At 42.1% G+C, this 118,269-nt stretch overlaps 5 protein-coding genes across 6 annotated transcripts; 2 read left to right on the top strand and 3 right to left on the bottom strand.

Annotated features, from left to right (window-relative positions):
* The first annotated feature begins 7,332 nt into the window (after positions 1-7,332).
* hipk1b (homeodomain interacting protein kinase 1b) lies at positions 7,333-22,201 on the top strand. The gene is made up of 18 exons (XM_080494859.1): positions 7,333-7,651; positions 8,848-9,578; positions 12,290-12,481; positions 12,578-12,759; positions 12,902-13,025; positions 13,257-13,376; positions 13,697-13,783; positions 13,872-14,056; positions 14,137-14,287; positions 14,376-14,562; positions 14,772-14,890; positions 16,254-16,388; positions 17,486-17,646; positions 17,996-18,067; positions 18,313-18,474; positions 18,614-18,816; positions 18,902-19,014; positions 20,251-22,201. The coding sequence occupies exons 2-18, from the start codon at positions 8,850-8,852 to the stop codon at positions 20,716-20,718; spliced, it is 3,390 nt and encodes a 1,129-aa protein (XP_080350985.1). The 5' UTR covers positions 7,333-7,651; positions 8,848-8,849; the 3' UTR covers positions 20,719-22,201.
* A 4,974-nt stretch (positions 22,202-27,175) lies between these two features.
* Positions 27,176-35,452, bottom strand: ube2j2 (ubiquitin-conjugating enzyme E2, J2). The gene is made up of 7 exons (XM_080495632.1): positions 35,331-35,452; positions 31,622-31,752; positions 30,038-30,078; positions 29,832-29,934; positions 29,594-29,732; positions 29,424-29,504; positions 27,176-29,249 (listed from the first exon to the last, which is right to left on the bottom strand). Exons 2-7 carry the CDS (start codon positions 31,750-31,752, stop codon positions 28,959-28,961), a joined length of 786 nt encoding a protein of 261 aa, XP_080351758.1. The 5' UTR covers positions 35,331-35,452; the 3' UTR covers positions 27,176-28,958.
* Positions 35,453-36,220: 768 nt separating this feature from the next.
* LOC308129060 (arf-GAP with coiled-coil, ANK repeat and PH domain-containing protein 3-like) lies at positions 36,221-90,419 on the bottom strand. Its single transcript, XM_080494820.1, has 26 exons — positions 90,193-90,419; positions 65,731-65,788; positions 61,273-61,392; positions 60,712-60,765; positions 56,282-56,340; positions 55,341-55,524; positions 54,755-54,799; positions 54,529-54,624; positions 54,296-54,370; positions 53,013-53,024; positions 47,643-47,755; positions 47,308-47,359; positions 46,947-47,047; positions 46,647-46,758; positions 46,307-46,539; positions 45,792-45,861; positions 45,576-45,670; positions 45,132-45,352; positions 44,926-45,018; positions 44,636-44,731; positions 44,242-44,465; positions 43,841-43,950; positions 42,643-42,753; positions 41,041-41,102; positions 37,699-37,748; positions 36,221-36,602 (listed from the first exon to the last, which is right to left on the bottom strand). Exons 1-26 carry the CDS (start codon positions 90,237-90,239, stop codon positions 36,534-36,536), a joined length of 2,562 nt encoding a protein of 853 aa, XP_080350946.1. The 5' UTR covers positions 90,240-90,419; the 3' UTR covers positions 36,221-36,533.
* A 1,028-nt stretch (positions 90,420-91,447) lies between these two features.
* Positions 91,448-108,499, top strand: pusl1 (pseudouridine synthase like 1). 2 transcript variants are annotated; one of them, XR_013936614.1, is made up of 10 exons: positions 91,448-91,755; positions 91,831-91,894; positions 92,613-92,800; positions 97,028-97,177; positions 99,977-100,147; positions 104,231-104,285; positions 104,511-104,673; positions 105,314-105,409; positions 107,668-107,810; positions 108,408-108,499. XR_013936614.1 is itself a non-coding variant. In XM_080495899.1 (8 exons), the coding sequence occupies exons 1-8, from the start codon at positions 91,700-91,702 to the stop codon at positions 105,373-105,375; spliced, it is 909 nt and encodes a 302-aa protein (XP_080352025.1). In that variant the 5' UTR covers positions 91,448-91,699; the 3' UTR covers positions 105,376-105,431. The 2 variants fall into 2 exon arrangements, 1 of the variants encoding a protein (XP_080352025.1); XM_080495899.1 differs by lacking the exons at positions 107,668-107,810; positions 108,408-108,499 and having other exon boundaries at positions 105,314-105,431.
* On the bottom strand, positions 107,312-115,231 carry LOC308129807 (ATP-dependent RNA helicase DDX19B). Its single transcript, XM_080495898.1, has 12 exons — positions 115,059-115,231; positions 114,632-114,671; positions 114,459-114,548; positions 114,024-114,159; positions 112,833-112,925; positions 112,255-112,357; positions 111,757-111,871; positions 111,470-111,647; positions 108,706-108,943; positions 108,355-108,517; positions 107,702-107,893; positions 107,312-107,614 (listed from the first exon to the last, which is right to left on the bottom strand). Exons 1-12 carry the CDS (start codon positions 115,113-115,115, stop codon positions 107,553-107,555), a joined length of 1,467 nt encoding a protein of 488 aa, XP_080352024.1. The 5' UTR covers positions 115,116-115,231; the 3' UTR covers positions 107,312-107,552.
* Positions 115,232-118,269: the final 3,038 nt, after the last annotated feature.

Raw genomic sequence — 118,269 nt, 5'->3', positions numbered from 1 at the left:
GCTACTTTGACACGCTGAAAATACACAAAGCCAGTTGTGTTTTGTCTCCAAACAGAGATCCATGAAAGAATAAGAAAACATAAACCAAAAAACTCACTTCTATGTTGCATTTGCATGCAAGATTTTTTCGCTTATTCCTCCTCTCCATATTCCCGAATAGCTACAGTGGCAAATCATTCTGCTGACTCAGTATACCACAATATCACCAACCACTCTGACTCACAGGCTTACAAACCTAATAATCAGTCACCCAATCAAAAGGGGAGGAACTGCACTTGAATGTAAGAGGGGCATTGTTAGATAAAGGGATGGGGTCTGAATTACGATGTCTTAATTTGTTACATGGACTTTGTATGGAGTCGTTCTCAGAGGCAGCACTTTGCTCGCCTGACGTGGTGTGTCCGTGTTTGTTCAATTCAATGCATGTGTTTGAGCTACGAGCTCCTGCATGCTTGCCAAACTGCTTTAGTGTTGTTTCTTTTTGTATTTCTATGTGTAATTGTGTCTCACTTACGTCCTCATCAACTTATCCTTGCCCTGTGTAATGTGAACTGTGTAAGGACAAATGACTTATTTTGGGTGCTTTTTTTAACTTTATTTATTTAAGGGTCTGATTATTTATTTGATTGGTTCAAGAGTGGTTTAACTTGAGACTGGTTTTCTCCCCCCGTGTGATAAAATATGACATGTTCCAATGGTTAAATGTCTCTGTTAGTTTGTTCTTTGCGTGAACCTCTAAATCCTAACTGTGGTTTTGAGGAGAGAGTCACATACCATTGCCTTGACTTCTTCTTGACTCTGAGAGGTCTCTATGCTTGCTCTGTACAGGACATGGGTCCTATACCTGCCCCTATACAGGGCATTGGTCCCCATATTAGCCCATACGGGCAATCAAATCCATATTTTGGACTATTGCATATTCCTGTATATAAACTGACGAGGTAAGGGGATACGAGGACCCTGAAACTTTTTCATAAGAGGACTGTATTTAAGATTATAAATTATTTTACTCCCATAATGAGAACTTAAGACAGAGACCTGGGTACACAGGATGGCTGTAATGCTTGTAAATAATGTAGATATTACAAACGGAGTAATGTGCATGAGATTTAAGACAAAGACACAGCAAAAAGAACATGTTAGTGGCTATGGACTGTGAGAGGATTTTAACTGCTTCACTTTAAGAGTATCCAGTATAAGTGTTACTGAAAAGAACATTTTGTTAAAGCATGCAACTGAAAAAACCTAATGTTAGAATTATAAGTGGGAAAACAAAGTTAGCTGAAACAATGATCTTTCAGACAAAACATTTACACTTTGTGCTTTTGTTTCTTGGCTAGCAAAAATTAAACCCTTTTTGCCAGTAGTGCCAATTATTATGAATGCTATTTTGCCTACCAATATGTTACGTTGGGGAAACCAACACCCAAAAGATATCAGCAAGATCCACAGAGGCAACACATATACACACACATATACACACACACACACACACACACACACACACACACACACACACACACACACACACACACACACACACACACACACACACACACACACACACACACACACACACACAGACAGTAAACAGTAGAAGAGTTGTAGTGCCAGCTCAGTCGTAGACCTACACGTTCTGAAGTTTGTCAGAGGCAGACTTACATATCGAAGGTGATGGTGATGATGCAAGTATGAACATGACTAATGGTGAGAAATGATGATGATGATCGTTTATATGTGAATGCAATGACTGATGACCCAAAAAAAAAAATGGGGGAGGGGGGGGGGGGGGTCCGGGGGGCTACATTCTTTACAATGTGGTTGTGCTTCAGCAACATACTAGCTTTTATTAAGACCATTGATCACACCTGCAGCTGATCCAGCCTGGCCTCCAGTCAAAGCTCTCCATCTTCAAACAGAATGTCTCCTCCCCACTTTTTTAACATATCATTTGATTACTTTGTTTCTCTTCTTTTCTTTTTTTTTTTCTCATCGTCACTGCCATAATTATATACCATGTACTTAAGACTTCTGGAAAGCTCTGTTTAGAAAGTGCCTGCTCAATAACAGAAAAGTGCAAACTACTATCAGGAAATATCTATTGTATGTCCTCCAAAAGATTTCCAGTTATCTGTTTATTTTCCTAAATTGTGTGTTTAAAAGGAATTAACTTGACAGTGTTAAACTTGATCTGAGTCTAAGTTAGAAACTCTGATTTGTCAGTGGTATGAATGAATGCTCATGGCCTGATTGATGCTCTGTGTTGCTTTATGAGACAAACAAATTACAGTATCACTGTATGCCCTACTTACGTGTGCATTTTGCAGTATTAGAGAAAAAAGCCACCGTCATGAGTTTATTCACAGTTGCACTGTGGCTCTTGGAAGTAAGATGTGTTTTCTTTCCTGGGCTCTCCTTGTCTGTCTTTCTCAAGATAGTGTATACAAAAAAAAAAAAGAAATCACAGCATTTAAATCTAAAGTGTAACTGGGCAGTTTTTCAGAGGACCAAAAAAAAAAGGTTCATGCACACTTAATTTCTTTCTCTGTCACTCAATGTCCACAAACACATGCACACACAAAGGGTTAATACATACACATGATCACAAATATACACACACACACACACAAAAAAAAAACAGAAAAACGGCCACACTCTTTCTCTCTGCGCTTATGTCTTTGGGAACAATGAAATCTCTCCCTTAGATTTTACTCAGGGTTGAAGAACAGGGAGATGGCATGTGGAGTGTAACGACTGCTGGCACAAACGTGTACCACTAATGGTGACTGTGTATATTTGTGTACATCTGTGTGTGTGCTCCCATTTATGTTTGTTAGGGATACACCACTTTGTTCATTCACTAATTGGTAACCACAAACGTCAAACTCCTCCTGATTGACACAACCTTTCTTATCCAGTAGCAGCTAACATAAACCCATTTGTTTCCACCTAGCGAGCCACATTGACATCAGTTTCTCAACATGTATTTATATCGTTCCATTTCAAAGTGACTTCAACATACAGCAAGTAAAACATGATGAAAAAAGTCGTTGGTAAATTTCCTTTTAAATGATAAAAAGAATGTGAAGTTCAATAATTGCCCTATATCTGATAAAAAAGAAAATGATGTGGTTTAAAATTGGAGGATAGTCACTGTGTCTTCACCATGTTTTCCAATCATACTGAGAGACAGCCATGGTCGAGACAGAGCTGTCAGGAGCATTCATGCCACAGTATTACTTCAACCTAACCTCGTCTTAAATCCCACCACCCTCTCTCACATCTGCACAACTTAAAAAAAAAAAATCCCCAAAAAACATTATATATATATAAAACACAGATACATTCATACATACAACATACAAAAAAAAGCAACATCCAAATGCTTTTGCTTATCAATGTCGCAAACACACAAACACACACACACACACACACACACACACACACGGATTGTGGAAAATTCATCCATACGTTCATGTTTCGGAGAGGATGGTGACTGTAAAAAGAATTTAAACAAAGAGTACGTAGCGTAGAAAAAGTTTTGGAAAAAAAAAAACAGAAGACGTACAAGAAAATAATAAAGAAATGTTGCCATAGTAGACAGCTGGTAGACATGCACAAAGATGGCCTCTGTTCTCATAAGTCCACCTAGAAATGATTGGTATACCCCTTCAGGCCTTGTTTTGAGAGGACGTGGCCGAACACCACATTGCATGCTAGAATGGTAGACCCTTATAGATAATCTATGGCTAGACCTCTCCTTGCCTTCCTCTTCCTTCACCCTCTCTCTCTCTCTCTCTCTCTCTCTCTCTCTCTCTCTCTCTCTCTCTCTCGCTCTCTCACATCTCCTGCTGTATCCCCACCTTGCCTGCTGTTGTGTTCTCCATGCCTATCTCAGTCTTTCATCCCTTTTTTTTGTAGCCTAGTTTTTACTTCCTTTGTTTTACAAACATGCATGCACAAGCATCACTAAATTGTTGATGTTTTCAAAAGAATATTTTGTTGCTGAGGCCATGCAAAGTGTTTTGAATATTGCCCTTATATGTGGAAAATGTCTTCTGAATGCTTTACATAATTTCTGCTGTAAAATGAAATCAGAATAAAAAGAAAATTTGCACTTTACCCTGTTTTCTACTGGATCATGATTCTTTCTTTTGTACTATACCTGCTTGACTTCAACAACTATAGCCATGGGCTATAGTTTTCTGGGAGAAACCACAGCTGTATTGTTTCCTTCAAAAAATATTGTATCAAGTCTTGCGAGTGCTATATAAAGAGAATAGTACCATTACTGGGAATAGATTGGAACTGCACCTTCAGTCTCGTGTCAGAGGTGAGGATTTTTATAGTTGTACCTCGACCACAGGAGCTTTGCCCCGATACAAGGGACCTCATAGGAACTTTTATTGCTTCCCCAGTAAATGAAAAAAAATACTTTACAACTTTCAGAAATGTTGGGAGTGTGCAAACTGTCTTTTATGATATTAATTTTGTTTTTACTCAAAGGGAGAGAGTCAAACAAAGCACAGAGCAGCACACGAGAAAATCCTTCTGAGGTTGAACAGAGCAAGAATATTCAAATATAGAGGATGTAAAGATGGCTTGTGTTCGCAGATAAAAGCCCCTGGAAAAAAAGGCAAAAATAAACAACATAAATCAGCCACTGTTAATAAGAGATACAAGAGGTATGACACCCTCAGAATACAAAGGAATATACTGTATTTGAAGAGGCAGACACTAACTTTCACCCTACACATGATCCACCGCCTGGAGACAAATCGATGAAGTTTTTAAAGTTTAAGGAGACTGTCGTTTGAGAATCTGGTTGGTTCAGATTGTATTCACTCCGGCATTTATTGACTTATGCATGTTTTCACAATTAAGCATTGTGAATATTAATAAATGAAGAAGGCATATAGAGTGCTGCATAGCGGGGCCATGCTTAGCGCTGTCACCTCTTGGTGTGATTGTCTCTGCTTCAAACTTGCATGTTCTCTCTATATAGATTTCTTTTTAACCCAGCGACTCCAGTTTTCTCCCCACAGTCTCAAAACACGCATTTGAAGCTCACTGGTGAATATGTGGGTGTCTGTGTGTGTTTGTGTGGTCTGTGCTTAGCGTGTTTTGTGACCTGCCCAGGGTGTATCCTGTTTTGCTCAGAGTCAGCTGGAATTGGACTGAAATTGAAAAAAAGCTGCATACAAAATGAATAGTAAGTGGAAAGAGGCCGACCGACAAATTTAAGAAAACAATTATTACCCGGAACATCTTTCTTACTTGGGATAAAAAAAATGTCCCTCCAAATTGCCCCTGCAAGACAGCTGTGGCAGAAAAAGAGCAGGGGAGAAAATTTCAAGTAAAATCTCGAGATCCTTTATTATCAGGATGCAGCAAGAAACAGAGATACGGTGGGGAGGAGGAGGAGAAGAGGAGGAGGAGGTGAGGAGGAGGAAGAGGAGGAGGAGGGGGGAGGACTCTGACAAAAAACACTGAATCTTACAACCAAGAAGAGACATATGGTAACATTTCAGCAAGAGCCAGAGCGTTGCTGTCCTCAGAGCAGACAAGGTGCACGGCAGTCCTCAACAGCACCGTCTGTCACCCTGAAACAGGCGCTGGTGTCAGTGACTGCAGCTCCCTCGAGACGCAGAGATCCTCCATGCAGTAAGAACAAGGAGGTCACAGACCGCAGAGACTTAAAGGACATGCTGCTCAGAATACTGCCGGCCTTACAAGCAGCACTATCCGTGTGACCTTCAACGCTGCAAAGCACTCTGAATGGACAACGCTCATCTTCATCACGGACAACATTACTGAATGGATAGTGTGAGACGTGAGCAAAATCAAAATCCCTTCAGCAAGATAAGAATACAAGTTATAAGGTACTATATACATACCAGCTTGTACTACCTACTCACTGATTTTTTTCTTCTGAACATTTTTTGTCAATTTCCTTCCTTTTTAATAGCTATCTACAATCATTATAGATTAGGATTGTGATAGTTTCTCATTTTCCTTGTCTTTACAGATCTTTCACATCTTTTTATGGTGATATCTTAACACTCTTGCATCAGTATCCCGGTCTTGATTCCAAACGTTGGGGTCTTGAAGTTTGCTTAGTCTGTGCCTGACTACATTTTCTCTTTCCACATTACAGATTGAATAGTGTCTCTAATTTGGTTGTAGGTGTGATAGGGAGTGATAATCCGTGTTAGACAGACAACCTGTCCAGGGTGTATCCTGTGTTTTGTATATGAACTGCTTTATGAAATTCAGGGTCACAGGGTTCTGGAGCTGGTCTCACCTGACTGTGTGTGAAGGTCATGTGACAGATGATCAACAGTCTATCACAATACAAATACAGAGGGATAGACAACCACATGCTCACATTGCTAAAAGAAACAAGTGATAAGAAGTAAATGTGTGTGCGCGTGTGTGTGTGTGTGTGTGCGTGCGTGTGTGTGTGTGTGTGTGTGTGTGTGTGTGTGTGTGTGTGTGTGTGTGTGTGTGTGTGTGTGTGTGTGTGTGTGTGTGTGTGTGTGTGTGTGTGTGTGTGTGAGAGTGTGTTTTCTCCCTCGTGTGCAATGTGCAGTATACTCATCGGAATACACGTGAAATAATTCATGTGATTATTTCTAAAGAAACAAACCAGAACAACCAAATAGACTAAATGCAGTATCATCTGCTATTGTCAAAGTTTTTCTATAACTGCTTGTTAAATGATTCGTCAACACAATAATAAGAATCTTAATAATAATCATGGCTATTTTTGGGGCCACAATAAGGAGTAACTACCAACCAAACTGTATACATATATACAGTATTTATAACAATCACGTTATTTAACCGTATTAAAATCCTTCTACGTTTAAAAATAAAGTTAAGTTTAAAAAAAAACCACAAACAATATTATGATATTAGTAAGTATAGATTTCTGCAGTATACAAGATTCAACAATTCTCTCTCTCTCTCTCTCTCATTCACACACACACACACACGCACACACACACACACACAGTGTCTACCGGAAAATTACTGGTATCTTCCCCTTACGTCACTCTCGCCGCTCTTTACCGTAAAATCATTGTTCAAGTTCATTGGTGTTTCAGCTCCTCAAACTCTCATTTTTAATCTCATCTCTTGGCAGCAAGGCCACACCTTAGAGGTCGGTTGCAGTTTTTAACTTTCATTTGGGTCGATCTTCTTCACATTAGCGTGTGTCTCCGGGTACTGGACAGACGGAACTCGCGGGATTTACGGTAATGATGGGAAGTGACGTCGAGATGGCGTCACGGGGGCAGCTGATATAAGGACGTGGTTTGTTCCGGCGAAAAGTGGATTTAGCTGCCCGAGGACGGTTACCTTTGGATACGGTTTTTTATCATGTTTTAATTGAAAACATGAACACATGCGGGGCTTGGACGGTTCGGCGCGACAGTACGATGTAACCTCCGTGTTCCTCCTGGGGGATCTCGGCGCCGCGACGCTTCCTGCTGCTGTTCGCCTGCCGTCGACCGAGGAAACAATGCAGGCCTAAAAGCATCGGTTGCTAGCTGGCTGAAGCTAATCCGATAACGCTGCTCCAGCAGACTGCGAGTGGGATTTAATCCCGGGACCACACCGCTACGACGCCGTAATAACGCCAACCCCAGTGAGTCGAGGCCGTTTCTGTATCCAGTCTGGGGTTTTCTGCACCGTGGTGCGACCAGAGCTGTGGAGTATTTGACGTCGTATTTTCAGAAAGTTGTTGTGTTAGCATGTTAGCTTCAGCGAGTTGGATAATGCTGTTGATCCGAGGGGCGTAAACAACCACGAACAAACATGTAATTACTATCCTTTATTTTGTGTGTGTGGCTGGAATGTGTAAATATTTTATTCACAGTGTTAGTCAGCGTTGTAACTCAACAGTATCCAGATCGAGGCCTTTTTTCAGCGACTGTTTCCGTGTCGAAACTTTCCTTGTGGAAATGGAAACTGGAGCTCCAGAGTTTTTCAGAAAATACAGAGTGTACATTAGACTCTTTTACTAAAAAGACTTACTACCCGAACATCCTGAGCGATGGATTTCTTTAGCCGTTGGGATTTATTCCCCCTGTACCAAATCGGTGCCCATCGAAATTTTAGACGGACACATTTCGTTTCCCTGGGAAATGTTTCCATCTTATTGAGGAAATAACGTGAAGCATTTTATTACCTCGCACTGTGAACTCGGCCCTTTACCTTAGGTGTTATCCAGTTATACGTGCTTTATTCTCTGGGTGCAGCCCTTTTGTATGCTTATACATAATTCTGTAGAAGAGCAACACCCAAGCTGAGCATGACCAGTTCATCGCCGACCACCAAATATATATATATATATATATATATATATATATATATATATATATATATATATATATATATATATATATATATATATATATATATATATATATATATATATATATATATATATTATATATATTGCCGTATATATATTTTTTAATGATGAGTTTAGACTTTGCAGGAGTTTGAACCCACTGATATTGATGTTGGAGTGTTTGACAATATTTACTCACATAGTGTTAGTGTATGTGCTTGCGCTGTCTGACCATTTTTACAGTTGAGAACGAAACCTTGCTAATCCCCTTGGGTGGAACGGTTTGAGCTAACCTGTCAGCAGTGGGATTTGAAATTGCAAACATTTGAGGGATTCCAAAATTGGGGCAAAATGATCATATCTGTCAATTAATCAAACCACATTTTCATTTGTAACCCTGCTGAAGTCTGACTTTTTATTGTGAAGTGTGCATTAAGATCTACGCTTTGGCTGGTCCATCTGTCTAATCCTCCCCAATTTCTTTCCAGCGATGAGTTCTCAGCTGCAGGTCTTCTCTCCGCCTTCCATCTCCTCCAGTGCCTTTTGCCGAGTTAAGAAGCTCAAGGTGGAGAGCAATGTCTGGGACGTGTCCACCACCGAGGCTTACAGCTCCATAGCGGGTCAGCCTGCATACACTTTCACCCCGGCCATGGCTGTGCCGCCCTTTGCACCGTCCCTCGTCTTTCCCCCGACGGCACCCGTCTCCAGGGGGCAGGTGGTGGTGCGGGCAGCCGACAGCACCGGCAGTCTTCCCCGTGGGTCCAGTCGACGCGTCTCCGAGCAGGCGACGTCCTCGTCTTACGCTCACGAGACCATCTCAGAAACCAGGGGGCATCGGCACGGCCAGAAGAGAAAGGTGGAGGAGGCCAGCGAGGGCAGCGGGAGCGGATGTGGCAGCGTCCAGATCCTGGAAGAGCTCTCGGCTCCCGCCGCAACTTACTCTACCCGGACAGGTGGCGGTGGGGGAGGGGGCACCGGCCAGTCCATACCTCACTCGGCTCCCACCACCAAGAGCAGCAGCTCCAACGGAGAGGGGGATTATCAGCTCGTGCAACACGAGATCCTCTGCTCCGTGTCCTGCAGCTATGAAGTGCTGGAGTTCCTTGGAAGAGGCACGTTTGGACAAGTGGCCAAGTGCTGGAAGAGGGGCACCAATGAGATTGTAGCAATCAAGATTCTGAAGAACCATCCTTCCTATGCTCGTCAGGGCCAGATTGAGGTAAAAAGGCATTCTTTCTGTATGTTCGGTCCATGTTTTACCTGAGGCGTTGGCTTTCCAGTCGGGTGATGTCAATGTAATAGAGATGTAATAAATTGTCCACCAGCTAAATCACATAAAACTTACACTACATATCACTGATTCTTGGCATTGAATTGGCGCCCAACAACTTTCAGATCAACATAAATACACGTAGAACACAATAGTGGAGAGTACTTTACAGAACCTGGTTACAAAGGTCGCTCAGATGTGTGATAACCTGAGTGAAGCATTTCACTAAGTTGAGTTGATGAAGATTGATTTCTCCAGTCAGTTGTGATGTAATCTTGCTGCGTGTTATTTTGTCTTTTCAGGAAGTTTAGTTGAAGCGATCACTTGCTTTGATAGCAACCATTACAAAGGTAGCTATACATTTATGGTTAATGGTGCTCAGTGTTGGTGTCAAAATATGCTGCGGAAAAAAAGCTGAAATATTGAATGTTTTTCTTCGAACTGAAAAATCGGTTTTATTACCACATGTTTTGAATGCCTGGTCATGATATTATTTAAACCCATTTCATTTTGTTTGATTGGAACAAAGAAAAATGACACTTGGCCGCTGCTTTGTTAAAGCTGAGCCAGTCTGATCTAATTTCCTGGTTATGACTAAGTATTACGCTTACGTACATTAAGTACCAAAAGCTTTATACTTTCAAGCAAGGACTGGGATTTTATGACCAAATTTACACGTACAAGTAAATACACTAAAGTGGCTGAAAAGAATGTTTCAAGTGTTCTGATGTAGTCAAGACTAGGTAAACACTGAGTTGATGGATTATCACTTCATGGTATCTGATGAATGCAGTGTTGTTCTGTCTAAAGGTGACCAAACACTGCGATTTTAGCCTTGGAGGACAAAAGATGGACAATCGCGACATTGTCTTTGTTGGTGGTTTGAAATCTGTGGGGCAGATCCAGATGACTGATGTTCCAGTCATGCAGCCACAGGCTGCCTGAGATTGTTTACACTTTTAGAAATGACAGGAGTCTCACTAAAACACACACTGACTGACTGCATCTGGGAGTTAATAACTGACAATTAATGCAATGCAGCAGTAAATAACATGACAATAACATTGACACCAGAGATGCCTACAGATTACCATCGAGGTAACATTCTCAACGTTCTCCATCTTATTTTATATTAAGTATTTCCCCCGTTTGTAGTTGCTCCCTGAACAAAGGCTTCATTCTCTGTGGGCGTCATTTATACACTTCCTGAATTCCCTCAGTCGTGTGCGTAGATCGTACAATTCAACAGAGCCCAACGTCACACAGTGTAGCAAGTTTACAACCTATAAGACTGCTATGCCTATAAAAATGCAAGTATAGTGGATATATGACTAAATAACAGGCCAAACCCCCCCCCCCCCCCCCCCCCCCCCACAGAGCAGTTTGGAAACATTTTTCTATTTATCTGAATATTAACTTCCATATTATCTCTGTTATTTTTGAGCTGAGACAGTAACACTGTTTTTAAAGCTCAAGGAATCAATGGAAGTTCTCTGAATATTACAGGATTTATTGTACAATGACCTGATCTGTTTCAATTAATGCATTCTCCCATGGCCTTTAAGACGAGTGAGAGTGAAGATGGTAAAATAACTTCATTTCCCAACACCAGTCTCGTTGCCGCTTCTAAGTACGATGTTGCAGAAGCAAAAGTTGTCACGTTTTATATGGCAGCCGCATCTTGGATGGTACCTGAATCGCAAATTACTCACCAACTTCTAAACCGGTCAATGTACAGTAAAAAAAAAAACATACAGCCAAACTCCAGTGAGCTGCAAAGTCCTCATACACATCTTGTAGCTTTATTTAACGTCCAACTGCTTTTTGTGGCGTGAACTAATCCTGTGATGTTGTGTTGGGAAATTGTGGAGCCGCAAGAGTCTGAGTCTGTGGGTGTAACTGTATCAGAGCAGTTTGGTGTTTTGGTTGAGTTTTTTTCTGACTTTTGTTCATTTGGAAGGACCATAGACGTTGTGGTTCTTCTGAAACAACTCAATTGAATTGAAAACTGTGATTATAAGTGCCAATGTTGGTTTTCAAGACGGTACATTAACAACAAACAAATTTGAATCAAGGACTCTTTTTTTTGTTGTATATTGTTATTCGGCTACATGGCAATTCAAAGGTTCATCAAATCATCAAGAATCAAAATGACAATAGAGGAACGTTTGAGTTTCAGATTGCTCAAAAGCAAGGTAATTTCAGAGAAAAATACAGAATTTGTGTGGAAGTTTATTAGCTGAATTCACCTAGATGGATCACACACACACAAAACCCCTGATTGGATGATATTCTTGCTTCATCATTTATAAAGTCAAGGTACCAGCCAATGCGATCCAAGAGGAAACGTTTGTGTCCCTGAAAGCTCTCTGTGTTGTTTTTGTGGATAACAAATTGCCGATTTTTCCTCTCCCTTTTGTGTATAACAATTAGAAAGCTGGTTTTCCCAGTAATGTCTCAGAAGTCAAATGTTATTGTGGGGTTTGAGAACTTGAAATCAAATTCATCTCACTTTTTGTTTTTTCCTTCATCCCTAAAAGTAAAATGATTACCCGTTGTATTTTGGAACAACAATCCTATTTGTACAATATGAAACGGTAGTGGATCTGCCTTTATTGACACACTAACGTGGCGCCATCATCTCTTTTTTTTTTTAATAGGTGGGCATCCTGAACAGACTGAGCGCTGAGAACGCAGACGAGTACAATTTCGTGCGGTCGTACGAATGCTTCCAACACAAGGGTCACACCTGCCTGGTGTTTGAGATGCTGGAGCAGAATCTGTACGACTTCCTCAAACACAGCAAGTTCAGCCCGCTCCCTTTACGACATATCAGGCCCATCTTGCAGCAGGTATGTCGATCAGGAAGTCCACAGGGAAGAACCACATGGCGGTTTTCATTCTGCGTCCTTGAGCCAGCCTGATGTTTGTGTGTTGCTTCGTATCAGGTCGCTACGGCGCTGATGAAACTGAAGAGCCTGGGCTTGATCCACGCGGACCTGAAACCTGAAAACATCATGCTGGTCGACCCCCTCAGGCAGCCCTACAGGGTGAAGGTCATCGACTTTGGTTCAGCAAGCCATGTGTCCAAAGCAGTGTGCTCAACCTACTTACAGTCTCGCTACTACAGGTAGGCTGCAAGAAAAAGCCGTTTTCTACAGATACATGTGTTGTATTCCTCAGAGTGAGTGGAAACAAACTTCTTGTTGTGACGCTGGGCTTACAGCTTGGTTGTTTTTCCCTCGTTACTCATCTTTGTGTTTTCCTTCCAGGGCTCCAGAAATCATTTTGGGCCTGCCGTTCTGTGAGGCCATCGACATGTGGTCTCTGGGCTGTGTGATTGCTGAGCTGTTTCTTGGTTGGCCTCTCTACCCTGGAGCTTCGGAGTATGACCAGGTCAGTAGGAACAATACAAACAGTGATGTCTCCGGCCTCCTACCTGCCAATCGAGTCTGGCTGCAGCTGATCAATGAGTTGGAACAAAGGGACTGTGCTCTCAGCCAAGAGATTCTGCAGGGCTGAAAGAAAACAACTATATTTGTCAAGAGTAAACTGATTTTTTTGGGGGTGTGTGTTTATTTCTTGTACTCATTGAATTTGTGCACTTTCTTTTTTTTGTGTGTCCAGATCCGCTACATCTCTCAGACTCAAGGCCTGCCAGCTGAGTACCTCCTGAGCGCCGGCACCAAAACCAGCCGCTTCTTCAATCGGGGCCCCGACTCCAGCTACCCGCTCTGGAGACTTAAGGTTAGTGTATACTCTTACAAGCTCTGCTGAGCTTCAGCTCATAAGGCTGTAGAGCAGTTGACTCAAAAGTGTGGTGCGGGCCTCCTCTTGGGGGCGATGGAGAGCTCAATCTGCAGTAAAATCAAGAGCGGGGGCTTTTCTGAAGTCTTTTTTTCCACAATATAAAAACTGTTGTTGTTGTTGGGCGATTTTTCATTAAAATTGTTCAATTATGAAGTGACAAGGGCCTTTTAACGTTTGGCCCTTTAAGAATTGGATTACCATATTTGATGTGTAGGAAAACCTCTTTTCCTGAAAAAGTGAATGTTGTGTCTTATCAGACCCCATCAGAGCATGAAATGGAAATGGGCATCAAATCTAAGGAGGCCAGGAAGTACATCTTCAACTGTCTGGATGACATGATGCAGGTACGTGGCCACACTTGAAACGAGGATTCCCGTGATCACTGTGATCTGTACCTTGTGTTGTTGTTGAGCGTTGTGTTGTGTACTCCAGGTGAACCTGTCCTCTCACTTGGAGGGAACAGACATGCTTGCTGAGAAAGCTGATCGGCGGGAGTTCATCGACCTTCTGAAGCGGATGCTCCGGCTGGACGCTGACAAAAGGATCACGCCCACGAAGACTCTGGGTCACCCCTTTGTCACAATGAGTCACCTCATGGATTATCCCCACAGCTCCCAGTAAGCGTGTGAAAAGAGATCCCCGTGGCCGTCGATTTGAAATAGAATTGTCGAAAATTGTCATCCGTGATCTTCCTCAGCGTCAAGTCGTGCTTCCAGAACATGGAGATCTGCAAGCGCAGGAGTTCCTATGACAGCGGGAAATCCTTGTACTCCGCCAGCGCCGTGCCCAGCGCCGCGGCGGGAAACCTCACTGTCACCTTCAGTAGCCAACTCAACCAGCATAATCAGGTGCCACCCATCAGTCATCCACGTCAAAACCCCTCGCGGTGTCTTGACCTTGCTGTTGGCGTTATTCACCTGCGGTGTAATCTTGCAGGTGCCTTCTGCGGGGGGTGCAGTGCCTTTGCTGAACTACCAGCCAGCTCTGTACCAGCAGGCGACCATTAACATTCCCGGACTGGCTCAGCAGAGTGTCCCGATTCCAACCCGTCCCGCTGGGCTGTGTAGCCAGACGGAACCCTTCCAGCAGACCCTCATCGTCTGTCCTCCCTCCACTATACAAGGTAAACAACGCCAGTGTTTCACCTTCATCATCTTCTTTACTTGTTCCTATTAGATCTTTGATACTATAAGCAAATGTGTCTGTTTGGCGCTTAGTAAATTGTGGAGAACCGGTTAAGATCCTTAATGACCGTCTGTGATCACTGATTTCAAACCTCTCTGAGGTCATTTCATTAGTGTTTTAAGCTTTTGTCGTGGGTTTGTTTTCCAGGGCTTCAGTCATCCAGTAAGAGTTCCAGTTTCCCAGTGAGGGTGGAGAACTCTGTACCGATAGTACCTCAAAACCAGTCTGCACAGTCACTGCAGATCCAGCCAAGTATGCTCACACAGGTAAGCCTCAATAAGCCTCACCACATCCAAGACAAGTGTTAATTAATCTGAAATACTTTCATATCATGATTTCATGATGTAAAGAGAACAGACGCAACGTTTTTCTATTGTTGTTCTCTTTCCATCTTTCATGTTGGTCGACCTTGTCTCTGGCGTCACGGTGGACATTTGTTGACCTTGACCAACGTGATGCATCAAATGTTTGACCGTTTGAACCCTTTTCAGGCTTTACCTGCTAATCTTGCTGCTTTTATGTTGGCAGTAGCTGTAGTTTAAGCCTTATGTGTGCTCACTTGTGAAAATGGTAGCAGTTCCCATTTGAACAAACAAAAAGTGCAATTAATCCTTTCATATAATTGAGTCCTTTCCGTGTTCTTTTTGACCTGGTTGTGGCTTATGGGGCTACTAGTGACATCCATTTGAAATGTACATAACACGTATTGATATATATATGTATATGTGTGAGACGCGAGTGTGAAACAAGATAAATATGGAGTTTTGTTTTGAACCGTTTTATGGCAAGCCTCTTCACTGGAGGAGCTTTTTGAACTTCTGTAAGAGAAGTAAAAATGTTCTTCTTTGTGTGGACCTGATATATCAGCAATGGCTACAGAGTATGTTTTCTGTGTTCTCCTGCGAAAAGGCTTTCGTCATTGTAAATACATATGACCTGTACAGATTTCTGGATCCAGTGCACATGAGCAATTTATTTGAAGTATCTCCTATCATTGAGTCACCTAAACGCAAGTTTCCTGAAAAATATGGCCCCATTACTGATCGTTACCACCAAGATGAGAGCAGCGATGCCCTCTATTGCTCATTTATGATACTGAGAGCCTTCAGCACTCTCCCTTCATGCCCCTCTTGTCTCGTTGCCAACAGAGCAGCTCATGTTTGACAGGGGAGAAAGGAAAATTGTCAAAGTTAAGCTTTCATATTTTGTGACGGCGTAGATTATTTAAATGCACAATTAAATATCGGGGGTGGAAAAGATAAAATAGCTGAAGGCTTGGTGTACCACGCCCTCCGTTCCCGATGGTTGTATGTCGCCTTCAATTCACTTTCAGAAATGGATTCAGAATTCGTCTCCAGTGTGGGACGGCTGCCAGATGTTTAGTGAGGGAGGCTCATCTGCCTCAAAAAGCTAGTTAATTGCCGTTTGTGAAAATGTGGAATAATTGCTGCGCACTGCGGAGGTCCGTGGGTCCAGCTGGACGCCGGCGTGGATCACTTCTGCAGCTGCCGGCGCTCTGCTCTCGTCCTCGGTCTGCATCGCCCCCCCCGAGGCCATTTACTCTTCATCGTGACCTAACGTTGCCCTTCGCTATCCTCCCTCCCTCCCTCCCTCCCTCCCTCCCTCCAGGGTTCCTGCACACCCCTGATGGTGGCCACCCTGCACCCACCCCCAGCAGGCATAGCCTCGCAATATTCCCTGCCCCTCGGGCTGGGCGCCGGGGTGGGTCGGCCCACCCTCCTGGAGCACACAGCCACTGTGCTGGTAAAGCAACCACCACATCCCGGAAGAAAAACATGCACCCGCATTTTCCCCTCTACCACTAACATTACCATCTTCCTCCTGGTTTCTTTTGTCTTTTTTTTTTTTTTTTTTTTGCAACTTTCCCCTCTCCTTCTGTGCCACTCGTTCTTTGGGGCTGTTTTTTTTTGTTTTGTGCATCGTAGTCCTACACCTCCCAGTTCCACGTGTGGACTGGTCGTGGCTGTCAGAGTCACGTGGGCAATACTTAAAAGTCTCCTTGGCAAATGGAACAGTTCTGTTATTGGTCTGGCATTTTGGAAATCCTCCCTTTTTTTTTTTTTTTGAGATTGGGTCATGATAAACAAGCAACAAAACAAAAAGAAACGCTTCCACGTTTCTTCCTACACCCGGGAACTCCTTCTCCACACACCCGTCTCACTCTTTCATCCCCCACTCTCTCCACCCTCCCTCCCCTCCCGTAGGTGTGCTGAAGGCATGGAGCGCATGTGGTGCTGAGTTGGCCTGCGCTTTGCTTGCAGCTTCTCTTGTCCCGCTCCTGCCCTGGTTTCAGCCGAGGAGGCCGCAGCCACCAAGTCGACTAAAAGTCCCTCTCCCAACAGCCCTGCCCGACTCTGACACACACCTTTTCGTTTCAGCCCCAGAACTTGTGGCATGCCCTTTGGCCCGGTTGCACATTATCAGCAGACTGTTTGGCATCAGGGAACCAAACTAATCTCTTTCTTTTAAGTGTTTCTTCTTTAACAGGCACGGTGGCCCTTTTTGTGTACTTGTCTTTAGACCTGATCTGACGGTTGACGGCGCTTCGTTGTCTGTGCTTTGCATGATATCATCTCGTGGATTTGTTGCAGGGCTATGCTATAATAAAAGAATGGCTTTGGGAAAGGTTGCTCGCTTATCTAGCTCTGTGCTTTTGCCTGTCGAGGAGATTGGCCACTGGCTTGCCCTCTTTTTGTATTCGGCCTTTGGATTTATTTCCCAGCATGGCTCGATTTGTCTGACCCATTTCAGCAATCGGATGTGTTGTGTCGCGTTCGCCATTATCTGACGCTTCTTATTACTCGTACTGGAGTGTGTCTTTCTTCTTCTTGTTCTCTCAGCAGGCCTGGCCCACCGGCACCCAGCAGATCCTCATACCGTCATCATGGCAGCAGGTCCCGGGCGTGGCCATCCACAGCGCCGCTCACCAGTCCAACGTCACCGAGTCCTCGCACGAGGCGCCTCAGTCGGACGCCACCCTGCAGCAGGGACACAGCTGGCGGTGAGTCAACACGCAAATACATCCGTTTGTTTCTTCTGAAACGTGAAGTGGCAGAATTCAGGCTTTGCACTGCCAGCAGCTGCACACACGAGGGGTTTTGAATGTGGGATGTTTAATGGTCATCATTTTAAATGTTCTTCCACACGTTCCCCTTAATATGAAGACCAGCTGATTAGATTCTGATGTCAGAGGTCAAAGTCACTTTCATCTTTCAAGTAAAACTTGAGGGCTTGTTTTAGTGGATTTAGTGAAGAACGCAAAGCCGACTTCGCATAAATCCCACTTTTGTTTTCTTGCACGAGTTAATATCTTCATATCTCTTAATGTCTTTTGTGTTTTTGATAAATAGGGCCATCACTCAAGCCAGGACTCAGCAGGAGAGAAAGAAAGTGAAAGCTCGGCGTGGCGAGAACAGAAACCGGTTTGTGAAGCCGAGTAGTTTTCTCAAGATTTTCTCTGATTTCATTGTTTTTCTTATTATTGTCACACCAAGTAACAAAGAGGTTAAAGTTTGAGCTGTAATTTCCAAAAAGAATTTGTCGTAGTAATGACAAAAAGAAATACTTATTGAGATGATGTATGTATGATGTATCATTTGAGATTTTTCCAAGTTTGAGTGTCGCATGACATTTACACCTGCTTTTTATATTTGCGTTCTCTGTTCAGGGGTACATCGTTGCTTGGCGGTGTCGGTGCGAGCCCGCCCTCCTCCAGCGCCGCCATGTCCCAGCCAATCGTCATCTCCGACACACCAAGCCCTGCGGTCAGCATCATCACCATTCACAGCGACACAGACACCGAAGACGAACGCAAGTTCCACCCTGCCAGGTGAGAGGAGCGCCTTTACTGCACCGATTGCAAACATGATTTGTTCCAGGACTCTGTCTTTAACAGAGACAAATGGAGTTAACTTTTGACGTCTCCTTCAAAAATCTGTTGTTCTTTCCCCTTTTCATTGTCCACTCAGTATTGGACTGAGCCAGCGTACGAACGTCATCAGCTGTGTGACTGTCCATGACTCGGACTCCTCCACCGCCAGCCCCCTGACACCGCTGCCTCGCGCACTCAACGCAGGCAGCGCGGCGGCGTCGCGCCAGGCCAAATCTCTGGCGGTGGTGGCCCCTTCGGTCAAGACGCAGGCGGCTGAGAGAGACGTTTCACGTGGGGCTGGTGAGATTTTAAATTGTGCTATCCGAGTGTTAATCCACAGCTTCACTTCGACGCGGCTTAATTGTATGTTTACTTTGAATTGCAGTGAACTACCTGAAGCCCAAGAGATCGTCCAACCGACAGCCCTGCAGCTCCGGGGAGAGCCTGGAACGTCATGGCCTGGCGCCCAGCCAGTCACACCCTTTAAACCTCAGCCAGGTGTGCTTTCTGTCGGCTTCGAAGAGGTTTAACGCACCCACTCATTTCCTTTAAAACAGGACATACCTCACGCTTGGTTTAGTTTCGACATGCCAACAGACGATTTGCATTTCTATTCCCTCTGGGCGAGCCTGTCGCACTCGTCTGCGTGCAAAGCGCAGTGACCAACCCTGCTGGGGAAAGCGTATCCCGGCAGCAGTGAAGAGCAGGTCAGACGCTGAGCGACTCCATGTCGACAATACCAGAAAGTTAACTGGGCTCCAGCTGTGTTAAACATCTGTTTTCTAACTGCAGACACAGTGGAATGATAGCCGTGTCACAAAGTATCTCTCCCGAAGGATAAGGGATGTCATGAAATGCTGGCTTCGCTTAGCCGTTAAAAAAAAACAAACAAAGATTTTTCATCAAGGTCTGTGAGGGCAGTATTGTTTGAGTGCAGAGCCCCCTGCTGGACATTCAGTGCAATGACAGTTACAAGGTGTTTTTGCATCGTTTATAATAACCGTCCACAAAGCTACCACGCAGTGTAGGAGGAAATGCTTATTAAAGCAGGGATACATATTTGCTGTGAATGTGTCACAACAAGTAGGATGAGGATTCCACCCCATTAAATTTGATTTATGGTGTTAGTTAATGTACAATTCAGAAAGTTTGAGCTTGAGGTGAAGCTGTATTGTCTGGTGTGCAGATTGTGTCTCTGCCTGTGACAAAGAAATGACAGCATGTCCCATAAATCTACAACCTCTTTAAAGTCAACAGCCCTGACCTGCAGCATTATTCACCCTCGAGCCGGTGTAGTCAGTTAACAGTTATGACAGTTTCGCTGTTACATAACGATCGATGAGATACTTCAAATTCATCTAACGAGCGCAAGAGAAAACTGCAGTTCATACTTTAAAATGTCAATGATGTGCAGAAGTCAGCATTCATCCAATCACTGTTGGAGTGCACAATGTTGTTCAAGCTCTGCGAGAGAGACTCTTTGAAAAGTCTGACCTCAGAATATAAAGGAAACTTGGACTAATGGATTGTACTTTCTGGAGGAGGAGGAGGAGGAACTGTTGATGCCTGTTGGCTTTTACAGGTGAAAGGTCCTGCTGAGAGTAGCTGTATAGCGACTCAGAAAAGTCGTATAAACGCTGCGTAAAACTTTGGTTGTTTTTTTTTGAACATCTATGAAACTAATTCTAAAAGTTAAAAGTGTGTGTTATTTTTTGTTTCTTCTTTCTCCTCCAGGTTCAGCCCGTAGTTTCTTCATCTCAGGAGCGTTCGTCCCACAACGACTCGTCCCTGCGCCGCCAGCAGACGTTCCCCCCGGTGGTCTCCGCCTCCCACTACGGCTTCCCGGAGGTGTCGGCCCTGGCCCCGGGCTCCGCCCCCGCCCCGGGCCTCTACACCTACCCCGCCTCCACCGCCCTCTCCTCGGCCTCTCAGGCCATGGAGCAGCTCCTGGGCCGCGGCGGCCACGGCGGCCACGGACACTCCCCCTCCGCCTATGCAGCAACGTACACCTCATCGTCCTCGTCCAGGAGAGACTCGGCCAGCCGCAAGGACTCGGTCAGCAGCCTGCTGCACGGCCTCCCCACCGCCTACCAGCACCAGTTCGCCGCTGGCTCGTCCTACGTCAGCGTGACGCCCCGGGCCGAGGCCTACAGTGCCTACCAGCTGAGCCCGCGGCGCCTCACGCAGTACCCCTACTTGTAAGAGAGTCACTCACTTTAACGGAGACGGAAAACGTCTCCCCCCCCCCACACACACACACACACACGTCGGCACAAAAGGGACATTGAAACTGTAGAGTAACGGTCGGTCACTCACTCGTTTGCTGCTTTTAACTACAGAACAGCATTTCACCTCCAGCTCATTTATATGCTCTTCTGGACTGTGTTTTTAGTGTTTTTAAAAAAAAAAAAAAAAAAAGCTCTTTGGTATTATTTGTAATGTATCATTTAACTTTATGTTTTAAAAAGTTAGGAAGAAAAAAAAAATAGTTTAAGGCCCATATTTTATCCCCCAGTGTATCCGGTGTAGGCATTGTGGTAAATGTATTTTCCACTTGTTTATCTTGAGGTTATTGTGTGGAGAGAGATTTTTTTTTTCTTTTCTTTTTTTTCCCCCCTCCTGTCACAAGTTGCAGCGCCTCTCAAGGTGAGCTTTTAGATGCCTGACTTTTAAGACTAGTGAAGCTGACAGTCCTTAGTATTTAATGAGCCTTATGACTACGTTGTCACACTAATCCACTGAGGCCCCCGTGTTTTTAAGACTGTATCTTACCCCCGTGTCCGTTTACCTTGCAACTTTGTCTCCGGCTCCGTTTTTAAATTATGTTTCGTCTGTGTGAGTCCGAGGAGAAAGGAAGGTTCCATGAAGAGGCGTGGTTAAAAACTGTGATGGATACATGTTAATTTAAAGTGCACATGTGCTGGTCTGTTAATGTCGTGACAGTGTTTAGACAGGAGTGAGCATGTCCTTATGCAATAGAAACCATTATTTGTTTCCTCTTTTTTTTTTAACCTTCATTAACTTTTGAGTGCTGAATGTATTTATGAAGCGGGATCTCCATCCTGAGGAATGACGTGAAAGGTTTTTTTTTTTTGTTTTAAATTGTTTACGCCCTCCCATCTTTAAAATATGAGTTTCAACATGAGCCAGGAAAATATTCTATAGATATATATATGTGAATCCTGACAATGTAGGACCTGATATTAAACTGAACTCATGGCCAGTCTTTATTTGAGTTATTTTAAAAGAAAACCAACAAGAACTTGCAAGTTGCATTTTAATCTACTAACTCCCTTCAATACTTTTGGAGCTGCTCATGATGAATCTGTAACAAACTGTCTGTCATGCTGGGATACTGATGGATTTAAGTGTCTAAATACTACAATTATGCATTCATATCAGTTGCCCTGCGTCTGATTAGACAGCTTGTCAATCGTTGGATGGTTTCTGAGGGTTACGGAAGCTTTTTGTTTTTCTTTCTTTCTTTCCTTCTTTCTTTTTGTTTTAATGAAATCCTTGCCTGTTGTGTTTGCATCCATTTTGTGTTTTGTCTAAATATTTAACTGTATCTCATCTTAACATAGTATAGTTAAGAGGCTGTTTGGTAGAACTAATTCAGGGAAAAGGGTTTCAGCTCAAACAATAATCCACGGTCACAGTTTCCAATAAAATCACCACAAATCCACAGCGGCTCCTTTCGTCCTTTTTACTAATGAACTACTGGGAAGGAATGTTTAATTAGAAACGCGCCGCTGCAATTCGTACTGTAACACAGAGGACTATATTTAGCAATTCAGAAGTACATGTTTTGTTGTGTACTACACATAAAAAACATCTCTAAAGAATACAGGATGGTGAAGCTTGAGTTGATTTATGGTTTTATTGGCAAAAATATCAGTCACACTGCAGCATAGGATCATTGGTAGCTTGTGTGTTATTACACCAGCAGCTTGATGGTGTTCTGGAAAGATGTGCATAAAGGCTGGTTATATAATAGGCACTTTATAAAACTGGCTTGCAACAGGTTGAATAGCATGTACTCCAACACTGTGTGTGTACAGTTAAACATAACATCGCTTAATATAGGAAGTTAATGTAAATCAAAGGACTCCACATTGCATAACAACTGAAACAATGATGATAAGTTATGAGTAATTTTACGTCCTAATCGTTTGAAACTAATTACCCAGCTTTGTCAATGAGCCATATTGATTTAGGAGAATAGAAAAGTTTTGCACTCGTGAAAAGTTAGATTATTAAAAAAAAATTGTTTCCTTTTAGAAACTTCATGCAACGGGTACTCTTATGAAAAAACCGTAATGAAAAATCACAAGTTTTATTTTCATTTCACCTTATTATATAACATTAATATTGCTGTGTAGATGGGTTTTTACTGATCCAATCAAGAATACGACATACGGGACTCATTTATAGGAAATAAATTACCAATCACTGTCTGCGAAGAAATGGCAGATGGTGCTGTTTTGACATGTGCAACACCAAAGCAAAGTCTCTAAATATATGTAAGTTTTAGTGGTTTTATGTTATTTTATTCCTTCTGCTCCACGTGCATGTCTACTAGTCGCTGACCTCTTATGGACAAGGACACAGTACAACCACCTGAAGGACAGAACAGGAACTAAAGAGCTGGTATCAGCAGTTAAATTTCTCAAGGGGCCCACATAAAGAATTACAGCAGTCTTAAGAATCCAGCCTAAATTTATACTTAGTTCTACTCAATGTGAAGATGCCGTACTTTTTAAAAAAAGAAGTCAGATGCACGGGTCTGAGTTAACAGGATTTATAGAAACTGGTTTATGTTCAGACTGGACTCCTGTAAGGGATTCTCACACGTCTGAAAGATCCACCGGAGAAAACTGACCACATCACTCCAACCAGGTCTTTGCGTTGGCTTCCTGTCACACAGAGGACCGACTTCAAAAACTACTAATTCACAAATATCAGAATCTCTCTAGGTGAAGTCTGCGTTTCAGAGCTTTCTCGTCCATCGATCAATCCTGCTTTCTGTTCCCAGCGTCACCACAGAGGCTGCTTTCAGCTTTCAGCCCCCCACAGAGCTGCGTGAAGTGTAGGATTGATAGGAGGCTGTGAAAACATTCACAAAAAGCTCTGAAAATATATGTGGCTGTCAAGTTTTGAAAAGGTTAAAATGTTTACCCACCTGGCAGAATTCAGATCCAAGTTTGACACCCATTCGATTTTTTTTTTAAACAATTGCATTTTATTTAAATTACATTTTTATTTATGTACAAATGTTGCTGAAGCAAAAAAATAATAATATCAAGTAGTAAAATTGGTCCAAGCATTTGGATTTCACAGTATGGCACACACACACACACACACATTCACATACACACACATATATATATATATATACATTAAAATTGTTTACAGAAGTTTGAATCACAGCAGGCTTGGCTCCAGCTTGTCTGGCTGACAGAAGAGCAGAGGTGTGGATGAGATCAGTATCTCGGTCTGCAAACTGCAGCTCTGGAGCAACATGTGGCTCTTTGTAGTGTCACCCTGAGGCTCTCACTGAATTACACATCGAATCTTTCTATTTCATTTACACACCAGTCATTTTCAGAATGACTCGTACCTTGGCTAAAAAAAAGGAGGGGGGGGGGGGCTTGAAACTAATACCTTATTATTTTTAAGTTTAGTTAAGTTACGTTTGATAACTAAAGTGGGGGGGGGGGGGGGGGGGGATAACTTACACCACAAGAAAGGGGGGATTTGTAAAATTAAGAGGCTTACAAATGGAGGAGGAAATACAAATCACAAAACTGCACCAAAAAAACAGCTTAAATGTCTAAAATGTTCTTTTCTTTGGCCATTAAACTCTACAACCCCTCCCTGTAAATAGCCTTTTTAGTTAATTCCATTCTTTCTGTGCTTCTATTGGTCATCGTTAAGCCTTGTACTTCAATTCAACTTTGTTTGCATTTATTCTGTCTGGGACATTAGTGACAGAAACTTTCCTTTGGGGTTAATGCTGGAGTAGAACATAAGATACACTGTTCGGACGCGTTTTAAAACTTCAAAAGCCGTGTCAGTCTTATTTGAAAGGTTCTGTGGCTCCAGGTAAATTAGATTTAGTAGAGAGAAAAAAAAATCACAGCAGAATATCTTCTTTTCGTCGTTGTTGGAGATCGAAGCAGCAGACCCCTGGTCTACGAGTACACCGGCGCACAGGCGAAGAGCTTCTGGAAGGCGGCGGTGAATCCGGAGCGCTTGGACCGACATCTGGAGGGAAGCAGAGGGACACAAGTTGCTTTAGTACCGGGACTCACGAGCTCATCTGGAGCGGTGGGAGCAGGACTCACAGTGCGGGCTGATGCTGCTTGCTGGGCGGACACAGATCGTCCGAGCTCTGCTCCTCCACGGCGGCTGCGACGGGGGTCCTCCTCGTCCCCGGCCCGAGCAGGTCCCAGATGTTCGTGTTGACCATCAGGGCTCCGGGCAGCGTCAGGCTGGCCCGCGTGCACGTGATCCAGCGGCACAGCGGGCAGGACACCGTGTACACCACCCCCTCCATCCGGGACACCCGGTACAGACACGGGGTGCAGAAGGTGTGGTTGCAGTGCAGGAGCCTCGGGATGCGGTCGCTGCGGGTGTACTCGTTGAAGCACACGATGCACTCCAGCTCGTCCAGCGTAGAGTCCATGTCGACAATGAGAGAGAGAGAGGCTCGAGACCTGCAGCGGGACGCAAACGCCGTCGAGGACAGTCCGTGCAAAGTGCAGCAAGTCTTATGAGACTTCGACTGATCCGAACCGTTTCCAATGGAACTAACTAGTTTAGACGTGTTTGTACGGTTTACTCAGCTCGTCCCGCTGCTCTTCATTTATTCAGCTCGAGCGTTTTCTCGTCACTCGAAAGGACCAATCACGGTCACGTCCGCATTTTGACGTGACGTCAGCACTGCCGCCGGTTCAAGCAGTGGTGAGGCAATAGTTTTGTCGTTTTTTTCCTTCGTCACCCTTTCCGCTTCACGTTGATCAAACAAACTGGTTGGTGCATGCACCTCACCTTGAATATGAGAAGAAGAAATAAAATGCAGTGAATCCATAACTGAAATTACTTTATATGAAGGTGCATTTAAAACTCTTAAAAAGTTCACAACATTTCCTTCCAGATTCTATACCAGGGGTCTGCAGCCGGCCACACGAGGCTCCACAGCCCGTTTCTAAAGGATTGGTAACATTTTATAGAAATAAACATGTACACTAGAGACTGATTTTCAGAATGACTCATATATTAGGGTAAAAAAAAAGGGTGTTTCAGAAAATTGTTCAAAAATGGCTAAAACACATGAAAAAAGTGTATCAAGGAAAACCATCTAAAATGCTCGAAGGGCTGAAAGGAAAAAATGCTGGAAGCTAAAGTAATAGCATGACTGAATTACATTTGTAAAACATGTTTGTACTACTAAAGTGAGAAAAAGGATGAAAAATATCCAGAAAAGACTAACAATTGAAAGTCAAAGCAGGTCAAACAAAATCAATTTATGTTTTTTTTTTGTTTTTTTTTAAAGGAGTGGAACTACAATAATCCAGCTACAAAAACATTCAGTAATCTAATGTTTATCCTTCAATATCGTACTAATAAAAGTTCAATGCAGCATAAGACAGTTTTTGTAGATATGGCAAAACTTCAACCTTTGACACAAATGATTTGTGGCTCCGCGTGAATTTGAGGAAAAAGGGCCCAGCATTTTACTTCATTGTACTTCTGGGTCTCGACACCGAGAAGTTTGCCGTTTGCTTCTTGTCGATAAAAGGCCAATGACAGAAAAACGTTGCTGCTGGTGACCAAACGTGAGAGCACTAAAGAAAAACACAAAGACAAAACACCTGAAAAATGCTGAGGTGATTTTCCCCAGGGGCTCGTCCATCTTTCCGACATGGAAACGTTGGAATTGTGAGTCATTTTTCTTCAGTAAGATAAAGTCTCTGATGCAAGGCAACTGCTCAGAACGGTGATCGTTAGGAAATCCTCCGTGAAGCTCCTACAATAACAGCTTCTTAAGGACGTGACACAAAAGAAATAGCAAATGGAAAGTGTGGCGGTGGCGGGAGTTTTGACCACTGATTGAATGCACTTTGTTCTGTTTCCTTTTCTTTTGAACGGACAGCATTGCCGAGCGTTTCTCATACATTCTCAGTGTAGGGCCCCCGATTTGCCCCGGGGCCACAACGGAAGGGAACATATTGCACAGCACAGCCGACATACATTAACCCTTTACATTAACAATGTAAGTAACAGTAATGGTGTGGGATTGTCATTAAAGGGAAAAAAAAACCCTCACACATCTAATATCTGACAATTAAAGCTTTCTTTTCTTCCTCAAACCAGGTTTTCTCCCCCCCATTAAAAAAACCCAACAAAAATCTCAGAAAAAATTAATATTGGCCAGTGATTAAGTTCAGTGTCTGAGAACTGTAGTCATGTTTGTAGTTTAAAAAAATGTCCACTTTCTGGGATGATCTGCACCTGGACAGAAACAGGAGTCTCAAATACAGAAAGAGGTGAAAAATTAATCAGCATTTTATATTAAATGTAATACGTCCCAACCTCTGACACCAAATACAGATTGAAGAAAGGTTTTTATTAAATGCCCCGTCAAGCAGGGTAATTTATTTGTATTTACTATGAAAACGTACAATGTCACACGAGATTAACTGAAACATGGAAAAATGTAGGCATTTGCTGCATCATCACACAAACGCATTCCCATCATCAGTTGTTTTTTTTAATGGTGCCAAGAAAAGAAGAGCAACAGACAGGAGGATTTTTTTTTCCTTTCAGACCGTTTTCTGTTGAAACATAAGATACACAATAGAACCATTTGTTGTTGTTGTTTTTTTTTTAACTAAATGCAATGCACAACAGTAAATCATCAGCAATTATGTGAGACGGGGCCTCAGCCTGCCTGTGTGTTTGACTGACCTGCTCAGCAAACACTACACGTGTCCTCAGAACCACCACAGACATGTCGGCTGCGTTTTATAAATAAAGAGAACGAGGGGAAAGAAAGAAAGAAAAAAAAAAGAAAAGTAATATACAGAAATGCAATGTAGGTTCTCTTCATGTGTCTCTGTAATTGGACCCGTATAGGATGGAGCTATACCGGTCAGCAAAGCCAATTGGGGGAAAAAAAAAGTTCTGGTGTCCTGTTGCTTGGCTCATGGGTTGGCTGGAGAACATCTGGCCACCGATCAGCACATTTTTCTCAAACCGTTTGTTGTCGTTGGGATTATTCCCAGCACGAAACGCGGTTTTGTTTTGTTTTTTTTAATGCCAAAGAGATGCGGATGTGTTCCAAGGTGTTTTTCGAATGCACATAGCTGAACACTGATTGTCATCTTAAGCGTACAGTTTTGCTTGCTGGACCTTTACTTCGTGTTTTTAATGGCAGCAATGCATGAACTCCAAAATTAGAAGCCGCAACCATCAATCCTAAGTCTTCTTACCAGTCCTTGTTGGTCATCTTGATGATTTGAAGCTTGTGTTGGCAAAAAAAACAAACAAAAAAAAAAAATCAACAACTCCTATTTGTGGCGAATTTGCAAGGAATCAATCCGTCTGCAGTCTGTGTGACCCTCAGAAGGGTCAAGAATACAAACAAAAACAACATACGGATGCATTTGCCTACATACTTGGTGCAGCCACCATGTCGCATTAAAAAAAAACCCGGAAGGGAACGTGGTTTGATCTGGTGAATCATCAGAGTCTGAAACTGTACAGAACTCAGTCAGGTTGGGCCGTCTCGTGGGGTCATCAGAAACAATCAAACGCTCCGTTTGCTTCTTCTTCTTCTTCTCCTGGTGTGCAAAACTCTGGCTGAGCTGCAAGATGTCATGAGGTCCTGCCCCCGGAGCCTCTGTGACGCCCTGGAGGCCCGACAATGGTCCACGGGAAACAAGCTGTTAAAAAGCACTTGGATGTTCACAGCATTGCAGAAGGGATTTCGTGTTTTTTTTTTTCCTGTAGTGGCCAACTGCCCGGCTCAGTTGAACCAGCTTTGACCCGTTTGCCCCGCACACAGTTCCACACTGCTCCACAACCCATGAGCCAACTTTGTTCCAAATACCGATACAAACCACTGAAGCACAGAGTGGATCACAACCATTTTTACCAAACCCCTGTTAAGTCCCCCCCCCCCCACCTCCCCCTACCCCTACCCCTCCCCCCCTCCGCTCCAGTCCATCAGGAGAGGTGGGCTTTGTTTTGGTCTCCAAAGTCCATGGTTGTAGTGGTGGTTGTGAAGGGGCTTAACCCAGGACTGAACATCTCTCCCCCATGTTGTGTGTTTTTTTTTAAGAATGTGGAGTCCACTGGCTGGCTCACCTACGGGGGGGAGGGGAGGGGAGGGGGAGGGGAAGGGGAGGGCGCCGCCCGAGCACCCCTTCCCCATCTCACTCCTGGGCTATGCTCCTCAGCACGTACTTGACCGTGTAGGCGAACGCCGCAAACCCTACAATCACAAACAGATTGGCTAAAGCCCCACCGAGAAGTCCGTGGTTGCGATTGGCCTGCTGCTGGCCAGGGGCGGGGTTGGCGCCCTCCAGTGGGACGGCGCCTCCGTTGAGGGCCGGCAGGCCGTAGTGGGCGTGTTGGGGGTCGCCGTCGGGCACCACGTCGGGTAAAGGGAGAGGCTGAGTGCGGGCGTTCAACTCCTCCTGGGCCCTCTGTTTCTGCTTCATCTCCTGGCAGAGGAAACAAAACCCAGAGGACAACGCTGAGCCCGAGGAGAGGCACGTCTTCTAAAAACAGCCATAATCCACATCAGCACTCCATTTCTTGCTTTGCGACAAAACAAACATGCAGGAAGGAATAAATCCAGGTAGCAAAGTCCGACACAAGCGTCCTCTCATACTTACATCGACGACGTCGGGAAACAGCTCACAGAACACCTTGTCATTGAGGTTGAAGGCCAAGCTTTGGGCCGACAGCTGTCTTTTCTGTTAGAAAAGCAAACGCCCGTCAGACGTTTGAGCAATCACAGGCCACCGGTGTTGCGGGGCTAAAGGTTTCGCTCTGTTTGACTTGCCGTGTAGTCGGAGGTCTCGATGCTGCCGAGGGTGGGGCCTTTCTCCACCATGAAACTGAGCAGCCCTGTGAGGATCGTGGAAACGGACCAGGCGGGGTTCCACGTGTCTGGATGAAAGTCTGTGATGGACAAACATAACCTGCGGAGGAACGAACACACACATAAACATCACGCACGCAGGAAACAGAGGCAACGCAAATAATTCAGTTTAAAGCGAAAAGCCGCATTCACTCCGTACCTTGTGTTACATTTAAATCTCCCATTTGGCGTGATCATGTAGATACTTGGTGGTTTAAAAGGAAACTCTCGAGGAAATATCAGCTTTCCATGATAATATCCACCTGGGAATCGGATCAGAAACTGGTCAGAATAAAGGCAGTAAACATTAAAGAACTATTAAAGACTTTGAATCCCAGAAAAAGAATGAGAGTCCGTGTGTTTCACCTTCGTAAGGAGTTTTCTCAGGACCTCTGACCACATAGTGCCTAGAAAGAACAAAAAGTCTTTGTTAGTGACCAGGCATGACGTGACAGAGAACGATTAAGTACTAGGCTCAGCATTTCCATGATATTGTGCTTGATGTGGTCCCAAATCATCAATTTTATTGCATTTTGGTTCATTGATTTATTATTTAAATCAAGTCTTTGTCAGATGTTACTTCTTTTATATATATATAAATAGATAAATAAATCTAGTTTGGGGGCAGACGTCCATTTAATCGCTATGTATCTCAATCTTTGCTGACTCTTTTCCGTCTTCTTTTACATTATGAAGTTTTGACAGGGAAGTAAATTTAGAAAAGTCCCATTAGAACATGGTTGTAACAATCCAATTCATCAAATCACCTCAGCTGTAGCGACTATTGGCAGATATGCAAAGTTCTTTCCATGTGGCTGAAACTTCAAAATGCTAAAGAAAAGAAAAGCTGAGACTGGAGAAAAGAGTGTAATCTAAAGTATTTTCCAGCTAAAAATCCCCGTCGGAAATGATGGGGCTCATCTCGTCAACCGTCACGCAACATCTGACCAACAACACTTTCAGTATATCAACATTGAAAAGAAGCGTCAACAGCGAAGTCACCATGAAAACTTTATTAAGCACAGAGAATAAAAGCTTTGTGGTTTAGTTCAACCTGAGGTGTACAATTACTAATGTACCAATGGTTTTTCACGGTGTGGGACGGGGGCTCTCTTGTGGAACTACAAAACTCCATGGGGAGAGACGCAACATTTGAGGATCAGGATAATTGTTTCGCCCTCTTTGACATCTTAGGCTTTTATTTTATTATTCTATCGTCAAAAAAGGTGGTATAGAAGAAGACTGCTGATTGCCAGAAATCCTGGGAGACGATCGGTAAAGATTGAAGTATAGCAACCTCATTTAACTTTTCAGGTTTTTCAGGTTGCGCTACAATGTTTCCAGCTTGTGCAACGTTCACTTCTCAAGAAGAGAAATCTACGTAAAGGAAAGCCAGTGATAACCCTGTCAGTGTTCCACTGAACATGTGAGAACCCGTTTTCATCCCAATAAAACGGACTCTATTCTCATGAATTGTACACAAAGAGGTCACGGCGCTTGTTGACAGAATCTGGAGTGACGGGTCGACACTGATCATTGAACTCTTCCTGGCAAATGTTTTAGTGCCCGTGTTCCTATTTGGAGCTACAATACAACACAAGTATGGTTCATTCTTAGAACTGCTTCAGTAAACGAGGAGTCCTCCAAGTGTGGGACGGTGAGGTCACCATGATATTTAGTTATGGGCAAACTTACGACGCAGTTTGTTTTGATTGAATATGTGCAAATGAACACACCTTAGAGCATATAGAAAAGATTTATTATCAATCTATCACGTTAAATATTTTCTCAGTCTTGTCAATGACAATTTGCTCATCTTTAAGATTTCCTCATCTGTATTGAAGATTGCCCTTCAGATGTGTTCAAACAAACTTTACTGTGATGTCACCACTCCTACTGTGCAACATTAAAACCCACTTTATCTGATCTGGCTGCATGAGGGGATCTTACCATTCTAGGATGTTGGAGGGGAGAGGCTCTGCACAGATGTAAGGCACAGGGTCTTTCTTTATCCTGAGGTAATCCTGTTTAAGTCGCTGCGTGGCTGTGGTTGGAGCTCTCTTATTCCCGTTGTTGTTCATCTGTAGATTGAGAGAAAACATTAAAATCCAACCTTGTATGTTGTGATTATAATATGCAACTATTTCAGCAGCGTGTGTCTATATATATATATATATATATACACACACACTCACGCACTGATCTGATCTGTCCTTCCCCAAATCTGGATACACCAAGTAGGATTTATAGTTGAAATTGGCACATTGTTATTAGACTCTCTCGCTTAATTCAGAGGAAATCTCAACTTTCTCCAGAGAGCCACGACGTCACTTTGATGATGCTGCACAACATTTTTTTCCCACAAAGCGGATACATTTCAGACAACCCCCCCCCCCCCCCATCAACTTTTTACTCCTGCTTTCAACCTCTGATACCCACTTGATAGCAAAGCAACTTATTACAAGTGTACTTTTTGGCCTTTTTGGTATTTATGAGTACATAAAATGCAGAACTTAGCAAAAACAATCATTCAACAAGAGTTAGTGAGTGTGGGGTAGTTCAGTCCTCTTAATTTTGAATAACAATAGAGTCTCTTTGTTGCTGTCCTTTAAATAATCCATGTGTCCTCGTTTCTCGTCTTGCGGGTGAATCTCTCCATGATAACAATGTGTACCTTACAAGTGTCCCAGATACAAACTATGCCGGTTTGGGGTACAATATCCACAAATTTCATGACACGTGTTCCTTTTTAGAGCAATAGTGAGATGCATGATAGCAGCGATCAGATGATCTCAACCTCAAAGCAAGAATATGTTTGATTTGAAATTTCGGGCCCATCTTCCTGGAATTAGCACGTTCTCCCCATTTCTTAACTTTAGCTTTCTTCCCCAACCAAATTGCATGCACATTAAGAAATAAGTCCATTTTTATTTAGACGGCACATAAATAGCAAAATTACCAAGTGTTTTAAACTATCAGACTCATAAGCAGAGCGTAGATTTGCCTTGTCCTCCTGTCTTATCTTGTTTCAGTCGGCTGAATGTGTGCCGACTCGACATTAGTCAGAGGGATTACGCAAGAATAAAGCATTATAGGTCACCATCCATGCAGGAAAAATATAAGCGCTAAACATGGACAGAACTCTTGCCCTTTCGGTAGTCTTACGTTTGGAGAAAAATCCCCCAAAAGAGGAGAACGCGGCTCGGAAAGACAGGCGAACTGCGAATGCCGATTTTGTAAGCATGTTACATGAGCAATCCGGTGTCGCGTGGACAACTACGTCATGTCATTCTACATTTCTACTGACTCGCATGTTGTACGTGGGACGAACGCGCCAGATAGAAGACTTAATATAATCAGTGAATTATTTGTAACATTTCAGTGACCGAGGATAAATAGTGATGTATTTATTACACGCAGAGACGCATAGTTTAAAATCGTGGCGGGGTAAGTGGAGAGAAAAAAAGAAGAAGTCATTACATTTCCAAATAAATACAAGCAATCCAGAGCAAATTGTGCTGTTGTCATGTTCATGATGCATTTTTTTGACCGATGCAATAAATATATTTGTCAGAATGACTTTTGATGAAAGGCTCGGCTGGAAGCTGCATACAACAGCATATAAAATATTTGTATAATGTACAAAATCCGATTCCACAATTAGATAAAAATAAACTCAACTTATTAAACAACTCTCTCATTCTTCCATATCTGAGTTATGGTGTGGAAATAATACATTGATAATGATTATAAAAGTGAAACTAACGAAAAGTGAATGGACAACTCATCCTCGGATGAGATTTCAGATTATTTGGGGGGGAGAAAATAAATCCTGTACAATGTAGTTTTACATATTATTTCTAATTGATATTTTATATACATTTCAGATATCTAGTATATGCCCATAAAATACAGCAAAGCAACGTGCCAATGTTTGCAAAGCTGTTGTATAGGGAGGCGGCTTCTCTGCAGCCGGGCATCACCGTTTTAAAACGCCAGCTCGCCGAAGAGAACAGCGGTGACGGCGGCATTAAAACAATGAAAAGCCGCTCAGCAGGCTATTTAGACCTCCGTGACGCTGCCCCCTACTCCACGCAAAACTCTGTGAAAATAGTCCAAATCATTTGTGCTGCGTTAGAAACACTACTGTTTGTGCTGCGGAGCTAAAGAACTTCCCCAGGGTTTAATAAAGTGATTTTGAGGTTTTAAAGATATAACAAGTTTATTGTGAGATGATGACATTACGCAGACTCCCGGAATTGAACAAAAATAGCTTTTCAGACCTTATACTAACCTCAAGTTGCATTTTGAGAGATTTCATACATACATTCATGCATTTCATACTTGCCTGTAGAGAGGAGTTTATTATAGCCTCATATAAAAAAATAATGATAATAATATTAAAGCAAATAGTGCTCTGGTATTGGAATAATACCGGTATCGTCAGATATCCAAATTCAGATATCAGGATCAGATCGGAAGTGAAAAAAAAAATGTGGATCGGCGCATCCCTGGCAGAATCATGAACAAAAGTCATGGCAACCTATTCCTGAACGTTTTGCAGTGTCGATGTGCTTTTTGTGTCTGTGCTGGATGGGAAAGGCACCACATGGAGGAGACCAAAAGAGAGGCAGGCAGTTACTCTGGAACATTCTAGTAATAATAATCAAAAACATATTAAATGGCCACCTAGGATAGTAATCTTTGAGCCTTGCCACTAAGGCAGGCACAAAAATTAAACGGCCAACTGGGATAGTAATCTTTGCACCTTGACACTCGGACAGGAATATAGCAGTCATGACGAGGACATCGCATTGGCTGTCTATCAATCTTCCCTCTCACTTTGCTCAACTCAGGGTGGACTGGGGCTTCCAACATGGCCTGGCTGCCAATTCCAAAGGAATAGAGAAACAGACACAGTCGATTCCTAGACACTAACCAATCCAACTTTGTCCCGCGGTAGTAAACTGGAGTAGGGCTAAAGAACCCTCATAAGCACAGGGAGAACGTGCGATCTCAACACGATTTCTTTAAGCGTTCTCAGGATTTCCGTGCTTTCAGTTGCATATTTTAAAATGACGTTATCCATCAAACCCAGTGAGAGTGGAAGGAAACGGTGCAATCAGACAGCGATTTGTTGCAACTATGGGTAAAATGATTGAGATTTACTTGCATATGAAGCAGTCTGTTAACAGCAAGTCGGTTACAGCCAAATTCAGGGAAGTGTTCAGCTGACATGATGTCATGTGTTGAACAGCTGACATGGAACGACCTGCATAAACGACGTAACCCAAGAAGCACTTCCAAATAAACAAGAGGCTACTTAACGCAACTTACGTAGCCAAGGCTAATCCAGCTGATTCAAATCGAGCGAGGCTAAAGTTAAAGCTCTGTTTAACGGAAAGAATTGATCAGACAGCAGCGTGACGTCAGGCTGTTACTCAACTCAAAAACCTCACAGAGCAACTCCAAACTGTCTAAATGAAGTCGGGCGGAGCTGAGGTAGCCACCGGCTAACGTCTGCTAACAGGCCCCATCATAACTGTGTGTAGCCACTGAGCGTTAGCAGCTGCTAACACGAGTTGATGTCTTTCTAACATGTCCAAATCCTTAATACCTCTCACATTGACGAACCAGAAGGCGTGGAATAGAGACGTACCTCTCCAGAGACTCCAGTGAAAACAGGTATTCGTGGCTGGACACGAACTGAAGCCGCTGTTTGTGTTGACAAGCCCACAGCGATCAGACGGAGATACCAACGTAGCTTCAGCTATCGCCAGCTTCCGGCTTTTCTTCTTCGCTGGTGGAAACGAGGTCAAAAACCACACCGGAGAGCGCTTCACTGACACCAGTGGATCTGGGATATATATTTTTAGTCCTTCATGCTGTTTTATAAATTGTATCCGAATAGTTCATCCTATCTTATGGAAGTATATATGTGCCATCAATCTGAATTCGAATATCTTACCCTGATTTTTCTTTTTACCATTGAAATCAAATTTCAAATTTTAAAAGCTGTCGAATTTCAAGCACAGAATTGTTTTTGCTTCTGACATTTTCAACATCTAAAAAACCCCCAACTCGTGTATAAAAATTCAATGTGTCTAAAAATTCAGCCGCAAAGAAATTCAGCCATAAAAAAATTCAGCTCCATTTGCCATTTATGTCTTACTTCATGTCTACAAAGGTTTGAATGGTCTTAGGCATAAATACGTATCAGATTTACTAATGGAATATGAAACATCCAAACTCCTGAGGTCTTCAGGAGAGGTTCACAAAGTGTTCCCAGAGTCGGAAGCAAACAAGGTAAAGGAGCTTTTAGTTCCTGCGCTACCGTGGAACAAACTTCCTGAGCACCTGAGTACTGTTGACACACTCACTTCCTTTAAATCAGACCTTAAAACACAGTTATTTACTCAGGCTTTCCATTAAACAATATATTTTATCATTATTTTTATAAAACAGTCCCTTTATTACATTCTAAAATTCTGAATGAACATCAAAGATCAAGAAAAGAAGTCTACTCATCAAAGAGAGTATGTGGAAACATTTATGTGTCACTGATAGACATTTTTCTCATGTTTTGACATATTATAATGACTCTGCGACTGATACAATTGGTGTCACATCAAATGACTGACACCTTCTCCAATTTGCAAGAGTGGTGAAAAGCAATGACAAGCTTGTTAGAAAGTAGCTTCATCAAATGTCTGCAGGGTTTTGAATCATGTGAATATGGCTGCACCACCATGAATGTCTTTTTCAATGGTCTTTCTTCTGACTGAGGAGTGGCTGGAGGAACTGGAGGTTAGTGACGGTCACAGCGGCTTCCTGCAGCGGCTGAACAGCAAGCTTCTTCTCCTCAGCTTTTCGGGCTGGAGAGATGCGAGGACAGAAAACTCGTGAAAGACATCAGCACAGGAGAAGTCACCTGCAAAGGGAATACTGAGGTCAGGGACGGAGTCGTAAAGGGTACCACAGAAAGTGGGGGGATTGCACTGGGAAAGCCTCTTTAACAACACCCAGAATCCTCAGTATAGAAGAAAGAGTAGAATTCTTATGAACCCATTAAAGAGGAAAACCTTCAAAGCAAAGCTTGAGTGAAGTTCCACGAGTAAAGATAACATCCTGAGTGAGTGCCACTGGGGAAAAGTTTGAATCTGATGGGACAATCTGATGTTCTCTGTAATGACTGATACAAACAAGGAAACTGAAAGTTTTTTACTGGGGGTACTGACTGGTTTGCCACAAATAACTTATTGTAACAAATGGTGAACGTCCTGTTCTATACTCCTTTATCTTGAATCAGCGGCTTCTTTATTTTAGTACTGTCAGACAACCTAACACTAAAAAAACACCAAATTCTAGCTTAACTACTCTGACTGTGGTGCAATGTAGAATCCCTGGGTCTATTAGTAGGTGTTTCATTCCATATGAAACAAAATACAGCCTGAGGTTCTCTGCAGGTGTCTGTTAATGAGTCCAAGATTTAAAAAAAAGAGTGACAAGTCTCACCTTTCATAGTACTTTTGCTCTGGAAATACGTTCTGAAGGAAATTAGCAGAGCCTCACCCATTTTAATCTTTTTTGAAAATATTTGTGGCTCTTGTTGTAATGATTCGGCTTTAATCCAACGTGAAGCAGAAACGTGCAGTACAGATAAATTCATTATTATCTTGCAACATACTAGCCTGAATTATCTAATTAATGAGAAATACTGTGTGTTTAACTACTCTTTGTAAATACTCACTGGTGTCATTAGAGATCAAACCTTGAAAAAATCAAACTGACTCTCAGCTGTGTTACGCCAGCATATATTAAACACCTTTTCACTAAGGATACTTACAATCGCCTCGTTGATCATCATCATGAAAGTGCTCACAACCCTAAAATGGCTCCTCATAGTTTCCCTGAAAGTTTGTTCAACAGATCAAGACACCTTGAACATCAGCCCAAACCACCAGAGCAGACAGAATAAGAGTGTCCCACTAGTTTTCTACTGAGATGGCCCAGGATGCTTGACTCACTCTATTCCGAACCTCCTTGGATTTAACCCTCCTGTTGGTTGTGGCAACCCCTGTGGTAACAGAAGCAATGGCATGATGTCAGTTGCTGATTATTTCTTTAAATGGACATGTGTTGATTGCTTTTAGAGAGAGTTGGGAATTTTGCCTTTTTTCGGACACGCGGAATTTTATTTCAATGATGGCATAACAATGCTTGTGAAATAACGAAAATGTTTCACACACAGGAGACACTGAATTATTCAAGGCAGTGTTGTTGCAGGTGAGAAAATGACATGATTTAATATTGAGAAGACTAAACAGCAGTGATCTTATACCAATGTACTGGCTGTGTGTGTGTGTGTGTGTGTGTGTGTGTGTGTGTAAAACTCTGCTATACTTTTCAGATTATTGCTTTGAATAAGCCAAGTGCTACCGAGAATTATGCCAATCACGAAAAGACACACAAGATCAGTCTGTGCATTCCCCCAACATCTGGGAACATGTACGATATTTGAATGAGTTGTATAAATTGATTCTCGAGAGAAGTACTTTCCAACCTTTTTCTCCTGGAGTATCGCCAGAGTGCCTCGAGGAATGATTGTGATCTTTATTTTACAAGAACTTTTCAATGAAACCAAACACTGGTGGGCACACGGACTTCTGGCAGCCGATCTGGGCGACACTGATACAAAGCTTTTTGTTTGCACTCCGATGTTGGGAGAATGTTTCACAGCAGAGTATGAGACAGGGAACAGTAATGAGGGCAACAAGCAGGAAGCAGGGTTAGTTCATCAAGAGTTTCTCAGTTTTATTGTATGCATTTTGTTTTTTTTTGTTTTTTCCCCTTAGTGCTTCTAAAGACAAGGAAGAGAGTATTCCAAAAATATCTAAACGTCAGTAAACAGAAGAATTCGTCGGAGTACTCCAGAACTGCGTTACGGTTCTGCTTGACAGGTCGTTCTGTTTGTTTTGGGAAAAATAATAAAAAGACACGTAAAACAAGTCAGACAGTCAAAATCTGCGATTGAATGTTGAGAGGCAGGAAGTTGGCATTGAGTTAAATACACGAGTGTACTATTTACAGCATGTTTGCTTTGAACAGCACCTTTCACCACTCTTTTAAGTCAACACACACAATGGACACAACATTTAATACTTCCCAGGGGGGGACAGCCCCTTCAACAGTTTGGTCACAGTAGCTTCACATCACCTCCTAGATTGGTTCTACTCAAAGTACAATGATCAATTGCAGAATCTCGCCTGCCATATCAAAATCTCTAGAGTAAGTTACATCTCTGTAACCTCTTGTGGACGTGTGAGTACACTAACAGTGTTTCTACCACTCTGTCACTTCAGAAAGGATGGTAAGACGATGCTGTATCTATTCGGAATAGTTTCAGTAAAAACAAACAAAACAAAAAAGTTATACAACAGTGTCAGACACTTTCCCTTTACAAAAAAAAAAAAGAAAAAAAAAAGTCTTTGGCAGATAAAACCACAACGAGAAAAACAATCATTGAAAATATTGTGGACAGAAATGGCGACATCACCACAGATTTGGTCTGCGGATGGAATAATGGCACAGAGGTGCAAAAAGGAAGAAAGTCCAGACACCAGCGGGGGTCATGGTGGCTCATGCTAATTCCACAGGACTGCACTGCACAACGTGATCAAACGATAGCAACACATTTCATCATGCTCAGAATGCAAAGTTGAACCGCCTGGAAATTAAGTACCTTCAGTTTTGACCAGCGAGGGAAGCCAGATATAGGAGTCTGTTTAACACATAAGTGTTATAAGCAGAAATGTGCTCTATAATCGACCCATAAATGTTGCAACAGGGATGAGTATGTACAGGAAACTGGAGGTTTGTCTGTAGATTCATGACTCAGCTGAGGTGAGACCCAATGGACTCCAACCATTTCTCAATCCATGTACTATAGCTAGATTTCTCAATGATCAGCTTGTGAAATCCACAAAAAAGTGGTATGCTTGTATGTCAGTATTTGTCCTGCTAGCAATCTAAGGCCATTCCAAATTAAAAAAAAAAATAAAATAAAACAAAAGCTGTATGTCTCCTATGAACGCGATTACGATAAACCACTGAAAGACTTCTGATCTAAATTCCAAGTAATGCTTTCAGATTAAAATGACAATCATTACCAAACATGCAGATATAAAAAACTGCATCATTAAATGCATTGCACTGGTCCTCTGGGGAGATAAACATAAATATAAAGACAAAAAAGTAGACGACATATTGGCAACAACTTGACTAGACGAGGACAATGCAAAAACTAACTGAAAATAAGCTAAATGATAATACTGTAAATGGGAAAAGTGCAGTTTCATTTTTTTTCCTTTACACAATGTATCGTAGTATTTAACTCTGTCTCTCAGTAATCTTGGACACATGCACTCATTTCCTTTCCAGGTCATTCACTCATTCATCTTGTCACAAAGTATCTTACAAATCGAGCTCTTCTGGGCCAATTCACCCACAAGCCCTTCAGTATTTTAGTCACAGTTTTACATTACATTTCCCTTCCTCGCCTCTTTCTATACACAGTTAACTACGCTGCCCAACCCCACTGTAGCTTGGTTTACTCTTACAATTTTTAGCAATGGATCAAATACCATTAGTTGTCTTTTTTTTTCACCTCATGCCACAGTACACAGTTTCTAAACTTCTAAATATGTATATTTACATCTCTGATCGAGACGAGATGACTAAGTTGGACGTCACACAGATGATCTTGGATAGATATAAAGTGTGGAGGGTTAATGCAGCGAGATTTTTCAGAGGTAAGAGCTGTTAGGCGGCAATAAGCCCACATACTCGTCGAGGAGCTTACACCACATTGTGATAAGTTAAGAGCATAACCCAGTTAGTAAAACACCAAAAAAAAAAAAAAAAAGCAGATGTCAGGTTACTGTGTGTGTGTGTTGTGTAGCTAGCGGTAGCATGGGTGGTGCCAAGTCATGGCAAGCAGAAACAAAGTGGTGATTGCAGGAAAGTGGAGGTGGTGAATGTATAGTCAGTAGAGTTAGACAGGTCCATCAGGGGTCCCCCTACTGCCCGATGCAGGCCACAGCCGATCTCTCTCCCCAGACAGCCGGCGCGCAGGAAAGTTGCCGATAAGCCTAGATCTGCAGACGTGACGCACTGGAGATCAGTGTCTAGGGGCAACTTCGGTGCGGTTACAACATGCTTTCAGTCAGAAGGAATACATATATAAATAGAGCTGGGCTACGCTCCCTGGTGCAGAAGTGACTACTAGCACTCCTCTATGTTGAGGCAGATGAATTCCTGGATGCACTTCCTATACTGCTGCTCAGTGGGGCTGCTGCTGGGGTATTGACCTGGTTGACCCAGTGGAGCCTCTGCTTCTCGCATCTCCTCATTCATCCGCGCGAGACGCAACCTGGAAGACAGGCAAGAGGAGAGGGAGAGCCAGAGGTTTGATGAGACGCAAGGAAGAAAAGAACGACGTCAGGTGAGAGATAAAGGGACAGACAATGACAGGTAAAGAGTTCAGGTTGGTGAAGAGGAGGAGGAGGAATGTAAATCTAATACGGAACCCAATGGAAGATGAGCCATGGAGAAACGAAGATGATGACAAGAAAAACAGACTAAAAGCAAAAACTAAAAATATTTAAAAAGCTAATTAAACCTTTCTATTCTAATTTCGTTTGTTCAGCTGTGTGTGTGTGTGAGAGAGAGAGAGAGAGAGAGAGAGAGAGAGAGAGAGAGAGAGAGAGAGACAGAGACAGAGACAGAGAGAGAGAGAGAGAGAGAGAGAGAGAGAGAAAGAGAGAGAGAGAGCGAGAGAGCAACGCTTGAATTTTTTGAGGAACTCTTCCCATGATAAAAAGTTGATATTTACATTTTATATATTATTTGTGGAACATGTATTTTTCCTTTATAACAGGAATTAACCAGGCTATAGTTTACACTTTTTGTCTATTGCTTTTTCAGTAAAAAGACCGATTTGTGAAGTGGTGTGGGAAGAACCACCTGCTGCTGAACGTGGAGAAGACGAGGGAGATGGTGGTGGACTTCAGGAGGAACAAGCCCCTGCCCTCTCCAGTCAGCATCAGTGGGAAGGACGTGGACTTGGTGGACTCCTATAAGTACCTGGGTGTCACACTGGACAACAAACTGGACTGGTCCACCAACATACAGGCCATCTACAAGAAGGGCCTGAGCCGGCTTTACTTCCTGAGGAGGCTCAGGTCCTTTAATGTCTGCAACAAGATGCTGCAGGAGTTCTATCAGTCTGTTGTCGCAAGCACCATCTTTTTTGCTGCGGTGTCCTGGGGTGCGGGCATCAAGGCAAAGGACGCCAACAGACTGAACAAACTGATCAGGAAGGCAGAGTCTGTTGTTGGCTCCAAGCTTGTCACCCTGGAGGAGGTGGTGGAGGACAGGATGCTGGCAAAACTGCTAGCAATCATGGACAATCCCTCCCACCCCCTCCACAAAACACTGGACAAGCTGAAGAGCAGCTTCAGCAAGAGACTGATCCAACCCCGCTGCTCGAAGGAACGCTACAGGAAGTCGTTCCTCCCCACGGCAATAAGACTTTTTAACACGTCTACCTCCGCCAGAGCCTCATTATAGTTACTCACGCTCATTTCTTAAGTTATGTCCTACCCAGATATTTCTATATTTCTATATTTGTATATTTGTATATTTTTATTCCCTACTTTTTATATTCTATTCCATTGTATTTTATAAACCAGAATGCTGCAACAAAACAATTTCCCTTCAGGGATTAATAAAGTCATCTATCTATCTATCTATCTATCTATCTATCTATCTATCTATCTATCTATCTAAAAGGACACCCTTCTTCCTCATCAGGTACTGTTGACACACAACTTACACAGATGTGTAATGTGACCAACTGACAGGCAGGTCATTGAAAACCTCTCCGACACTGAAGCGTCAGATCGACTTACAGGGTGACGATGTCGGCGTTGGCGGCCTGGACAGCGATGCTCAGAGGATCGTGGCCCTGCTCATCCACCTCGCTCTGCGACGCTCCCCTCTTGAGAAACAAACACACCTGCCTGTTCGAACCAAGAGACAGAAAAGAAAGCGCTTAGAACAGCCGTACACGGCAGCGAAAGAAACAAACTTTCTCTGAGAAAAACCTTTAGAAGGTAAGAAAATGTTTTGTGACCATGACAGCGTAGAAGGATTGAATCGTTTGTTTTGCAGAAGCATCGTTAACACTTCGACTGTTTGGGGTCTTATTCAAATATCAAACATAGTTCAAGTGGCAACGCCTGAGCCTGTATAGAAACACACGTCATGAGGGATGTGAACTAACAATCAGCAATATTGAGATTTTTAATTTTGAAATGGGTAAAATTGTCCTGTATTATACACCGAGTACACTCAACCTATAATTACAAGGTTTATCACACTGGTGAGTTGTGAATACTTTAGACTCTGATTAACTTCTTTATAAATAGTCACGAGCTTATTTTAATATATAGAATAGAAATTCCACACATTTTAATATAGGTTTAATAAATATATGAAATATAATAATTGTGTGTAAGGTATTGCGTGGCTGTCTCACTGTGAACAGCTGTGAAGCCTGTGTTGACCCGTTATTAAGTTGTTTTCTCTGTTAAAAGGGTGTTTTTGTTATTCATTAAAGGAGGAAGCACTGCATCTGATGGGCCGCTGTACGCTGTTCTATGACTCCTCTTTATTTTGATTGGTCAAATGCTTTAAATTGTTTATATTCTCACTTAAATCATGTTGGTTGTGAATTTCTCATGCAACTGATTTAACTAAAGATTCAACATACATTACTGGCCACTCTCACAGTCAAACCAGACGTCCTTTAACAAAAGATTAAGTTGTTGCTAAAAACTTGCATCCTACGACACGTTGCCTTCGGTAAATAACAATCGGTTTCCTCTCAATCATGCAGAAATAAAACAAAAGAAAGGAAGATATTGTGGCTTGTAATAAATTAAAAGTAGAAGTGCAGGTTGGTTGATATTGAGGGTGTGGTCGTGTATAGTGAACTACATGCCACTTAAAACTTACTTGTTAGGTATTGTTGGTGTCTTCCATCTAGTGCCTTGGTTCATTTTGACTTTAAAGTGTATAGATATATTGAGTCTCGGCTTTTCTTACCCGGTGTGGCCCAGGTAGGTGGCGTGATGCAGTGGGCCTCTTCCTCTCATGTCCCTCTGGTTGACGTCGGCTCCGTTCTGCAGCAGGAACTCGCAGGCTATCAAAGATCCCTGAAAGAGACACAGACGGAGGGTTACTTATGTCAAACAGCTCACTATGTTCCCAGACTTGGGTTCGTTTTCTAGAACAGCAGTGAACATGATCGGATGGAAAATCTTTCTGACTGATATTGTTCATAAATGTGAATATATCAACGTCGTATCTTGAGTTGAGCACCATCCACACCTCTGAACAGAGTCATGATTTAGGAGCAATATCAAAACACTATAAGTATAAATGTGCCGGTTTATTTTGGCCTTGCCATAACCGAAGCACACCAGCCTTAACAAACTGTCTCTCACCCCAGCCACAGCCTGAATGAGGGGTGTTTTCCCCTCCTCCTCCTCACTTGCAGCGTGTACGTCGGCACCGTGCGCCAACGCCTCCGCCATCAGTGGCAGATTATGGAGACGGGACGATCGGTGGAGGAGCGCCCCAGGGTGGAGCTCTCTGGGGTCCTCTGGGTCAGACGGCACCTCCTGTTCAATCTCCACCTCGCCACTGGAGGACTCCTCCGACTCCTCCTCTGTGGGCGCCAGCACAGTGTCAGAGAGTCGAAGAATTATGGGTGAATTATGATATATCAGCAAAACATCTAAAGACCTGTGACATGCACCTTTGAAGTGTTCTTGCTCAGCATTAACCATAACAGTATTAACACCAGATGATAGCCTATCAATCTGCATTCACACTGACCTTCCTCTGTTACACTGTCCACCACTGAGCCACCAAACACCAGGATGTCCGTGCTGCCGTCTGTGCTTCCTCCCAGCCCGCTGTCACTGCTGAGACCTGCGGGGCCAAACATCGCCAAGCCACGGACACGTTAATCATTACTGAGTGCAGACTGCACTCCACAAACACGCGCCGCCGGCAGCGGGGAAGGCTGGGCGGGTCATCACAAACATGTCAATAAAGGGAGGGAGTTATTTTGCCACAGGTATCAAAGTCTGTACCTGCACGACCTAACTGTGTAGCGGACTTACTGCGAGGACCAGAGCCAGTGTCAAAGTAGGAAAATAATGAGTCCAGCTCATCTGGACAGAACAGGGAGTCTCGGCGAAACTTTGCTGCGGCTGCTGCAGAAGAACAGGACGGCAGAAAGACATTTAGGCCGCGCGGGATCCAGAGAATATTGCACAATGTCTGTATTCACATCATGACTGCAGAGCAGCTACAAGTCTAAACTCACCTGCTGAGAGGTTCGCGGGCGAGGCACTGCCAGGCTCATAGCGGTGGTATTTCCTGCGGACCTTATTGGGCGCACGCACGGAACTGCTGTGCCGCTGGCACTTCTTCACTGTCCAGGGGCGGGACTTCCTTTCACCCTCTACCAATGACTCGCTCCCGCTCATCTTCTTCAGGAATCGTTTCTCCACATATTTAGACTTGATCCAGGCCTCTTTTTCTTGTCTGAGGGGAGCATATAACAATGTCTTTAAAAAAATACAAAAACAAGTTGCTATATTGTCTGTAAAGTTCTTTTTAGTTCAGATAAAATGATCAAGAGTGACACATTTTTTTTTAATCTCATGACCATCAGAGAAACTTTTAAATCTCGGCCCAGTACTGTTAAAGGATTGCATCTGTGGTCGACATGTACGGACGTTGTTTCTTGGCACATCTTTAGACTGACCTGGAACTGGAGGGTCCGGGTTTTTTGGCACCAAGCTCCTCGCAGCCGCCCTCATAGATGTGGTTGATCACAGTGTTCCCCAGTTCACACATCAGCTAAGTACAAGAACGGAAAAGAAGGGCACAACAATGAGCGAGATGGCACACAGAAAGGTAATTAAAATTCAATTAGCATTTCTCTCATGGGTAAAGAAAAGGCGGCATGGCGATAAAATACCTTCAGTAATTCTGGCTCCCATGAGTCTAGTGTGAGTGAACGCACTTTAGAGCAATGCACGCCTAAACTCCTGAAAGAGAAAAGAAATACGAGAAAGTGTAAGAAGACTTTATGTCTCACTCCCTGTTTGAGGCACATTTTTACTTTTGCTACTTTACATTAGAAGTGCCTGAGGTGGAAGTGAGATGCTCATGGTAAACTTTGACTTTGTCTTTATTCAGAAGTCCTGGAGGCATTTAAAGTGATGTATTTACCAAACTTCAACAGCTGTAGCCAGTTGAGACTACAGCAAACTGTTGTTGTCTTTTAAAAATGCTTTGTATTTCAGCTGTTTCCTCACTCTTGGTTCTATCCCTCTGCATCTTTTTAATCTTAAGAGAATATATTTCAAATTCCATATGATGAAACCTCATGAAGAGCTTAACAACTGTGCATATTAATAATGTCAATGGAATAACTTGGACAGCTTTGTTTCAAAAATCATAATCCAGAAATCTTCCACTCATCTCGGTTACCTGTGGATCCCTGAACACTCGATGCAGAGCAGCACTCCCAGGTTAATGGAGGCCCAGCAGGGGGCCGCCTGGCCGCAGTCACTGCACAGCTCATTGCCCGGCAGGCTCTGTACCCTCTGCAGGAGGCTCTCTCCTCCTCCACGAACACCCTTGTCGGACCTCTCTCCCCTCTCTCTGGGTTCACTGGCAGAGTCGATGCTGCTGGTGGAGGGCGAGGCTGTTCGGTCCAAACGCTGCAGAGAGAGAAGACGTCAAGAGATTCTGTAACATCTAAGAACTGATTCGTATTAAAGAAATGGCATTTCAAGTGCTGCGTGAGAGCCACAGTCTGAGTCCATACCTCAATGTAATAGTGGTCAGTGATGTCTTTGTAGGCAGAAGCGATGCTTGCCTGGACTGCCTGGATCCAAGCCTGCCGCAGCTTTTCAGACTCAGCCTGCAGCATACAGCTCCTACATGATTTCAACTCTGGTTATTACACAGCATTTATGTCTGATTTTAATGGTTCTGCAATAGCTCAGTCAAAATAACACGTCTTGTCGTATTACAACTAATCAGCACAGTGACACTTGGTGTAAAAATAGATCAAATAAAACAAAACAAAACAAAAAACAGTGTAAGACACTTAATTCATACTTACTTTGTGGGTGAAACCACCTCAAAACAAAACCTCCTCTCATTGTCTTCACATGGTTTGACAGAGCACAACCTCAGATCCTCAACCACAACTGTCAGTGAGTCCTGTCACAGGCAGAGAAAAGTGTCACAACTTTGACCTATTTACTATAAATTACTCTCAACAGACAAAGACTGCTCCTTGCTGTCAGAAAAGACAAGTCAGAGCACGGCTCATTTTCTTCTTGAGGGAAGCTTGCAAATGAGGAATGACTACATCAGTTATTACGTTGTAATAGTTGGATTATAGGAATGCAAATCAGAATTTAGTGCATTAAATGAACCCACACATAGTTACCGTACATATATATGAAATCAAACAGTACCTTCAGCTTCTTTTGGTAGACCAGCTGGCTGTTCTGTATAGAAAACCATCGCCTGGAAGGAGCAGAGAATATGTAATTAAACTGTCACTCTGCTCATCATCACAAGGGGACAAAAATAGATCTTTGGCGGCAACTTCATCTTATTCCTACATTTTGAACATTAGAACCCTTAACGGTAGTTAAAAGTTATTTTTGATCGCCATCAATTCCTAAAAAAAAAAGTTCTTACATCAACTTTCTTCTAAACGATATCTGCAAATGTGTGGTTACAATATTCAGTGTATTTTTTATTCCTGAATCATAGATTGAACCATGTGCACTTCTGTTCCAATTACCTGTTCCAGGTCTTGAAAGCATTGCTGGCTCTCTTGAAAAGGTATCCCTCCATGACCACACCATTCGGTGCATCCACATTGAATTCCAACTTTGGGTCATCGTAGGAAAAGTCCTGTAAAGACAACAGAAAGTAATTGTTAAGTTCTGTTAGAGATTTAAAAAAAAGAAGAAGCAAAAAACATGCAGTGTCATCTGATCTCAGCGCTGAACAGCCGCAATAAATTAAGTGCATAATGATTTTGCAAGGCGATATTATAGAGAAGAATCCAGGTGAAAATGAGCTTTATCAACCCAACATACTCTGGCAGAGAGAACAAATATGCTGCAATTGAAATGTGTGTGTCTGTGTGGGTGTGTGTGTACTTCAACAAAGTGGAGGCTTTTCTTTTCCACAATGTCAAAAGATGGTGAGCACTATCACCTATCATCTAAAACCATCTCTATTTTCTTATCAGCCCTGGATTTGAATGGGCCGGCCAGTAAAGCGGCAGATACCACCTGCTCAGCGGAGTGAAAAACACAGAAACACAGATTTAAATGAATGACGAGGCTGAGGTTAGGTTTCTCTATTGTCAAGGAGGCCTTTGGTTTCGGGTAAGGTAATACTTGGCATATGGCAAGTTGAGCGTGTGCACCACGCACAAGCCCTCACACACACACTTTCCAGAAAACACACTCAATGTGCATAAAGCTATTTTATAGAACAACACAAAAACCTGAACCAAATATAGTGATCAACGAGAATTTTTAAGAGAAGAGAATAGAATTACAATAAAGCTAATGGTGCAAGCTCCATTCTTTTATTCACATGTTTATATAAAAAAAACATTAATCCCAATTCAGTAAAAACAAGTTGTTTTGATCCCCTTTGAAATCTGGAGGTGTTTCCATGAGATTCAAGGGCCTTATCTCCAATACGAACATATATAGAAACGTACACGTAACAGGAGGATAACCTCGACATTTTACAACAAGGACTGTTTTTAATTCAAAAAAATGCATCATGAATTCTTCAAATAGTGATGTAATGTAGATGGCCTTGGCATTTCCTTTGAACTTTAATATTGTCTGGGAATCGCAGGAGAGAGTAAAGTATAGTTACCACTCATTCAAAAAAAAACATTTACTCTTGTGAACTATGTGAAAATTACAGAACTCTAATAACCAAGTTTCAATAAGAGAGAGATCTGGTCTTGTGTTCAAGTGACACCATCTATATGATGTTAACATTGATTTCATAAGATCAGGGTTCAAATAATAGTGACTGATTAGTGTTTACATAAAGCATGAAAGATGTGATCATTCAAGTGTACATTATTTTCAGGAAGTATTTAAAATACGAGGTAAGATGTTCATAAGCCACAATGATTTGTTTTCAGCTCCAGGTAGACCTTATAATGCTTCAAATAGTAATAATAAGTTTTTTTTTACATGTGTAACACGGCGCAGGTAAACTTTTTTGCTCTTCATTTTACCCCCTACAAAGAAGACGTGCCTCACCAGCATGATATCCAGCCTGCCGTATATCTTCATCTTTACCACCGCGGCATCCAACAGCATTTCAAAACCGATAACAGGATTCCAACTTAACGAGAAGTAGATAAACGGATGGACCATTAGATACACCTGCATCCACCCACGCGAGTTCACACGCGAGATTGCGAGCGCTCTCTTGCCGCTCGCACTGCTGCTCTTGGCCACGTGCGTCAGGCGTGAACGCTCATTACCATACAGCTGTCCGCGCGACCCGCTGACCCGTGCCGGCTGGGGGAGATCAAACGCTCCTTCCCTGCTCCACACACACACCCCTGCCTCCGCTGTCCCGCAGCCGGGGCAGTTTGAAGGGGTGGGGGGGAGAGTAAGCTTTCCATCTGTCCGCGCCCCTAAAAACTGTTCCTGCTTAATGGGGCTCGTCTTATTGCTCCCCAAACACCCGCACGGACCTCCGCTTCCCACCTTAAATCACCCGGTACCGCGCAAGAATGCTGCCAGGTGGGCAGACGCGGAGGCCGCGCCGCGGGCCGCGGGCCACACGTTTGCCAATATAAAGTTGACCAAAACTAATGTCTGCTGTTCCTTGAGCATTTGTATTCATTTCTGTTAAACTACACGTTCAGGTGGTCGCTATCTTTAGATGACTGTATAAATACACAAGCGCTTCACTTAATGTTGCTCAGTTGAAATGTTTTAGGTTCAGTAACGATTACATTGCCGCCCTCGCCACTCATGGGTGAATGTGACCGATCAGGTAATACATGTAATACTGTGAAACATTCCTTCATGCTGTTGAAGCACTACTTATACTTAGCACTATACATTATTTAGCCATCCTGTGCAAAATCGAGTATATTTTCTACTAATATCATCACGCAAGAATGTGAAATGTTATATTATTGTTGTGGTTGCTATCATTTTAACGTTTATTATTATTATTTGTGTTTACTTGCTGCTGCAACAATGTAAATGTCCCCATTGTGGGACAAGTAAAGGGTTATATATTCTTGTATTATCTTATAAGATGTATAATGACAGAATTTCAAACGTAAACTAGAAAACATTTTGGAAAAGTGTGATTAATTGTGATTAATTGACCAAAAATGTGGCAAAATGTTATCTTAATAAAAACAAAAGAAAACTGTGGAAAGGGGACACAAAATAACACTGAGATCTAAAAATGAGCAGCAAAGGGTAACACTGCCTGTAGCAGATAGTCGTAGCGACCGTATTGCTCGTAAAATAACATCAGCAGAAAAGGTCCAGTGTGAAAATACTTTGAAGAATGCGGAACAAGTATGTTCAAGAAAGAAAAAGGCTTTTAAGGCTTTTGCCACATTAATATGGGTATAAACTGTGACTGGCAGGCTTTCAGGGTGCACTTATTTTGTTTGTCATCATCACACCACTATATTCGACATTCAGTGACATAAAATCACATTATGGCAATTTGTGTTGTAAGGTTGTGGAGGTATCCTGTCGTGACTCATTGTTTCAAAGGTAGTGGAGTAGATTTAAAAGTAGCCATCATTTGTTTTCATTATTTTCACAACTTGCAACGTGAACCCTCTGATGGGCCTGTTTGGGACCACTTTGACAAATCTTCTTGGCATATCTTTAAGGTTTTGATTTTCACTGATAGCTTACAGATTTAATACTACTTTCTACTCTTGTTTTGCTTTGTATTGTTGATTTTTATTTTTAATATCGGCTTTTAAATCACTTTTCTGAATGTTTTTGTTTTTTTTGAATGATCTTAATATTGTGCTGTCCTTTTATGTGTGAACGTGCACCGACCGGTACTTTACACCATATAAACACACTGTTACAAAGTGTTTGGTAAAGACACTGTCGATTCCTTGGTTTCTTAGGTGGACTTTAAAGTATTGTACAACCAGAAACCGTGACAATGGAGGAGGGGGACCACTGAGACGACAGCTCCCCTGGGAGCCACAATGAAGTCCTGTACACAAAAAAAAGCTGCTGTGACAGAATAGAGAGAGGAGAAAGAAGGAGTGTGTGCTCTGTGGAGTGAGACAGGCTGATATAAAGACAGGGAGGTGGGCAGCCAAGGCAAACAAATCAAGAGTGAGGTAGACTAGTGGACGCAACAAAGGGAAGAAAGCTGACAAACTGATAGTAAAGAAAAAAAACAGTTCTCCACTGATGACAATGAACTTGTTATATTTTCAGGCATGTTTACCTGCATTAATCCTTCAGAGAAGCACGTCTGCCACATTTATACATTAGCATACAATATACTGTTTGTATACTGTTTGTGGTAGGCCTTACTACTCCTCAATTCTGTACTAAATCATACTGAAATCTTACTTTTTGGTTAACAGGAATCTTATTTCCACCATCTCTCACTAATTGTATATTTCTGAATATATGACTACCTCTGTCTTTTGTTGTTGTTGTTGTTATTTTAAAATAAATTAATTCTAACATTTATGATCTATAAAAGGCTGCTTTACCATGGCTTAATTATATATATATAAAGTAAACAGGCTGGAGAAAAAAAAGCCAGCGGACTAAGTAAGAAAGTCTGAAATAATTCGGAGCAAAGTTTTCTCCTTAATCTACTGATAAAGTGAACCTTATTTTGGTTCTTTTTAAAAATGTTTTTTTTTTTTTTTTTGAAAGCCTGAAAGCAAATTCTAAATATAGGTGGTCTATCTTCCTATCTGATTCATGTTGATATAATCAGGTGCCGTATCAGCGACTGGTTCTGACGGTGATCAAGTCTCTGACCTTCAGTTTGATTCTCTTCACATTTTCTCTCCGTGTATCTTTTTTATTTACAGTCGTTGTCCTTCTGCTATTTGTTGCCCCCCCCCCATTGCTTCACAATGCCATCTGTTGACACTGGTTTGAGCTGGCAGAGGAAGCGATGCTGCAGGCTGGCACCATGCAGTCAGACCTCTCCAGTGACCAGTGATATACAGTATTGACCTCTCCTGCTTAGTGACGACATTATCTTATTGCTGTTTCTTAAGTATGTGAGAGCATTGCTGAAACAAAGACAATCTGTGAAAACAAAAATGTATTTGGGTCACTAATTTTAGAATGTCAGATAACAGGTTCTTGGGGAATTCTGGCTCAGCCCACACATGCTTCAAGAACAATAAGGGCAATATTAATTAATTATTTTTTTTATTCATTTATGTAGTTTAGTTAGTTAGTTAGTTAGTTTTATTTCAGTTGCATTCATACAAAGCAGGAAACAAAAACATTATTATAAAAAAGATGAACCATCCATCAACTGAAAAAGGAATCGGCTGAAGCCTGTGGTTTATTTTGCCAATCCTGTATCATCAAATGATTACAAATAAAGGTCAATAATAAAATACAAAACTAAATGACAATTACACCAATAATGATTAAAAAAAAAAAAAGATGGAAAGGCATTAAATGTTTTGTTTGGAGCAAGAAATAAGACTTTTGACTAACCTATTACAGAATAAATATCTGGACACTTCCTGTTTCACTACGTCTTCCTGAAGAATGACTTTGTTTTGTTTGTGACTCTCAGATTATCATTCATTTCATTGGTAAAACATTTTTTTCAAAGGATTAGGGTTCAGGGTTAGGGTTAGATAAAATGTTTTACCAATGGCAATGTTAATTTATGCCCACTGATCACTGCAAGTAAATATTGACGTACACACAAATAGAGAACAATCTCTTTACCAACATGAAGAAGTGTGTGTGCTACTGCCGTGCCTGACAGCAAGAATCGTGAGGGTTCAAATACTTCCTGGGGCCTATCTGTGTGGCGATCGCATGCTCTCTCTCAGGGCCTCCATCAATCAGATCGTTGTATTTAATATGTTTTTAAATGCAAAGTTATGTTGAGAAACAAAATAACTCACCTGCATCAGAGTCTGGTAGAGCAGGGATCCAGTCAAGAGAAGAGAAAGAGGGAAAGTCATCAGCAAAACATCAGCAGTAAATAAATTAAATTACACTCAATAAAATATTATGTTATTGTGGCAGCAATGGTAGATGTGACACACACCCACACACGCACACACACACACACACACACGGCGTAAACAGGAGAGACAGCCTAAAAATCCATATATGAAATAATTTTTTAAAAATTCCATATGTATGAATAAACAAGGTAAAATGCAATAACACTTAGCAATGTTTTTATTCACCAACTTCTCTAGATGATCTGTTCTATTGTGTTGCTTATATATATTGTATTATTCAATAAATTTTTTCCCTTCTCAAAAAAAAAAGATCAGCTTAACTTTTCAGCTGTCACACCATGGAAATGAAATATATTTTTTTAACTGGTTAAAATGATCTTATTAACCGCATTTGTTTGGAATAATCAGAAATGAAGACAAGTGGAAGTGAGCCTGGGTTGCTGAAGGATCAGTAGTTGGGACACAAAGCTGTCTGGCAGGAGGCCTTTCCTTGGCTGCTGAACTCATCAGGCAGACACATTTTTGGCATCTCTTTAGACAACAGATGGATGAGTTTTATACATCTGTGCAGGAGTGGGTGGTAGGATTTATAAGAAATGTAAGAGTCTTCAGCTGAATGACCCAGGTAGTAAATATATAAAATTCTGTTTGTGGTAACTGATTTCAAATTGCTTCAAAACTTAAGCCTTAAAAAAAAAAAAAAAAACATATTCCAAATTCATGTTTTTGTTTTTTTCCTCCATATTCAGAGTCAAGCTGATCAAATCGCTCATGTTCCGAAAGGTGAACGACGTTGCTGAAAAATACGAGCAAGCTTCTTTGGAAATTCACCTGTCAAGCTTCAATTGACGCGACACAAAATAGAATGACATAAGATGTTGGTGGAAAATGTCTTGTTGAGCCACTTCCAGAGAAGTGTTATCTTACAACGACAAGCGTGTAAAGATTGTGCACAAGATAGGTCAGGACAAGACAGCGCTTGCATGCGACTGAAGAGGAGTCGGCATTTGTGGAAAGAAAGTCAGTCAGTTAAAAGTCAATCATGATGACTGTATAATTATGGGGCTTCTTAAAAGATGTCAAATGTAGAACAGGTGAATTCAGAGGAAGGCATGACCGCTAATAACATGCAAATAGTTCCTGATGATGTCGGTCCCAGAGGGAATCAACATTAGTAAAGTGTAGACTATAAGATTTAAGATGTGTTTGACTCTCACTCTCTGCTGGATGAGGGCGTGTTTGTGCTCCAGCTCCCGCTTCTCCACGGCCGAGTCGATGACCAGCTGATCCAGCTGCAGGGGACAGAAGGCAAAAGAGACTGTGTGAAGCAAAACAGCGACATGTGAATGTGGGCTGATAAACAATCACAATCAGTGGCTCAGTCGTGAAGAGAGCTGCTGTGTGTAAACACAATCACAGAGGTAATGTGAGAAGGTTGCTCTTCTCTTGCCTGCGCAGCCAGTTTTTTCATGTAGGGGTCAATCTCATCCAAGATGTTAAAGCCTTGTTGGAATAAAGTGTACTGGGCTCGCATGAAGGACAGCATCTGCAGAGATGAAACCAGGACAAAAAAAAAAAATCCAGTGACCGAACTGCGCTTAACCACGAACCACACATAGACATACATGTACAATATTTGAATATTGAGGTTCATGCCACTATAAAGAGTTACTCACTGCATCCAGGATCTCAAACTTCTTCTTTGCCTGAAGCACATTTATCTGGCAAAGGCAGATGGAAAGGTTATTTTAGATTTCAGGAGATAAACAGGATTAATTTGATGAGTCAGTCATGTTCAGAGTGTCAATACAACACAGTGCTATATTTATTTCTCTGATGACGTTTGACTTTTGCTTGCCAGCCACGCTTCAACACAAATATTTGTAGATTTTTTTTCCTGCTTTCTGCTTTTGTTCAGTGAAAAGATGGAAGCAGCTGACTGGAATAGTTATCCAGACTATCAAGTTACGTCAATAATGTTTACAGGTTCAAATGTTCATAAAATCCCATTTTAAAATATGATTCACAGTGTTAGACGTAAAAAGTATCCATGTTTTTAGCTGTTGATAGAAAATTTAAAATGTTTGAATATTGATTTAAAACTATGAAACGGGTTGAACCAACTCCCCTTTAACTCAACTAAAACTACTTGTCATTTAATGAGCATTGTGGATCCATGTAAGCAGCGGCTGAGTGTCAGTGCCACCTGCTGGAGAAATCTGATACCACAGCTTGCAGCTCGTGCGGGTTTGATTCTCTCACCTGAAGCACATAATCCAGAGCCAGGTGTCTGAAGGCTTTGCGGCTGAGGACGAGGGCCTGCGTCGCCTCCTCTGCCTCGTGCACCTTGTTCCTGGGCGCCTGTGCGTTTTTCACCTGAGCCAGCTCCATGTCCTCGCGCACTCGGTCGAACTGCTTCTTGGTGTCCTTGAACTTACGGACGTCCCTGATGGAGACAGCATGAGGCAGAGGAGAAGGTTGCAATGTCTCCACAAACCACAAAAAAACATTTGGGTCCGTTAGAATGACAGTAAATGGAAAACTTCTGGTAAAATCCCGTGCAGAGATCTCCCATTGACACCTTCCAAAACTTGCAATTTCATGACCAAAAGACATTTAGCCAAACTCAATAGGCAATGTTGTTTTTATTTAGTTTTGTTTCGTCTTTCTGTTTCATGAAATATTTTAAAAACTGATACTGGACGTTAGTTTTGAGAAGGCTATTAAATGGTAATTTTGTCACATAAATAGTACGTTTCCAATGCTTTAGCAGCTCGCAAGGTGCTTTACATTGTTCATAACATTCACCTGCTCACATTGTGGGGTGATTGAATTGAGACAACATATGACTAAGTCCATTTCATCTGATTCGTTACTTTGCGAAACTATCTCATATTTAGGATAAAGCAGTGAAAATAAATAATTTTTCTCAGAATATTTCCAGTTTATTAGACATAAACAGACACATTCTAAAACTTTTTGCCATCATTCTTGATTTTAGCCTCCGAATGTAATGAAAATATGTTGATTACTTTCATGACTTTCGGATACAATTTCTTGGAGCATTGCGGTAACTGGTACAATGAGCAAGTTTACAGTTTACAGTTTTGTTTTTTGTTTTTTTCCCCTGATGCACCCTTATATTTAGTAAATTGTGTCAGACAATTCCCCCAGACAGATGACCATGACCACTTCACACTCACTCTTTAATGAAGGTGTGCAGCTGCTGTTTGATGGATCTCTGAGCCTGGTCAAACAAAATCTGTGGGCAAACAGAGAAAGAGAGGAAGGAACATCACTTAATATCTGAACCGTAGAGAAAAGTCGGCGAGTTATTGGTTGCAACAGTGATGAGTGAGTTCCAACTGCAGGGCTGTAGCTGCTCCATGTCGCCACAAGATGGCACGAGAAGCCCTGTCTTGCCGTGACTGAAGCGGTTGATCGCCACAGGCAGAGAAAGGAGTAAAACATGAGGATGACAAACACACATGTGCACACGTTCAGCTGCTGCCTCAACAGATTTGTGGCCTCATAGGATCCCACATTTGTCTTCCTGTTAACTTTACGATTCCCACTCCTCCTCTTCCCTCTCCTCCCGCCGCTTTGTTCTCTCTCTCCGTCCCTCGTTACATTTCCTCTTATTGCTCGCAAAACCCATCAGTCTATCTGGGAAAAAGTTCCATTTCTTTATTCTTTATTTACAATGAATACACAGTGCCTGCTGCCTAACAGATCATCCGTCTCGATTAAGGCAGCCACACCTCATTGGTTTATTCATCGGTGTGGCCAACAGCGCACGCACGCACACACGCACGCACGCACGCACGCACGCACACACACACACACACACACACACACACACACACACACACACACACACACACACACACACACACACACACACACACACACACACACACACACACGAGGATATGAGACAATTGCTATTGGCAGCTTGTGGATTAAAACTTCCTATAGCAATCTCTAGTTTATAAACATACACATTGAGGATTAGGGGATTAGTTTAGGTTTAAGCCTTCAGCCACAGGACGTCCTCGTACACGCTGATGACGTCAGCAGGTCTGCCCATGGCTCCCAGAGTTCTCGCTTGAGGTGGAAGTTCATAAATTTTAAGTTGGCAATTCAACTCAGTGTGGTGACCTGGAGCACGTTTAAACATGTCTGGACACTTTGCAGGTACTCTGATCGCGCAATATACTGTTTAGTTGAGGAGGCAAAGACGGTAATAAAATTAGAGTTAAGGTTAGGTGTCCATATTTTCCATTTCGGACTAAAATGGAAAAATTACAAATGACCAAATAGTATTAAATGGTGGGACGCGCATAGCAAATACAGCCACTGGTTGCCTTCTCCTTTAATAAAATCTGCAAATCTACAAGGATATATGATATGGACATTTTTCCAAAATAGAAGAAATGCATTTGTCTCTAATTCATTCAGTATTCTGGTACCAATGGTAGTGAAGTCATTGTTCCTCTCTGACTATGTGTGAATCCCAATGAGTGGAATCTGCTCTCCAACAGCTCTCCAAAAAAGTATCACAAAACCTGACTCTCTAAGATTTATGTAAACCTGCTGACAAACCAAGAAACAAAAACATAATATGCACGAAAAAGAAAGCGTTCAAAGCTGCATCACTAATCTGTCGGCTCATGTCTCTGAGTTGTGTCTAATACTGTCTAATACTCTTTGAAAGCAGGATAATTTAGGGAGTTAGAAGCACTTTGTAAGTTCCTGCTGCATTGGACCCTCTGGTGGGCCGCTTTTTGAATGTGGCCTCTATGTTTGACAGCCCCAGATATAGACTGGAGATATTGGTGCTGCTGTTGCTTTTTTATGTATATTTCCATACAAATAAGTGAAAATATGACAAGTAACTGACTGGGCTCATACAGTAGAATAAATTGTTAGTCCAGTAATTTTCTTTTAGCATATCTGAACAGCGAGAATATTGTTTCTGGTATCAAACTGTTTAGAGGAGCAAAACTTGGATATAGTATTTATTCTATATCTATAATCAAGTGTGCATAAGGTTTTCTGAGACAGTGGATAATTAAGTGTTGTGAAAACCGGAGGTTTGCTGTGTAACCCCACCCGTTTCTTTATTAGCGCCATCAGAAATAGATTGGACACACATGGAAACCAATCCAAAGGTTCCACCCAAAAACTGCTCCTCATTAATGCGCTCAGCCTGACTCAACATAACCTGCGCAGCGCGCGTACACTTTCCCAGCCGGACTGAACTGCAAAGAGCCTCTGCATCCCAAATAGGGCGCTGCTCTGTGCGGCTGCTCCCGATGGGTCAATTCGGTATCAATTTCCCCTCGGGGATTAATGCAGTGCTGTAATAAATAAGTAAATAATAAATTAAAAAAACAAATTAATTAATAAGTAAATAAATAAAAATCTGCGAGAAGCTCTTACAACCTATCTGCCCTACATCTGCACGATATGGAAGTGCAACAAAAAAGCAGAAAAGCACATTTCCTAGGAAAAACTAGACAAACAATTTGAGAGAAGTCTTAAGAAACATTTCCTTACAGCCACACCATTGTGATTCCTCATCTTTTAAGACTTTGGCAGGATTTATGCATGTTTGAAGGGAAACACGTTGGTTGATCATGCGATTTAGTGCAAGGGTTACCCTTTTTTCTCATTTCAGCGCCTTGATATCTGACTTTATCTCCCTCTCCCCTTCCTCCATTTATACTGTCTGCCAGACGAGCTCTTAATGTGATGGATGGATGGAGAAATGGGGTGCAGCAGGGTAAAGAAAAGAAACAGGTGGTGGCACAAGCCAGTATAATGAACCTGCGATATATTGCCTGAAACTATTCTCAAAGAGGTGAGCTATCTGATAAGACTGACCATCTAACAACAACAACAACATGTCAGCATAAAGAAAGAGAAGAACAAGGGAGAAAAAAAATCCCTTTGTACTTTGCAGAGGTTTGATTAAATCTGAAAAGGTCATGGTTAAGCAGGATGTACGTTAGTGGAACGGAACGGCCGTAGAGGAAGGACATTAATGAAAATGACAGGGAACGATCGAGAAAAAGTACTTCACGTCCACTTTTTGCATCGTATTCACTTGTGAGTTGCTCCTGCTTGTGGCCAACAGACTTACTGAGAAAACAGTGCTGCTGTCACCGTGCTTCAAGCACAGAAGCTAAGTCAAACAAAATGTTAAATAAGAACGCTTCAAGGTCAAGACCGGAGCTGACAATAATAAAAACATGGTTATACACATATACAAGGTCTGAATCCCAATTACTGAAACAAAGTACAGAAGTCACTGAATGAAAAGGGGAAGATAAAACAATCTGATGAGATGTAAACACATTATAAAGAGGAAGATGTTGCTCACGGTCACTGGCATACCTGCAGCGTGACAACCTGCACTCAACATAGGACACAACTGGAAACTAGCTTTGCAGCTTCACTGGTGGCATTTCTCTCTTCACTTCACCTGCTCACAAATGTTTAGTACAATTTAATTTGATCTTGGTGCCTCGAGAAGGAAATACCTTTTAACTTCTGTGCTCTGAAAACATCACTACATAGATGAAAAGCTAATCACGATCCCATTGTGTTGAGCAGATGGTTTCATGCTAATGTTAATATCAAGGATTGATTGGGTTTTTCTCTATTCACGTGCCTTGAGATGATAACATCATTTTTGTCCCGATATAAATAAAGTGAATATAATTACATGTGGTGGGTTTGTGAATAATAGCAGACGCCCACCTCTGATCCATCCATCCATACATGCATTTTCCATACAGCCTAATCCTGCGCAGGGTCGCTGGGCACCGGAGCCAATCCCAGCTTACTGTGGGCAAGGGCAGAACGCACCCTGGACAGGTCAGCAGTCCATCACAGGGCCAACCATCCCTGGTGTCCTGGATTAATTTAGCAGATCTCTCGTGCCGAGATTGTCATCGGGCATTGACATGATCCCACGAATAGCTCAAATATGCCACAATAACCTTGTTGTAATCACAGTATACTTCTTGGAAATGATCAAACACATGTGACAGTAAAGGTGAATCATTTGTTGAAAAAAAAAAAAAGAAGGAATATCTGTATCTGATGAAATGTAAATTTAACTTTGGGCTTTCCAACACTGTATCAACATCTCATTGCCAGCGGCCAATTTTTGAATCACACTTAGTCACGGGGAGAACTCATTCTGAAGTCATGTGGATAAAACGTGGTTTGTGGGTGTGTGTGTGTGTGTGTGTGTGGTTATGAATATTTGCACACTATAGCTGCCCAGTGCATCTGGTCAAACATGTGGCTTGAATCAGACACACGTCTGTGCTGGTCAGCATGGACAGATTCACCATTGCAAAGTGATGTCACAGTTTGTGTGAGTGTGTGTGTGTGTGTGTGTGTGAGAGAGAGAGAAGTAGAGAGAAAGAGAGAGAGATAATTGACCTGGGAGGGGGGGGGGGGGACTAGATGTCTGAAAGATGTTAACATGCCAGGAAGACCTGGGCGTGTCCAAACCTTGCTCTGCCTCGACTTCTTGCCTATGGCTTAAACCGTGTGTGTGTGTGTGTGTGTGTGTGTGTGTGTGTGTGTGTGTGTGTGTGTGTGTGTGTCTTACTGTGTGGTAGTTGACAATCTCCTGGAGGCTGTCTCCACACTTTTCAAGGCATTCCTGCAAGTTGACAACATGTAAAAACAGTCAAACATTTAAGCCGTAATTTTACTTCTTATTTCACAAATGCTTTTCAGTGCCCTTCACAAAATATATCAAACTTCAATTCATATTTGTCTGAAAACCGCTTCAAGACTCAACAGAGGTAGAATTAAGTTTAAGTGCTGCCCACCTCCGCTAAAAAGGTGACACGTATGCTGCCTGGAAATTCAGTCCGAATGCTCGCCATAAAGTAGGTTTCAGACCTCTATGCTTGCAGCCATGTTAACTTGACCGCACCTGCATGTGGTCACTTCCCTCATGATTATAACAGCTGTATGCCTGTGTCTGGACAGCGCTGTTTATACTGCTTTACTGTTACTATTCATGTGGGGAAAATCGCTGGAATGTCCTTGCAATGATGGATGATTTATTGAGAAGCTGATTTTTTTTTCTTCTTCAGACATTCCTCTGCGGATCACTCTTGGACTGCAGCTCAGTTTTGAGGTCATTGTTGCATGTGCTTACCGATATCATCTCCTCTTTCTTGCATTGGTGGGACAGGTCTTTGATGCCGTTCACGAAGAGCTTGTTGGCGCTGACGTAAGCCCGGCCCGCCTCAATCATCCCACTGCACAGCTTCACAAGCTAATGGGGCGCATAAGAGAACATCGGTTTTAATACCCAGCGAGAAGACAGTCTATTTAAAGAGTCGCATGTTGTTATGCAATGTGATGTAAGTTTATTATTAGCCACAATGATGACGGAAATCAAACAACGCTGAAAAGAGCTGAGGCACGAGCACAATATGAGAAGACACTTCAAATTTAGTATAATCCTCCTGTTTGTATCGAGGCCAGTGTCGGCCTCAACAACGCTGCTGCATCTGCAATAAGAAGAGCGCATCAAGAGAAGGTAGAAATAGGTTCAAAATGAAAGATGAGATTTAATAAGACAATTTTGTGGCACAATGTTTCCCTCTTGATATCACAGCTGCTTATATGGATTATTCACTTCCTATAAATGGAGATTTTAAACATTTAAAAATACATCTTCATTTGTGTGGAACACTAGCAAATAGAGAATTGTATGACTCCAAATTTAGTCTGATATTGAACTACAAAACATATTAGTTGCAAGGCAGCACTGGATCTGAAAGTGTATCCTGAAATTTAGTCAGGATGACGCAAAGAAGTGACAATTTCTTCTTTTAATGACATTGGTCAACACACTAAATAATCAGAAATTTACATGAAAAACACATTTTCTCATTAGGTATATAGAGAAAAAAAAAGATGAAATCTACATAAAAGGTTTAAAATTTCAATGAGGCCCTCAATTTCCACAGAAGAATGGTATTTAGGAGATGTGATCCTTTCATTTGTTTAGCGTGAACATTGCACCATGTAGGGGACGAGCACGCCTCTATCATCTTGGTCTTTGCATGGATAAAAGGATGAAAGCTGTACTTTGACCTTTGCCACTCCGGATTTACCCCCACAACACAAAGAGCACACCAGCATTACCACCTAATTCAATCCCTTTGCCCCCAGAGTGAGAACAGCAGCATCTGTTAGTAGTGACAGCGACAACAGATGCCTGTTAGCACCTTTTTGCATGGCTATTGTTTCAATGTTTTTTTCCCCAGTGGTACCTAATGCTTCAAATATAACAAATAAATTATAAAAAAACAAAACAAAACAAACTATTTTACTTCCATCCAACATCTGTTAAATCCCTTTGATTGTCTGGAGGTAAATCGCTCCGAGCAATTAATGTTCATATACACAAGTTTGTCTTGACCTGAAAGCTTATTGTTAAAAATAGGTTGATAAAGGACTTTGGACATTGAGACACGTTTTGAAAAGGACAATCATCTGCTGGGAAATGTAGAAATGCTTCTCTCTAAGTGACTAGTTCACAGGTTGTGTGTGTCTGTGGGTCATGTGCTTTGGTGGGTACACTTCATGTGATGCTAATCTATGGGGAAGTTTTGGTTTGACTTTTAGCCTTTTCGTTACCTGTGACATGTAAATGTTGAACAGTGTCCTTTACCCACTAACTTAGATTTCAGTGTATGTCCAAAGTACAAATAAACTGTGGTCTGGCCTGCGACATGGTATCGGCTGGTTTATGAAGCCCAAAGCCGTTTTCTGCTGAATGAGTGAGGGATATGAATAACATCCATTTCACAGCTATCTCAGTCGGTAACAAAGTAGTGCACGGCTCAACGAACCAGGACGGCCAGTGTAAATCAACAGTTGTGCCCGTAGCATCTATTAAATCCCATTTGATACGGAAGGTAAGAGTGAGACTTGGTGGTTGTGATTTTAGACACAGCTATGTGAGAGGGAGAGCTTCATTGCAAATGCACAACTGTGAACATATTTCCCCAAATGTAGTCAGTCCACACTCATCGTAGGCATGCTTTTAAACACCACATGAAGGGGTGACTACGTTACTTCCCCACTTTATAGGGAAATATGATAAGCTAGAGTAGGTACACTATCATTACCACTGTAATAACGCAGCTGTGTGCGCCACAGAGTGAGCACACGCGAGTCTGTTGGTGAGGGGTGTGCAGAAGAGAGAGTGCAGCAAACCTTTAATTACCTCATTTAGTGCAGGAGTTCCCAAGCTTGTCAGTATGAGAATGTGGTTTGCAGGGAGTACTTTTCTCTGTCTCACCACACAATCCGAGACAGCTTGAACATTGCTACGATGAGCTGCTGACTCCAAATGCATGAGCTGTATATGCTGAATGTAAAGTTTGTACAATCTGTAACGCTCTGTCTGCATGGTGTTAAGTCAATGTTTATATTTATGTGTACGTGACTGACATTATTCTCAAGTTTAAAGGAAAAGCAGAGGCTCGCGAGGCTGCTGGATCCTCTGACGGCACAATGTGTTCAGCCACTGCTACAGATGGGAATCTAAACTCATCGTGTAATAGCTGCACTGACCCCAAGGGTCCAAACATGAATAACAGAAACACAACACACGTCTGGAATTGTTAATAAATGGGAGTGGAAGAACAACAGGGGTCCACTTGATGTCAAAAAGCCGCATCTGGCAACAGATGACAGACCTTACTGCGTTAATTGGCCGAAGCATTGAAAGTGTCATGCAGCGTCTCTGCAGGGCACTGAGATAGAGAATGGAAACCTTAGTGATGGACCCTCCCCCCCCTGGTTATTGGGTTACTCAGATGACCTTTGGAAGCACAATCTAAATCTTTTTAATGCATGAAAAATATTCATTGCAACACTTTTTTGAGCTATTTTTTGCTCGAAAGTGATATTTGATTGAGCCGATTAGCTTTATATCAATGTTGTAAACATTCTCTCTCTTGAACAGCTAATTTTATCGCGAGACCAGGCGATCCTAACAGAGCAATCAGGGCACCCCAGCTGGGTGTACCAATTCACTCTGATAGAGCCCTCTTCCCCTTTAAACACTTTTCATTTTGAGTGCTGAGGGGCTCAAAGGCCAATGAAGGTCCTGACCTGTTATTGGCAGATAGAATCTATAGATATGCACAGGCCTTTGCAGGACCAGAAGAAGTCATAAACATTAAAAAAAATAAATTAAAAAATTAAAAAAAAATTCTAAATTGTGCATGTTTACAAGCTTGATTCATACCAGATAAAGTTTGCACTGTGGGACATATTTCTTGAAGCCTGATGAAAAAAAATCTGATCACCTTCAAGGAAATGCATTTGCTAGGATTTAGCACTGAAAGCCTCTAATTCAAAACCAGTTTCACAATCTAATCCGCTGCTGCTCTACATGGAGCACATAACCAAAAATGAGAATAGATCCAAATGAATTCATAGAAGTGTGCCTATTACCATAATTTGACCTGTTGTTTGTGTACAATATAGAAACCCACCATTGTAGCAGTATATGATCCACGGATAATAAAAAAAAGTGTACAGTGTACTATATTAGTAAGGATCTATATTTGATCTGCTTTATTATTCAGTTTCACAAAACCACTGACAGTAAAATCTGCAGATTCACTCAACTATAAAGAAGGTGAGGTCATCGCACCACCACAATAACACTATCTCCTCTAAAATCTGTCTCTTGAAAGTTTATTAGTTTAAAGTGCATTATCTCATCCTGAGACAGCGCGATCCCGGCCTTCTGGTCCTCCTTACAGATTGTTCTTCTAATAAGGTGAAACAATGATGCGTGTAACCAATTTAAAGTCTTTTATTTTTCCTTGCTCCACAAGCACCACAGACCACTGACAGACAGCGCGATCAAAATCCATTAAAATAAAAGTAAATATGATGCTCAATCTCTTTTTTTAAATCATTGTGGCCAATTCCTATCAGGAATCTTGAAGCAAAGCATGTTCGTGCAATAAAACCTTTAGAAAAATGGTGCCTCGAGGGAATTAAACTGACTTGTTTCATATTGTTTCATATCTCACACACAATAACAATGGATTGAAAGTTGCTGTAGTGCTTGGAGGACCAAAAGCAATCACATGTTCAGATAACTCTCACTGTATGAGGCTTTTCCAGTAGAGTCTGAAGCTGCATCAAAGACATCAATCAATGTTTGTCCACTGCAATAACAACCGTGTGTGTGTGTGTGTGTGTGTGTGTGTCTGTGTGTGTGAGAGAGAGAGAGAGAGAGAGAGAGAGAGAGAGAGTGAGAGATCTTGGAGTATTTCCTGACTTAAATAGCTCTGACATTTAAGTGAGAGGACCACAATAATACAATAAGAGAAAAAAAATGAAATGGCCTTTTGTGGATGAATGGAGATGTAACACCAGAATGTTGTTTATTGGTAACATTTAGCATTCAAACAATGTAAATGAAATCCAGATTGTACTGTAAAAAGCCCCACTAAGGACCATACAAATCACTAATGTGTCACATGGCGGTAGACAACCAGGTTGAAGGGTGGATGGCTGAGAAGTGATACTCTTGTGTGCAATTAGTTAATAAAATTACCACAATGGTTCGTACCTTATCAAGCTTCGCTTCGATTTCTACCACATCGGTCTCCACATCATCAATACCAGCCCTGTGGAAGGAAAAGGAAGAGTTAATCACACTGAATGACACCAACTGTACAAAATGATGCGAGCAAAATCAAAGCAATGCATAAGCAATAAGCAATAAGTTGTAAATATAATATAACAATATCAGAGCATTGAAAAGAAATAAGCCAAGAGGCCAAAGAGAGTTAGCATATGTACAATTATCTTTATTTATGTGTATTCATTCATGAGCTGCAGGATTGTAACATTTACAGTGTCTGTTTATTACCACAATTTAGATTAAGCTGCAATCAGTTAGCACACATCACAGTCGCACAGACTCCAGCATTAATCCCGATGATTAGATTGACAAAGGCATCACTCCTGAAGATTAGTGGCCATGCGGCCGAGCTGCAAAAATCAATGAATGACATCATGCAGAGACAGCTAAGTATCTACAAGGTGAACTGCTTCAGGACAAAGCAGCAGCAACAAGGACTGGTTCAAATTTGGTGTCTGCAAGTCATCCTTTCACAAACAACAAAATCAAAACTGCTTTTGAATTAGCAGCATTTTCATTTCTCAGATAAATGCACATTAAATGTTTAGATGATACGAGGCTTTGGCTCTCAGCAGTGTGTGTGTGTGCGTGTGTGTGTGTGTGTGTGTGGGTGTGTGTGTGTGTGTGTGTGTGTGTGTGTGTGTGTGTCAGGTGGTTAGAGCAAGTGAGGAGGCTTTACAATCCTCCCCCCGGGGTTCATTAGTGTGCACGCAAATACACGCAAGACCACACCAACGGGGTCAGTTGTTATGACAACTCCTTGATTGGGGGCCGCAAGGGCAGTTACTTGAGTTTTGTTTTTGTTTTTTGGTTTCTGACACTAGTAAATATTGTTAATCGTATGTGCAGCACTTTGGAAACACTTGTTTATAAAATATGCTATATAAATAAAGTGGATTGGATTGGATAAATATGCATATACAGTATCCATAGAGGCAAAAGCAAACCTATTCCATTGTGTCAGCTGGAGACTTTTCGAAGCAGCTGAACTACAGAAACTACAGTGTCACACCATCTGCATGTGCACAATACAGCATATATAAATCGTCATATCGTCTTCAACCCACCCGGGCATTCAGTTTGACAGCGGATCATACACATCATGAAAGAAACACTGTGTACAACACCTGCCAAGCCGGTTTATTTTATAAAAGCTGCCTGTGTCTGAACTAGAGGGGACATACACAATAAGGGGGCTTCAGGAACAACATTCCCAGAATTCCTTTCTGCTCCTGAGATTGTCAATAAAGCCCAGAGATAATAATTCTTGACTTGCATCTGTTTCGCACTTGTGTCCTTTTCCTTCATCCCGAAGACACCATTTGCACAGACTCAAGTTTTCTCTATCACAACAAGACACTGACACGGCAAACAGGTGTGTGTGTGTGTGTGTGTGTGTGTGTGTGTGTGTGTGTGTGTGTGTGTGTGTGTGTGTGTGTGTGTGTGGGGCCCTCAAAGGCAGACACTTGTGTTGTTTCAGTGGAAGTGAGTAAGATGGAAAGCAGAGGTGTGTACTCAGTGTTCCCAGTAATTTGTTGCATGCGAGCACAATTGCAAAAGTAAAATTTCTGGCCCGCGTTAGTTTCACACACAATGCACTCCCGTTCTGTGTTCAACTCAGCAGCATCATGTTCTCCATTAAGTTACTTTGAACGGAACACATTCAATGTCAAACAGCTGTTCAATCTGCAGGATAAGCTCATTACAAGCGTGTCGTGTCTCCGGCAGCACACCCTGCCAATAAACACTGACTGACACCCGATGACAAGACTGCAAGGACAGCACTGAACGCAGCAGCATTTCATACCTTATCGATCACACCTTGTAAACCAAGCACAAGATGTGCTGAAGGTTTGATGCATTTAGCATGTTGTCCTGCATCTTGCACGTTGTCATGCGCGTGTAAGCTTTGATGATCAATTTATTTGGAACAGTGTTTGATCTCTGTAAGCTCTGGCAAGGTAAATACCAAACACAACCTCTGAGATAAATGTGTGTCCTTATTTACCCCCTTTGCCTAAAGCGTACTATATCTTGGCCATTAATGCATTTCGTTTACCACAGAGTTATGGGATTAAAGTGAAATGGAGTCGGACTGACTCACAAGTAGGATTGCGGGTAACATAACGCCTGCATCAGGATGCAATGACACCGAATAAAATTTGCGTTTTTAACATTTCATTACAGTGACACAACCCGCTTGTGTTTGCTTTTTGCTGCTTGTGATTCTGAGTTGAAGCAACAGCACAAAGCAGCTCCACTGATGATGGAGTCCACTCACAAGCAGGAGGAGGAGGTGCAGGAGGAAGGGGGATGGGCTCATACGTACTGCCAGCGGTGGCATACTGTACACGGCCCGACATCAGCAGAGACGGGGGGGAAGGGAAACTCACGTGCACAAGCTCCACGTGCACTCCTGTCAGCCTCAACAACTATCCACACTACTCGTCTACAGAGTCTATTCTTGTCCTCCATGCCGTTGCTATATTGTAGCATGAAGCTTGCGTGGCTATCATCTTGCATCTCCTCACAAGAGACACACACACAAACACACACGTCTCTAGGACTCTGCATGTCACACAGCATCACATCCATATCAGCATCTCCTCATGGACCAGAGGGACAGAGGCAAAGGGAATAAGTTATCCGATACCAGGCAAGCTCTGACTCAAAACCTAAACTACTCACATGCAATGATACATTAACGAAGATTCACTGGAACGACACGATGCAGGCGTGTTGCACATCATGTGCCTTGAACAACAAGATGCAAACCTCTAAAACAGCCAGACTGAAGCAGCGATGGAAAACCTACAGGGGAACATTACCCGCTTTTAACCCCCCTAAAAACACACACAGCACCTCATCCTCGAGGCATAAGCAGTCGCTTCCAATGTAAGATTATGAAAGTGTGGTCTGGATTTCTTTAAAGAAAGTTACTGATAACCTGAAAAGTAACCCTAGGGCTACTTTAAAATGTCTCCTTTAATTCTCTCGAAAAAACAGCAACCAGCACTTATTTGGATACACTTAAGTTAAATGGAACTGGAAGATACTCCATAATCTAAACGTTAACACTTAGGAACTAAAAACAATAAGAAGAAATGGTACCGAAATAGCTGAGATTAACTATGGATATGAATATGTAATATTTAGGTCAGTAAAGGATGATTTAATACAGGTATTAAACAGTGTGTGCTGTTGAGAAGAAATTAATGATGATATTCAGGGCAAGAGTTTAGTGACATAGTGTTGCTCCTATTTGAAGACAAAACTTCAGATAATGAGATAAAGTCCACTATAGAGTTTTCATGCACAAAGTGGGATGTTAAACCTGCAACCTGCCAAATTTCATTCTGTTCACACAGCCGGGTTCAGTTCAACAACGATGATGAATAAGTCATGTGGTTCTCTTACTGGTGTCAGAACACATGCTTTCTGCAGGCTCTAAAAAATAACATCTTGATGCCTCACAAAACAAAACAAAAAAACTAAACTTAGAGGGAACTGCAAGTTATTTGAAAGGATCAGTCTGCATGGCACACTGTCACACATATGTGCTTAATCACGCTCAGCTCTTGTGTGCTCATCACACACTAATTAACACACCACTGGGATCAGAGGTGTCAGACGTGGAAGTGCTGGACGGATGCATGTTAATTTGTCACCTGTCAGAGGCTTTGACACTGTGAAATGGCATCATAAATGGATGTATTTTGACTTCAGTATAACAAAGACCACATTTAACAGTGACTCAGTCGAGTGGATCGAGAATGCCTATTGTCTTCAACATAATGGGAAGCCATTTTCAAGAAAATTATAATTACCTATACTACAGACAATTGTAGGTGGGAAGCTCTGGTGTGCATTAGAACTGGATCATCTTGAAGTACATCAAGATGTACAGACGTGTGCTTCAGGTTGACCGGGACCCAGAAACAAAATGTTTCCAGATCACACCCCATCTCCTGGATCTCCCATCTCCTCACCTGCTGTGATCTTATTTTGCGTCTTGGATCTATATTTGTACTTAATAATTTCATTAAAAAAATGTATTATCATGAGAATTTGCTTGCTTTGATCATTTAAAAAGAAATGTAGTTTCTACCCTTTTTTTCTCCAAATAAAATAGTTTTATTTTGACTTCATCTTTTTGTGCACTTCCTGTTTGACAGGTTGTAAATAAACACAAAATAGGACTATATTCTCATTCATAATGCATTTATGCTATTATTATCCCCCACACACATGTTTAGACGCACACAAATGCACACCTACGTGAAAAAATAATTCCTCCTAGAATTACAAGCAGAGAGCTCCATGGCAACCAATCATTGACCCCAATCACCATGGCAACAGGCATCAGCATTACTCACGCTTTTTTTACTGACCAATTTCCTCTTTGTCTGATGTGTCTGCTCTTGTGCATCTCCCTGTCACTCTACAAAGCTCCTTTCTGCTCTGAAATGCAGGTAAAGTCGCTCGTTGTGCTGCATCTGCTGATACACTCGTCTCTGTAAAGTCAGGGTGTCTTGACAGTGACTTAGTGGCTGGAGGGCAACTGGTGATGCATCTGCAGTGCCCACTGCCACAGACAAAGTGCCCTTGAGTTGCATACTGATCCCTTAAAAGCCGCAAAGGCTGTGTGGTCCGTCCTGCTCACTACAAGCATTCATCAGAGCAGGCTATTATTCTCTGATTGATAACCAGACATTTGTCCTATTAAAAATCACATCACTTGTATCAAATCAGCTATTCCTGAATGAAACTACTTTTATTGATATTATTATTATTATTATTGAACTGCAAGAAATGTATTCAAAAAGAAGATGCAACATCAAATTTAGCTCACACAGATCATCATCTTTGTTGATGGGCAGACGCAGGTGTATTTTTTTTCTGGGTGGGGACAGAAACTACAGCCCATCCCTGATTTCTTTGTTCTTCCACCCTAACCCACATTCAGCTCTTTACCATGTTAAAACCATTGTAATCACATTAAACAAACATCACTGCACTGATCTCCAACTGTGTGTTATCAAAGTATTGTTTGTCGTTGTAGAAGAGTCTTTGTGCTATAATCTGAAATAGACTCCCGCTCTTGATTTTTTTTTTTCTCATTACACCACTCTCCCCCACAAAAATCATACCCCCACCCACATCTCTTTGTTTCATTTGTGCATGCCTTCGTCAGTCTGTTGACAATCTGTCTGTCTGCCACAAGCCCCAGTCCGTCTGCAACACCACATTTGTTGGCTGATGGCACAAAGCGGTGTGGTTTTCTTTTGTCTGCTGTGTTTGAAAGAAACACTGTGAATGAAAGGATGAATCAGAAATGCACCAAGCATTTATTTATTGTAAATTACTTGTGCAAACTCAGCTTTTCTCCACTCAAATCTGAGTTTTCATGGCGCAGATCTGCACAGTCACACACTATTCAGGGTGCCACTAAAAGCTCACACACGTGCTGGGACTCAATTAAAAGAACCTCCAGTAAATGATCCCCATACAAACACACACTCACACACAGAGTTGCCTAAACAGACTGCCTTTTCACACCAATAACAAGTCAAGCCAAACACTAGCATCTTATATGTGGTGAACAAAGATGCCTTCATGGCTTTCCCTTAAACGCTCCTCCCAACACACAACAAACATCACACTCATTCCCTGAGAAAACATTTGACTGAGCTGAGGGCTGATGGGACAAAGAGACCAAACACGATGCTGACAAAAAGGACAACCCTCATCCCGGGCACTCGCTTTCTAAAAGATAAAATAATCTGCTCACTCGCTGCTCATCAGCAAAACTCCAAACCAAAACTGCAGCAGCTATTCAAGCACATTACATGAACAATTGGATAACCACTTCCTCTTGCTAAGAGTTAGAAGAAATAACAATTTGTCTTGGTTTGTACAGTTTATATTGTTCGTCCACAAACTATTCGAATCAATATGGGATGAAGGCTCGAGACAGTTAGAAACATTAATGGTTCTGCTCAAAGCAAGGAAAACTTACAGCAAACAAGTTAGGTTCTAAGTGGTAGGCTCTATGTGGCGTTTATTCAGAGGCATTCTGGTTTGACATGTCAACATGAAATTTAAACTGTGAAACAACACTGGAAAATGTTTAGAAAATGATTCACCCTCCCATCCTCCTTTAGGTCAAAGCGCAATTGCAATAAATGAAGGAAAAGTCAGCACACAGCTGTAGGATTTCTTTTTAAATATGGTGGATTAAAAAGATACTGCAGATAGCCCTCCAATCAGAGAAGTTCAGTGCTGGACTGATGACCAGCAAAATCTGCCAATCAAATGTGTTTTTTGGCCATAATGTTGTGAAGTTACATTTATTCTCTTCAGGATGATGGTGGGAAGCTTGTGCTGGCTTTCCAAACTCAGAGAGGAGCTTAAAGGCAGCAGATGCTGAAGACCGTTGACGGTAAAACCACTTCACTCCTCGCGTGCATATTTGTCTGTGGGGTAGCTGCATATCTCTACAAGACCGTAAACTCACTTGTAGTGAGAAGATCCAGGCTCTGTGCTTCCCACCAGCTGTCAGACCACCTGCCTGTGAGTCTCACTAACAAAGAATATACATCCAAATACGATGCATTGTTGTTAAGATTACTCAGAAGCAGTCATTCTGTTTGACACGAGTTATAAACACAGAGGGGCCCTCTAAAATACTTCTGCTGAAGCTGTCTGGGATGTGGAAACGTCATTATGTCATTCCAGAGTACATTCCAGCGGCAGGCCAGCAGGAAGCATGCTGGAAAACTTCTCGTGCTCGAGCAAAGCTGAGAGGAATAATTCTCCTCTAATGCATTGCAACCGCAAATTGACCCAGGTAGAACAGGTTTTTTTTTCCACCCTCTGGCATATACAACATTTTCTCTCCAACCGTTCCAAGTGCGGATGGCAGGAGGAAAAACCGCAAAACCTTGGTCAAGTGTTTTCCACAGGAAGCTGCTGTGCCGACATCGAGAAATGCTACCTGGGTTATATCATCTTTGAGTGAAAGTAAAATCAGTTTGTTACCAAAATCAGTGTGTAAGAAAAAAGAGACAAAGGTTGAACAGTCTGTATTACAAACTCGATTAATCCATATATCCATATAGAAATCAATACAGTAGGATATTCCTTTATCCAGCTGAGATGCTCATGTTATGTACAGCTGCAGCTGTAAAAATTGTAAAAAGGCTGCAAATTGAGTGAAAGGCTGTTTTTATTCATGTGATTTGCATTTTTGTTTGATATATGTGTGAGACTTAACGTTACAATCCAACTCAAGTTGTTTGTTTTAACAAATTTCTCCTGGTGCAAAAAAATACAGTCAAATGTCTGAAAAGCATGTACTCAACCAGAAACTCATATTTTTGGTTATTATTTGAGTGCATGGCAAAAAACATAAATACTATATTTGGTAAATAAGCTGGATGCTTTGAAATCCTGTCTGCTTCAGGCTCGCGTAGTCCTCTCAGGGCACATGATTCCTGCAGCTTGTAGCATGTATGTTTTCACCGATTCACCCTCAGAGGATGACTCTGAGATGGGCAGGGGTCGGCTCCAGCACCCTGCGGCCCTGATGTATAGAAGATGGATAGAGTATGACTTTGATAATAATGCCATTATACTCGCAAAAAGTGAGCTAACTTTCACTGCTGCATCGTTGATCTCTCCGCTCGAGTCAATTCATTTAGAACAGCAGTTTCCTTTATTGAGAAATTGAAGGGACCATTATTTATATCATGTGACTTTATCTTATGGGCCTGAACGTGCACATTTTTAGATTTATAACAGTGGTTAAACATCTGTCAAAATACGAAAATGGATATTGGTGTCTAATACTGAAAAAAACAGTTCAGTACCCAATAGTATTATTGTTTTCCTTACATTTCTCTGAAACATAGGGAAGTCTCTGCAGCCTCTACCCATCGTGGACACACAGTCGCTAGTGGCACACACACTCCAACAATCCCAACAAGTTTTAAATGTGTTAATAGGCAAGCAAGAGCTGGGCCCACTTACCCTTTTGCCCTTCATCCCTGTGAACGGGATTTGTGGCCTTGGTGGAGTTGGCTGTTTGGTTTAATGGAGCACCTCTGAGGATTTGAACACAAGTTCGATCATGCTCCAGTCATCCACAGAGGAATGTGCCGTCGTTAAAGCACAACCTCCACATTGATTTGACAGCCCATATTCTCGAGGGTTTAATAGACAGGAAGTCCTTCCACGACTGACCAACCGATGAGATGTCAAGATTACATAAATGAGGACAAAACTGTGTCTTAAAGAGTATTTTCCAAGAAAACAGGCAGGTCTGTCATGTTTATTACTTAAGTCAAGTGACTGTAAATGCACAGCTCCACAAAACATGAAGAAACACAGTTAAGCTCCGACTTAAAACAGCAGGAAGCCAAAGAAGTAGAAAAGAAGGACTGTGTGCTCATCCAAATCTGTAACCTCTTTAACCTTCGCTGGCCTACCAGTGGGATGGAAGCAGCAGCCGACACGCACACAGATGCAGCTTGCATGAGAAAAGCAGAGGAGGAGGACGCGGCCCCCTGTGGTGTATAAGCACTTTGTTCCCAGGACTCATTTGCTTCTATCCTCTTTGCATCCTCCCAACAAGCAGCCAGTCCATAGTTACACAGGACGGAGGGAGCAGCAGAGCAGAGAAGGCCATTAGACAGGTAGTCAAGCTTCCCCTGAATGACTCCACATTTAGGGTCTCGTGTCGAAGATACAGCTAAATATTTACATCACTCATCTGTCTATTAGTCTGCCAGGCGTAGCGAAGTGCACTGAATGCAAGCAGGAAAAGTTCAGTGGCTATAGTAGCTGAATGTTATCCATTGTGAAAGTAAAAACAATCAGTACAGTCAGGCTGCACGTCCAATAAAGAATACTGGTATACAGTTATATGAACGATGAATATACAATACAATATGAGCCATTGAATGATGGTACTTTGCACATCTATCCTCACAACATCTCATGTTCGCCGTTATCTCTTTGTAGCCAGCGACTGAACATAACTTCAGAAAGCACAGCACGATGCTGTAAAAACGTGCTCAGTATAATATTCATACAGTCATGACTCCACAGCTTCAACAGAGTGTGATGCCAATGACTAACCAAGCTATGCATCACCACAACCCCCACACGCCCGGAGCGGAGGGACAGAAAGAAAAACTGAAATCAGAAATCAAAGTGCATTTTGTCCTCTAGGTTATTTCAGCCCTTTACTTTCCTCTAAGATCTCATTTTTCAGGAAGGAGTGCATTTGTATCGCCAGAAAGAGAAAGTCCACATTCCACGCTGACAATAACAGTCAGTCAGCTCACAACTTGACTGAATCATGCAGAAATATACAGGAAGATTGGCGTCATCGCTCAAGCATGACCAGAGGAGAGACAAAGGTATTAACAAACTGATCTGAACATGTTTACATGTCGGCGAGGGCCGCATTCATTTTCAATTGCTAAGCCTGAGGAGCCGCTTCACACTTCTTTCTTCAAGAATGTGTGACACAGAAAACGCTCACCCTTTCTTTCAGCCCCAAATTGTGCAGATACATGCTTATCTGCCCAGATGGATAAAACAGCACCAAGACACTTTAAACCACAATGACACACTTCGTCTTTTACACATGCTCACATCCAAACACACACTTGGCTGACTGACATGGTCATCTGATCCCATTCATTGACTGCAGGGCATCCAATGGGGTTTAACTGCCAGGATCTGCTCAATATCTTGATTTACTCCATGACATTAGCATTACAATTGTGACTTTCTAAAAAATTACGTTGATGCAAATAGCATTTTCCTCAGAAAGACATTGGGAACGTTGCAATGCTCAGTAAAGAGAGCAAAGCCTTGAGGCCGTGTGTGTTAATATTTGATCGGCTCTCTCTCCCACACTGGCCTAAAGGAGCAGGTTTAAGCTCTGCATTATGGTGTTTATTTATGGAGTCGCATGTATGTGCATTTTTGATGAGAACATGTATGTGATAGAGAAAGACGCCGCCTTGAACCAGCTGTGCACCAGTGGAAAGAAGTGAGTGTCCCTCCTGTTATTGTTGGCAGCTCTGAATGAACACCAGTGCCATAAGCCTCCTGCTGACTCCACAATCAGATCTGCCAAAGAGGAAACATCCACAGATTCTCTCATCTAACCCTGTATGAAGATCCATCCAAGAGTGCCAAACACAGAGAACACCGTCAGTTACCATTTGACTATGGACAACCCACTCACATAAATCAATCATATCCTCGCCAAAAGACACCCTGAGGTCTTGTTTTGCTTTCCTGGAAATATTTCCCAGTGAAAAATGATATGTATGCGAGTATCTGAGGTATTTCCTTATTTTGTGTAGTGAGACCTTCTGGAAAACAAATTATTCATGAAGCTTTTTTTTTTTTTTTTTTCAATTAAAAGTCATCTATGTTAAACTTTGCAAGGTATAAACTCTTCTTTTTTTTTAACTCTCTCGGCCCACAGATAATCTCCAGTCTGCTATAGATGCACTAGGAGGTGAGGTCTAAAGATTCCTGTTGAGAGTGACTTCTTATTAAAATCATAACTATCTGACCATGACTGTCAGGCTGTGCTGTTTATATGTTTGCGGTTCGATGAGGTCTTGGGTCACTTCAGGTTGTCAGCAAACACAGAAAACTTGAGATTGTTGAAGAGTTTTATCACACGATACAAACATGATTATGTAAATAAGCTAAATCTAAATCACAGCAGACACACAGCAACTATTGTTAAGTTTGTTGATTTACTTTCTCACTTTAAGGCCACAAAACATGAATAATGCATCAACCAACAATGTTTACATATATTTATTTGCTAAAATGTTTAGATGGTAATATTACAATTAGCTTAAACACGTAAGGTTACGTGTGTGTGTGTGTGTGTGTGTGTGTGTGTGTGTGTGTGTGTGTGTGTGTGTGTGTGTGTGTGTGTGTGTGTGTGTGTGTGTGTGTGTGTGTGTGTGTGTGTGTGTGTGTGTTATGTGATAACTGAATGTAGGAAAGGAAACAGAATCTGCTGAGAAGGATGGGGAGACAATGTGTGCTCACAAACCAAGGAAATTTAGTTTTCGACAAACATTTATCCATATAATGAAGCCACACAACAACACAACTATTTCAGTCATTGTAATTCTGATTGTCCACTGTCATTATGGCTTGACTGGGGTAATTCATCCACTCTGGAGTTCAGCAGTTAACTGAATGTTGGTTGAAGGAGGTAGAGAACCCACAGGAACGATGCTTTGCATTTCATATCCTTCAGCTCAGCCACTTTATGACATCTATTACACACTGGTATTACAACATGTAATGTGACTGCATTGCTAATGACTACATGGGATGAGAATGATGTTGTGGTGGGATTGATGTGTAAGTGGATATTCAATGAAGGAAGAATCCAGGTGTTGAGACAGAATGGAGAGATAGGTTTACATCAGTCTTACAAAAGGCAGCTCAAGAAACAAAGCAAGAAGAGGAGAGCCGAGGTGTGGGACATGAGGCAAGGTTTCCTGTGTCATCGTGTAAAGCTGGTGAAGTGAAGCTTTCAGATTTGAAATGATGTTTAATTCACTTTTGGGAAAATTCAATTAAAACAATGAAAGAGCCAGAGGGAAAAGCAGATGAAATGACTTTATTTCATCAAATCAGTTGCAGGGAATTTTCTGAAGAAACAAAGTTGGGATAAAAATTTTTTTTAAAAATTCCAGAGAACGAATACAACCTCCTAATTATAATTTGAAAATTATGGTTGAACCCCACGACTATGAACAAGATAAAGTGGTAAAGAGGATGGATGGATGGATGATAGAATTTCAATACTTTATATTCCTGACAGTACAATAAAGAACATTATGGAATCAAATTATTTCCATAATTAATGCATGTTTTCCTTATCAATCATTTTCTCAATAAATCAATTGATAAATGTTTAGAATGTCATGGAATTGTAAAAAAAAAAAAAAAAGAAAGAAAGAAAGAAAGAAAGAAAGAAAGAAAGAAAGAAAGGAAAAAAGGCTGTGAATCCAGTCTTATTCCACAGCCAGTTCACACTTGCTTTCTCCAAATGACAAAAATGAAAGATATTCATATATCAGAATTTGAATGAAAAAAAATGGTTTAAAGTGACTTGATGACCAATAATAATGAACATGGAAATAGATTCAATTTTCTTTTTATAGCTGGTGAAGTCCTGCTAGATAAGAATTAATAATTAATACAGGAAGCTGAGCAACTTATATTCATATACATTATTGATTTAATCAATTTACAGTAACTTATGAGTTAATTTCATTCAACTTTGACACACTAAAACCAGCTCAGAATTTACAGGCCTCTAATGGAAAGCCGCATTACAATCGATTCGACTGATATTACATGATATAGCTTGAATTAAAATCAAGGGCAAACTGGAGGATTGTGAGAAAATTTCACAGCACGAACATAAATTCGCCAGCAGCCCAGTTTCCCCAGAGATTTTTAAAACTGTGGGAAAAAAAAAAAAAAAGTGCTTGTCTCTGGTGAAAACAAAGCCTTATGTGTCCAAAGTCTGATCTGATTTGCTACTTTCGTGTCTGAGAGAAAAACCTCAAGCAAGAGCCAGCAGGGAAGTTTTACTTTGCTCGTTTCATATAGGGTAAAGCCTTAATCTCCTTTTACTGCAACCAAAATCTCTCATACAGAAGCTGCTTGTTCAGCTAGCCACATCTGTCTACTCCTCAGCGACATATGTACACACGTGCACACGCACACACATTCACACACACACGCACACTAATTCCCGCTATATCTCTGCACCCACATACCAAAGCAGTGGTGGATATACACCGTGGTCATCCTTACTGCTCAAAGACATATTGTTCATTATCGACCTGTGACTGTGGTTCAGCTGTTCTGGTTTTCATCCAACAAATGGGAGAAAGTGCTTTTCTTTTTTTTTTTGAATGAGTGCAAGATTTTATGGGGGTGGGAAACATGGATCCGAGTATGTGTGGGACTGCTGACACTGCAGATGGGAATGTTTTCATTTGGTTACAAGGAATTCCACGGAGATCTGTGGCCGGGATGCATACTGAATAATGGAGGAAAAACGTGAAAGGAGAATCCATCAGTTTCTAAGAGAGCAATCAGAGTTCCTGTCTCTGCTCGTGCCACAACTGAAGATTGGCCTGTCCATCACTCCTGTGGCCTCAGCACTGCAGGATGTTTTGATTCATTGAGGAGCAGGGCTGGTGGGCTGCCAAACACACATCTCGCCCAAATCAACAACTTGTAAGGGGATGATGAATGTCTCAACACCCTGTAGCCAAGAACACAAGGGAAGAGCCGAGAGAGTGAAACAGAAATGCTTTTACAAGTGATAAATGGAGGCATCTACGCAATACACCGGAAGTTAATGTCAGCGGTCCAAAAATTGTGACGCAGACTGATTTAGCTTCCTCCATATGGCGTCACGCATCGCCCAAGGCAACACGGACGTGGGCGCAGGAGGAGTAAAAACGGAGAAATGGAGGAGAGAAGGAAGTGAAAATACCATGACGATAAACAGGGAACACACACAGCACATTAAAGCTGAAAATCTGAATGTGATTGTAAGAAAAACTAAAACAAAGGTAGGGAAAGTTGGGAGCAAATCTGAACCAGCTGCTCCAGATGTAAGGGAGTGACGCACACACGCACACACAAACCATCTCCTCTCATAGTTTGCATGTGAGCCAGAGCGGGCCGCATGACTATTTCTGTTGTCACCTCAGGGAAGCTGCGTCCACGCCGCCATTTGACAAGGCAGCTGTCCGATTCCTCCTCTGGACTCCCGCCACACTGGGAAGACTGTAGGTTCTCATTCATGCTCAGGTTCCTCGATGTGTGGCCAGCCCACGGTGCAACTCATGACTCATACAGTGTATAAATGGAAGATCTATCGGGCGGGTAACCAGGACAACAACATACAATAAGTGGTAACGATGGAGACGAGTAGTCCTCCATTTTCTGTCTTCCTTCCTCTGGCATGTGTGGCCCACGACTCCTCCGAGTCCATTCATCCCCACAATCAACCCGCCATCCACTCTTGACAGCTTCCCTCTCCCACGAACATCCGTCCATCAATTATCTCCCAGAGCACTGCTCCTCACTTATCATCGCTCCAGTCATACCAAGCTCTGCTCCTGCTGTCTGTCTCCAGCACAAAACAGGCGTACAAATGCCGGGGAAGCAGTGAAACTCAATCTGCCGGGCTGCTGCAGCCCTGACACTGATTCATATCTACACCCCACACCCACACCAACAATAAAGGACGTGGGGAAGGGAAAGAAAGGGCAAAAGAGCAAGAAAGGGACAGCAAACCTGTATGTGACAAATTACACGAGAGAAAAGAGATCTTCTGGAGTAAAGCGGATGATGGATGTTGACACAATACACCTCTCAGGCTTACTCATCATGCGTTTATCACTTCTCTGTCACTTGGTTGAACCAGTTGGGTGAATTTTTGGAGGCAAGCAGGAGCTTGAGAATGCTAGAAAAATACCCACATTGTTTCTCAATAACAAACATCCACCGGTGGCTTAAAGGTTTCTTTTTTTTATTTCTTTTCCAAAACTAGAACAGATTTGTTAGTCATGCAGCCACCAGAGACAAGGATTTCTTTGCGAAGATATGTTATTGAATTATAGTCAGATTAACATAGATAAACACTGGAAGAATGCATGTGTCTGACAGACTTGCCTTGTGGAAGCAGCCTATCATAATATCTTTAGGTTTTGAACAGGATGTACATGCTGGCAGCTACTGCAAATAGTTCATGGACCACTTGAAACTAATCTGCCACGACTGAGAAGTCCTCCCCGATGACATATCATTGACTCATCGTTCAACTGTATTGTACGAGAAAAATCTAAATTGTGTATGAAAAATGCAAAACAACCAAAAAGCCACCCTGAAGTTCAAAGTGCTGTTTGTTTTGATAGTAAAACCTCCCCGTTTCACGTCCAGTTCAGAGTCATCCCGTTCTCCTCTGGGACCTTGTGATTTACAGTGTGAGAAACCATTGAACCAGTGACCTTTTCACCCGGCAGAACATGACCTGATGGGCGGCTGTGTTCCGCAATATACTGCTCCGTCAATCTTCATGTGCGTTAAACATACACAATTTGGGCTTTTATCTGCACAAAACTAACTGAGTAGCAGTCAGGACTGAAGTGTGGCCACCATAAGACACATTCCACATATGACACACTGGCTCGTCCTGCTGGTTTCTCCTACTCTACGATTTCACGTCTTCACAGGGACCGATAGTTCAAAGAGACCCTTCAGTTCCGCAAGCCGTAAAATATGTACAACTAAAGCAACGGCTAGGCTGTGTGTTTGTTGGTTGTGACAACACCATATACAGTATATATATACTAACCAACACCGTCCAAAACACCAACATACTAACACCTTTTGAAAACCTTGGAATCTGTAGCTTTGTTAGAAAACTGGCTGAAGTGAGCAGGCCAGTGACGAACAGGGGAGTTTAAGTCATTTGCTTTGGAAAAATGACTCGGGATGAAGAAAAACAACTCAGGAACAAGATGTGGGCAATTTACTTAATCGTTTTGATTCATGTTTCAACGGGCTTTGGCTGGGTGTTTCACAACCTCTCCCACCAAGGTCTGATCTCAATGAGTATGAATGATTATTCAGAGACAAAGAGGTTGTTTGGAATCGACTTTGAGACGGCATGAGAAAACCGTGAGATTTCTGTCACAATTGTTCACTTCTCACAAAAGCGATCAAATTTGTTCATGATGGCCGGAGTGGGACGTCTTCCAATCCGAATGTCGGTAGTTTGATGTTCCTTGATCTTGTCTTTGGACAAGAAACTAAACTCTAAATTGCTCCCAGTGGAGGTCGGCAGTGATGTGCGAAACTATGCGAGAATGTAACCAAGTCCCTGCGTATGCGTCGTTAAAACGGTAAACACTGATTCCATTTTAGCTGTTCGTTTACAAGACAAGAGTCCAAAATGCTACTCTCGCCTGTCTCCATGTAAACAGGGAAAATGCAACTCTTCCCAATTGCTGGTACCGCATGTAAATAGCAGAGTTTTACAGGAGTGATGAAAGACCGACGCAGTGTTTGTTGTAAATGTTTCATATGCCATTTTCACACTGTCTGATGCACTTTTGATGGAACAACGGTCACGTCAGAGGTTGTTTTTTCACGGTGCATGTTTTAATTTGGAGGTTTAAATTTATTGCCACTTACTCTTTGTCCACCAAGACATCAATCGTAGCTCACTAATCTGGAAAGCAATCTCAAGAAACCAGCTATTATGATAATATGAAGCACAATTACACGAGTTTCTTTCTTTCTTTCTTTTTTAATAATCTTCTGTCATGAAATATAATTGTTAACTAATAACTGCACAAGCTTGAATTTGGTTGATTGGTCCGTGGTTCAATGTTTATCTCATGCTTCGTTCATGATGGAACTTGTAGTTACAGTGGTAATTTTTTCTTTGTATTTTTGCTTACCATTTTAAAAACCAGTCAAACTTGTTACCTCATATCCATGTATCATCTTCTGAACCTTGTCCTGACTGTCCTCTCAGTGAGCCGGAGCCTGCAGTGCAGAATACACCTTTGACAGGTGCGTTGTTCATCATGAGGAAAACTGCCACACGCACTCATATCTTGAGGCCTTTTTGAGACATTAATTATCCGAACAAGCATGCTGTTGAATGACGGGACACAGACAATGACTACCTGGTTATAATCTAGCACGGGGAGAACATGCAAACCTCACGAGGAAGCCAAATGGCCAAGAAGCAAGAACTCAACCTTGCAATAATGGAAATATTGTTGCATACGGGAGGTTTTTTTGTTTTTAATCTCGAATAGTTGGATTGAATGGCACCGTGTTTGAAGAGCGACGACATTTTATCCCTCGAAAGGTGAAAGGTAAGGTTAGCTGAAACGAGAATACCACGCAAATTATGGTCAAATTGGTAAAACAAATAGATTTCCCCACAGGCAAATAAATCCGCTGCACAACAGACTGGAGGCTCACACAACCCTTGAACCAGTCAGACATTAACCGTGTCAAACCCGTTCCTGTAAGTCTATATCCTGCCCGTTGTGGAAAGGAGAAATTGTATTGAGGTTCTCAGGGTAAGAGGCTGAGAGTGTGTGAGCTTTAATAGGGTGTGTTGGCTATCCAGTTGATTTAATCAGAGAATGTGGTTACTGATAATCCTATTTCATATATGGGCCCCACACTAAGTCTCCCGGCAACACGTGCAGCCCAGTGGCAGAAAATCTGCTGCACCGTGAATTGAGTGGAAATGTCCGCGTGCAGGACTGATGCTCTGCCGCGCACACGTCAAACCACTCCGTGCTCTACAAGCCAGTACAGAAAGGAATATCGGGATATGATTGGCCGACATGCTACAACCGCTGCACACATGGTGAGGTAGGAATAAAGAAAACCACAGATAGGCGACAACTATGCAATGACACCCCACTTCATCACTTGAGTTTAGGTTTGTTTCATTTAATATTCTCGGAAAAGAAGACCTGGATTTTTTGTGGATCCTCCAATTAGATCCTGTTTATTAGTAAATGTCTTATGTAAGAGGCATGTGGGCAAGCAAGCGGGAATGCCAACATTGTGAGCGGAGAAGCAGCAGTGATGTGCTCACGTTGTGCTTCCAAGCAAACAAACAAACAAAAAACAACATCGTCCAAGTGCTACAGCTTCAGTATTTCTGAACAAGTAGCCATGTCAGCTTCTCCTTCCACATTTTGCCATGTGAACATCATCACAGTTGTGTTAACGTGTTGTCAACGTGGTCGACCGGCTTCTTTGGTGACTTGTGTTTTATGTGGAGAAAGAGAAACTTGAGTGTTTTTATGAGCTGGTCAGAAAAACACAACAGTAAACTCCCCAGGCTGCGAAACAACGTCCGCGCTGCTTTGAAGTTCCCACAATTTTCATGCTTCCGACATGAGAGAGTTGTTTCTTTTTTTTTTACAGGTCACAGTCTGAGTGATCCACCGAAGCGTCGACCTTTACAAACATAGAGGGAACTAAAATATTTATGTGAGCTCTTGTGGGGATGTCGGATATTTTTGGACCCCCAGCTTTCCTGCACCGTATTTTTGTGACACTTAGCAGGTTAAAAGAGTTTAAAAGGTCGGCGGGTAGTTGTATGCTGGTTACTTGAGGCGCAGTTACTGATTTGTTTTGGGTTTTTTTTTTTAATCTGAGGTGTCCGAATATAGTGAACCAGGAGTCTGCAATCGTCAACTGTGCATGATGCATATGTGAAATTAAAGAACTACAGATCACCATTCAAGCTCAAAATACTGCATTTTCATAAGATCAGACATCTTTTTTTATATGTTCTTGCTTTTGACCAGAGCTCAGAATTATCATGATGACATTTATTTTAAATACTTGACTTCATTTAAATTTATATTTAATGAGTGTATTAATGACTGACGAAACCTTTCTATGTTAATCTAGTTTTCTCAGACGAACCAGTGGGATTTGACACTGTCGCGGATAAAACATAGATTTCTTCTTTTAATTATGTATCACGTTTGTCCTATGTAAGTGCAAGATAAGAGTCGTTTCAAAGACGGTCTGACTGGGAAATATTTCACACACGGTTTGTTTTGTTAAAGCTGTGCAGAGCCACGATGGACAGACTGAAAGTTGCAGCCCTCTAGATTAAACTCAGCCTGGAGATAATAAACATACGTAGATACTTTTTAATGCATCTATTTGAGTCAGCTATTGTGAAATCATATGATTTTCTTTTACATTCAAACGAAAAACTATTCCAATGGAGGGAAATCCCTCAAGATTTGGGCTGAATGCAGGGGATTTGCTGGTGTGTGTGTGTGTGTGTGTGTGTGTGTGTGTGTGTGTGTGTGTGTGTGTGTGTGTGTGTGTGTGTGTGTGTGTGTGTGTGTGTGTGTGTGTGTGTGTGTGTGTGTGTGTGTGTGTGTGTGTGTGTGTGCAGTGTTTGCAACAATGCAGCTTGAACTTATGACAAAGTTCAAATATAAGTCTGTGTTTAAAAAAAAAAAAATTCAAGTCCTTGTCATCATGACAATCAACAACACCGATAAAAGCTTTGAAATTAATCTGGAACTTATATGTGAAGGTTAAGAGGATAGAGATTTAAGGCCAGCAGGGCTGTTTCCGGTCTGTCTGTGCACATGGATGAATTAAGGAAAGTGGTTGGGAATGAGTTTCTTGACATTAGCAACCTAATGTGAGTGGTCTGGAACCGTTTTAAATGTTCTGCTGAGCAGCAGGGATCTATTTCTGGTGATGTTCACAGGGTCACGGTGCCTCTAAAATGTGTTTTCACCAAATTATGTAAAAGAAAAAGAAAGAGAGAAAGAAAAGAAAAAGGCAGACAAGGTCATCCGAGAGTTCACTCAAAAACTGACACCTCATACTTCTGTGGCATCTGGATATTATACAGGCAACGGTGCACCAGCAGAGGCACAGTTCATTGACGTCGGCCTGCTCTGGCAACAGGTAATCTTATTCTGCGCTCTAATACATTTCCTCCTTCCAGTGCAAAAACATCTGCACTGTTTAAGGCCACTGTGCACTGGTCCATTTACACACACAAACACACACACACACACACACACACACACACACACACACGCACACACACACACACGCACGCACGCACGCACACACACACACACACACAGCTGTGTTTTTGTACTGAAAACTCACTCTCCACTGTTGAATGAAACACAGTGACAGGTTGCTTCCCTGTCAGCCAAGGCTGCAAGAAAATGTGCAAGCAGAGGAGTCTGAGTCATGCATATTTAGACATTTCACAGGTGAATGACCGCTGAGAATTCATCATTTCAAACAGACAATATGATGTGTGGAAAAGAAGGCTTAGAGGAAGTGAAAAGAAACCAGGGCACCAGACAGATATCTACAGCATCGAAAAGAAAAAGAAAAAAAAAAAGCATTTAAATCTGCCAATAAACTAATCCATGCTTTTACAATAATGCTGGAAATCGCATATAAGATGAACCAAATCCCTCATTTTTAAAGAGTGCCTTCAAATCATTCACTAAATCCCACCCACTGATAACTTCTATGAACTTAAAACACTCACTTCAATATTCATGTGGTTTGAACTCTGTGAGATTGCTCACCCACTAACATTTTGTAATCTCCTGGACTAGATATTTGTGATTTGTAATCTCAAGAATCAATGACAGTATTGTTACCTGTATATCTGTGACATGTAGCAGCCTGAAGACGGTAACGCAGCATTTAGAAGTACTACGACATTCAGGTTTGGCAACTTTCTCACGGAAAGCTAAATGATGAGTCGAACTTTGATTACTGTGAAAGCCACATCAATTTCATCCTTAGGACCAGAACCCTCCTGCCACAGGGACATGGGATAGTAAGTAACTTTCATTAAATCAACATCACACAGGAGTTTAGTGGTTAGCAACATCACTTTATTGGAAAAATACTCAAAAGTCTGAGCCACGGTTAGGTTTGGGGACTTTTCTGTGTGAGGTTTGCATGTTCTGCCAGTGAATGTTTTCGCTTTTGTAAATTGCTTATAAATGACATCATGGTCGAAATTGGCAGAAGCAACGACTCCATGCACAGTCCCCTTCTGCTCTAGTTGCCTGAGGTTAAATCTGGTTGACCCACTCACACAACCTGTCAGCCCGCCTGCCTGTGTGGGTGGGATGACAACAAAAATGCCAAAGCAAAACAGAGATGAGGGAGACATACAGGTGCGGTTGGATCATTCTCCACATTTGTAAACTCCCAGCTGTGCACACAAACACCTGAAAAAGGCATTGCGGCAGTCAACATCGGCAGTTTTATTTTCAGTGCTCTCTCTCTCTCTCTCTGCTTTTGCACTTGACACAGACACCAGTGGAGGCAAACCTACTGTGCGCTTGACTTTTTTTTTTTTTATTAAACTTTCAACAAAAAGACTCCACCAACGACTTACAGTTTACAGTGATTGCCCCACAGTTTATTTTCATTTTGCCTTTTGGTGTATTGAAAGAGAAAGCAAATACACATAAATGAACAGATTCGGATCGCCATTTGTAACTATTATTCTCCTTAAGTTAAACTTGATGAAGAACTTTCAGAACACCCACCCTACTCTTTCATTCTTAAACTCAGTGTCCTCATTTCTCCGAGATCTCACTTACAGCAGCAGTTGCTAGGCAACAGCTCACACCAACCCATATGCATATTTAAATCTATATCGCAAATAATACAGTCATAGGCATGACTAAGTGGAAGGCATACATGGAAGCAGTAATGCACTAAATGATAATCTTTACATCCAAACTATTATAACATTGTCTTTCAACTGTTTAATGAGTCGGTATGATAAAAACACAGTGCTGTGTGTGCATCGGGGATACTAAGTACTGCATAAAACAATCATGTTCCCATAAGTGAGATTTAGAATACTTTATAATCATGAAATTGGTTTGCAATCTTCTCCACGTGTGTTTTTTTTTTAAAGCTTCCCAAATGGAAATATTTATCTGTTTACTAAAAACAAACCACAAATAAAATCAATTCGACAAACCAGATTGTAGCTACAAACTGATGTCAGTCACCAAAAAGTTCTGTGCTTCAAAGAAATGTGACCACAACCAGTTAGAACCAGCAGCTACGGGCAGGTGTGCACTGGCCAAGCTTAGCTGCATGCTTTGTTAAAGAATGAATGAATACAGCAGGTGACGGAACAGGAGGGAGGGCAGTGAAGGAGAGTTTGGCATATAGTACAAGAGAAAGAACAAAAAGATGTGCGTTACAGATACATTGGCATACCTTTTCTTAAAAAAATGTTCATCATTCATACACAATTAAACAAGTTGGGACCTGCAGCAGGAGGGCGTGTGCAGTTTTAGTACGGCGTGTGGGAAGACACACCAGTTCTCTGCTCCCATTTCTCCGGAGTGACACAACGAGGAGGAGGAGGAGAAAGAGGAGGAAGAGGAGGAGGAGGACAAGGAGGAGGAGGAGGAGGAGGAGGAGGAGGAATACAGCTGCATGGCAATGCAATCCATTATAATGGAAAATTCTGGAACGGCAGTGTGTAATTATCTGTATAAGTCATGCAACACCAACTATGGATCCACGTTTTTTAGAGGAAGTGTGTGTTTCAAAACATGCCAATGTTTGGGATTCACCCCGATTGTGAAAGCATTAAATATTTACAAGGGTCTCTTGGGGACGTCCACATGACTTTCACTCAAATATGTCTTACAGACAGGCAATTGGCCTTGAAAGTCCACAATGTCGTTCAGACTACTGCGTCTGTCTTCACCACGACTGGAGTGGTTTTCACAGTTTGCATCGCCTCGGCTTTGTCACGTTTAAGCCTTCTGGACACGACTGCCTTTTGCATCATTGTGTTGATAAAGTGTTGAAAAGTAGAGGACCCACACAGCACTTTTGCCAGGCAACCCACATTTAGTGTTAACTCTCACAAGTACATCTCAATGAGCTTAAAATAGAAAGAATCACTTTATTGTGTTTTGTGGAAAAAGGACAGAGAAATGATGGGAGAGTTGGAACCAAATCAACATATGTGGGCTATCGCACCAATATCATCTCATGAATGTCTTCACTATTTGGCCGCCGAGCACGGGATGGGACCGAGGACATCCTCACAGTAAAGGAAAAGTGAACAGGCAAAACATTAGATAAATTGGTGACTGCCAGCGTGGGTGGATGGATGGAAATACTTACAGGTGCATCCATAGTACAGTTTACAACACTAGTGAAACATTTTTAATATTCAATGTATTTAACTGGTATTCTCTGGTTAAAAAAAATAGATGATGAATTCAGATCCAAACTTTATAGATGAATACAATACTTTCAAATCAGAGCTCATGCTGCCTCGGGAACATGATCACTGTTTTCCATGATAATAACGATCTGTTACACAACTTAGGTTGTTTTCTAGGATTTGAGGAAACGGTAAGATCAGCTTCCTTTGTCAGTGTAGGAATGTTCCACATAATACTCTTTATGAGACCATGGGAACGTGAACCAGGAAGAGACAAGGGGAAGTGCAGTCTCTACATGTGAGCTGCTCCTGCCTTCCTCTTCCTAACCTTCTGTCTCACTCATCCATCACTGCTGGAGTGGGATTGAAGAAGCAGATTGGATGCCTCGAGTCTATTTCAGAGTCTGCTTGTAAAAAGACTCTCTGATAGTCCGAGGGCATGGCACATTGAACAAGCAGGGTGGGTTATGCATGAGAGAAATAGAAAGGAAGGAAGGAGAGAAGCAAGCGGGATGACAAACAGAGAAAACGGAGAGCAAACAGGCAACAGATGCCGACATGGAGAAACTCACGGGAACACTGTCCAACGCAATACTTTGCTCTGAATATGATGAATACATAATTATCCGGCTGCCTTTGAAAGCAAACCCTTTACACAGACATGATGAGCAAGTCTAAATGTTGTTATAACCACATTTACAGTCCAGCACGTGGACTGAGCAAAGAAACAAAGCCTCCAGCACAGGCGAGGGGCAGAAAGAGCTGGATCAGTGCCCAGGATGCAAGCCCCATTCCTGCAGAGAGTGTGCACTGCACTCCCTGCTGCATCTTCGCCAGCATCGCCACTACTGCCGCTGCAAGGGCATCTCCTCTCACATGTGCAGACAGACAGAGAGACAAGCCATAGGTGACTGCGGGCCCCGCTTTAAATGGAAAAAGACAGCGAACTCCGTGCCATGCTGCAACACTGTCACACAACATGGTGCTTCTGCACTCCTCCGAGCCACATTGGAGGGGTGTCTCTGGTGTGCTCGTTAAGGCATGGTATCTGGGCTGAGTATCATCTATAATTTTTTTTTTTTTTTTTTACATGGAAGCAAAATGGATCCTCATTGTGCGTGGCAGTGAGTGTCCATCCCATCTCTGAGCGCATTCCCACTCACCCACCACACAGGATAAATTCGCACCAAAGGCATCATCGTTTTTTAATATAAACTGAATGGCATTAATAACATTAATAATAAAACAATTTAAATTCAAGTAATGACAGGAGAGATGTGCTTAAATGAAAGGAGAAGAAAAAAGAAAGACTAAAATGACCGAACAGACGCCCTGCTGTTGTAGGACACATGTGCAAATCAGACACTGACCACATTTTTTACACTGTTGATGCCTCGATAAATCCCGCATGAGAGAAGCTTGTCCCATATCTCTTCTTAAAAAAATAAAAAAATAAAAAAATCATGCAAAAGAAGGCGTGCCATTTTTGCGCACCGCTGTGATGAGCCTGAAGGGAGCAGCCTTACCTGAATCGGGGTGAATCTTTAATACATTCTTCAAAGTCCACCGTCATTTTGGCGTTTTCTCGTCGTTATTCCTACTTCAATCTGCAAAATGTCATTGCCCTGCGGCGGGACGGGACGTGGCTTGAACCGAGCGGACGGTGACTGGTTCTCCCCCTGACGCGCAGCAGCCTGTCGCCCCTCTCCCGGTGGCACCGTGACACAGAATGCGAGCTCGGAGGAGCGCGTCGGGCGGATTTACTACTGGAGGCGTCGCTGCGCCGCCGAGACTCGCCGAGCAGAGGGGGAGGAGAGCGCCGAGCAGAGGCAGGGTGCCCCAACTGCACCGTGGAAACACGCGGAATCCTGGGAGCGCAACGCAACAAAACACCTCTCCAAATGAATAGGTTTTTTTGTTGTTGTTTTTTTAAATAGCAGCCGCGTGACAATGCAACTCCATTTGTTTCACAAACGACTGACCGAAAGGGTAAAACACTTGCATCATGTAAACGTGGATACCCGGGCAAGCACAAATATCCAGAGCTATAAAATTCAATGTGGCGACAAATGCCTCCTCGAAACAGTGGAATAGAATAAGACTATTCAATGTAGGTAATTATTAAACCGTAACGGACAAGAATCTTGTGTTAAATCATGATCTTCAGTGAGAGGACCCAGGTTTGAATCCTGGCCGTTACAAGAAGGGCATCTTTTGTAGAAAATAGCTTGTTAAAACACATATTAGGTAATAAAAGTACTGAAATCAAATGGGGGGGGGGGGGGGGGGGGGGGGGGTCATTAATACATATTGTAATTTCTAAAAGAAAGAGATACCAGAACCAATATGTAAACCCTTGTAATTCATATTTCGAATCCAGATGTAGCTATTTGAAGGAAGATCCAGGATGTTTATCAAATAATCCATTAAAAACAAGTATTAATTTTGAAAATGGTGATGAATGAATGAGTGAATGATACATTGAGATGTCAGATGATATTAAGAAAAAATAAGGAATGATCTGAAACGTCTCTTTGCGGTTGAAACAGTTTCCCTCCTCCTCCACCGGTGATGAACCAGTTGCTCACGTTGACCGTGTTTCTCGCTCTCGCTGCGGTCCCATCTTCTCGTGCACAGGGTGTCTGGCGCCAGTGAAAGTGGGGCTGATGATGATGATAATGATGATAAAGCTCTGCGGCTGCTCGACACACCTCTTGCTCACTGTGACGTCATTTTCAGGCGTCCGAGGCTGCAACAATCTCCAGCGTCGCAAAACAAAAACAACTCGTCTTTTTGAGCAGGAACGTTCAATTTGTTGCTCGTTTTGTAACGTCTACAGTGACGATGTATCTGCCTCAGCAATGAAAGTGTCCGTGCTGATCGCTCACGTGCGTTAAAGACGAAGAGAGAGTGGTGCACGTGACTCTGGGGTCCCATTTCAAAGTGACTCCCGTGTCTTTTTGTCAAAGTTAGTACTGTAACTGTGCACACAGAATCGATGTTTGCGTGTTTTCATTGTGCAGTTCGGACGACATGCACGACCTTGCTCGCTACCTCGTCTTCTTTCAGTACATCGGAACAAAATACAGGTGAGGTCACATGGCAGAGGGTGAGTCATGCTGCTTTCTGTGTCTCTGTTGATATTGATGTTTTTGTTTGTGTAGTGGCGCTGTAAAAGGCTGTCCACACCACCAGCTGGGGAAGAAAGGAGTTCAGGACCATGTGGAGGTAAATCTCACACTTCTTGGACTAATTTCTTTATTAAGTTAGGGGGGAAGAAAACCATGGAGTAGTAATAGTTATCCTGACTTGCCCTTTAAGTGAACCCCCCCCCCCCAGTTTTTTCTGGATTAGAAGATGGTTTTTTTTGGATCACAAGTTGTTTTTCTGGATTAGAGGATATTTTTTCCTGGATTCCAGGATGGTTTTTTGGATTCCAGGATGTTTTTCTGGATTACAGGTTGGGTTTCTGGATTAGAAGTTTAATTTTGTCTGGATTACAGGATGTTCTGGATTAGAAGTTTAATTTTGTCTGGATTACAGGATGTTTTTATGGATTCCAGGATGTTTTTCTGGATTATATGTTGTTGTTTTTTCAGGATTACAGGTTGTGTTCCTGGATTAGAGGTTTATTTTTCTGGATTACAGGTTGTGTTTCTGGATTAGAGGTTTATTTTTTCTGGATTACAGGTTTATTTTTTCTGGATTACAGGTTGTGTTTCTGGATTAGAAGTTTATTTTGTCTGGATTACAGGTTTATTTATTCTGGATTACAGGTTTATTGTTTCTACGTTACAGGTTATTTTTCTGGATCAGAGAATATTTTTCTGGATTGCAGGTTGTTTTTCTGGATTAGAGGTTGGGTTTTTTTCTGGATTTTCTGGACCAGTATATCAAAAGGTGCTTCTTTTTTTTTGACCTTCAATTTTGTTTTCCATGTGTGCAGGACGCAATCCAGAGGCTGAAGCCCATAAATCCAGTGTCACTGTCCGTCTCCAGCAGAACGGACGCTGGAGTCCACGCGCTCTCAAACTCTGCGCACTTCGACCTCCAGCGTAGGGGCAACAAGCCCCCGTTCACTGAAGACGTTGTGGTCCAGGCTCTTAATTTCTGCCTCAAGACAGAACAAATTCGGTGAGTCTGGGCTTCTTATATCAATCTATCATCACATAAAGACAAAAATGTGACTGAGTTGATTGAGCAGGTTGTTTTTGAGCGAGACACTCAATCCCGAAATTGCCCCCCAATGGAGGTGGAGCCTCTCACGTGGCAGTCTGTACTTTACAGCTGCAGAAGCAGTGAAAAGACACTGCATAAATTAAGTGTATAACCCACAATCACCTCAAACAGCAGGGAGGCTCATTTCTGAAAAGTCTTCAATTCTTACAAAGGAATTTGTTGTGTTGCTGTGTGTCGTATTAAATCAGACTGAATCATCACATTTCTCTGTTGAACCCCTAACTATTTTTTAAGCATATCTTCAATATGACTGACTGAAAGCATTGCCTTCATGTTTGATAACATAATTCAACACATTTTATGTGTGTATTATTTTGCTCAACCATGAATTCTCATAAATTATTCATAGAAATTTTTTAAAAGTTAAATGCAAATGTATTATATAATTGTCATGAATGTTTAATTATGAGTTTGTAGAAAAAAAGAACGAGATGACAAGTTTTGCCTCAAAGTTTTGCACAGTTAAAACATGAAAAAGGTCGTGTGTGGTTGAGCAGCCACTCAACATGGGACGTTGGAAATGTGATGATTGAGGACAAATGGTGGCTTTATTGGACAAATGATGATGGAGATCGAGAAGAAGACCTGAGGGAGTAATGAAGGACGACTTTAGATATTTGGTGTAACGATGATCGAGGCAGATCCAATGCAGTGACCCCTGAAGTTCGGTTGCTCTTTTCACAATGTCACTTTTACCTGAAAAGTCAAATGTTGGTTTTAAAGGGGCTTGTAAAACATTTTGCTGAATTAAATTTTGAAAATCTGACCAGCTTATGTTAGTTACATGAATGCATCTTCACTTATACTGATAGATGGCTCCATGTTGGTGTTCATTGTTTGGTGCCTGAATAGTATAAAGAAACATTTACTGGACATGTGTCAATCTACTTTTGGTGCTTTTGGACACAAAAAAAAATAGTGGACTGTAAACATTTTGTTTTCAGACTGTTGGGGGAGTAAAAATAGTAGCATCCAGAGAAAATGCACTGAATTTTGCTGAATTCTGTGCAGCTGCTTCTCCTAGATATTTACTTGTTGTGACTTCTAAACCACATGAGAATGGTAAAGTAGAAACGTCAAAGGCAGAAAGAAAAACATGCGTGTATGTACCGATCATCATATTCATGGAGCATGTGGCCCGAGGGCACAAACAGAAGCATGACTGAGCTGAAAGTCTGTTGTAACAGCTGATGTGTGCGAAAGCTTTGGGCCGAATGCCACAAGTTGACCTGTTGAGCATTTTAAAGTATCTCCAACGAGGCCTGCACAGCATCTTAGAATCCATTTGTTTCCCCTCGTTGTGTCTCGTTTTCACCTCGTTTTTTGTAATTCCTTCACAGCTCATTAGTGCCAGCCAATAATGGCGTACGGCTGCTTCTCCGCTTGGATATTGATGAAGTCAGCAGCTTTGCTCGCCAAAGAGAGAAGAACCCAGAAGTGAAGGGACACAAATGGCAAAAACGCAGACGAACAATACGCAGCGTCGAAGTCGGCGCGAGAGTACGCGTTCGAAAGGTAGAATGTTGGAGTGGATCGTATTACCGCCTCAAAATCGACAGCGAGCGTGAAACAAAATGAGCCGTTTGGGAAACACGTGGAGAGAGGGAAGGGAAGGGAAGCTCCCAGCATCCCGCTAATCCGCAAACCTGCAGAGAGAAGGTTAGGAAGGATTATCCCCGCTCTGCTTTTTGCTCCGTAGCATCCATTAACACACACACACGTACACGCACAAACACACACACACACACACACACACACACACACACCCATGCACAAATGTAGCTAAATGCAAAACCCCAGTCTCTTTGAATTACGATACACTCGTACACGTTTCACGAAAGAGTCCGTTATTTATCACCTCATAATGGATTTATAGGACAACTGCCAAAGTAGCTAATCAACACACGCACAATTGAATTGACATTTTTATTTGGACTCTGTCATGAACAAAAAATAGTGAGAGCTCACACCCCAAACCATCTTTTAAGGTGTTGAGTGGTTATCAAAGACAGGTTTTTTGTTGTTTTTTTTTTTTTTTTGGAACAACAACAATCACAATTAGAATCCTGGCTTGTAGCTTTGGTCTGCTGCCTCCTGAGATGAAGTGCCGAGGCAAGATATAAACATAGCACGCACACAGTAAAAACTACATCTTCTACAGCCGGTGGGTTGTGAAAATAAACCTCAATTAGCTTGATGTGAACAGCAACTCTTCCCATAAGGGGGAACTGCTGAAAAACAAAATGATGCCATACCAAACAATGCCCCAGTTCCCAAATGTGTGAGGCCATGCTTTGTACACCGCTTATGAAAATTTTATACGTGTGTGTGTGTGTGTGCGCGCATGCATGCATGCATGTGTGCGTGGGCCAGGCGGCGGGTGTCACTTCATATTGGAGCAGCCGCCAAAAGCAGACGCAAGGGTATCCTCTGCCACGTGTCACACCCAATCTCCTCCCCTGGAAACGTAACCTAGTTTCTGCTTGCACAAACACACATACACGCACACACACACACACACGCGTGTGTGGCCAGCACTATGGGGTGCTAATGGTCTTTGTGTGCTCACAATCACACTGGTACAGCCGGCTGCAGCTCTTTGTTCTTTCAGTTTGCAAATGTGAGCATCAATGATTTCCCACGTCACCGTGTCATTATCGCCGCGTTATTGCTCTACTAATGCACCTTTAAGTTTGACTTTATTTGTCAGCTGTGGAAATATGAGTAATGGTGATAACGTGAGCTATTGAATAGTGGTTTGTTCAGCGTTTTAGGTTCATATCAACTACATTGTGTATTTCAATTTTTCTCCTGGAGTTAAAACCTCAACCTCTGGAAGATTCGATGATATTAAATGAAGACCGGCTGGAGCCCATTTACGACATTAACTAGTACACATGAGCAAAGTAAAGCACCCAAATGTAAATAGAGGATTCATAAATATGTCCATGTGGTGTTCAGAAGGTTAGTTATATGCAAGTGTAGCTTGTATATAACTTTGAGAGTAATGCACATGGTCCACAGGGAATTTGCAAACATCTTCAGCAACAAGTGCGTGTTATAAACATATGTCTGGATCGTCCCCCCACCCCTTCTCCCAGCCAATCAAATGCATTACACTACAGCCACTCCTGCCCTGGTGTTTTGTGGTCCCAGAAAGAAACGACACGTTCTGTGTTGTTTTGCTGGAATCACATCAGAGAGGCTGCCGGTCTGCTGTGACGCTGACTGTGTCATCACATACGCTCGGCTTTTCAGGGCTCCTGGGAGCCTTTTTAGCACTCGGACAACGAGTGTTCTTTTGTGCGAAAAGCTGCAATGTTGGCATTTATGACAATGAGTAATTCACAGCATTTCTTGCTGGGCCGCACACATGGGGGAGTATTAACACCATCTGTGTTCGGTGGCCGCTTCAGTCAGAAGAAGAAACGGAGCGAGATTTGTTGTTTTGCTTTTGTATGAAACGTTCACCAAGCCTCAAATGTTTAATGATCTCCGCCAGGGTTTTAAATGGACAGACAAAGTTCCCCGTAACATTGTAGCTTGTTTAGAAATGTGGCACATTTTTGTTATTAAGTTATTTCACAGATACTTTGAAAGTAAAGAAAATTAATTCAAGCACATTAACATGAAGTGAGGTTAGGAGGGGAAAAAAATCTGAAATGTTCTTAATTCAATATAAAAATGATTTGTGCTTGATGGGGTGGACTTTAAAACTCGTATTTTCTATAAATCGACTTCACCTTATAGCCCCAAAGCGCTTTACATCTTCAAACACACCAGTGGAGGCTGCGGCCATGCAAGGCGCTGTCATACCAGTAGGGGCAATTAGGGGTTCCGTGTCTTGCTCAAGGACACTTCAGCATGTGGAACCCACAACCTTCCGATTGGGAGCCGACCGCTCCACTGACCGAGCCATGTTGCATACTAATGTTACTAATGCAATACATATACAGTAATATAATATAATACATATTGCATACAATACACTCCACCGCAAGACATTGTGTCCAACATGTGCCGCATTTTGTATTAAAGAATCCTATAAATTAGAGATTTCAGCATTTCAGGCCCGACTGGATCTGCGCTCTCACTCCGCTGCACTTCTGCTCCCCGCTGCAGGATCACTCGCGCCTGCCGTGTTCCCGCTGACTTCCACGCCCGTTTCCGTGCCCAGTCCCGAACCTACGTCTACCGATTAGCTCTGGGTGTTTCCCACCACTCGCTGCTTCCACTCACAGACAGCGAGCTGTGCTGGAGCCTCGGCGACACGTGAGTTAGTTACACATCTTCACTCCCACCTTTTGATGAACCTCACATTATTATTATAATTTTTTTTTCCATCTTGTGTGCAAGCCCTGAGTCTGGCTCTATATAAACACACACACACGCACGCATGCACAATAAGCTCAAGTCAAGCCTTGCAGAAACAATGGCATGTTAAACACATGAATAATCCACATGTGCCATGCCGGAACTGCAAATTAGGGACAGTCAAGCAAAGTGTTTTTTATCTGAACTGACATCCTAAAAACAAACAGAGGTCGTGGAGGGTGAGAGAGGGGGGGACCTGGTGAGGATTGGAAGGAAAGCTTAGATCATGTCCCGATAGCTGTGATTGGTAGGAGTGCGCTTGACGAAAAAGACTTCGCCGCGTGCGTTTGAACAGTTGTCTCCTCCTCTCGCTTCACTTTTTTTTTGGGGGGGGGGGGGAAGTAGGGCAAGATAAGCTGCGGGCTTATACACATGCAGAACAACACCCACGCGTTTTTACCCTGACTGTGGTTTTTTTTTTTTTCCCTTTTCTTTCCCACATCCCACTTTCTCATCCCCCCCTCCACACTCTCCCTCCTCATTTCGCCCCACACCTCTCTCCATTCTCCTCCTCTCATTTCTCTCTCTGACGTCTCTGCCTCGTTATCCCTCTCACATGTTCGCCATTCATCTCGTCCCCTCCGCCCCTCGGCGTCTCTGCCTCGGCAGCGTCTCCGCGTCTCCCCTCTTTGATCCGCGTCTCCCTCGTCATCACACCCCGCCTCGTCTCTCCCACCGCAAGAAATACCGCTCGCAATATTTTCCCCCTTTTACAAGATGGTTTTGAACGTTGGAATGCTGCGATCACGCTGCACAGAGGAAACCGTTGCATCATGCTTCACATATGAAGTTCATAATGCACAACAAACCGTCTGACCCTAAGATAAAGAAAGACGATGAAGAAGGCGGTTGGACTTTTCTACTCTTTTGGAACATAGCCGCCACTGCAACAGTTTTAATGTGTGACAAGTGGGAGTTCTATCGAGAAAGACAGCTTGAAACCAACTTTTCCACATTTATGTGAAACGCCTACATTTTAGATTCCGAAGTTGTCACCACATGACGTGCTCATGTGAGGTCACGTTGACCCCAAATATTTCCCAACATGATCTTACCGATTAATTATGGATTCCATGTGAATATTTCAACCAAAGTTGTTGACAAGTTATTACCATATTTATCTTTGAAAACACGTGATGTTGTTTTTCCTCTTGTATGCCACAACACATCATCAGGAGGGTAAAACTGTCTCACAGAGGTCTAAAATCAGAAGAACTCATACTCAACACATCGTATCCTGGCCACGACTGCCCCAGAGATAAACTCAAATGAAAAATGATAATGAACGGGGCAAAAAAAGGTTGAGAACAGAATATGAAATGAAAAGAAGCTTAGATTCCACAGAGACAAACAAAGCAAAATGAAATGAGAGACCTTATCACCAGACTGTAAACCTGTATAGGGCTGTACTTGCTCTCTGAGCTGTGGCCAACATGGTTATAAAGAAGTATATATCCTGAAGTCTCAACTTTGAAAATAACCTAATGAGTCCCAGGAGCAAAGTAATTTCCTAAATGTATGCTGGTATCTGTGGCTAAATGTTGGCATGCTCTAACAGTGGTCAGATAATTCTGAAAATCCAAAAAGGCACAAGGAGATAATGGGTGGAAAGTATAAAAATGTTGTTATTTGATCATATTTCCTCCTATAAATTGAACAATTAAAGACATAAACTTTCTACAATCTGCCATTAAATACATCTTACCAGTTTATTCTTTGACTCCATATTAACATTTGCATCACAAATGTGGAAATTTCCTTAAAACGTATTTACTTCACCCATATTGACAACTGTTTCCTCCTACTGACGTTGACCTTTAACCTTTCACACTCAGTCAATGTGCTGCTTGCACTACTGGGCTGCTGTCGGTGCACACGTGTAAACTACGAACAACTCGACATCTAATACGTTAACAGGAAGAGAAACTTTCCTGCATTTCATATAGAAATCCAAAAACTGCCCTCCAGTTTGATAGTATTGTAATACGGGACAATGCATTGGCTTTCTTGCTGAAAGTTATGAAATCATTTCCACTGGAAGGATTTAAAAAAAAAAAAAAAAAAAGAAAAAGAAATTAGGCCCTTGTCCTGGAGTTAACAAGCTATTTAGACATTTTTGGCAAAGCTTCATCACGAGTGACTCTCATGTTCAAGTTTTATAATTAAAACATTAAGAATTTAATTAGTGACTCAACACATACACTTTAACTTTCCCCCTCTCTCTCTCTCTCTCTCTCTCTCTCTCTCGCTCTCTCGCTCTCTCGCTCTCTCGCTCTCGCTCTCTCTCTCTCTCTCTCTCTCTCTCTCTCCCTCCCTCCCTCCCTCCCTGTCAGTTCATATTTAAGCAGTGGGACTGTGGAGAATCGGAGCACCACGGCCGCTCTCTCCTCTTAAATGAGCCGGTCGCTGACATGCTCTGCTCTCTCACGTGGCATTGTCCCTCAGATTTAAATTTTTTTATTTTTTTTTTCATATTATATAAGCCTGCCAATAAATTATTCTGCTTTGAGAACTGGAACACGGAGGCCTAGAGTCACTTAATGTGAAGACTTCTGCCTCACATCGACGTCCAGGCAGGTCACTTTTGGGTCAGTCTCCACTGTCTCAATGTCTCGACTTTAACCGGGCCTTCTGCCCTCACAGTCGCCGTTACAATCACCAGTAAACGTGTGGTTTCTTCCTTGCTTCTCTCTGCAGGGAGCTCGACACGGACGCGATGCACGAAGCTGCGGCCCTGCTGGCTGGGACTCATGACTTTAGCACTTTTAGAGCTGTCAACTCTGACATGCCTTTTAAAAACCCAGTGAAGACGCTGGAGGCGGTCGCCATTCAGCCGGGAAACTCCTTTGTACAGTCACACTTCCACAGGTAGGTTACGGTTTCCTCATGTTGACCCGACACACTGAGAAAAATAGATCAATGTCCACTTGGAAGTTACACCAGTTGATTTGTTGGACCTCTTGGGGGCAGTACAGCAAGCTGTATCTCTGGTGTTGGCACAAGATTAATTTTTTTATTTATGTTGAAGATTTTCATCAGTAACAGTGATTAGTTCACTATAAATATTTAAATATGATTGTATAAACACCTGCATGTACAGCGCTCATATATACATTCTATCCATGCCGGATTGTTTTGCATTTATGTGTGTTGATTACTGATGTTTTTTTGCATATTTTTGCAAATACTGGCGTTGACCCTTTCATTCGCCAACGGCAAACTAACACAGCTGGTGACCTAACTGGTGAGCTCAGTGGAGAAGAAAAGAGCCAAATGTCTCGATCAGAAGTCTGGGCGCCGCGTGAGGAAACCAAAAACAGAGTTACAAAGGAGGAAATGATGGACTTTGTCAAAACAAGGCCGCATGCTACTCCTCAACGGTTTGGTTTGTAAAAGCCAGAAAATATATTGATGGCGTGGGGGAAATTTGGATCGTCAGCCAAATCTCACAATGAAAATAAATACCCGATGAAAATTAAATGCAGTACTATGATTTGCTACACATGAAATGACACCAGCATATACTTTGTACACGTGTTACAGAAAGAGACTAAATTAAAACGGTAAAATACCTAAAAACAGATTATCTACCAGGAATTCAATTGAACTTAAATATAGTGAAATAACACAAACTTTGTGCTAAATACTTGATTTCAGCATCATGGAAAGTCACCAAATAACAGTTTTGATTAAGCTCGCTGGTCATATAGTGTTTGAAATTGTATCCTGCTTTCACGGCAAACTTTGTAATATCATGAGCGAAAAAACGACGGAGCATTGTGAGCTATTAGCTATTATCACACAGGTGGAAGCTCTTGTCATGCTAATTGCATGTTGGGCAATGTTTATTTACTTTAGACAATGAGGATTCAGTATAAAGTGCATTGGAGATGGAGGAAGCCGAAGAGAGAGAGGGAGAGAGAGAGAGACAGAGAGACAGCGAGAGAGAGAGAGAGAGAGAGAGAGAGAGAGAAGCAGCTAAGCTTTGGGAGATTACACGTCCATGGGGGTTTCTGTGCATGCCAAATATGACTTCCATGAGCATTAATTATTTGCCCTGAAAGTATGGCGCACAATATGGACACAGACAGACCGTTAGCAGTTCTGAGAGTAAATGTCACACGTTCCCTCGACCCCGGCACACGAGCTGCCATTACCAGGCTGTGAACGCTGCTTTGACAGATCTGCAGCACTAAAGTCCCTGGCTGCATTTTAACCAATTAGAAAACCTTTTATTTCACCCGAATATACCCCCAGCGAATCCACACAATACGTGCAGACACTGGTTTCAGTCAGATCCCGGGCCGATTGAAAAGCTACATCTCTGCTGCATGTTTAATTTTTCATGAGCAACACTATTCTAAGAAAAAGTGATAAAATGATAAGAAATCGGAATTAATGATTTAAAAAGCTAAAGGTTGAACTAGATTTTTCATCCTAAAACAGGGAAATGCGGGAAAGTACTGTTTGGTTCTCATTCGACAAGAAGAAAAACATATATATATATATATATTTACCCCCTTCCTGAAATTTTTTTTCATACATAAGTGAACAGCTCTTCATTTCACAGCTTTGTGCAGCCTGTGCCGAATTTTCACCGTCGGAACTTTCTCACTTTGAGTTGTATTTACTATAAACTGAATCTGCTGAGTGGGGGAAATAAACCCCCCTTGGAGAGCTGGGGAGAGTTCAGAAGCAAGATGTGGGGAATAAGTTACAGTCTTGCACTCCATGGAACTCTCATGTTGTTATAAGCAGGTGTTGCAGCTTGGGTTCATTTCTTTACAGATTTAATTGATCTGTGTAACTTCAGATTGTTTATTCATGAACACTGAACGCTGAGAGCGGCATCGTAATGTGGCACCGTTTGCTGGTTTTGGAATGTGGCGCTTACTCTGCACTATATTAATGCAATTTTCTCATTATCGCAACGTCAAAATTCGAAATGTAAAACCCCCATAAGACTGACTGATCTGCAATTAATTCCATGTTTCCTCTCCATCCATGCTCCGCATGTTGACATAATTAGGCAATCAGATTCAGTCCGACTGCTCTCGACCATAATAGCAACAATCATTTGACAAATTCTATTTCTGTGTGTTTGTTTTTATTTTATTTTTTTGGGTGCGAGCTTTATACCCTTCTTGACTTGAATGTATTGATCACCTCCTCCGTCCATCCATATTATTCATGGCTTTATCCCACTTGGAGTCAGGGGGACTGGAGGCGAGCCCAGCTGACTGTGAGGAGTTATATCTTCCTCTGAGTTCCTCTGCAGGCAGTACATTCCTGAGCAGTCACATTCTTCATCACTGATCGTTCAGGGATTCATCTCTGAGGATTACAGTAGATTTCCATCATCGGCTTCTATTGTGATCAAATGTAGTTGACAGAAAACCAAAGCGGCCAGAGATTTACTTTTGCATTTAATATGACCTGTATTTGATTGCTGTTGCAGACTTCACAGGCACATTACTCATTCCTGAGAGATTTTAAATTGAACATTTCTAAAAAAGAATTTTTAAAGGAACAACTCCATAATAATTGTTTTCAGTCTGATGGCAGCTTTGTCTTAATATTATCACAATGATTGCAAAAGTAGAGGAGGAGTAAGAAAAAGTGTTCCATTTATAATCCAAATGAAATAATTGCAACTGATTTCAACTTTCAACATTTCTCCTCTGTGTCCACAATTATGCATGTTAGATTCTGGACCTTTTGAGTCTGGTTCTTCCAGTGACGGGGTGATTGTGTAGCTTGTGGGGCGTTACTGTTGACATGCATGTTTCACCTGACTCAACAGCTTCCATCGGGACTCGTTTAAAGCGCTGAAGAAGTGTTACTGTTACTAATGCCCATAGGTTGTATGATTTCAATTCTTTTCACACAACTGGACCACTTTCTATCAATAAAAACACCAACATTTCTCTCTGCCAATGTGCTTGCTTTCCCTCTAACGAACTGACGACGGGTCTAGGATATACCATTGTGGTGTTGTTCATGCAGCCCACACTGTTTTCTTCCCTTCTCTTGACCATATTTTTTAACACATTGGTCACGTTTTCATTGACGAAGATACTAAATCTGGTCTCTGGTAGACTGAGATATATTTTTGAGGACATTTGAAACTTGTATGTCTAAAAATGAATTGGAGGAATGGAGTTGTCTCGAGTGTGTGTCTCGCTTACTTGAATTATTCAAAAACATGTGCCACATTATACACGGACTTGCTTTTTTTTTTTTTTGTCATTTAAAGCACTGTCCCGTCAAGAGTCCGAAAACTAACTGGCCTGCTATAGAAATCTGTCTCTGCATTTCTTATATGCCAAGTGTAATCAGACTGCAAGCGCTGAGTCAAATTTGCATTTGACCCAATTCTTCCCATGTGCCTGCTCAGTTCACTCTTTCCACCCCCCCCCCTAAAAAAAAAATCCCCAAAAAGTCAGGGAGTTTCAGAGAAAAAAGAAAGCCTGTTTCGACTTAAATGCTGAAATAATAAACATCAGGAAAAGAAATGAAATGTCAGATTGAAAGAGGAAAAAAAAGTAGATTTAAAAATTCAATGGCATTACACGTAATCCTGTCTGGCCTAAGCTGCAGTGCTGTATTCAGTATATGACATTTAAACAAATCTGTGCATGAGAAGAGTCCCGTGCTCCATCTAATGTCTGGCATGAATGTCGCAGCATCCGACTCCAACTCCATCCACACGGATGAGAGGAGCATGGATGCGTCTGATAAAGGAGAGGTGCATGAGACTGCAGTCTCTCCCCCCCCCCCCCCCCCCCCCCCCCCCCAACTTGAATGAATATTTCAATTTCAGTGATTGGGAAGGATTTTACTGGACCCCATTGAAGTCTGGTATATTCTCTCTGTGAGGCAAGAGTGCTGACCCCAACATGCAGCCAGCGGTTACCGATTTCTAATACCACATTATATTTACTTTCACAGAGAGTTGCAGTTCTTGGAGTTGACATTTACAAGTCGATCTTTTCTGTACAAGCAGGTTGGTTCCTTTTCATCACAAACTGTTGTTTTAAATGAACGATCATGTGATTGTGCTGCAGTTCATTATAAGAAAGTAGCACCATCTGCTGGTGTTTTGACTGAGACCGTTGAGTCGCTCATCGTACCGAGTCCAACAAATGCTCTGGATAATAAACGCCGTGATCTCTTTACTTAAGTATTCAGAGTTTTGTTGTAAGTGTTGTGTTGTTGCTCTTTGGTCCAGGTCCGGAGGATGACCGGAGCCCTGGTGGCAGTAGGTCAGAGGAAGCTCTCCATACCCCGGCTGAAAACCCTCCTGGAGGTCCGTGATACTCTGGCCTACCCGCAAGGTCTGGCCGCTCCGGCCCAGGGCCTCTTCCTCACTAAAGTGGACTACAAGGAGACGGGTGAGGTTTTTTTGTTGTTTTTTTTCTTCTTCTTTTCTCGAACGAACCTCTGCAGGAAGGCTTTGAGTAAGGGAACCGATGGCCCTGCCCCCACACCTTGTTGGTCTTAGAGATAATGGTAGGATGGCAGTCATTGTGACCACATTTTAACCATATACCAATACTCCGAATGACTGCATCACTGTATTTTTCAATGTTAACATCGTGCATGTTGTTGAAAATAAGACATAGAATCACTCCATGTTATTAAATCAGCTCCCATAAGATTTAACGCCAACGTTTAAGTTTAACTAGTTGACTGTACAAAAAAAGCCATTATCAATCTATTTGTAGATTGTAGAACTCGCACTATATATAGGTAGTTTGTGTGGGTAAAAATATATTTTCCACGGTGCAACATTTTTTTAGTCAGTCTGTAATGAAATGTGCATGTAGGATTCAACAGTATGTGAGTAATGCCACGTTTATTCCTAAGGTGGCAGTACCACAATCCGTGTTGCTTTCTGCACTTCTTTGTCATGAATAACATTACTCATGTTTTGTATTTAAGGCCCGAGTTTGTCAATTGGCTTCATAATCTTCGACTGAATTTTGTAAATGCAGCTCATCTTAATAACTTCTGTTGTTTCTGTCCTCTCAGACCTGCAGCGGTTGGAGGAGCAGCGACCTTCCGCCAGCAACTCAAAGGATGGATGCGCTTGAATACATTTTAACATTTTTTTTTTTTTTAACTGCTGTAAGAAAAAAATTTACATGAGGTTTTTTGTTTGCATTGTGTATTTCTCACCAACGTGACTGAATCAATCCACAGACATGAATAATCATTCGGCCACACACATATGTGAACATCTACGTTCTTTTAATTCAACATAGTGAGAATACAGAACTGTGTCCTTGAACGCATCTCGGCTACAGACGACCGCACACCTTGAAACTATCATCGTCCGCCTTCAGGTTACAACAAGTCGAAGCCCGGTCAGACAACGTGTATATTGATAAGCTGGCTTGTCCAGTTTCTCAAAAAAAAAAAAAGATCATAGAAGCTATAAAACATGTGCAGAAGGGCGTTACATCCTATAGCCAGAACTGGCTCTCGTACAGCGGCGTCGTAACAACACGGGATTAACAAAGTGCTCACACACACTCACTGATATTGTATTATATCCCAATTCCCCCACCCCCCAAAAAAACCCACTGCATCCACTGCTTCTTTTCCCCAGGGTATTCAGCACTTGCTTCTAATCTGGCTGCATTGTTCAATAAGCAGCTTTCAGTACATTGTCCATACAGTCCACTTAAAACGCTCCACAGGCAGTTTTCGCTCTGCCATCGGGAGCCACATGAGGTTTGTATAAGGTTCAGAATGACCAGTCACTGGTCTTTCAAGTTCCAGTACACTAATCAAATACCCCCCCCCCCCCCCCCCCCCACCTGACTTGGCAGGGTCCGCTCATTTAAGCTCAACGTATTCAAAGTGCTGCAGAGACTGAACCTCATGAGGAATGTTTTTTTCTGCACTTCTTAGAAGTGACTAACTCAATAATTCAGTCACACTATTTCTGTAACACAAAATTTTAAATATGTACACAAATACATGTTTTCAATCCACGTGACCATGTTGGAGCAGACACTGTGAATCTGATTAGCATAGGTCCTCTGGTCCTCACGTCAATTCACCATTTGGTTTCAAAAGGATAATTCACACACCCTAGAGACGCCCAGAATTCAATATATAATCAATATTTCAAGTGTTAGTCAGACTATTAAGCCCAATGTTGAATATCAATAACAAAATCAAATGTATAATGCACTTGAGGAAGGCATTGTTAGCTTTTTTTTTTAACTCACAATCCTTAGCAGCACAGTCTGTGAAGACCGTAGCCGAGCTTAATTCAAACTGGAGACCCTGACTGAAAAGATTGACACAAAGAAAACAGATGGGACCTGAATGGCCTTGTGAATTTAAATGATTTTATGACACAGATGAGTGGGGAGGGAAAAAAAAAAGAAGCTGTCAGCTTTGACACAGTATGTCTTGACGATCGCCATTTAGACAAATAAGACTTGGCATGCGTAAAGAGACGTACGATTGGCTGATGATCCATTGCTGGTTGAACACAAACATCGGCTACGACATGACTGTTAGTGGTGTGTCGTCACTCTAGGCAGCCTTTTGTTTTGGCATTTAAAACGACACGCCCTGATGCGAAGAGCTGAGGTTTTTTTTCGGATTGGTTAGTGTCATGTGAATACAGGTTGACAGCTTTTGAAAAGAACTATCACAAGTTGATAAGTTTGCATAGACCCTCACGCCCCAATCACCACTGTCGTCTCATTACCTAATCTCAATAATTGACTAAGACCTCAGGCAGCATACCCGACTTCACCCTTTGCACTGGTTTTGGTTGTTAAAGCAAAACATTGAAAGCTGTAACAGTTCGCATGATAGTTACATTCAGTTCCACTGTTTCTGTTAAACGTGGCACATGTTCTTTCTAGTAAGAGTTGCTGCGAATTTCTTCACAGACTGCATCGTGCCACCACTACAGCAGACACTGAGGGGATTCTAGTTAAGCATCTCGTCCCCAATGAAACACAGTCAACTATGCCTGCTTTTACAGTATCACAATACACGGCGATAAATTCAGGCTTTATTTAAAGAAGTACAAAGAGTGAAATGTGGTATGTTCCAGAGACTCAAAAAAAAAAAAAGGAGACATCCACATGTAAACATATGCTATTTGTTTTTTTTGTGGGTTTAAGTTTTCTCCAACAGCTAAAACAAAAAGAAACGTAAAAAGCATTAAAACACTGTAGGAGTGAACAGTCCTTGAAGAGGGAGGAGGAACTTTCTTCTTCTCGTGGTCACACGGCTTCCTTTAGCTGGAAATTTTCTCAATTTCATCCAGATCATCTGTGTCTAACTTTTCAATTTTTTTATCTGTAGAAGAAGACAAAACAATTTAAAACCTTTGTTGTGTCGGCTAAAAACAGCCATTTAGGAGTGCGACGCTGCTGCGGGACTCACTGAAATGATCCTGGATCCTGTTCATGATGTTCATGCTCATCTTGCTGTCCACCATGTTGATGGCCAGTCCCCGTTTCCCGAATCGACCCGTGCGTCCAATTCTGTGCAGGTACGTCTCGTTGTCGGGGTTACCGTCCTTGTCGACTGGCAGGTCGAAGTTGATCACCACGGAAACCTGCTCAACGTCGATACCTGGAGGCATACAAACAACATCAACATGTATCTCGCAGGACGTCTGCAGTGCAGTGAAAACATTTCCATCCTTAGTTTCTATACACAGACAACACATGTGGCTGTAAATTAAGGGGGTCGGGGCAACTTCTGAGCTGAAAAACATTGAAAAAAGAACACGTTGGTGAAAAAGACCACTGAGGGAAACGGCGAAATAAAAGCTCGGCTACAAAAAGCTCATGACACCATCATTCATGGCTGTTTTGGTCTTCGGCTAAATTTGCACCATGATTAAGAGTATCAGCACAGGTAGAGCCAGAAAAGTTGAATTTAAACAATAACCTCACATGCACTCATATTTCTGGGTTCAATTCCATAAATCATCCCTGTATCTCCGTCAAAGCTGTATATCGTCTTTGTGATGAAAGCACGTAACATGATGCACGTTTTTTCCCTACCAGAGAGAGCATTCGTTCTTTTACCTCGGGCACAAACATTTGTTGTAACCAGGACCTTCTCCTTTCCATCCCGGAAGCGTTCAATGACGGCAGCCCTCTGCTCCACCTGCATTTCGCCGCTGAGCAGCGCGACCTGGTGGCCTTCCTGGGACAGCTCCCCCGCCAGCCAGCCCGCCGTCTTTCTTGTCTGCGTTACACAAGAGGGAGCAGTGTGCATAAAGACTTATCTGGCTTCTTTAAGTTTAATGGAAATAAAGATTTGATGTCGAAAAGACCTTGGTGACAAAGCCCCTGCAGGGACGTCATTACATAAAGACCATTTTCATCATAAACGATGCTTAAAAAAAAATAAAAAAACACAGGCCATGTACTCACATGGCAGAAGATCATGGCCTGGGCGATCGTGATGGCTCCATAGAGGTTACAGAGAGCCTGGAACTTCTCCTCCTTGCTGTTGCACAACACGTAGTATTGTTTGATGGTGTCTAAGGTCTCCTCTTCCCTCTTCAGCTTGATGATGTTGGGATCGGGGACGATGCGCTGAGCGAAGTTCCACACGGACTCCTCAAATGTGGCCGAGAACAGCAACATCTGGCAGTTCTTAGGCAGCATCCTGCACAGCGAAGACGGACGGAGCGTTTGATCAGAGGCCGAGGACTTATGAAGTTATCTCAACTCTAATGTCCAGTCGAGTCATCCACCAACATTAAAATGACAGACATCCCTTTGTATAATGAGTCACTCTTCTCATTACCAGATTGCTTGTTATTGTCAGATTACTCTCCACCTTTAACGCTGTAAAAAAAAAATTATGTTTGGGAAAGTACTTTTTCAATTACCAACGATATGATACATCCCATTGAGAAGCCTTTTATTGAAATTGTAAGTTGTTCAGAGTCACACATTTCCTATGATCTATTACTTCTGATCCTTCAAATTCCCACTATCAATGACATTAATACATTTAAAACATGCATTTTTAATTCCAGATTTCGAGTGAAGGTATTATTCTAGAGGACATCACTGTTAATTTAACAGAAAAAATAAAATCACAGGAATGTCTTTGCTTATTTCTTACAGAAGTCGTCAATCATATTAAAGACTCGTATGCTCAACGCGTGCTCGCAAACAGATCTGTCCACCTCCAATAATGTAAACTATCCGTCCCCAACCTTTTCAGCACCACGGATCAGAGGCAGCACATTAAGTGCATCATATCTAATTTAATAATTTCACATATAACCATTATCTCATATTATGGAATTTCATCTATATCAATATTGTGCTGTAATGTATATAATGTAAACGACTCAGTGGGGCATTGAGCTCATTTCCACCTGGTTCTGATTGGAGATGGTGAAACCTAAAGCATGTTCCTTATATCTCATCTAGTCCTTGAGAAACGGCGCCTCAATGCGCTCCGTTATTTCACCAATTCATCTTGTTATAGTGGCAGACTGTGCGTCGTCACTGCAGCCTCTCCTGAAAGTTCACGGCAGGATTAGCTCTTCATTGAAAATGAAGCACTTTGCTTTAGCCACTAAAAAACGGGGCTCTCAGTGCAGATGAAGTGGTGACCTTCAGTAACAGTTTCTGTCTCTCCTGTTCTCAAACGCTTGATTTTTAAAGCAGGGCGCTCCGTCTCAATGTGGCGAAGCCGTTATTTGTGTATCGTCATTGGACATCAAGTGACCACATATTATTCAGAGTAGGGCTGCTCAATTAATCCAGTTTTAATCGTGATTATGATTTTGGCTCCGGACGATCTCACAATTCCGTAAACGAGCAGCCCTAATTCAGAGTGGATTGGGAACATGTGAATGACCTGATGAAGCCACCATTTAAGTAGGATTCTGCATATTTTCTTTCAAATACAGCTTTCCTTTTGGTGGCAGGTTGGGAGCCTTCAGTCATCTCTTTCTTTGGCCTTTCCCGTCATTCAGAGGCTCTTCAGCAAAGTTTTTTTTATGTTAGTTTGTCTTAACGATGCATAAAAAAACCGACAAGGGAAAGAAAGAATTGCTGATGGAAGCAAGCGTTTTTCAACATAAAACTCATTAACCACTAAGGGAAATTTAAATGTATATTTTCAAAATAAACCCATTTTTGTTGCCTGGTACCAAATGACCCAGGGACCAGCTCCGGTTGGCAGCCCAGTGATTGGGGCATTTGGAAATTAATCCACCAGAGGGTGCTGCTCTGACTTGGCAGAGGAAAGACAATTATATTTTTAAATAAAAGAGAAACGTCAACAATTAACACTGAGACTGTGAAGGTGTTTCAGGGTTGCAGGCGGTGGTGTGTGAAGCTCTCATTCCTATTCTATTACCCCTTTAAAGCCCCAAACACTGCCTCCATGACTCCTGGCTGTACTGCAAAGTTTAGTTTGTATCTTGGAGCTTCCAGGGGACAGACGGATGGACACACAACAGCTGGATGATCCCCATTTGCATCTCTGAATTTTTGTTTCTATATATATATTTTAGTATTTTCTTTTTCTACCTGGTTCTACCGTTTGCTCCCTGCAGATGTGGGATTGTATTGTTTGTACTCCATGTGTATACAAGGATGGATTGATTACTCTGTCAACTTATTTAAGCACATATCCTGCATATGCACATCCAGCATAGTTTACATGAGCCTCGACAGGGACTAAAATGTTGATTGATACAGATTTTCCCCCAGATTCAGACACCTTTATTTATCACACAAGGGGCAATTCATTTGCAGATTGAATTTTAGTCGACCTGGCAAAAACCTGCAACTCCATTAATAATACAAACGTTTTTAAAAAATATCAAAGCTGCAATCAATTCATTTTTGGTGATGCAATTGTTCAAACACTCCAGCAACCCTGCTTTCTCTAAACTGGGACCTAAATCCACATCTAGACCTGGTGGGAGGCAGAATACACCCTGGACAGGTCACCAGTCTTAGACTCACAATCAAAAGGGGGACAACATTACCCAAACACACATGCCTCTGGACTAAGAAAGCTAAATTGTCTCGGCACGGTAAACTCAGGCTGCAAGTTCAAACAAGGAACCGTGTTGTTGTGAGGCGGCAGTGCCAACCGCTGCCTGTAATGCTGCCCCACACTGAAGATGATGACGCAAGAGTGTTTGAGTTCTCAACTCACCGCTGGATACGGATACTCTGGTCCTGGTGGCCCTGCGTGGCGATCATGACGTCGGCTTCATCCAGGACAAACACTTTGATCTTCTTGGGGTCTATAAACTTAAATTTACTGCACCAGTCCAACATGGTGCCAGGAGTGCCGATAACTATCTGTTCCTGCAGTTTCATGCCCCGCTGCACTGGAATGGACAGACGAACAAGTGTTCATAAAGGCGGGAAGCAATCAACCGGAACAATTCAATCTGTGACAGAACAGATGTGGCAAAGCAGAAAGTGGAAAAGCCTTACATTTATTTCCTCTAATGGCGTAGACCAGTTTGACCTCGGGGTAGTATTTTCCCATCTGCTCGATCACCTTGCCGGTCTGAAGTGCCAATTCGTAGGTGGGCGACACACACAGGCACTGATGGAAAAAAAGAGATGAGGGGAAAAAAAACAATGCGATTACTGCTTTTAGAATTTTCTTTTTGACTTTTTGAAACTACAGAATACCTTTTGAAACATTATACAACAATTTGAACAAAAGAAATCAAAGAAATATTACATTTCTTATGGCAGCTTGGATTTACTCAGATTTTATGGATGCTTCCCCATTCTGACCCAACAAATCTGGCCGTTATTCAACACTACTGTGTTTTTGATGGAAGTTCCTGTGACACATAGGGGCTACCATGAGGTAGCACACAGGCACAATGTTTTAATTCCCTGCTTTGAGAATCATAAAAAGTCTAGGAATTTAGTAGAAATAGTTAAGTGTTTTAGCTACAGACAAAAGTGAATACCAACCTGAGGATATGCGTTGTTGGGGTCTACGTGGCTGAGCATGGCCAGGACAAAGGCAGCCGTTTTCCCCGTTCCTGACTGAGACTGAGCGATCAGATTCTGTGGACTGGAAGGAAAACAAACACCGGTGACGAGATGAGTTTTGCTCATAATACAATGGGTGACTGTCATTCAACTGACCTTTGGCTCAGCCCTGCCCACGAACAAAAACAAACCAATAGTATTGAACTTGGATTCTGACATCCTGAGCGCCAAACACCTAGCTTACCTGATTACGGGGTTGTGGTTGTCACAGCGGAAGCAAATTATACAGCTTTCCTTCTTTGTCTTCTCATGTAGCGTATTGCACATTGCTAATGACGCCATCCTGCCATTCGCAAAAGTTGGGACGGTCCAAATATCTGAAGTCGCTCTAGAAACATGCAGTCGTCTACGACAGCTTGTCCCGAGTTGGCAACAGTAACTAATGGGGGGGGAGGGGGGGCGCGAGGCTTCGCCAAAGGCCAATTATTTCAAGGATCTAAATGATCCATCAAGCTGAGAGATTATAAGAAAGAACATATTTGTGAAAGAACACTCACGGCTCAGCCAGCATCATTGGCAAGGCAGTTTCCTGGATTTTGGATGGCCGATTGAAGCCCATGCCATACACGCCTTGAAGCAGGGGTTGTTTGCTGCACGAAGGAGAAAACAATGTACAAATCACAACTTCAATATGTTACAGCGGAAACACACCTTTTCAAAAGTTACAAGTAAATGAAGGTTGAAATAACAGCGTCAATTTATACTCTGATACAGACCATCAGTAATACCCTCTTTGATACAATATCAAACAGGAGAAATATGATCGAGGGACACAAATTAGAAATTGTGTTTATTCTTTGGACCAACGACCTGCAAATATTGGTGGCTGAGGTTGGACACCCCTGATTTAGAGGGAAAGGTTATTATCAACATGCCCATATTGGGCATGTTGATAATAACCACTAACCACTATGCACTTTTAAAGCACTAATGTGTTCCTCCAGCAGGCCATCTCAGCATCCGTCATATTGTTATGTAGCTTTCATAATTTCCCTTTGGCAATAAGTGACATTTTTCTGAGTCTGACATCATTGCAGTTCCAGCAGGCCAGAGACCCTCAGGCCACCTCAATGCTTTTAACGCACTTCACAATCGGCTCTTTTCCTTAAAGTTTCATCTCTGCCACACCGGGTGGAGTGGAGAGCTTCAAATACCTGGATGACAACATCACACAGGACCTCTCTCAAGGTGCTCAGAAACTTTTACACCTGCACCACTGACAGTGTTTTCACTGAGGGTATCGCCACCTGGATGGGTAGCAGCACCCAGCAGGACTTCTTGGCCCTGAGGAAAGTGGTCTGCTCAGTGGACCACATCATTAGAACCACCACCCTCAACCTGGACGATAATTTACAACAAACGGTCCAGGTAAAAGGCCAGGAAGATGAGCCCACCCACATACTGTTCTCTTTGCTGCCATGAGGGCAGCGTGACCACAGCCTGAAGGCAAACAGACAAGAGGGGGAGCTTCTTCCCTCAGGCTGTCCGCCTGCTGAATGTGACACAATAGATATATATAAATGTGTATGTTTCACACCTAGAACAGCCATGTTTCACTGCATGTGGCACCGTGTACAATTGTGCTTGTGGCAAACAAAGGTCTAGACCTGATATTACTGAAAAGCATGGAGCATACGCAGTGCCGTCAGAGAGGAAACGTAACACAGAATAGTAATAAAACCACTTACAGTCGCAGTTCTTCAAAAGACTTGACCGAGTAAAGAGGAGAGTTGGGATCCTTCTGAAGAACTTCCACTTGGTTTGTTGTGTTGACAAGATTACTCCGGATCAGCTTGTTTAGCAAGGATTGCGCTGCTTTGTCCTCTGAAATGATAAATAGAGACTCGTCACACAAGAGACAACCACGATCAAATGCTAAAATAATACAAAATTAATGAAGATCAATGACGGAAATTGCAATGGTACAGCAATAGCATTACTCTGCATACTGGATAAAAGCAATTAAGTCCAAATGAATTAAGATGGAAGAAAAATCACCTATGATACGCAAGAAAAAAAAACCCTTGTCAGCAGCCAAGTAAAACAGTACAGCGCTGTACTGTTACTGTGTATACGCTTTCCTAAAAAAAATGCATATGTTGAATTTATACTTCTCGACCCACCTTTGTCATCATCATCTGTGGTCTTCGTTTCTCCTTCAGCTTCTGGTTTGGCAGATGTACTGCTGGAGTCCGCCGCGTTTGCAACTGTACCTGCAGGACGTGACACTTAAATCTCCCCTCAATCTGATGTCTATGTGACGCTTTGCTGTCTTGTTCAAGGTATATGTACTTACCATTTTCTTCTGGTTTGTCTTTTATCTGAAGACTGCCGATCTACCAAAAAAGGAAAAAAGAAAACAAAAAGCAGGGAGATCAGACTTGTTGGTGTGAGATGAATAAACTAGGGTTGAATCGACTAGTTACTTCCACCCCAGCAGAGCTATTTTGAAGGCTCTTGCATCATTTTCGTGGTGGACGCTTGGATGCTATAAGGCTAGCAGCACGCAGCGCCCGGGCTAACTCAACTTAGCCGGCAACAAACTTGCCGTTTCGCTTTCGAGTCAGCGGGATTTCAGGTCGCCGCTTTAGCCACTCACGGGGCTGTCGCGGAACAATATCACCAGGCCGGATTAGAAGCAGACGCGGTGCCGGTGCAGGCCACAGAATCCTACAAGCACGCTAACAACAGGTTAGCTCGTGTTGCGTAAGTTTAATTCTCACCGACTCCGCTGCCGCTTCTTGTTCGTCCACTGCCTGCGCCCAGGAGTCCGTAGCCATCGTCACACAGTTCCTTCTGGAGTAACTGCAGTTCGGGGAAATAAAGCTGTAGTGGAGTAGTTCAGACAGAACGCGCGACAATGTTTGAGTAACTCTTCCCTACAATGGCGTGCCGAACCCAAATCTGGACAGCTTGTGTCACCAGTAATTTCGTCCGGCGGAAGACGAGCGCGTCCGTTCCCACCTGAATATTATGTCCCATCATTTATTGAAAACTCGACGTTGTGACCGATTTTTGAATGATGCGTTTGAAGGAATGACTAAATTAATCAAGTGCAGTCTAAAGAAACGGACGGTTGTTTTATTTTATTTTTTTAACTGATAGAAGGATGAAAGAAAACACACGGAGTCTGTAGAGGGCGCCACAGCGCTCTGCACGAGTCCTTATTGCTACTGCATGAGAAAATCTGCAAATTCTGAACACTGAAACGCTCGTGCATTGAAACTTCACTCGTGACCCAGGATGGAATCAGGATCCCAGATCATCAAGTCACCCAACTGCTCCCCCGGGTGGCCCCCCAATGTCATTATAAATCATATTAGTTATAATACAGACAAATAATGTTTCTGTCTGTCTGTCTGTCTGTCTGTCTGTCTATCTATCTATCTATCTATCTATCTATCTATCTATCTACCTATCTATCTATCTATCTATCTATCTATCTATCTATCTATCTATCTATCTATCTATCTATCTATCTATCTATCTATCTATCTATCTATCTATCTATCTATCTATCTATCTATCTATCTATCTATCTATCTATCTATCTATCTATCTATTTATCTATCTATCTATCTATCTATCTATCAGTTTGGTATGGATAACATGGAGTACATTTCTATCAGTCCCTCTGTGGGTTTCTAAACACTGAAGAAAACTGAGCTAACCCAAGTGTCCTTCCATAGTCTATGCTTCCTTTGATTGAGAAAAACACAACGTCATCCAAAGTGCTTTTGGGATAATTACTGACAGCCTTATTAGAATAATGAAGAGGAGACATCAGATATCAGTACCCCCAAAACCTCAGAAACATGAATGAACGCTTCATAATGCTGTGACGAACCGCTGTATCATCATCATCATCATTAAAAAGTAACAAGGAGCCCATTGCAGGAAGAAGTTGGACTCAGGGATAAAAATCAGCCTTCAAAGTATGCTTTATTGTCAACCGTATGTACACTTTGACTACTTTGACAATTACATACAAATATTTTATGGAGAACACACTGAGCACATTTTCTATTCAAAACTGGGCCACAAAATAAATATGTATTTTTTGGGGGGGAAATATGAACACCCTGATATTGTTTTAAAGAATCTGACTTTGGATGGAAGTTAGTTGTTCCTCTTATTTGGTGTTAGTTGCTACTCTTTAGTAACTACTAGTTATTACAAGTACGGTCTCTTGCCACTTGCTATTTCCCACGAAAACACAATGTAGAATTAATCACTGGAACAAACCTTTTTTTTAAAATGATGAATGGAAATACTAAGCAGAAGCAGGCTAGTTGAAGGTTGAATCTGGTGCCCTTTTTTATGCATTTTCTTTAAACAAAGGGTGCATACATTTTGAGGGGTTTGAAATGGAAAATTCAAATTGTCTTTGAGTTTAACCTAAAATGAAATGGACGTCTAGTCTATTCATCTGGTTCAATTGCCTTCCAATGAGAAGAATTGATTAAAAAAAAAAAAAAAAGGCTGTGAATGGGAGCGACACTCTACATTTGTGTACAAATGACAGAAGACTACCAAAGAAATATATTCTATTACCCAAAGCACTTTATTTGTTTTAAAAACAAGTGTCAGTCAGCAAGTGACATCAAAATACCAAGTTGCTTTTCTTTTTTTCTTTAATAATCTTTGCTGTGCAGGTCAAAATGATTAGCTGCTTTTTCATGTTTTTAATGTCACAGCAACCCTGGAAATGTTCCACTGACACATAAATCTGCTGTGGTCCCCTGTTTCATTGATACTGGCAGCTGAATGTTATTAAGTGTGTTACAGAGAGAGATGCCACGAGTTGGGAAAGGTTAATTGTCTAAAACATATTGTCTAAACACACACACACACACACACACACACACACACACACACACACACACACACACACACACACACACACACACACACACACACACACACACACACTGCCAGTATAACAAAGGTGTTGGGAGCAAACCAAACTGAAAATTAGGTTGATTTGTTGATTTCTTGTTTCATATGATCAGATGACAGGTTATCTAACAATTATTATTTGTCATGAGTTTTAAAGTTTGCATATATTTCTGAATTGTGTTTTGCACAAAGAAACAATGATTAAACATTTTGACCTTGTAAAAGCTTGTAAAAGCCCTTTTGCAAACATGAACCAAAACATTTGCAATTTGCGAGTCACTGACAAGCAAATCCTTTGAAAATTAAAAAAAAAAAAAATTCTCATTGGACACCAAATTGCACATAAAAATATTTCTTTGTCCAGCAGATCAAAACTGCAGTCAAATCTTAATATGAGGCTAAATACTGAGACATAATTCCAACCTCATACAAACGTATGACAAAGTGATGTAAGTAATTGCTACTTAGGACAAACACAAAGACACGTAGGAAGGAAATTGGAGAAAACCCGTGCATGCAAACACAACACAAAAATGCCCCAGAGCTGGTTCTTGATCCTGGTTCTTCTCCATGTGAGGCGAGTGTACTCACCCCCACACCCTTGCCTTCAAATTAGTGCCACATTTGTCAATAGTTATACATGCACAGCACAGAATGGATAGTTTTACACTTTAAATAGAAGAGCAGAACTTTTCAGTCGTACATGTATTGTTGCATAATTGTTCTGCAGCATCGTCATCCCGGTTTAATGGAAAGTAGGCTATTAACCAGAGTTGGCCTCCACTAAGGACCACGCTGGAGCACTTGGGGTCACCTCTGGAGCAGGGCTGCTGTGGTAGGCAGCTCCTTAATTGAATGCAAAATTGATTTCACACATTTTGTCTGTTCCACCGGAATAGATGGATAGATGATGACAGGTCTGGATTGTGCTGAAGGAGATTACATTGATCTCTGTGCTGCTGTCATCCGACGGTCAACGCCGCCTGCCGCGAGTGCATCATTTCAAGTTTATCGACATGTATGTGTGCACATATG

The sequence above is a fragment of the Blennius ocellaris genome (assembly GCF_963422515.1).
Source record: "Blennius ocellaris genome assembly, chromosome: 4".
Classification (NCBI taxonomy): Eukaryota; Metazoa; Chordata; class Actinopteri; order Blenniiformes; family Blenniidae; genus Blennius; species Blennius ocellaris.
Note: the sequence above shows the minus strand (reverse complement) of the source record. Positions and strands in the feature narration are given on the sequence as shown.

Coding starts and splice junctions, on each gene's coding strand:
- pusl1 (XM_080495899.1), top strand. CDS start 91,700: ATGCACGACCTTGCTCGCTACCTCGTCTTCTTTCAGTACATCGGAACA. Junction 97,178..99,976: donor TGCTGGAGCCTCGGCGACAC/GTGAGTTAGTTA, acceptor TTCTCTCTGCAG/GGAGCTCGACACGGACGCGA. Junction 100,148..104,230: donor GTACAGTCACACTTCCACAG/GTAGGTTACGGT, acceptor TTACTTTCACAG/AGAGTTGCAGTTCTTGGAGT.
- LOC308129060 (XM_080494820.1), bottom strand. CDS start 90,239: ATGACGGTGGACTTTGAAGAATGTATTAAAGATTCACCCCGATTCAG. Junction 46,759..46,946: donor GAGGTGGTTTCACCCACAAA/GTAAGTATGAAT, acceptor GAAATCATGTAG/GAGCTGTATGCTGCAGGCTG. Junction 45,353..45,575: donor CCCGGACCCTCCAGTTCCAG/GTCAGTCTAAAG, acceptor TGCTCCCCTCAG/ACAAGAAAAAGAGGCCTGGA.
- hipk1b (XM_080494859.1), top strand. CDS start 8,850: ATGAGTTCTCAGCTGCAGGTCTTCTCTCCGCCTTCCATCTCCTCCAGT. Junction 16,389..17,485: donor AGCACACAGCCACTGTGCTG/GTAAAGCAACCA, acceptor TTGTTCTCTCAG/CAGGCCTGGCCCACCGGCAC. Junction 18,817..18,901: donor AGACGTTTCACGTGGGGCTG/GTGAGATTTTAA, acceptor TTTGAATTGCAG/TGAACTACCTGAAGCCCAAG.
- LOC308129807 (XM_080495898.1), bottom strand. CDS start 115,115: ATGGCTACGGACTCCTGGGCGCAGGCAGTGGACGAACAAGAAGCGGCA. Junction 111,648..111,756: donor CGCCATTAGAGGAAATAAAT/GTAAGGCTTTTC, acceptor TGTCCATTCCAG/TGCAGCGGGGCATGAAACTG. Junction 107,615..107,701: donor CAGGATCCAGGATCATTTCA/GTGAGTCCCGCA, acceptor CTTCTTCTACAG/ATAAAAAAATTGAAAAGTTA.
- ube2j2 (XM_080495632.1), bottom strand. CDS start 31,752: ATGAACAACAACGGGAATAAGAGAGCTCCAACCACAGCCACGCAGCGA. Junction 30,079..31,621: donor CCCTCCAACATCCTAGAATG/GTAAGATCCCCT, acceptor TGTTCTTTCTAG/GCACTATGTGGTCAGAGGTC. Junction 29,733..29,831: donor AGATTTAAATGTAACACAAG/GTACGGAGTGAA, acceptor GTTCCTCCGCAG/GTTATGTTTGTCCATCACAG.